Below are 136,787 nucleotides of genomic sequence, written 5' to 3'. Positions count from 1 at the left end.
GACTATATTTAGAAAGATATACTTTGTGAAAAGATAGTTTAATAGATACCTACTAAACTAATATTTGCATATGTGGTTCTCACAGAATAAAAAAAAGGTTAATGTAGAGTTGAGACCAAGCACATGTCTGAATCATTCTCTAAAATCAGTCGTCCTGGGCTGATAGAAGAGTGATCTGGCTGTTCTTTATATAATTATTTTTTTATTTCTGCAAAAACTTCATATATTAATCAGGTTTGTTGTATCTTGTCAGAAGCCCTGGTGGCGCAGTGGTTAGAATGCGTATTGCAGGCTGACTTTGTCCACTGCCAGTTCGATCCCGACCACTTTGAGCCTTCCATCCTTCTGAGGTCGGTAAAATGAGGAATCCAAATTACTGAGGGCAAAATGCTGACTCTGTAAACTGCTTAGAGAGGGCTGTAAAGTACTATGAAGTGGTATATAAGTTTAAATGCTATTGCTATTTTGTACCAAAGTTATGCAGTGTTAGACCCCTGATCTGCTGAGAGTGATTTTTCTTCTTATATAAATGTAATGCCATCTTGGTATGCCATATATTCCTGTTACTCTTAATTAAAGATCTGAAAACCTTGTCCCTGCTGCACGTGCAAATATTACATCTGCAGATGACATATTGTGAAAACCAGCAGTTGACTATTATAACCCCATTGTGAGCATTGCAGATAGAATCAGAACAGATTGTTACCCATGCATCACTGACCTCTTATGTAAGTGTCCACATTTGGTTATTGAAAAATGGCACTAAGAAAAGCAGTTTCTGCAAATTACAGCCTTGATTTTAATTGTTTTAAAAAACCCATAGGATAATTCATATACTAAAAATTAAATTACACAAGAACATATTATATTCCTACTCATCTATCTCTGCTTCTCTAAAGAAAGTCATATGTCAGAATGCATTTTTTTCCTTGCAAAGGTTCAGAAGTAGAGCTCTTGTTAAGTTAAACTAATGTAAACAGCTTGCTCATTCCCATTCTTAGCTTTCCAAACAATGAAGATATAGTACTTGCCAAAGATAAATCATAAAAGATTGCATTCTTAGGAGTTCATCACAGAAGGCAATTTACAACTTCAAGCTCATTGAACGCTCATAGGCATTTTTTTACCCTAGTACTGCATAAAAATATTTCTTTCACCGAACTTCCGGTGGCGACGCGACGCCGAAGACAGCCGTTTTCGGGCTGCCCGCTCCGCAGCTGTGTTTTTCCATCGTAAACAGCGCCGATCAGCTGTTTAGATGGATTTGAAGCCCCCTCCTCGGGAGAAGAGGAGAGGGTGAGGCCCCAGGTAGGGGTTGAGCTCTCCGGGGCCGCCTGAGCTGAGAGCTTGGGCGGCTGAAGGATGAGCCCCCCCGAAGCCTGGGTTGCTCCGAGCTGCACAGCGCCTCTGCTCTGGGATTATTGGAGCAGAGCCAGGCGTTAGCAACCACCCCTGCCAAAAGGAAATACTTTTGATTATCAAGATGCAGGCAGAGCGGTACAGGAGGTCAAGGTGAAGTGGACTCTTTATTTTTACTCTCTAGCCCAATGGATTTTATAGCTTCAAAGTGAAAGTGCGTAATAAGTGAAAGTGGGGGAAGATGGCGGCTAAAACTTCTAAAGCTCTCCAGAATGCGGGGTCTTCCCTGGTGCAAGAGACCTCATTGCAAGCTTTGCTTCCTCCTGCATCTCCCCCGGCATTGACGCTTAAGGATTTACAAGACGCTCTTGGAAAGCATGCACAATTGATGTCTGATATGATGGATGAAAAGTTGAAAAAGCTGGAGGAGAAAATGGAGGAGAAAATGGAGAAATTGGAGAAGAAGATGGAAGAGAAGCTGAGAGCAATGAGGGTGGACATCTTGTCTAAGGTTGAATCCGTAGCTGAATGTGTGCTCCAGCTGGATATAAAAGTGGAGGATCTCAGTCAAAAGAACTCTATATTAGAAGCAAAGGTATTAGAAAATGAAAATATAAGGGATAAAATGGACGAAGAATTGAGCCTTGTTCAGTATAATCAGATGCAGTATGCTATTAGAATTAGGGGTTTAAAGGAGAATGGTAAAGAAGATTTAAAGCAGCTGATTTCTGAGGCTCTGGAAGGGGTACTGGGCCAGTCAGCATCTGAAATTGAGGGAAATATGGACAAAGTTTTTCGTGTAAATTCATGGATTGCAAGACAGAGGAAGTTACCCAGAGATGTGGTGGTCTATTTTACAAAGAGAGTAATGAGAGATGAAGTCATTCAAGCTGCTTATGATACTAATTTGGTAGTGGCTGAGCAAGAAGTTTTGGTTTTAAAAGAGATCCCTCCGAAGATCCTAAGGAGAAGGAAAGATTTTGCATTTCTGGTACAGGAACTTAAGAAACGTGATATTAAGTTTAGATGGGAGATTCCATTTGGATTGGTGGCGACGCATGAAGGTAAAAGACATCGTTTGGTTACTGTGGCTCAGGCACGTGATTTTTATAGTAATGTGTTAAAAGCAACCCCCCTATCATTTTTGGAAGCTGCAAAAGGATACGGTGGGGGAAAGCTTCAAGACGTTGCAGATAGACAGACAGAGGGCAATGGTGTTGGAGGGGATCAAGTCACAGTTTCATCGGTTGCTGCAGGAGGCCAGAAGATGACGCGTGCCGCCCTAAGAAGAGCGAGACGAGAGCAAGAGCAAGACCAGCAGAAAGTTATGGAATCTTCAAAGTGTGCTTACAGTGAAGATGTGGGAGGAGAGTGGTCTAAAGAAGTTTTGGGGGTCATGACAGAGGTGCTCCAAAAGTTTTGGGGTGTTAAGATTGCTGATTAATTTTTAGATTAGAATGTCAATGGAGTAAAATTATTATAGAGGAGAAAGAAAGTTTTTTTTCTTTTTTCTTTTCTTTTCTTTTTGTTAATATTTTACACAATTTAAGATTGCTTGCTAGAAAAGTATATTAGGGTTATGGACTTAAAGTATGTGTTGAACTAAGAATGGGTATGTAAGCTCCTAATTAACAACAAGTTGTCTTAGAGATTGCCTAAATCTTTTTTTTATATATATACTCTTTGTATTTGAACTTTTATTTGAACTTAAGGATGATTGGGAACTGCGAAACATTTGGCGTGATACATGCAAGAACTATTTTTGATCATAGTTTAGTTTGGTTGGAGATTATTAAGATTAACAGAGATATGTGCTTTTGGCATGTAACTGAGAATTTGTTTGGAAATTAGAGAAAGGTGGGAGAATGCAAATAGCAGGTGAAAGTTTTTTTCTTTTTTTCTTTTCTTATTTCTTTTTTTTTGAAATTAATATGAATAAGGACTGGGATTAAGAAAATTTATTTTGAGTAAAGCTCTTTTTCTGTTTTCCTCTTTTTTTTCTACTTTATTTGCAATATTAATATTGTTTGTATTCATTTTATATGAGCTAGAGAGAGATAGAATTTACAGTTTATTGTTGATAACATAGGGGTGTTTATGTTTGTTTTTTGATTTTATGCCCTGTATTTAGCTCTGGGAAGTCGGGGGGGGGGGAGGAGGGAGTGGGGGAGAGGGATAGGGAGGGTTGGATGGGGTGGGGGAGGGGGGATTAAAGTCAAAATGTATTGTAAAACTTTTTAAATAAAAAAATATTTCTTTCACCATGTACAGTGATAATAATATAATTAAATCTTCTATAGATTGCATTCTATACAAAGTTCAAGGAATAAGCAAGTATTCAAAGTTCTGCTGAGTGGAGACAGATAATGAAATGTTATTTGAATGTGATATAATAATTGAAATATTTGAGGGACATTTCTCCCTCTTCCCATAACTTTCTAACTTCATCATGTGGCTGGGGCTGCAGTAGTCAGCTCCCATGTAGCTAAATAATTAACATCCACTCAGAATGTTCTCAGCATTGAAACAGAGGAGACAAAGAAAATAAATTAAGCAGAATCAGAAGTTCCCAAAGCATAGAATAAGCACTCCATCTGTAAAATATAAACTCTTGATATATTCTATTATTTATTTGTTTTTGTTTTTCTTCTATTACATTTAGAAGCTAGATGAAACATTTTCAACTGGCCATGATAGCAATGGTGGATAAAAAAGACCAATGTAGCATTTACAGTTCAGTTATTATTATTTTTTCCATATTTCAAGATGTGGGAACCAATACAATTTTTCTAAGAGAATTTGAGGAGGTTACTAATCCAAGATGAGAGAACTAGAATTTCCCAACATAAAACAATACAATATATTGGCTTAATACTTCAGAATGCTAGAAAAAAATAATACAAAGATATTTTGCTATTTCAAAAAACAGTTTATTATTTTCATACAAAATTACACAAACTTTATTATCCTGGCAAGATATAGAGAATATTTTTTTTATTTTTTAATAACACAATATAATAAAAATTAAAATAATGAACAATATTCATCTGGTTATTTCTCCCCAACCTATCATTTCTAATATAAAATACATATTGGTCACCACACCTACTGCTAATAATAGTTTAGGTATGCTTATGTTAATATTTCAAAAGTCAGTGGTCATACTTTACATTTACTAATCATTTTCAATGAATCAGACAACTAATGATTACAAAAACCCAATAGCACTAGTAAAAGCAATAATATTGTTGTTATGACTCACATAAAATAATGTAAAGACATATGTGTCAAATAGGATTAAAGTCAATGAAAATCAATATTTTTCAAATGGGAGTCTTGCACTGAAGTGTTTCCTGGTTCTGGGCTGGGCTATGGCTGAGGAGCACACTATGTTATGAAAGATAAAGTGAGACCTAAGTGTCTCTATCTTCCTTTCTATTCACAAAATTATTCTAAAAAATAATGAATGCTGTTTCAGGGATCCTATTCTCTGATAAAATGGATAGACTTCTTCTATAAATTACATGGAAATGATGTCTCTGAATGATCACAGCAGTGATTTGAAAAAACAAATTGCTTTTAGGAATGCCTTTAAATTTTATATTAACTTAGATATTAACCTTAATGTCCCCCATCTTGCTAGAATTCTTGAATAATCTCTATGGTTTAGATTCCCAAAATTACAAGTGACAAATTGGGGATGATGGTAGATTATAGAAGACAGAAGAATTTGTTAATTGTATATTATGCAGTGCTTCCTCAAGTATAGCCTAATAACGGTGATTACAGTTTCTATATCTCAGCCAAGAATCCATCTATCATCTGTATCAAAAAAAAATCGAACACATTTTTATTTCATTCAAATAAGCAATAGCATCTAATTTATACAGATACTATTTTGCATAGCACTTTTGAGAAGAACAACTGAGTGAAGATTTAATAAATACATTTTTAATGCATTGCTTCAGTTAATTGCAGACATCTGGCAAATGGAAGATGCATTAAGGAGCTGCACAAAGATGTCTAAAGAATTTCAATAAGAACTGATTACTCCGAAGAAGCAGACTTATATAAGGATTGGAACTCACTTCCAAAATGATTTTTTTTCAAAAAGGCTTCAAAATGTATGTTTTGAGAAAACATGCATTTAAATATCATATTAGTGTACATTTTAAAAGAAGAAGGAATTAGTACCAAAAATGGATGAGTGAAAATAAGCAAAAGTGATAGCAAGTGAAAAGGTACGGATTTCATCCTACCAAACTAGGTTGCAGTGCCACCATGCATTAGCTTTCATATTATCAGGTACTCAAAGCATATAGTTAGACTTTTGCTTCTATTTGCTTCATCCTTACAGTTCCCTTCTATCACAGCTACTGTGAACAGACAGCCTTTCATCCTGAATTTAACTGAGCTTAGCTGAAAATAATGGTTGCTACCTCTAGGACATGAGTAATACACTTAAAAATGATGTTATTTGCTTCCCATATAAAGTATTTCTGTTTTCTGATGTACTTCCCTCTTTGTTGTTGTTGTTGGTTGCGAAGTCGTGTCCGACCCATCACAACCCCATGGACAACGTTCCTCCAGGCCTTCCTGTCCTCTACCATCTTCTGGAGTCCATTTAGGCTCGCGCCTACTCCTTCAGTGACTCCATCCAGCCACCTCATTCTCTGTCGTCCCCTTCTTCTATTGCCCTCAATCTTTCCCAGCATTAGGCTATTCTCCAGTGAGTCCTTCCTTCTCATTAGGTGGCCAAAGTACTTGAGTTTTAGCTTCAGGATCTGGCCTTCTAAAGAGCAGCCAGGGTTGATCTCCTCTAGGACTGACCGGTTTGATCGCCTTGCAGTCCAAGGGACTTACAGGAGTCTTCTCCAGCACCATAGTTCAAAGGCCTCAATTCTTTGGCACTCAGCCTTTTTTATGGTCCAACTTTCACAGCCATACAATGCAACTGGGAAAACCATGGCCTCGACTATACGCACTTTTGTTGGCAGGGTGATGTCTCTGCTTTTTAGTGTGCTGTCTAGATTTGCCATGGCTTTCCTCCCCAGGAACAAGCGTCTTTTAATTTCTTGGCTGCCTCTTAATGTTGTTTAATATTAGTCTAACTATACCTTCTGGTTTATATAGTTTTTTTGGCACCGGCCTAGAAATTGTGATGAAGAACAGCATTTGATTCTTGCATTTTTTAAAAAAAATCTAGGAGCGGCCGAGGCAGTTTATAAATAAAAAATAGAATACAAGTGAAAGAATGTCATTATATGCAATGTTGTATATTAGCATCTAAGCAGAATCCAGCTTTCTACTCTCTGAAGGAAAATGTAAGATGAAAAACGAAGCCAGGGATAATCCTTCTTCAAGGGCTTCTTCAGAACCAGGGCACTGTAGCCAAAATGCTAGGATTTCTCCTCAGGAGCTTCATATCTTAAAGTAAGGGGGTAAAGAGCAGAACTTTAGCATTAACTACGATAAAGTTGTGACTTATAAAGATATTTTGGGTAATGGAAGGAAAATTGAAAGACAGACAAGACTTACAAGAACAAGGTATGGTGGCCATATCTGCAAATTCAAACGAGATATGAAAAAGATGTGAAAACAATGGGATTTTATAAATAACAGACAGAATTTGATCAGATATTGTTAAAAACAGATGAAAAGTTGATTAAGAATGTTGTGTTCGAAGAGACGAGCGACACAGTGAGGTTTTGAACAAGAACGTTTATTAATACACATAAGTCAACTGGCTATTAACGGTTGAACTCCCTCTTAAATACTCAGATACGTTTAAACAGTAACCAATCCCCAGCCCAGAATTGCACCCAGGGTTTCCCGCTTCAAGGAAAACCCATTTAATTAATCTACTGACACAACACCCCTTCCCCCCCAGTAAATGTTATTTATTAACATAGTCTTTCAGATATGTTGGTGGCTTGTGAACCCTAGTTGGGTATCTATTAGTCTTGCTGACAACAGTCTTATCCGCTGTCGGGCAATTTGCTATGGGCCCAGATATTTGGGGCAATGACTCTGATGTTGCAACGTTAGTGGTTTGTTGTTGTTGTTGCGCTGGAGGTTTGTGGGATACTACTGTGCTTTCCACCGGAAACAACTCCCAATCAGCAATGCCATGCTGTGGAATTGTTTCTGCTACCCTGATTAGAGTTTTCTCTCCAACTTCTCCATCCCAACAAACTGCTGTGCCAAGCTGGTCAGGACTGAATGTAATATTATGTGTCTGCGGGTTTTGACCCACATCATCCTGCACAATTTCAGGGGCCCTTTTTCTTAATTGGTCTATGTGTCTCCTGATTACTCTATTCCCTTCCCCCTCAATAGTGTAAGATAGCGGCCCCGTGACGTCAATGACCACCCCTGGTACCCGTTTGTCCCCCAGACCATAGTTTCTGGCCCAAACTAAGTCTCCGATGTTGAGAGACCGGGCTGGAATAACTGGCTCAGCTTCTGCGGGTATTCTGTCAGGGTGAAGTCTGTCCAATTTTGTGGTTAATCTTCTTCCCCACCTCATTTCTGCTGGGCTTTTTCCGGTGGCCATGCAAGGTGTAGTATGCTGCATCAGTAGGAATTGTGCCAATCTCTGTTGCCAGTTGCCGCGGATGATCCGTTTCAGAGCGTCTTTTGTTGTTCTGACGTTCCGTTCGGCCAAGTCATTGGTGGAAGGGTGGAAGGGTGCCGAAGTCGCATGCCTAATCCAATTGGCCTTGAGGAAATCCTGAAATTCAGCAGAGGTGAATTGGGGCCCATTGTCAGAGACAATTACGTCAGGTAACCCATGGGTGGCAAAGAGGCCCCTCAAAACCTGAATTGTTTTAGCTGATGACATAGATTTAACAGGCACAACCTCCAACCACAGGGAAAAGCTGTCCACCACAACTAGGAATGTCAGGCCCTGAAATGGCCCTGCGAAATCAATATGAATGCGTGACCATGGATTCCTAGCCGCCTCCCACTTGTGAGTTAGTGTGTGAGCCTGTTCCGGCCTAGATCATTGACATTGATAACAACCAGATACGCTCTCTTCAATTGCTGTGTCTAACCCGGGCCACCACAAGTGGCTTCTAGCTAGTGCCTTCATGCGGACAATCCCCGGGTGACCTTCATGTAGCTCTGCAATTACTGACTTCCTATGGATTTCTGGAATGATCACTCAGTTGCCCCCACAAAATACATCCCAAATGTGATGATAATTCATCTTTTCTCCTAAAATAGGGTGTGAATTTAGGGTCTGGATTTTTATTGGGCCAACCCCCTTGAACCCAGGCTGAAATTCTGTTGAGAATTAGGTCTTTCTTAGTGGCTGCCGCAATATCCCTTGCAGTTAACGGGCACTCAGGTATTTCGTGTAAGGACATAATTTGGCCCACAGGTGCAGGATCGCCCTCAGTGTCAATTAGAGGCAGTCTGCTCAGAGCATCTGCATGGCCCATCTCTTTGCCTGGTCTATGTTTCAGGGAGAACGAGTATGCTGACAGGAAAATAGACCACCTAAGCATCCTAGGAGACATGATCTGAGGTGTCTGCTTATCAGTAGTAAACAGTCCCAGTAAGGGTTTGTGGTCAGTAAATATAGTAAAGTTCCTACCATAAAGGTAATCATGGAACTTTTTTACACCTGCCACAATTGCTAATGCTTCCCTGTCTATTTGTGCATAATTCCGTTCAGCTTTGGTAAGCGTCCTGGAATAATATGCAATTGGCTTTTGTTGACCATTGTCATCCATGTGGCTGATGACAGCCCCAACACCATAAGGTGAAGCATCACACGCTAAATAAATTGGCTTGTTTTCAATAAAGTGTGTGACTGTGGAATGGCTAGACAAAATGTCTTTTAAAATTTGAAAACTGATTCTATGTTTTTCCTGCCATTGCCAAGGGGTTTTCCTGTCTAAAAGCCTATGTAATGGTTCCGCAATAGCAGCTTTATGTGGCAAAAATGTATGATAAAAATTAACTAATCCTAAAAAGGCTTGTAATTCAGCCTTGTTCTTTGGTTCAGGTGCCAATTTAATTGCTTTAATTTTTTCAGTTGTTGGGTGAATGCCCTTCTCATCTATTCTAAAACCTAAAAATTCTGTTGATTTAACCCCAATAAAACATTTTTCCCTTTTTAATTTAAGCCCTGCATCTCTAAATTTCCCCAATACCTGTTCCAACCGGTCAGCTAAAATTTCTTCAGTTTTTCCAGCAATCAGGACATCATCGAAGTAAGGGCATACACCACGTATGCCCTTTAAGGTCCTCTCCATCACGTCCTGGAAGATGCCTGGAGCTGCTGCAATACCGAATTGAAGCCTGTGAACGCGAAATGCCCCCTTGTGGGTAACAATCGTTTGGGCCTCGGCGGCTTCCTTAGACACGGTAAGCTGTAAATACGCCTGCGCCAAGTCAAGCTTGGCAAAGATGGCACCGTCCTGGATCGTCGCGAGGACCTGCTTCACCGTCGGGACCGGGTAAGCGTGTTTTTTCATTCCTAAATTTAGAGTGGCCTTATAATCGGCACAAATCCTCACATCCCCATTAGGTTTTAGGGGTGTGACGATTGGTGTCTCCCACAGGCCTCCCTCGACCGGTTCTAACACGCCTTGGCCTACTAGCTTATCTAGTTCGGCCTCGATTTTTTGTTTAAGGGCAAAAGGCACCCTCCGGGCCTTAAGCCGAATGGGTTTTACTGCAGGGTCCAAATTAAAATTAATAGGGGGGCCTTTATATTTACCTAAAGACCCATCAAACACGTCTGCGAACTCATCGTAGACAGATTTGAGGGTCTTACTATGGATCATATTTATTCCCCCGACCCAAATTCCTAAGGCCGGGAACCAACTTAGGCCTACCAAGCTGGTTCTCTGGCCTTCGGTCACTAACAGGTCCAACGACCCATTGAACCCCTTATATTTAACCCTAATGGTGACTTTTCCCTTAATTTCTATGGGAGATTTTTGGAAATCAGCTAACTGGATTTTAGTCGGTTTAAGTGGAATTTTGTGACCACTTTTGTGTTCGATGTGCTTCAGGGTTTCACACGAAATTATTGATACTGAGGCCCCTGAATCTACTTCCATTTTGCAGGGTATTCCTTGCAATTGGACTACAATTTTTAACTTAGGCCTCAGTATATGATTAATTTTTTGTTTTCCTATGTGGTTGACTCTCGCCGCCTCCCCGCGGTTGGATTGAAGTGCCTTAGGACTAGGGGTCTCTATGCCACGACAACTGGGGGTTACCTTACCTTCGGCCCAAACGTCGATTTCATGGATGCGGTTGTCTCGCGGCCGGCTGCAGCAAATGGCCTGAATGTGGCCCGTTTTTCCGCACATTCTGCATTTTGCTGAGCGGAATCTGCATGTTGATCTGGGGTGGTTACCCCCACAGCTACCACATCTGGTGTCTGAGTCTCTCGGTCTGGACTGGTTCTCCCTTATTGGTCTTTGCGGTGCTTGCGGCTGTTGTCTCCGACCCTGGTCTGGTCCTTCGATGCGCGATGGTCTTGCCGCCATTTTTCCGAATCTTCTGGCGATTTTGGCTATGTCGGCCTCCCATTGTTGATCCACCTCCCCGCTGTCCACATGGCTCTCGAGATTTATTTCAGCCCATGCTGTTGTGGGGGGGGTGTCCCGGTTTCCCGTTGATTCGTACGTCAGCAATTCATCGAGGACTTCTTGCAGATCTCCTGTGGGCTTAGCAATTATGCGATTTTGAAGGTGTTCATCTCGCAAGCCCAGCACCACTCGATCTCGAATTCTAATTTCGAGATTGTCATATTTGCAACGCAAAGCCACCTCTCTCACCGCTGCCACGAACTGTGTAATCGACTCGCCAGGTCTTTGATTCCGTTTTTCAAAAATCCGCCTCCAAAATAATTCAGACCTCTTCGGCGTGAAATGAACCTTCAATTTGGCCAATAAGTCTGCATAGGAGACACTGGACACTGGCAGCGGTTGACAAAGGCCAACGGCGATCCGTTACACGGGCGTGCCGCTGATGGTCAAAAGAGCTGCGGCTTTCTTTCGGTCGTCGGTTATGCCGTTAACTAACAGAAACCCTTCGACCTGGCCTACATATTCTTCCCAGTCCTCTGGGTAGTGTGGATCGAACTCTTTCAGAGAGCCGACTTGCACCATTATTAGTTTTATTTATTCGGCGGCGTTTATCTAGCGGTTGACTGTGTTTTAAATTTTTCCGCCTTGCGCGCAGCTGACTATCGCCGTTCCTTCACTGGTCCGCCGTCGATCCCACCTTCATCGCCAATTGTTGTGTTCAAAGAGACGAGCGACACAGTGAGGTTTTGAACAAGAACGTTTATTAATACACATAAGTCAACTGGCTATTAACGGTTGAACTCCCTCTTAAATACTCAGATACGTTTAAACAGTAACCAATCCCCAGCCCAGAAACTCCCGCCAAAAATGCACTAACCAATAATTGCACCCAGGGTTTCCCGCTTCAAGGAAAACCCATTTAATGAATCTACTGACACAACAAAGAAACTCTATAGATTTCTGTTAAAGATGGAGGAAGAACAAGTAAAAGAAACAATGATAATATGGGCAAAGAATTTTGGATATAATATAGAATTAGAAGACTGGCAAAAATTATGGGAAAGAAATATTAAATTAACTAAAGCAGTACCATAAAAAGAAAACTTACACAAAACATTTTACAGATGGCATATGACACCAGTGAGGCTAGCAAAAATGTTTAAAAATACTTCAAACAATTGTTGGAAATGTAAACAAAGCCCAGGTACTTATTATCACATCTGGTGGACATGCCCTAAAGCAAAAAGATTTTGGGTTAAGATACATTTATGGTTGGAGAAGATGACTAAAAAACAAATAGATTTTAAACCAGAAATGTTTTTGTTTGGAATAAGGTAAAGGTAAAGGTTCCCCCGCACATGCGTGCTAGTGGTTTCCAACTCTAGGGGCCGGTGCTCATCTCCATTTCAAAGCCGAAGAGCCAGCGCTTGTCCGAGGACGTCTCCGTGGTCATGTGGCCAGCATGACTAGACGCCAAAGGCGCACAGAACGCTGTTACCTTCCCACTGCAGTGGTCCCTATTTTTCTACTTGCATTTTTACGTGCTTTCGAACTGCTAGGTTGGTAGAAGCTGGGACGAGTAACAGGCGCTCACTCTGTTACGCGGCACTCGGGATTCAACCCACCAAACTGCCGACCTTCTGATCGACAAGCTCAGCGTCCTAACTCACTGAGCCACCGCGTCACTGTTTTTTTTAAAAATTCCATTAATATCCCGCCCTTCTCCGAAGACTCAAGGCGGCTTACAAGCTTAGCAGTAGCCTTCATTCTATGGATATGCCTGCTTATTAGGGCTTTCACACCACTCCCAAGCGGTATTATTACAAAGTCAGCTTAATTGCCCCCAACAATCTGGGTCCTCATTTTACCTACCTCGGAAGGATGGAAGGCTGAGTCAACCTTGAGCCTGGTGGGATGCGAACCTGCACTAATTGCAGGAATAATAGGAGGCAATTACGAGAAAGATTGCAGATATCTTATACTGCATATATTAACAGCAGCAAGAAATGTATTTGCCCAACATTGGAAAAATGAAAAAATTATCAACTGAAGAAGTATTAATTAAGAAAATTCTTGAGTGTGCAGAAATGGATAGATTGACTTTAGAGATTAAAGAGAAAAAAGACTCAGTGTACTTTAGAACATGGGATAATTTCTATAAATGGCTAGAAAAACGAGTCAGAGAGAAAGGAACGTGATATGTAATTTTGAATATATATTAGTAAGAAAGGCTATTGAGTGAGTAATTAACATTTTGTTTATGATAATTAACTTTATCTATTACTGTTAGTTAAATATATGTACCCAGACACTATGCTGTTTGCTAAATATTGGAAATGCTATTTGGGAAAACACCAACCCCAATCCCAACCCTAACTCCAACCCTAACCCAAATCCAAACCCAAACCCCAATCCTAATCCTAATCCTGTCCCCACCTTATCCTTAACCCTATAAAAACTAATTATAAATGTTTTGGATTGCTAACAAAGAATTAAAGGGAGACTGATATAGCCATTTCAAACTTATTTGTTCTCATCAGTAAGCCACACCCTTCTGAGAACCTTAGCTGTTGAGCATAACCCATGATGAGGAATATTTTAGATTACCCACCTAAATACATGTAGCATAACTTGAACTGAATCCAGAAACAACATCCCAACCATTTAAATTAGAACCATGTTGGAATTTTAGCTAGTAAACAGGAAGTCAGAACTCAGTTTTTGAACCTTTTTCAGCTGGTGCAGTGTAGCAGTGCTGACATGGAATTAGAAGAAGTCTTGAACCAAGTTCAAGTCTCCACTCAAATGCAACATGCATTTGGTTACCCTGAGCTAGTCAACAGCATAGGACACTGGGCCGCTATGGAGCTGAAGAGGACAGAAGGAGTTTACTATCCAGAAAGGGGAAAAAAAGATTGGGCAAGATGGTGTGTGTGTGAGAGAGAATTGCACCTATTTAGCCAAACTCTTAACTATGAACTAGGAAATAGTTTAAATTAGAAAATGGATAGAATAGGGCACATACTGTATATTAAGCTCAGATTTTAATCTACATATGGCTGGATACAGATGATGTAGATTTACAGATGCTCAGAGTTGGCTTAGCTGAAGTTTTAAGGAAAGGGAAATGATGTCTTCCCTGCTAATTTAAAAGGCAAATGGCTGGGATGGGAGGAACCCACAAAGTAATGGGGTGCTGTTAGTTATGCTTGCCAAGTGAGGCTAGGAAAACATTGTTTTTGCTATTTACCTTACTACGGTTCCTAGTAAAAAGGGGAAAAAATCATAGAAAACTCAGTACGTTTAATTGCCTATATCTATTCTATCAACACTGATGAGATTACTTCGGCATAAATGTTTACGGCGGCAAAGCAATTCTTTCAAGGGCCTAAGGCTGTACTAATACAACAGCTATCAGAATTGAAGCAGCAAAATAGGCCCATTCAAGTCAAACTGTTTAAGGTTTTTCAGAGTCCAAAATTATAGATCTTAACCTGATTGGAAGCTAATTACTCGAAGGGCTTCTTTTACTCATATCAATGAGGTCCTTCTCACTTGTTTGTCTTTAAGGAATAGTTAGAGATGAAAGAGAAAGGGTTTTTTGTTTTGTTTTTGCAAAGCATCACTGCATCCTTCTGCAAGCCTTCAGACAGAAACTGTGAAGATCTTTTCTCATGGACCAGATCCTCAGCTTCACAAGCAACCACCCCAATGTGTTGTGATTCAGGGTCAGCCTGTGGGTTCGGCAGTTGGGTCGGACGATTCAGAGGAGGAGGAGGGGGGTTGGAGAGCCTGCAGAGGACAGTTCTGAGTCTTTGCAGACCTCTCAGCCAGGCCCCTCCCATCTGGTTACTACACAGACCCAGCTGTGTGAGCCTGACAGTGTGGATGAAGATGACCCACAGCTGGCCTTGTTCAAGGACAGCTGACGCAGGAGGCAGTCAATCAGGAGTAAACAGAGGAAGGCAATGGGGCACCTCAGAGAGAAGCCACATCTTGAACTGTTTAAAAGGGGAATGTGTGGGAGGGCTGGTTTGCTGAAGACAACCGTTTGAATAGCTCCTGTTTTAGTGGTCCGTATTTTGTTTTGCTCAGTTTGCTCTGTTTTGGATCTGTTTTGTGTAAATAAATTTGGCGGGCTTACTTCCAGCCTTTTGCCTTTTGTAAAGGGGTTGTCCCTGCCTTTTCTGCAGGGCCGGTAGTAGGCTGGAACAGAACACAATGAACACAAAAGAAGATGTGTCCAGACACTCTTCAGAAGGGCTAGGACACATTACAGCACCACAACACTAAGAAAAGTGGAAGAGAAATGACTGCTTGATATCTTTCTCCATAATGGCTATCCCAAGAATTTCATATTCCGACACGCATCACCCAAACCACATCACACCACAAAGCCAACTACCACACAGTAACTATCCCTACCATACACAAAAAGGGTGTCAGAAATGACAGCCAGAATTCTCCAACCCCTAGAAATAGCCCACAAACCCATAAATCCACAAACAGTGACACTCCACCAGGAATTATCCAGAACCAAAGACAAGATACCGAAGGATGAAAGAAACAATGTAATCTACAAAATCAACGGTAACACTTGCAGCCAATTCTACGTGGGACAAACATCACATCAATTTAAAAACCAGATCCACAAATACCGGCTGGCAGTCAAACGCCATGATCCTAAATCCTTAATCTCTACCCACACTGACACCAAACAGCATCAGTTCGATTGAAGCAACACAAAAACCATTGGCCACACTACCACCCGCCACACTCATGAGTTCATCGAAGCCTGGCACTCCACAAGCAATTCCATCAACAGACAGATTGACCTACAACCAGCCTACGAACCCCCTCAGAATCCAAATCAAATGCCCAGCCAAACAGAGGCAGCACTGACCCTCAAACAACCCATGCAAGCCCCCTCATCTGGCAGCACTTCACCTCCCAATGACCCTGATCTGATGTAACCTCCCCATCACAAGATCCATCATAAGAGTCTCACTGATAACTAATACCTGACCCATCACAAGACCCAACACAAGACTCTCGCTTGACACACCCACACCTGACACATCACAAGATCCTCACTTGACACACCCACACCTGACCCATCACAAGACCCACTGGCCACACAAAGCTCTTATAAGCAGAAGAACACTGACATCCCCTAAACTCTGCTGAAGATGTTACCTAGTCTGGAAACAAAATGTTTGGAAACCAACCCACAAGCTCAGAGAACAAACCTTCACCCTAAGTGGGATTTTTCCACCGGAGAAGGCATAGTGCCCTCTGATTACACTATACTAAGATCCCAGGTATTTATTGCTAATTGAAAATATGTCATAACAAAGAACTATCTGTCCCATATTCATGCATACATAATTGTTTCCTCCTCATTTTTATTTTCAGAGGATGCTAATATTTCATCTCACTCCTCTAAGGAAGAAAAACTGATTTAGGGTGAAATATAGCAACCTGCTATTAAGTCCTAAATCTATAAAAAGAGAAGTAAAACATGGATGTTAAAATTATTTTAACACATCCTGTCTATTGCCATAATTATGTCATATAAATTATATTATAAGGCTGTGCAGAGACATGGACTTGAAGGGCAAATGTGATTTAGAGCAGTGCTTTTCAGCCTTTTCAGAGATTGTACCACTTTTAGGATATGGCAATATTCAAGTACCAACAGTCGCCTTCCTTCAGAGCCTTCCTGATCCCAATGGGTCTGCTGGCATACATCCGCCAGCTTCATCCTGCAAAGCAGTGCTCATCCGGCACTCCCGCCTCCCACCATGCCACCTGGCGCTCCCTCCTGCCGCCATGCCAGCAGGAGGTAGCTGCAGAGGGGGAAGAAGCAGGAGGCTTTCCAGCAGGTGCCACAATGCCTACAAACACGACACTGCCCCTCCGCTTTCCAACCCTGAAATTCCAGAGTAAAGTTGGGAAGCCCTTGAGCACCCCTGACAAGCTGCAAATCAGATGTAGCCTCAGCTACTCCCCCCTTCCTTGGCACGGCGAAGTTGGAGTGTTCGGCCTTTAGTCAGGGCTGCTGGCATGGTGGCGGGCGGGAGCACCGGGTGAGTGCTGCTTTGCAGGATGAAATGGATGGAGGTACTTGCAAGTCCCACCCCAGCTATGGCAAGGAGCAGTGACTGTGTCTGGGCCCAGGGGCTGAGAAGGAACTGGAGGGGCGCAGTGCCTGGGCTGCCTTCTGGCCCGCTGGATTCAGGTTTTTCCTTTGATTGGGGGCTGGGATGGGCTAGCCCCTCGCTGTCTCCAGGGTGGCCCCAGGCCAAATGTAAACACCCCATGGGCACCCCAGGCTGTGTGTTGCTTCTGGAAGTGCCAGTCATCACGCCAATCAGCTAGAACCCGGCAGGGAACCTGGGCACTCAGCAGAGCCCCAGCAACACTGCGACTCCAGCTTACTTTCCCACAGGCCTGTGCTGTGTTGCCACTGCTTCAGCTCATCCCCACGCTACACTTTTTTCACTTTTTTAACATCTTTTTTTACAGTGCTTTTCAACTCATTGTATTTATACCACTTGCCAGGTGCTGACATACCACCAATGGTACGCATATCACTGATTGAAAAGCCCTGATTTAGAGCATAACTAAGATGCATGAAACCTCTGTCAGGAACACCTTAAAGTAACTTCGTTTTTTTCCTGGGCTTGCTCAGTTGCCCTCTGTAATTGCCTCCCAATCCTGAACATCCTGTTCTTTATTATGGTCACTTGACCAGAATTCTGGAGATCCAGAAAGTTGTGTGTGTGTAATTGATGTGTATGTCTTTTTGCCAGCCACTGCTGTGTTATTCATTTATCAACTGTCCAAAATATTTTCCCTTAGACAGGCTTTTGATACATAAGCGAGTTTTGATTGATGAACTTTGGCATGTTAATGCTTTGTGCAGCTTTTATAGCTATCTTTCATGTGTGTTAATTGTGTTTTCACTAGTAGTTTATTTTGTTTTGTCCTTTTCTCCTTTCTTCAGCTAGCTCCCTGGTAATCGTCATGTTAGTGGAAATGTAGGACTGATGCCAAGGATTTTTTTTTTTTAAAAAAGCAGAGGGCATTTATTCCTTCCTCCTCAAAATCCGTAAGAATCCAAAATGATTGAGGTGCACCAGTTATGAAAAGGAAAAGATAGCATCTGCTGCTGAACTGATAAACCTGTTACTAGTTTTAATGAGTGATTTATACAGTTACCAATTATGATATATTTTTTTAAAAAGTGAATAGCCAACAGGGGAGGCTGACCCAGATTAAGATTCTGAAGGGATCTACTCTAGATTTCTTCATGCATATGCTTGCTATTAGCTTGGGGAGAAAAGAAACCATTTATATTCCATTTTATTTCAGCATTTTGTGACAGCTTTTACTGCACTCAGAGGGCAGATAACAGATTTACATTGTTAATATAAAAATAAACTTCAGAAATAGTAAGCTGATTTAATTTCTTGTAATGGATAAGCACCTTAAATTTTCTTGCAGGAGTCTATTAAATATCTTGCAATTACGTCAGTGCAATGTATATATGTATGTTTTTGTGGATGTGTGTAGGCTCAGACACATATGCTATATTAGGCCTGTGTGTTTGTATGCACCACTGTAATAGGTCAGTCATAATATGTTTTAGCAAGTTAAATGCAAAAAAGTCAAATCTGAATTTTTAATTATTACAAAATCTGAACAATTGTAATTACAGAAACTTTTAAAACTGGAGGCATCAAAGAGAGCAATACTCATGTAATACTGAAATTTGGCAAATGCATACAAAACATAATTTGCCCTAATTAAATGCATCTGTTGCTTTTTACCTTGGATAATTTTAGTATTCCAGTGACATAAGAGTTGTAATTAGGTTTTTAAAAATTCTTCCAAGGACATCAGCAATAAATTTAGCTACACTGATGATTTTTTGCCCCAGTAAATCAGGACTAGGTACATTTATCAAACCAGAAGAACAATATAAAATGACAACAATGCATACAACTATACTTAATTTGTATTTCATCAGTGAGACTGATGCTTTGGTAGAAATGGATAGCATGTTGGCAAAGCTTGGACTAATGGCAGTATTTAATTTTATACTTTACATTGTACTTCAGGTTTTTCTTTTACTGTATTTTTTCTCAATATTTGAATCCTAAGGTTGATGCCATGTCTGCTATTACAGGACATGGTCTCTAGTGCTGAAATCCATTACTGAAAATCTTCAGTATTGTCACCCTATCCAGCACTCTGTGTGACCATGCACATGCAAATGGTGGATATTTGGCAGCTACTATAGTTGGAGGCACAATAGGACCTTGTACAGGGAATGTCCTTCCAGTGGCAATTCTAGTGGCAACACCAGGCTGATGATGACAGAATTACCCACAGAGGTTCAATAGATTTGAGTTTGTTGCTTTTCAGGAATCGAGACTGTCAAAAACTATGGGGGCTTGCATTCTTTTGAGTTATAGTCTTTGAAACTAAAATCTGGCACCAAGAAAGAGAGAGAGAGAGAGAGAGAGAGAGAGAGAGAGAGAGAGAGAGAGAGAGAGAGAGAGAGAGAGAGAGAGAGAGAGAGATATCTTTATTTAAAGAAACCTTCTGGAGACTGCTAGCTTCTTTTGAATAATGTTTCATATTCCTCCACTCCTGTATCAGCTGACATTCAGAAGAACATTTTGCTACCCTATATGCCCAGACTGGGGAACTCTTTCTAGCTCTGGAGTTGGGCATCACCTCTTCAACCACATGGCCCTCATTTTTCTGTTCTGAAATCAAAAACATAGCTAAACAGTCCAGACTAAGGAAGACTCCTGATCCAAATTATATGATTTATAAAACTGTAACAGTAAATTGAACGGGTGAGCACTTGTGCTAGCATCCTCATTTATGACCATCAATAATTCCATCAGAGGATTGGGACTTGGCTATAATAACTCCAATCTATAAGAGAAGCAAAAGGGATGATGCTGCTGCCAATTTCTGGCCTATCAATCCATTGAGCCAAGTCAATGAAATGTATATTAAAAATCTGGAGGTTAAATTGCTAGATTGCCTTCCAGGAGGATGTTGAAACATGCCCAATTACATTACATTGTTATATAGTGCTGCATCATCTGTTAAAAAATATTCCTTTAGGCATGTTTATTCCTATTTGCAGTTTTCACTAACTTTAAATTTGCATTCAATTAAATTTCTAGGACAAACTTCTAGGGTGTGATCTAGTGATTACACAATTGATAAGCTTCTGCTTCTTCTACCAATATTTAAATGCATGAAAATATGAATAAAAGTAGGTGTAATGCTCAAGGACATCTAACCAAGTACATACCATCCCTAAACTAATCCAACAGCATATCAATTCATTCTTATGGCTGACAATATAGTTCCTTTGTTCTTGACTCCTATTGGCTTTAAAAAGGCTTTGCATGCTGTTTTATTTCTCTGCAGTAACAAGGACATAGTCATAGATATTCTAAGATTCTCATATTTTCCAAACTTCCCAATCTACAGAATATTTAGGACTGGTTCTGGAATCCCAAATGCCTACTGCTAATATGTGTGCCAAAGGGCACAGAGATCAGCCTGAACTATATAAAATTAATTCCATCTGCTATGGAATTATATTATTTGCAGCTAAGACTCATGCCCAGTTATTATATTGGGTGGAATTAGGATATTCATATCCTGAGATGGCAATCTTAGAGAAAATCCAATCTAAAGTCCTGAAAAATATTTTCCTGCTCCCTCATTGGGTCCTGGCTATGGTGCTTCAGTGACAAGCAGGGACCACTAAGGTCAAATAAAGCTTCTGGATTATTTCTGGTTGACATTATTACATAACTGAGACAGACAGGGCCTATAGAAGACCATTTTGATTCCTCTTGGGAAAAAGCCATTTCTAGGAAATTACATTTTTATGGCTTTTTCTGGGACATTCTTCTGCTATTGGAATTAGAACAGGCCAGTGTAAATCTGAAACAAAGCATTCTAGATGTAGAACACCAGTTGGATTATGAGATGTATTTATTTATTAATGAGTTCCCAAATTTGAAATCAGCCATTTTCCAAACAGGATTACTGTTCTAAAAGCTAGAAGACCCTTATCCTTGGACCATTTTGGTGCTTTCCCACAGTTGGAAGAGAAGTGTAGGAAAAATCCCCCATGCTAAATGACATTGTTTCTATGATGCAGTGACAGAAACTGAAGTAGAGCTCAGTTCTAAAGTGACTCTTCTTTCTAAATTCTGAGGGCAGTCTGATTTGCTTTATTTGTATTTATTTATTTTAATTTTTATTTATTTAGATACCACCTTTATTATTTTCACAAGCAACCCAAGGCAATGAACATATCCAATGCATCTCCTTCCTCCTGTTTTCCCCACAACAACAACAACAACCCTGTGAGGTGGGTTGGGCTGAGAGAGTGTGTGACTGGCCCAAAATCACCCAGTTGGCTTTCATGGCTAAGGTGGGACTAGAACTAACAATCTCCTGCCTTCTGGCCTGGTGCCTTAACTACTGGGCCAAACTGGCTCTTTTTTCTTATTTATTATATTTTATTTTACATTACTTATTCAACAAAAGGACAATTTTGAGCACTTAGGTGTTTCTAAACTTGTTAAGAAGGTAAAGTCTGCCCTGCCATGTGCTAAATGTTATTTCCACTTTGCTCTTTGTTTCTTTTTTCTTTTACTTTATGACCATAATAAAAAGTATTATGAAATACAATCCTGTGTTTTGCATAGTCCAGCATGGACAGAGCCGTTTTCTGGTGTCTCAGGACTCAGATATGTGTAAGGTCTTAATATCCAGAAAACCTTATCCAGTCCCAAATTATCCTGCAAGTAACACTATCTCTTTATGTACAATTTCATAATCCTTGAGGGTTTATTTTTTCCAGGATAAAGAATTACTAAAAATAGCAATACTTTGGCTTGAATTTAGGTTGAGGATAGCTGCCATAAAATATGGTAGTATATCTTGTATGGATTTGAAGTGAAGACTCCAATTCTTGAATACATATCTGTATACAGTAGCCATCATTTCTTTGTGGTATTAATTCTTTATTCCAGCCTGTTATATGCAGACTGAGAATGCTGGGAGACCACTCAATATTTAGAAATATTTAGAGACCACCAGGTTATGAAAGCAGCAATTGTGGATAGTGCCTCTGTGCCAGATATCTTTATTATGCAATTCATGCCTGAAATTAATACAGGTAGTCCTAGAATTACAATCACTCTTGGGACTGGAAAATTTGTTGTTAAGTGATACGGTTGTTAAACAAGGCATCATGTGACAGCACCCAATCTTACAATCTTTTTTGCTGTGATCATTAAGCAAGACAACACATGATCATGATTTGGCTTCTCCACTTGTCAGAAGCCAGCTGGGAAAGTCACAAATCACAATCATGTGAACCCAGGACGCTGCATCTGTTTTAAATGCAAGCTGATTGCCATGTGCATGGACTGCATTCATGTAACAATGGGGATGCTGCAACAGTTGTGAGGATGTGAGGGCTGGTTATAAGTCAGGTTTTTTAGTACTGTCAGAACTTCGAACTATTGCTAAACAAATGGTTGTAAGTCGAGGACTGTATATACTGAACCTATATTGTAACCATCATCATATAAAATATTGCGACACTTATTAAGAAGTAATTGATGGCATTTTTAAAATACAATTGAGTTCTATTATAGATTTGATGATATGTTAATTCTGAGGTTCTGTTGCAATATTTAGTTTCTTTCAATAAAACTGAATTTAGCTGTCACACATAATATCCTTAAGCATTCATACTGGCAATATTGATAGTAAGAGCTTTTCTAGCAGGTCATTTCCAATGATTTGATCATCCCATCACATGGTGCAGTAATAAACAAATAGATGAAATTCGTTCTATTTAACTCTTTTTCCCCCCTAAGATGTCTACTACAACCACCTATTCCAAAGGAAATGAACATTATGATGCCTAATCCCCTGTGTCATAAGTGGAATGCAATCACTTGGTAGAAAATAGTGTAGTGTAGAACCCTGTTACTTCTTAATTTACTGACATTCAAAAATAGTGCTACATTTGTTGTATTAACACTTGTTGTTTTTATGTATTTGCCAAAGTAGAATATTAAATCACATTTCAGTAGAACTTTCATACTGTATTTTCACCTCAGAAATACATGTCCTGGTTTTTGATATATGTAGTTATTATTTTTAAATCTTAGTTAAAACTGGCTTAATTTACAATTGTAACTGGTTTCACAACAGAGTTAATTTTAAACAGATCGAATGATAAGATTGAGAAATGAGAAACCACCTTTATATCTTTAGGAAGTGCCTAGTTTGAGTTCTTGGGTTTCATACAAAGATGGAACATTTCTTCTCTCTCTTTTCCATGTCCCCACTACAGGAAAGACTTAATTTGTCTGGAAACACTAGCCCGTTATCAAGATTCTGTCCTCCTTAAGTTTCTTAAATTTCTAGTTGTATTCTGATGTATATTTGTTAATAGCATGCATATACATATCTTAGCTGAACATGAATATACTGAGAAACACCTATTATTGCATGCACTCAAGTAACTGGAGGTCTATTTCATTTGCTCAGACATGTTTAATGGACCAATCAATAACTGTGGTTCATTTCAAATATCTCTGAACTCAAGGCCAGTCTAGCTGTAGCAGCAAACACATCATTTTAAATTGCGCACACATTGGCAAATTATATGAATGTTTAAGAAAAAAAAGCCAAAATCAGGACAGTAAGATATAAAGAAAGGAAATTAACTCTCTTCTTCCCTGTTACTGCTTCAATAAAAATTTTCTTCAAGTCCCAAGATGCTAATTTACTGAGAAAGCAAAACCAGAGAGTTCTTTAATGAATATATAATATTTTAAGTTCGGGTGCATCAGAGAAACCTTTTTTAACAACAATAGTTCTACTTAAGATTTGAAGATTTAATGTTTCTCCTAACATGACCATAAGGCCAAATGGAAAACTGATCTGCAAGATATAGCAATTTGTAAGACTTAAAATACTACAAAGAATTTTCAGATACAAATCAACCAAACCTTCCTCTAAATTAAATTTTCTATTTGAATATGAATATCATTGCAGATGAGGGTTAACTTAGTTCTGCCCCTGTAATACAGTTTTATAAGAAACTTATGACACACAGTGGTTATACTTGGTCTTAAAGGACACATTACAGAATGAAAAAAATGAATAGACATGAGCAGTTTGACATAAGTCTATGAACATCATTTTTGGAAATTGTAGCTGACCATTCTCTTATAGTATGTATCTCATAAACCAAGACATTTGTACCCTTACTGCATATATTAAACTATAGTTTGGAGGTAAAACAAAACCACTCATAATATTTAAAACAAGTCTGTTGGCTTTTTGGTAATATAAAACAAGGCATCATTTTAAAAAATACTATGATAATTGTTTATTAGCAAATGCAAAAACAAAACACACAAAGCATGCAAAAATCATTGTTAAAGTTATTATGTAACTGCAAATCATTCGAAACACATAACTTACAGTCATCTGCAATCTATGCACATGCAACATTGAACAAGTGACATCTATTCTACCACATGTACTAGTCACAAATTTTAAGCAATTGAATGGGAAAACACAATAGGATTTTTATGGGTGCATGGATTCATATTTAGGAATGCATGACTGAGCCAACTGAAAAATTCCATCCAGCAGGATTGTATAGTATCATAACACAAGCAAGCAATATATAAGAGAATGTATTGTGGGGCCTACGTTGTTGGAAATTGAAGCTTTTGAACTATGTTGCTTTGTTTACAAAAAACAACCCCTCATTCAAAACTCTTTTGTATCTCTCCTGTCTACAGCATTTTTGTGGCCAGTCATTCATTCATAATGTTCTTCCTCTTTTTGGCCCTCTTCTGAGTGGAAGATCAATGAGACCACCTGAGTTTCCAGTTTCTGAAGCTACTTTCCTAATTCTACAGCGATGTATTTTAGACAACCTCTACATATCTTTTGCTTTCACTTGTGGGATAATTTCCAATCAACTTGATGCATATTGGGAATTGTTCTATCATATTCCTGATCCACATTCCTGGAAGATGGAGCCCTTCTACACACACACACAGCATACCTTTGCTTTAATTCCTCATATTAGCTTCTACAACACTTCCCTTTGTATTCTTTCACACTTCAGCTGCATCCACCTGCTCTTCCCCAATGCTAAATAAATGTTTGTAGTTTAGTTTTTATTGTTATTCATTTCAGCTGACATCCTTCCCATTTAGGGGGTAGAACATTGTTATTTTTTCATCCTGTCAAAATTAGTATTAGTTTCCAAACCACATTTCTCTTCAAAATATCTGAAACTACACAGGAATGGTGGTGTCACATTCAAAGGTCATTAAATGTAAGGAATTAGATAAAGTCTTCTTCGTCTTTCATGTTCTTGACGAATTTTTCAGTGTATCTCTAAAAATGAAGTCTGCTCAAATCTGAGTATAATTCTGTCGTACACTTTGAAAGTTTTAAATGTGGAAGGCATATCTGCCTTTTAGCCTCCTAGTTGTGGGCAATCAACAATGTATATTGGAAGTGGAGGCATACGTGCAAGGAAATAGTTCTTACAGAAAGGATTTTAAGTTATTACAAATAAACCAGCAATCAATTGCTAGTTGAATGGCAATATATATTATTAAGAATGTCTGCAACAGAATCCCCTCTTATTGCAATGTCAATTATTCTTGTTTGAAATCTTCTAACCAAGCTCATTGTGTGATGGAAGAAATATATGACCTGAAAGAAGCAATTTCAATTTCTTGAATAGGTGAGGGTTTCATGCTTTGTTTTGTTGATGAGCCTACCATTTTAGAATTTAATATAATCTGTTGTGCTCAGTGCTTTTTTTTTCTAAAAAAAAGGTGCACATCATACAACCCACCTTGCCTACCCTACAAGGTTCCATCCAAAAAAGGTGCCGGAACTCCGTTCTCAGCGTTTTATGACAAAAAAAGCCCTGGTTGTGCCACTATTCATGAAATCTAAGAACTTTAATGCTGCTGGATCTTCTTTCTTTTCTCATATTCGTTCAGCAATTATGGCTCGTCAAAACATTTTATAGGCAGCTGCACTCCTTTTAATTCATTTTCATATCAAGAGGAATTGCACTGAAAAATCCTTGGCTTTACTATATACTGTAATAACATCTGCACTGTTTGAAGGAAATATTCCAACTGTTTTCTAGCAGTAAGGAATTCCATATCACTTGAAGATCAGTATTTTAATGGGCATGTCTTTTTTATTTCTTTTCACAGTTATTCAAGCATTCTTGGAAGTTATATTTTAGTTCACAAACTATAAAAAGATTACATCGAACTGTGGCTAATACTGTGTAGAACTGCTTTCCTTCATTGAATACCTAATTGTATGGAGAACATGTTTGTCCCTGACCAAAATGTAGCCATTTCTTGGGTTTCTTCAGCTAGGATTAGCATTCTGAGAGGTACTGTAATCTATAGATCTACTGTTAAATATGACAAAAGCTTCTTAATTTTTCCCCCTCACAGGAATGTCTTTTTATACAGTGCTGCAGAACCTTGATTGCTTTAAAAGTTATCTGTCACAAGAGTTAAGCCATCTCATTTTTTCTGGATGACTTAAATTAACATTTTTAAAAGGCAAAAAAATCACAGCTGAAAGAAAATACAGACGAGGATATGACAAAAGAGGTTAGGCATAAAATTAAATAAGGAACATAAGATACAGTACAACATATATTGTTGGAACACTGGTATGTAGGTTGACTGTCCAAAATCTAATTCATGATGATAGTCATCATTTCAGCCTGTTGTCCTTTGATGCAACACAGATTCAGTACCTGTTAACTTTTAGGCAAAGCAAATTGTCCTCTGTTTATGCTGATAAATCAAAATAGGTTTTAGGCTGACAAAATATCTTGAGTATTTGTCATGTCACTTCTCATACTCAACTATGGGCCTGATTTGAGGAATGGTGTATCTTACAAGAATTCCATCTTGGAAAGCCAAAAGCTTAATAATGTAATTGTATATGAGTTCTGCATATTTGTAATCCTATAGAGTGCATCATAAACTAATTTGTAAATTTGCTTGAAAAAATACTAGTAATTTTTTATACTTATTTTTTAAGTATTGTTTAATTTCAGGATGCAAACAGATAAAGCTTTGGGAATGTTATCATTTGTTTCATTATATACAAAAACCTATATTGTAGCATGACCCATATTTTATAGATGTGACATATGTTCATGAGGGTGGTGTTATAAAAGGCTGTCTGGCAGCCATTTTGAAAAATGTCTTCTAGAAGTATGCCAATCTGCTCATACTATAGTTTTTACATTCCAATTGTATCTTCTATGTGACCAAATAGAAATGGTCATCAATAATGACTGTCTTACAATGGAATATTGTAAGGACAAAATTCTTATGGCAGGTAATGGATTCATGGAGATTTAAATCCAGTTACATCTTTAGTTCCCCAAAACACATTAGAGAGAAGAACAATTACTTTGTAACACAGCATATACTTTCTATATAGAATATCCCAGATTAAAATCTTCAATATTTCTAGGTTTATCTCAACGATGTCTGCTTGTAATCTTGGATTGGCACAGCTACAGAAATATGAAATAATTCAAATGGTTTGGCCTTGATTCACTATGGCATTACATATTACTGGAGAATATGGCTTTAGGTCAAATAATTAGCAAATCAGAATTTTTTTACAGCATTAATACCTCTAAACAGTTCACCAAATACAAGAAAGAACATAGAGCGTGGAAGAAGGGCCAGCACTGAGTTCTGTGAAAGCCTCTTCCCTCCCTGACTTAGGAATGGGCAAATGGACATTACAGAGGGGTTGTCATTTTCAGTGGGAGGATTATGAGCAACCCTCACATTTATCCATCCTTTCCTTTGCATGGTATTGCTTACAGTTTACTCATTGCTAGTCATTTACATGCCAATTGGGGAAGGTGAGGAGAACTGAGGTGAGGAGGAAGGTGAGGCGGCAAAGAGAGTTTTCTCTGTTTCCATCTAATGATTGTCCAGATATTTGCAGCCCAGATATAGTAGCTGTAGCTCTGTATAAATCCATAAATCTTCAATGCACAGCCAACTGGTACAGTATAGAAGATTAGAGTCTGTTAAATGAATCGGCTTCTTTTGAAAAGAATTAGCAATTTCCATCCCTCCCCTTGACATTGGTTGTCAACAGTGGTAATAATATACAAAATATATTTTTTCTTCAGGAAGACATTGCTCATTTATGCAAGGCAACAATGCATGAAGCAAGCCCTTTCCAAAATGCTTTTGGGAAATAAATACGTGGCTTAATTCAGGGTAAAATTTCACCCAATCTATTTTTTGGGGGTTCATTCTTTTTCCATTCCTTCTCTTGCACTTGTAGTTCTAAGCAGAGACATTACTCGTAGAACACGTAGTATCATTTTGTTATAGTTTAATTCTAAAATCATGCAGTAAGAGACACATTTACTGCTTTCATCTATAATTCTCAACAGCCACAAAGCTTTGTTTTATCATAGCTATTCTATCAGATATTTAATAGTAATGCTTTATAAAGAACAATTTCTCAAGCAGCCTCATCTCTTGCGTTTGTTATCTTTCGCTAAAATATGTATCTTTTCTCAATTTCTTACAGCAAAAGACATAGTCAACTTATTGGCTTGCCAAAGGAGATTTGAAATACTTATCATATGGAAAATATTTCAAAGGAAAATCTTGCATCACAACACACTGAGCCTCCTCAGTGATGCTTACATTGCTATGTATCCAGTGTGATCCAGGCACAAAATGATTCCCATGCTGTATCTATGAATGTGATCTATCATTATAGCTGACACATTGGCCTGATTAGTATGCTGTGCCTAATGTTGGTACAGAGTATGTGTAGAAAGCAAAAGGACAGCACTGCAGTAATTATAGGTAGCACTGCAGTGTTTCAGCCCTGGGATGCTTGACAGAATTCAAGGAGAGTCTGCTGTGACTCTCGTTACTGTGGTTCTGAGGGACCCTCTATTCATAAAAGGGAGCATACTCAAATGCCACCTTTGTAGAAGCTAACTTTCTTTAAGTAATTTCTTTCCCATATTGTTCATAAAGAACTTATATTTTAGGAGAGGATATATTGACTCTCAGAAGTAGTAAAATAATTTTCATCTGTGACTTGCAGACAGATAAAGATATACGAAAATAAGGAAGTACTTTGGCTTCAGATGGAATGAATATTTACTTCCCAATTGCATAGGTTTCATTTGGGCCAATTTTTAAAATATATGATCACTATTATGGCCATACCTACGTTTTCCTGAAACTTTTTCTTTTCTTCCTGTTTCAAAACTATGTGGCCTGTTAAAATCAGTAACTTAGGACAATCTTAATACTTTGATTTGTAAGAGACCATCTTTTTTGCTAAAACTGCTAATAAGCATCCCCCTCAGTGAAGTCATAGGATTAAAAGGAGAAACTTTTTGGAGGATTTTTTTTACCTCCTCTCTTATTTCTTTTCTTTTTTTTAAATGGTTATTACTTTAACATGTTCACCTCCATGGATCATATATGCTCCTTCCTTGGGCTTCCTTTGTCTTGCTTCACAGGGGCCAGCACAAGCAGTGGAGATCTTTACTTTCCTTTGCAGCTCCATGTAACATTTTTTTCAGTACTAAAAATCCCACAAATTTTTATTCGACTTTCAGACTGCTGTCACATGGTCAGGATTTTCTTGAATTTCTATACATTCAATTTCTTCTCGCTCCTTCCGTTTGGCTCGTTTCTTTTTCTTGTGGTGTTTTTTGGATGGTGGAAAGAATGTTAGGAAGACAGGTAAAATAACAAAACAGTGCAGAAGTGTGCAACTGCCAGTGAGCAGCAAGCATTTGAACAGTGTGAAGGTCAAGTTTGAAGGCACAAAAAGGAGGGGAACCAACCCAATAAGAAAAGATGTAACATTTTGCAAAATTGCTGTTCCGTGTTCTTGGAGTGAAATTTTTATACACTGAGTTCTGGTATGCTCAGTTGCTAGTACAAATGTGTAAAGCAAGGGTGCACAGTGATCTATGGAAAAATTCAAAGTGTAAATAAGGCACAGTATAGAAATGCAATCCATGTCTACATTCCATAAAGTCGTCAAGCCCAAGACACCCAACTCTATTGAGGTGACAGTGAGAATTAACCAGAAGTTCCCCAGAGGGTGAATAACAAGGAAGAATGTAAGTAACAGGACCAGCAATATGCCAAAACTTGAGATCAAGACAGGCATAATTACTGACAGGCTATACTGGTCCATGAAGACAAACGTAGGGTTAAAGACAATGAACTTGATGCTCTGTTTCAGGGACAATGGTCTGAGTTTGTCCAATAATTCTATAACTTCACTTTGTGTTTTTTCACTAGTCCTAGCTACAAGATACATGCGGGAAGCAATAATGTTATTCCCATTCACAGACTTGGAGAAAATGATATCATTTTTAAAGTGTTGAAACTCAGACTTTCTTAAAAAGGAGTTTTGGAGGATGCTAAGGAAGTCACTTTTATTGGTTGCACTAATATTCCCAGCTCTCAGATACTGGTAATATTGTTGAAGCCAGGACAGTGTGTTGAAGCCTTCAGTCAGTTTCTTTAGGTCATCTTGGACAGTGCCATTCCAGTACTCAAGAGGTTCATAGATATAAAATCCTATCACTGGGCTATAATTGCTGAAGTACTTCTGTTGAATAACAGCATAGGACACACTCGGAGAATCACTAGAAAGCAAATTGATAATATTGACCCCATCACTGATTTGCAGGCAGCCCATGAAGGAGAAAGAAGCATAAATGAGATACAGAATCACCACAAATGGCTTAACATAGATATTAGTAATCCATTCATTGTAATGCTCCCTTAAAAAATGCTGGATAAAGTGGTTCTGGTATGGGTCAGTCTCATGATGAGAAGACTGCGGGTGCCCATCACTCATCATGGTTTGGAACCAAACGGGTTTCCTTTCCAGATACTCTGCAGAGGGGATTTTACAACAGAAGATACTGTGGTAACGATTCTGCTCCAGCTGCCCAGCAAACACCAGGCAGGAGCCAAAAAAAGAGAAGATATAGAAGTAATTCAACAGGATGGAGATGCACATGTTCTGGCAGAAGACTTTCACAGCCTCAATGTTGGTGAAAGGGCTGGCACCCATGCCAAAGGCTATGAAGTACAAGGAGCTTGTCATGGTATAGGAAACCATTACATCTGAATAGGCATCTGCAACTCTGTCTTTAAATGGCAAATTTTCTCTGGTTCGACGCCAACCCGACAGAAGCTCAAATATACCTTTGGTTCCATGACCTAAACAAGGACAATGAGGAAATATATTAGTTTTCATTGAATATCACATTTTCTTTTAAAATTCTATTTAACAGAGTTGGAATAATTGAGTTGGAAGGGACCGTGGAGGTCTTCTAGTCCAACGCCCTGCTCAAGCAGGAGACCCTGTACCATTTCATATATATAAATGTCCAATTTATAACTTTTATAACTTTTAACTTTTTGTTAACCTTTAAAGTTAAATTGTTAACTTTTAACAATTTTTTACAAGTGATTTCTGTATAGAGTAAATTAAATATCCAGCCTAGATGCTAGAGCAATTAGTTATATTTAATTCACTGTTAATTCACCATACACACAGCTCATTTTATTGCCAACAGTTTGGTCAACAGAAACTAAAATAAATACTTTAGCTGCCAATATAAGACAATATTGATGCCCTTATCCTCTTGTTAGCACTTCATGGTCCACTTTAAGCAGAATTCTACAGAAGTCCACGGTCCCTGTTGCTTCCTGCCATCAGATGATAATCTCTAACTTCCTTTTGAGGCAAATGAATGAACTGATAAACTAGGGGTGTGGAACTGTAGCTTTTCTGACAATGCCAAATCACAGCTCCTGGAAGCCTTCACTGCTAGCCAGCCAGACTGGCTGGGGCTGACAAGAACTACTATTCAGCAACTTCCCAAGAGATCCAGGTCCCTTGGAATGTGATGATGGCTTCTAAAGTTGTTTGTGGAGTTTAAAGGATTTGGACATGTAGGAATCTAATTAGAATTGCTAGATGCAAGAGAAGACAGAGTTCTGGCACCTCTAATGGTCATGCCAGAAAAGGATTTTATGCAACTGTTCTTCATGAGGCTGGATCTGTTGAAAATAGATTTTCACTATATCTTTCCACCTGAGCAAACCGGAGCAGCAAGGGAAAGAGGATAACAAGCTTTGTATGGCTTGCCCTCTTTTTCTGTCTACTGTATGTTAGGAAAACACAACTTGTAGCAATAGAAGGAGACGTGAATCAGTGAATGCAAAAAAATAAGAAAATTGTAATTCTCCTTCAGTATCTTGTATATGAAGCTTGACCAATCCTGCAAGCACTCTCACTAATATTTTTAGCATAATAATTGCGTACAATTATTTTCAATGAACCACAAGCATATGCACTAGTGTAAGGTAGGGCACTGTTTATTTAAAACCAACAGCAGCTGAAATTAATGGGAGCCAAACAAAATAGGTAGCACTACAAGACAGTTCTGTCTTCCTACTTGTTAGCTTGTTGTTTGTTAAATAGTTTGTTCTTTGGGAAGTAGCTTAATTAAATTTAGATTTTTTTAACCAGATTATTAGGCACAGCTGGATGGTGCAAAAAAAACAACCCAGCTGGAAAGTGAAATGAGTTTATTTTGATTGTCCAAGAAAAGTGTAAAAATAAATTATCTAAAGTGCAAGGTTATTTAATCAGAAAAGTAATAGATTTCTTGGTTTAGAAAACTTAATTCCAATTAAATATCATTCATCACAAACTTGTTAAAAGGTTTGGGCAAGGTTGTCTTACCCAAAATAATTAACACTGGATGAAAGAAGAATAAAAACTCAGTATACTGAAACCTTGTTGCTGCATTGCAACACTTAAAAAATTAAACTGAAGACACTGAAGATTAAGCATTAACAATAGCCAACTTTCTTATAAAGATTCTATAAAAATAGATGCCTAGCTTCCTAAAGATATTACTATGGACATGATGAAAGTGTCTAAGGAAAAACCACACTGCAGAGGACAATATGTGAATTTTTAACAGGTTATATATACCACTCTGTAGAACTACCCCTCCCACCTCCTATTGGTACATCATTTTAGCTATTCCATGCATCTAATGAAGTGAAATGTAGTTCACTAAAGCTAATGCCTTTTAATATATTTGTTAGTGAGAAAAAAAGGCTACCCTACATTAACACAGCTCTCCTCTACACAGTCTATATCGCTCTAGTGAGCCAAGAGTACCTGGAATACCATGTAGGCCTTTAGACTATTAAATGCTTTAGTATCAGCTGGCTGAAGGAAGCTAAAGATCTTCTGGAATAGTTCTGCATGATCAACAATCTGTTTTTTCATAGAGAATCTGAATAATGCAATTAAATGTATGGAGATTATATAACAGAATACTCTGATTTTCCAGTAATGAATCTTCCTGATGAAACAGAACACATACTTGCCACCTAAATCTTTCCACAGACCTCTCCACCATAAACTTCAACCCAGATTAATAGCCCAACTTAAGAGCTAGATCTCATTCCTACTGTAAGTCTGTCAATGCTTTCTGGAAGTACTTTTGCTTCTTAATTTCTCAGGTTTTCCCTCTCTTCAGTAACCAGCTTTGCTGACGCTATCATGGGTCAAATTACCATGGTCAGTCTCTGCATGGAAGCTTCTTATCTAGGATTACTTGATTTTTAAAGTAGTCCTCAACTTACAACCACAACTGGGACCAGAATTTTCTTTACTATGTCAAGTGATTGTTAAGTGAGTTGCATCAAACTGTATGATCTTTCCTGCCATGGTTGTTAAGCAATCCCTGCTGTTGTTAAGTGAAATGAGGTCATTACATGAATCCAGCTTCCCCTATTGACTTAGCTTGGAAGCCAGCTGTGAGAGTCTTAAATGGTGTTCACATGACCCTGAAACACTGCAACCATTGCAAATCCGTGCTGGTTACCAAGCGCTAAATTTTATTCAAGTGACTGGGGATATTGCGAGAGGACCAGTTGTAAGGAACTTCTTTCAGTGCCATTGCAACTTCAAACAGTAACTAAATGAAAGATCATTTAGAAAGTCAAGGACTACCTGTACTAAAATAGGTTACTTTGCTTTCCCGTTTATTTGTTATAAAATCAATGACCTATTCATGACTTGTGGAGGAGAGAATTCCTTAGCATGAGATGTAAAAAGTAGATGTGCTGCAGTCAGCCCTCCTATTACCAGAACAGAGAATTCTATAGAGAATCCATTCTTATGACATTTACACTCCTATCAATCTCCAGCCAACTTTGTCTTCACTTTCTACAGTACAGATGCGAGTAGAGAGCAGGAGTCAATGATATATAAAGCCAAGGACTTCAGTTCCAACATAGGAACTAGTTATATTTGGAAATCAGGCTAAAGATTTTGGTATAAGGACAGACATCATCTCACACTGGACTTACTGTGCTTCCTGAGAGCCAACCAAGCATTTGGATTTGAATCAAATTTGAAATTGATTAGTATCAAAGCTTTACTTAAACTTGAAGTGAGAGCATAAAGATGATAGGAGAAGCTATTCCACTAAATCTATGGCACAAAATTCTGGCAATGAATTAACATCTTGACCTTCTCTGAAGCAAAGATTTTTCTCCAGGAACAATGCCATGAGGTTTTATCACAACAAAGAGAAATAAAAAGAGAAAAATATGCCAAGTTACTAACTTAATTATAGATATAAATTAAAAAAGGAGAAATAATAACAGTGAGAAAACAAAAAATGGAGAACCAGAAATAACACATTTTGTGAAATTATTATGGCATAGAAAAAGCAACTGAAAGCTTGTTTATAAACTGCTAAAAAATTCTAGAATACTGGTCTGCAAAAAATAATAATTCTAGAATACTGGTCTCTATACTGCTCTGGTATAGGACACCGCATGCAAAAATTTTAAATTTGGTTTAATAAAATATAAATGAATTTCTCTTGTGCACAAGACTTCACTGTTGCCATTCTATTGTTTTACAGCTTAATTTAAAATGGGTATTAGCTATAATTTTTAAAACTAATAAAAATCAAGTAATATGAGAATTATATACTCCTCCACCCAATGTATAGTAAAATGCTGTATTGAGTAACAGATTAACAGCAATAGTTTTAGCTATCAGATTTGCATCCTCGTTTTACATGAAAAGGTATCAATATTTAAGTTTTATCTCTTGATTAACATCACTCCATCTTACTCAAGGATGTTCTGCCTAAGAGACAGATCTTCATTTTCAGTTCAAAATGTGTTGTAGACTCTCTAAACATGAAGTCCTCTTTAATTAGGTTTTGTATTTAGAATAAACATGTAGCAAAATGAAGGGGGGGAAAAGGTAGTTTAATTTCACCAGCAACAAAATTATCCAGGCATGTTTAGTAGTATGCACTGCTGAGCACTTCCATTGGAAAAAACTTATTTTATGGAAAGACAAAACGTAGGTTAACAAAAGGAGGATGAATTTGTCATTTTCATTAAAAAAATCTTTTCTCATTTATTCTAATATTACTCTACGTATCATCAGATAAATGAACTGATTTTCTCTACCTTCTGTGCTAGCAAAGTCAACAGCTGCCTCAGCAGAAAGTCTAGTGTGGTTGCCTGCCATAAGCTTCTACAGTGGATGACACTGTCATAAAAAAGAAGAAATGGAAAATCCAATTCATCATTAGCAACATGGTTGAATACACAGAAACTCCATCAGATTTGTTAAGATCTAAGAGCTCAGGCCTGGATGAATAGGTCTGTCAGTTTCTCTTATTCACACTTTAAAAAGATCAGTTGTTATTTTTATTTTGAAGATATTTATGAATTTTAGTAAGGTCTTACCAAAAACAAAGGGAATAAAAATTTCATCTATCCCTATACTCTTCCTGGAAACTGCAGCACAACTGTCATAGGAAATGCACCATGAATCCATCCCCATGGACTTCCAAACTGCATATTATTTATATAGTATTTATTTATTTATTTACAGAACTAAATGGCTCTCTAGGCAGCTCACAACTATCCATAAAAAATACAATTAAAAACAAAAGTCCCCTTCCTCCCAGGTCTCAGACCAATCCTCCTCACAGCTCCACCCCCATCCCTGCCTGATGTTTGGGGGAAAACTAGGTCTTCGTAGGCCAGTCTGGATGAAGCTGCAGGGTACAGAAACAAGTGAATTCTGAAATATTTTAAAAAGCCCTTTTCTGTGGAAAGGGCATTGTTTGCAATATAATAACAGGATATGATATGTATGCTGGAATAGTAGAGGTAGTATTCCAATTTGGAATTATGTACACATTTTTATTTGGGCATCTTGCAATTAGGATTTCACGCTAATTTTCTCAATTATTTACTCATGTAGTTTACTAGCAGTATACAAAATGAATAAATAAAAATAGCAAGTTAATAGCCTAGCACAGAGGTCCAGAGCTGACTGAGTCTTCATTGTTAAAATTCTGTTTACTTTATTAGTTGATTACAGGGAAGTGTAATATAGGATAAAGCTCTTAGTTAATTTGGCCTGGGACAATTTTCTGAGTGAAATGGTAGACTCTGCATAATTTTCTATTTTGAAACGATCATGTCCTATTCTCTTCTGTCAGCCTCTCTCTCTCTCTCTCTCTCTCTCTCTCTCTCTCTTTCTCTCTCTCTCTCTCTCTCTCTCCCCTCCCTCTCTCTCTCTCTCTCTCTCTCTCTCTGTCTGTGTGTGTGTGTGTGTGTGAGAGAGAGAGAGAGACAGAGAGACAGAGAGATCAACAGTTGTAGAGTAGTCCTAAATGTAATTTATTTGGAGTGCTTTGTACAGATAGCCCTCAACTTACAACCGCAATTGAACCCTCTCATGGACTTACTGGCGGAGGGGGTGTTTTTGCACAGACTGATTGGCCTAAGATCACCATTTCCAATTGTGTCATCTCCAGGCTTGTCCTGGTTACTATCTACATGGGAAGCTTTTTGTTAGGAGAAGAAAAACACCACCTCCAAACTGGAACAACTAAGGACTATCCAAGGGATGAGGTGAAGGTAAGGTCTTGGGACTTATCTCTCAAAAATGCTTAGTGTATTGCCTTTGTGTTTGCAATAGGCAGGACATGAAGCCAAGCCCTTAGTATCACCTTGAGGTGGCTCAGATTCAAATGAGGCTCTACCAAACGTTCTAAGCGTTTTGTTGCTTGCAGCTTTTTTCCCCCTGAATCACCGTTTTCCCAGCACAGCTAACCATATTGCTTCTTGTACCATCCAAAATGAAGTCATGACCTAATTTATTTTGACCTATTCATTTTGGACAGACTAATCTTAACCTGATTTACTTGATTAGACATGACTCAGAGCAACCCAAATGACTCAACCTGATTTATTTGCTTGACCTGATTTACTTCACAGGGATCTGTCCAATATAGGCTTCATCTTTCTCTGAAAGATCTTAAGTTCCAATTATTGCATAATGGAATATGTTTAGAGAATTATTATCTCTATATTTTTAAACATTACTATTTCAACTATGGAAAAATGTACATATACCAACCATTAAACACCCTTCAGATTGCTGTATAAGGTATAAAAACCCCCACAATGCATCAGAAATTACAGGTAGGCCTTGACTTATTGCCATTTATTTAATGACCATTCAAAGTTATGACAGCATTGAAAAAAATGACTTATGATTGATTTTTGTACTTATGAACAATGTAGCATCCCTGTGGTTACGTGACTAAAATTTGGGTGCTTGGAAACTGGCATGCATTTATAATGGAACCAGCATCTCAGGGTTATGTGATTGTTATTTGCAATCTTCCCAGGGGGCTTCTGACAATCAAAGTGGGGGAAGCTGGATTCACTTAATGACTGCAGCAAAAAAGATTGTAAAATCAGATGCAATTGACCTAATTACCACATTGCTTAGCAATGGAAGCTCTGCTCTCAGTTCTGGTCATAAGTTAAGTAGTAACTGTAAATAAAAACTTTAAAGCACTGGAAATACAGTTCTGTGGTAAATGTTTCTGCTGAACTTAACTATCACATATCAGATTAAGAATGTTTTGAATTTTAAATAGGTAGGCCCACATACCAGGAATGGTATCCAGGGCTTTTTTTCTCATAGAACGCTCAGAATGAACTGTTCCAGACAATCCAGAGGGGGGGAAAGGTGCCCCCGTCTTGGAGAACAGCTTTTATCTCTTTGATTCCGAAGGAAGACCAGGATGCTACTTTAGTTAAAAATTACAGACCGATATCGCTTTTAAATACAGATTATAAGATATTTGCTAAGGTTTTGGCTAATAGACTGATGAGGGTTCTGCAACAGGTGATTCATGGGGACCAAACGGGGTTTATTAGTGGAAGACAAATGAAAACTAATGTGAGACATATAGTTGATGTGTTAGAGTTTTTGGAAAGGCACAACCAGATCTCTGCTGCGCTAATCTTTTTAGATGCTGAAAAGGCTTTTGATCAATTGAACTGGCAATTTTTGTTGAAAGTTTTAGACAAAATGGATTTTGGGGAAAAATTTTTACAACCGATTAGGGCATTAAACCAAAAACAAACTGCCCGAATTATAGTTAACAATAGTTTGACAACAGTATGTAATATTGAGAAGGGCACAAGGCAAGGGTGTCCGCTATCGCCCTTGTTATTTGTATTAACATTAGAGATATTATTGGTTAAGATTCGGAATTCGGAAAAAATTAAGGGGATACAAGTTGGAGATCAGGATTACAGATTGAGAGCATTTGCAGATGATCTGGTTGTTACAGTGACCCAGCCAGAGAACTCTGTTGTGGACCTGATGGAGATAATAACACAATATGGGAAGGTTTCTGGATTTAAAGTAAATATACAGAAAACTAAAATTTTGGCTAGAAATATGATAGTTTCGCAGAAGGCTCTCCTAGAAGGATTAACTGGATTTGAGATTGTTAAAAGGGTTAAATATTTGGGGGTGATTTTGTCGCCCTCTAATACAAAGCTATATAAAAATAATTATGAAAAGTTATGGGGGAAAATTCAAAAAGAACTGGAGAGTTGGGAAAAATTGCAATTGTCTTTGTTGGGACGGATTGCAGCAGTGAAAATGAATGTCCTGCCCAAATTTTTATTCTTATTTCAAATGATACCGATTCTTAAGAAAGACTCTAACTTGGAGGAATGGCAGCGTGGTATCAATAAATTTGTGTGGGCAGGGAAAAAGCCATGAGTTAAACTTAAGATTATGCAGGATACTCGTGAGAGAGGTGGCCTTAAAATGCCTAATTTTAAATTATATTATGAAGCTGCTGCACTAGTAGGAATAAGTGATTGGATTAATTTGACACAATCGAGGTTATTAAATCTTGAGGGCCATGATCTGTTGTTTGGCTGGCATGCATATTTGTTGTATGATAAGAAGGTAGATACTGTGTTTAGGATGCATATTTTAAGACAGGCATTGCTGAGAGTTTGGAAGAAGTATAGACATAAGTTAAGCAGCAAGATACCATTGTGGGCAATCCCAAAACACGCAATAGAAAATATACATGCTGGTTTCAAACATGATGAGACTACGTACAAGGAGATTCTTAGTTTGGAAAGAAATATTTGGTGCTTGAAATCATATAGTTTCTTGCGAGAAGAGAAGGTTGTTCAGACTTGGTTTCAATATATTCAGTTACAGGCCAGGTGGAAAGAAGACCAAAAAAATGGATTTGCAACGATTGATGAAAATTTGATAAAGCAAATTAGAAATCAAGGACCAGCACATATTAAACGGATATATCTTGCATTGATAGAGATCGATTCAGAAACAGAGCTTGTTAAGGATTGTATGATAAAATGGGCCCAAAACATTCAGGAAGTTATTACAATGGACACGTGGGAAAAGATCTGGGTGAGGAATGTAAAATTCACTCAAGCTGAAAGTCTAAGAGAGAACTTTTACAAAATGTTTTATAGATGGCATCTAGATCCTAAAAAGCTTGCAAGTATGTATCCGAATTATCAGCCTAAATGTTGGAGGTGTGGTGATGAAGAGGCAACATATTTTCACATATGGTGGACATGTAAAAAGGTCAAGGCTTTTTGGATAAAAGTCTGGTGGAATATGCAGAAGATTTTTAAACGGAGGATAAAGTTTTGTCCGCAATTTTTTTTGTTGGGAATAATTGTTGACGCTACAGTTGTGGACTCTAAGCTGATGTTGAATTTAGTTACGGCAGCAAGACTTTTGATAGGTCAATATTGGAAGAAAGAGGAACTGCCGACTATACAAGAGTGGATTTTAAAGGTTTCCGACTTGGCAGAGATGGCGAAGATTTCGGCCTATTTGAAAGATTACTCGCAAGAACATTATATTATGGAATGGAGAAAATGGATTGAGTTTATCCAGAATAAGTATAGGGTCAAGAAGTTTTATCTAGCATTTGAATAAGTCTTCTTTCGTTTTCTTTTTTCTTTTTTTATTTTGTCTTCTATATATATTTAATAATGCTAAGTTTTGTTTGATCCTATATAAGTTAGAGAGTGATGGATTTTAGAATTTATAGTTGTTAGTATATGGTTGTTTATGATTGCTTTTTTATATATATATATACCTTGTATTTAGCTCTGGGAAGTCCGGGGGGGGGAGGTGGGGGGGGGAGGAGGGAGGGGGGGAGGGGGGGGGAAGGGGGGAGGTAGGGAGGGGAGGAGGGAGGGGGAAGGGGGTTTTTTAAAGGAAAACTGTATTTTTAAAACTTTTCAATAAAAAAAAAAAGAACGCTCAGAATGGAGTTCCGGCACCTTTTTTGGATGGAACCTGGTAAGGTAGGCAAGGTGGGTTATATGACATGTGTGAGTTCCGGCACCGTTTTCTTTTACAAAAAAAGCACTGGTGGTATCTATTCATCTCCAAAGGCTAAGAATTAAGGATGATGAATCATAGCAATATTCTTTGGCAAACTACTTCTCATATACTCCCTTATGGATTGAGGTTGCATCTACATACAAATGGCATGCAGGAGACTCTATGACAGCAGAAAGCAAATCATTAATCAGGTGGGTCAGAGTAAAATGACTTATTATAAGATTGCAGGAACTCTGAGCACAACAGGCCATCCCTACCAGGGATCAGACCTATTCCACGTACCTTCCTCCATCTCTCAAGCACCATCTTTTCTTCTGCCTCAGTGCAGTAAGAGTGCAAAAGACCTATTTACAGGTGATCAGGAATAAAACCTTTCCACCTTTCAGTGTTGGGGCTAGGGAAAGAGCTTAAATTTTTATTTTAGGTAATTTGGAGGTCAGCATTTCTTCCTTCTCCAGAACTGTGAGGAATAAAACTCTCTCAGAGTAAAAAGAGACCTTATTTCAAACATGTAGCAAATCAGACATAAACTCATTTTGCTATTCCAATATTATGGGATGAAAATGTAAGACTGAAAAGTGGAAATTTTCTGTATGGGTCAGCAGAGATGTTGAATCTGCAGTAAGCTATGTGTGTGCATATAGGTGTCTATCAAAATGTGCCAGCAGTGATTGTGCATCCTTTGGATTGCAGCGCTTCCTATTGCTAACTCACCACTTCTTATATCCCAGCTTTGGGTCCAAAATTGCTTCCTTCCCTCACCCAAAGCATGTGGTTTTAATTAAAAAGCAGATGTCAGATGTGCTAAATAACCCAGGTAGGCAAGCACTCTGGGTCTAAGAAAACAGCAACCATGTAGGAGAATGAAAACTGGGGACGATACAGAGGGAGATAAAGCTAGATTCTTGCAGTGATCTTGTCAGTGGTGTTTCTCATTAAAAATGCAGTATTAGCCTCCAATTGTTTCAACAGTTTACCAGGCTTCTGGAGATATGACATTAAAACTTTGGAAAGGAGGAACCAGAAGATAGATCTGGACCTTCTGAGAGACCTCAAACCAAACCACAGGAGACTGGAAAATTCATAGTTTGCAGTTGCTTAACAAAAGGAAAAAAGTAAATTCCCATCTCATCGTAATTTTGACTGCTGAAATGAAGAAACCTTAAAACACTTAGAATTTTAAAGGATCTTGAACTCTTCCACTCCTTTCTCCAAATAAATTCTTAGATTCAAAGTTCTTTAATTGCTGCTCTGTCTTATGCACCATTGTTGGATCTCGAGATTTTAGTAAACAAAAAGACTGCACATGTCTGATCTTGCAGTTTTGGTTCTGGAATTCTGATACAACAAACTGCTGTGAGGGGAAAAGGGAGGGGGTTAGAAATATGTTCCCTTGTCCCTGGAAAATTTACTTTGGAAGATACATGCATACTTACAGAGCCCAAATGAAGCCAATGGAACTCATATTTATAGGCTACAATAATAATAATAATAATAATAATAATAATAATAATAATAATAATAATAATAATAATAATAATAAACCTTTATTGTCAAAGTACAACATGTGTACATTGAGATTAGCTGAGCCTCCCCCCATGCTCTCTCCCCCCAACACACAGTGACAACAAACCCTCCATCCCACCACACTATGTGAACCAACTACACCACACACTGGCCTCCCAAGTCAATTCTGCATAAGATTATGTCCCATTTAAAAGCCTAACAGCCCACGGATAAAAGCTATTTTTCAGCCTGTTGGTACGGCTGGCTATATTCCTATATCTCCTACCGGATGGTAGGAGAGTAAAGAGATACCGTCCAGGGTGTGAGTCATCCCTGAGAATCTTCCTCACTCTTCCAAGGCAACGAGCCCTGGCGATGTCATCCAGTGGTGTCAGGGAACAGCCCACAATGTCTTGTGCTGTGCTCACTACCCTCTGTAATACTATCCGCGGCTGTCAGACCAGCATACCAAACCACAATACCATACAAGAGGACGCTCTCTATGGTAGACCGGTAAAAGAGGGTCATTAGCTGTTGTTCTACCCTGTTCTTCCGCAAGATCCTAAGAAAGTGAAGCCTCTGTTGGGCCTTTCTAGCCACCTGGGTTGTGTTAACTTTCCAGGTCAGATCTTCACAGAGGTAGACTCCCAGAAATTTAAAGGAGGAAACTCTCTCTACACAGTCCTCTCTGATGTAAAGTGGGGCAGGTTCCTCCGTTTTTCTCCGGAAGTCTAACACCATCTCTTTCGTCTTGCCGATGTTTAGGTGCAAGTTGTTGTTACTACACCATATGGATAGTTTTTGTACCTCCGCCCTATATGCTGTCTCATCCCCACCTGTAATAAGACCCACCACAGTTGTATCATCTGCGAACTTGATTATCGTAGTGGATGGGTCAGATGATACACAATCATAAGTGTATAAAGAGTACAGGTAGGGGCTAAGCACACAGCCCTGTAGCGTGCCAGTGCAAAGCTTCAGGGGGGTGGACAAAGCAGACCCGACCCTCACTGTTTGTACCCGATCCCTAAGAAAGTCTTGAATCCAATCGCAGATAGCGGGGGAGAATTTCAAGTCAGTCAGCTTCTCGATGAGAATGCTCGGCAAAATGGTGTTGAAAGCCAAGCTGTAGTCAACAAAAAGCATCCTGACGTAACTTCCAGGTTTCTCGAGATGACTTGCTACAAAGTGTAAAGCAGTAGCTATGGCATCGTCTGTCGACCTATTTCCCCTGTAGGCAAACTGATGTTTATCAAAGTCCAGTGGGAGGCATGTCCTAAGACGTTGAACCAATCTTTCGAAGCATTTCATGACTACAGACGTTAATGCAATAGGTCTGTGGTCATTCAGGCACTCAACTGCAGTTTTCTTGGGGACTGGGACAATGGTAGCTGCCTTCAAGCATGATGGTACACATGCCATTTGCAAGGAGATGTTAAAAATCCTTGTCAGGACCCCTGCTAATTGATCGGCACAATTCCTGACCACTATCCCCAGCACCCCATCTGGGCCTGGGGCTTTGCTGGGATTCACAGCCTTCAATACAGCTCTCACTTGGTGTTCACACAGGGTGAGTGGCTGAGAGTCAGAAGGCTGGCCAGCAGAGGCTACAGGGTCTGGTCTTTTAACCTCGTAGCGGGCGAAGAAGATGTTCAGCTCCTCAGCCAACGAGGCATCGGTGTTTGCCATGCTCCTCGTGCTGCCCTTATAGTTGGTTAAGTGCTGCAGTCCCTGCCATACTTGCCTCGGATCATTGTTCGCTAAATGGTTCTCCACCTTTTGTTTGTATTGTTGTTTTGCCATCCTAATGCCTCTTCTGAGCCCCATATCAGGAAAAATTTATAAGACCTTGCTGTTCAAAATATACCATGTTGGCTGAATCTTGCCCAAATAATAAGATGCTTTGAAATGCATCCCTTTCTTAATGATACTCTGTGCTAAAATACATCACATTCTCATTTATTGAAATTGTATCTTTAAAAGTGTTTTGGTTCCTGCTGTATTTATCTTTAAGATGCAGTGAAGCAGAATTGATGTTTTCAGTTGCAAATTGATGTCATAGCAAAATGACTAATTTAAAAGGTTAGCTTTTAGCACAGGAGCATTAAATGAGATGCAGTAAAATCACATCCAACAAAAGCACACATCTTTAGTGAAAGAAAACTCTGGGGAAATCTGGAAATCTGCCATAGAACATTGGAATGGTTTTAGTTTAGCCAACCAAGCAGACACTAAGAATCAGAACAAACTCAAGCAAATAGTATACTTAGGACACATGCCATTGATAAACCCATTGGACTTTAAAAAATCCCACAATGTTTGGTGGTATCTTCAAGTTATCGGCTACAGCATTACATACTCAAAGACAAAGTGAATTTTTGTGGTTCAGGTGACCTGGATTCTACTCCTTATTCCTTAAATCCCATAGTAGCTACCTCTGATTCCAGTTTTGGTACCCGCACCCTCAGACTTGGAATGAACTGCGTGTCTTTAAGCAAAATATTTCAGATAATTTGCAACATTATTAGAAGACTTGTTCACAAGTGTTGTAATTAAAAACTTGCTCTGTGAGAGAAACCATTTACTAAGATCATCATTATTTGCCAGTTGATGCTGTTCAAAACTGTGCTCAGCCAAATTCTGACATCCCAAATTAGGGCATCTTGTTTGTAAGATGAAATAATTTCATGAAAAACTATCCACTGTTTATTTTTTTTAAAAAAATATATTGTTTTCCCATTTTGAAGAAAAAGCTCATAATTTTCTGCAGCTTTTTTTATATATCGTATGTTTCTATTTTGAATACTCATGTTTGCGATGAGAAAATACTGCAGTTGACATAGGATCATAAAAGCTGAATTGCCCACTACTTTTCCATGATAAGAAAATCTGTTCTGGGTCAATCATAGGAAACCCCCACAAACACACATACTGGTAAAAGCATAGTGAAATGTCTGCCTACTGTGTCATTTGGGCACCAATATAAATACAACCGAAAGCAATCTTCAGCTTCTTCTATGCTCACGAGGGTGTTTATACATCTGCGGCAATCATGGAAACATCTGGCCTTTGCAGGTGCCAGGACTATTGCCGGTCAGGCAATGTTTTTCAAAACTGAATAATTAAAATTTCTATATATAGGAATCATCCTGGCAATGAATCACACTAAACTGAATGTTTCTTAACATGAAATCATACAAAGAAATGGGATAGTAGTGATGCTCAAAAAAGATGTTGCTAAGGATGTAATTGGCTATAATTTTAAAAATAAAAGAAATATTGTAGAAATAATGAATATGCTACAACAGTACATGCATTTACTACAGTAGATGGAAAACATTTGACCAGATTGTGGTACACATACTGAATAACTGGCATCAGACGTATTATATAATGAAATAAAACGTTATATATATTTTAAAACTTACACGAATAAACATTAAATGAAATAAATTAGGAGAACATACAAGATCAAATCAAGGCACAGAATCAATATATTCCATTCAGGCGAACCAAGTCTGCGGAACCAAAGGTTTATGTAATACAGAAAAAAAGAAGTGAAAAAATATTCCCAAAATTCAAAGAGGGAAAGCTCAAGTTGCTTTCAGAAAAACATATTTCAACAGCTAGAGGCAGATGGAAGATGAAAGCCTTGGGCAAGAAAAGTATGTATGGCAACTTAATTTAGATTTTCAGGGTCAAACAAGAAAGGACGAGGAAAGATATCTCAATTATGTCAACAAGAATCAAAATAATAGGAAAACATGTTTTTAAAAGTTCAGAGAAAACATAGGAGACTGCTCAAAACTGATCTTAAAAAGGATCCAAAAGAGGCAAATGATGTGTAAGAAAAATAGACTGTGCAAAGGCTGGTAGGGTGGCAGATACATATCTAGGAAGGGAATATGGTGAGGAACAAGTCAGGTACAAGAGGCAATGCACCAGCTGTTCAATAGGAAGGCTCAAGGCAGGTACAGATGAAATAACCACTGAACAGTTCAAAGACTCTAAGACAAAGCTCTTAAAGTATTCTTTATTAACAGATATGGAACAAGACTGTGGCCTCAGATTGGAAAAGATAAGGGAATGAAGCTGTATTAAAAAGAGAGATGAAAAAGAAGGTGCAAACTACTAGACCAATTGTTCTAATTCCTAGCATAAGCCATAAGTTTAAGATCAAGTCTTTCAAAGAATAATACATCCAAACTTGATAACATACATGTCACATAAGCCCAATGCATTTCAGAAAAAAGAATGGGGCATAAGATAGGATAGCTAACATTTTTATGTACAGGTGTGTGTGTGTGTGTGTATTTATATAACCACCAATCTCATTGCTGTGACTTTGGGAAACTTACAAAGTTAGAAATCCCCCCAAACAATACACAACTCACAAACAAAATCATTTATAACATTAAAAACAATAAAACAATTAAAAACATAATGCAGTAGAAGTACCATTCATTTTACTAAAAGCATAGCCATTTAGCAGGGTCTCTACCAACAATAAGAGATCCCCTGACCACATGGCAAAGCCAAGTCTTCAGGCTCTTCTAGAAGGCCAACAAGGTCATTTTAACATTTTTAATAGTAATGTAATTCCCAATATACTTAATACTTTGTGTGGAATCCCTATATGCATTGTGCATGTGTGTGTGTGTGTGCATGCAAGTGTGTGTTGACCTTGTGGGTCAAGTCGGATACAAAACACAGAATCATAGAATCATAGGGCTGGAAAGGATTTTGGAGGTCTCCTTGTCCAATTCCTTGCCCAAAGCCAGAGATATAAGCTTGAGATATAAAGACTGGATCAAATAAGCAACTTATCTATCCCCATGATAAATTATGGCTTATACCAAAACAAAACAACGCAAAACAAACAAAACAAAAAGAACCAGAAACTTCCATGATAGATTATGGTTTATACAAAAAAAAGAAAAAAAGAACCAAGTTTCTTGGATTCCACTGAGCTTGTAGAGAAAAAAAAAGTAATTTATTCTGCATCCTGCCTAAACTCTTCATTAAAAATGTCTTTTTGCAATGTCCTAAAGATGTTACATTTTGGGAAGAAGTATGCTACAATGTTTAATATTTAATATTTAATATTTTCTAGTGCAAGACATTCTGTTGAACCACTTGTATACTATGTGGAAATTGAGAATTGGACCATGGAAACTGATTCTTCAACGTTACAAAGAGAATATATGGCCTCAATTACCCACTGGATTGAAGAGCTGATATTTTTTGTATCTTATAAATGAATTAAATAAATAAATTTGGCCTGGATAATAAAAAGGGTTACTTTTATTGAAACTGCTATGTAAAAATTTCAAATTACATACATCTATATTTACCTGAGATGTAAATAATTACCGTATGTAAATAATTTATCTTGCATTGTTTTTCCCCTCTTTCCTCTTTCAAAATATTTTTGAACACCCAATATAGATTATGCTAGAATGTGGAATCTATTTAAGCTAATGGATCTGCCACAACATCAGATTATTCTTCAGAAGAATCTTTACAATGAAGGAAAAGCTACTCTTACAACTGAGGTTGGAGAAGCAAAGTGATTCTACATGGGAAGGAGACTGAAGCTAGGATGAATATTTCCCCCATAATTTTTTTTACCTTATGCACCAAATAGATTATAAGAATGGCAGACTTGGAAGATACAATAATTGGAATCAAAACAGGAAGTAACAAGATTGATAATTGGCAATATTTAGACAGCATCACTTTATTGGAAGTAAATAAGCATGTTCTCAATGTAAAAAGTAAAATGAAAAGTACTAAATATTAAACAGGATAAAGATAATGTCAACCAACTAATATGCATAGCAGATGCTCAAGAACTAATGGTGGAAAACAGCTTTTTTTCTTGAGCTCAAGAATAAATAGAGTCGGGCAGTTTGCTGAACAACTAAAGAAGATATTACTTTTGAGAAAAAGCAATAAAATAATGAAAAATAAAAATATTTCAACAATAAAGAGCTGAATAATTAAAGCAATGGTTTCCCCTGTGGTGATCTATGTGCCTATGAAAGCAGAACACCAAAAATGAAAGAAATAAAATATTTTTGTAGTATCTGCGGTATTACTAAGAGTACCATGAACTGCAGGAACTAATTGTTTGGCTCTGGATATAATGAAGACCAACTGCTTAAGCCAGCACAAACTCGCATAGTTGGGCCTATCATTTGAGCAGATAATGGATCAGGGAGAAAATATTATGCATGACAAGGTAGAAAAAAATGAGAAACAAAAGATATGGTAGATGGAAGAATGAATAAAATTAATGGACTATCCTTACTATATGGAGCTCAAGATGGGAAGTATCTGTCCAAATAGTCAGTAATTGTTCAGCCCAACTTGATGGCATCTAACTCATTATATAGGTACCGATCATATCTACAATGCTGCAGAATTCAAGGAATCCCAATAGATTCTTGTTACTACAAGATTTAGAATTAACCGCTGTATTTCTGTCTTCAAGACACACACTTAAAACCTTGAAAAGATATGAATTATGCCTTGCAAAAAGTCCACCAAAGTACATTTTATACATAAATCTATAAGTTCCTTAAATTCATAGGTAGGTCTCTTCCAGAATACAGTCAAGGTTAAATTGCAAGGAATACAGTAGATACGTTTTAATAGAATAGAATTTCTTTCTAACCGTGATTAGAAAAATGTGAAATCTCAGAAATACTTACACACTTATTTTGTTGATATGGTATCTCTAACTGATTGTCAATGACCCTCATTATCATTATTAGTGACAAACTGAATTAGCCATTATTAACAACATATTGTATCAACTTCTAAATGGTAAGTTTATTTTAGTTGGCAGTATTTAATAGTTCAGAAAAGAGTATGAATTTTAAGTACTAGGCTTTTATCTCATTAGAAGACAGTAAAATTAGAATATCATTCATATTGGGGAAGGCACTGATGCTCTCACTAGGTGTGGGAATGGTGAATGCTACTTCCAAAATGAAGACAAATGCAGAGAAGGAAGAGTCCTACTCTTGAGAATGTTCATTCTTATAAGTATCCTTGCTTGAATGCTTAACAATGTCCTCGTTGAGTTGCCTTGACAGACATACCACAACATTTGCAGATGGCCTGTAAAAGAAAGCAGTCTGGAAGAACAAACAAAGGAACCCTTTAAGGAATAGCCTGCATTATTCAGAAAATTCTGAAGGTAAATAGGAACAGGCTTTAGAGATACTACTAACAGTGAGTCACAAATTACCAGCCACTATCATTGTAAAATGACAACTCAACCAAAATGGCCTATTCACTTGCAAAAGGTAAGGGAAATTCCAATTACTAAAATTAAATAATTTTATTGTAAATATGTAAACTAAATATATTTGAAATATATATCAACAGAAAGCATTATGTGTGATACATGCAGTTGCTTATTCATAGTCTAGGACAAAGACATGGGTAATTTTTCACAGAAACACTTTGGAGGCAATTACCAAAAACAGAGTAATTTACAGGAAAAAACAACAACAGGAATTTGTGATTGTCCTCATCTTCAAGAAAGGAGGGGGGAAAAACAGACCCAGGAAACTACAGACCAATCAGTTTAACATCAATATCTGGGAAGATCCTAGAAAAGATAATTAAAAAACAGATCTGGGAACAACTAGAAGCAAACAAAGTCACAACTACTAGCCAGCATGCATTTGTTAAAAACAGATCATGCCGAACCAATCTCATCTCATTCTTTGATAAAGTGACCAAACTAGTAGACCAGTGAAACACAGTGGACGTACTATACTTAGATTTCAGTAAGGCATTTGACAAGGTAGACCACAACCTACTCCTTGGTAAGCTAGGAAAAGGTAGAATAGACAACATCACCACCAGATGGATCTGTAGCTGGCTGACAATTATTTATTTATTTATTTATTTATTTATTTATTTATTTATTTATTTATTTATTTATTTTATTACATTTATATACCGCCCTTTCCCGAGGGACTCAGGGCGGTTTACAGGGTAATTAAAAACCAAAAATACAAAAGTTAAAAACCAAACCAATCCTCAATGGCACTACATCCACATGGAGAGAAGTAAGCAGTGGGGTACCACAAGGTTCCATCTTAGGCCCAGTACTCTTCAATATCTTCATCAATGACTTAGATGAGGGAATTGAAGGGGAACTCATCAAATTTGCAGATGACACCAAACTGACAGAAGTAGCCAACACCCCAGAAGACAAACTCAGGATCCAAAAAGAACTTGACAAACTTGAACAATGGGCCCTATCCAACAAAATGAGTTTCAATGTCGAGAAAAGCAAAGTCTTACACTTAGGCAGGAAAAATCAAATACAGATTGGGAGACACCTGGCTTAAAAACAGTAACTGTGAGAGGGACCTTGGAGTCCTGGTGGATGATCACTTGACTCTGAGCCAGCAGTATGCAGCAGCAACCAAAAAAGCTAATATAATTCTGAGTTGTATAAGCAGAGGCATAGAATCAAGATCAAACAAAGTATTAGTACCACTTTGTAAAACCCTAGTAAGACCACACCTGGAATAATGCAGCCAATTTTGGTCACCATATCACAAAAAAGATGAGAGTTTGGGAAAAATTCAAAGAGCAACTAAGATGATCAAAGGCCTGGAGACTAAACATATGAAGAACGGCTACAGGACTTGGGTTTGGCTAGTCTAAAGAAAAGAAGAAATAGGGGAGACCTGATAGCAATATTCCAGTATCTGAGGGGCTGCCACAAGACAGAGGGGGCCAGGTTGTTCACCAGAGCACCAGAGGGAAGGACAAGAAACAATGGCTAGAAACTGATCAAAGAGAGAAGCAACCTGGAATTAAGGAGAAACTTCCTGACAGTAAGGGCAATTAACCAGTGGAACAGCTTGCCTCCAGAAATCATGGGCGCTCCATCACTGGAGATTTTTAAGAAGAGACTAGACAGTCACTTGTCTGAGAGGGTGTAGGTTCTCCTGCTTGAGCAGGGGGCTGGACTAGAAGACCTCCAAAGTCCCTTCCAGCGCTTTTCTTTTCTCTTTTCTTTTCTATTCTAAATTTAGGGAGGTTCTGTTACTTTCTTTGTTTTTTGAGGAACAGTCTAAAATTCACAGTGCCATTAATCAAAACAATGACTTTGCTTCAATTGTAATGGTATATGGAAATTGTACTTTCAGACTTGCAAGATTCTGTTAGTGTAGCTTTAAAATAAAGTAGAATTAGCTACTGCATCCTGCATCTTCTACCTTACCTGGTAAGATAAGGCTGACATCAATCTTGCAAGTCTCAAAGTACAGTTCTCCCACCATCATTTTTACAGCTCAGAAACCTAGGGAGGGTCCTCCCCCCAAGCCTTTTGGTCTGACCACAATGCAGCTTTGGTCCATGCTGTCCCTGATCTGGCTGTTCCCTAGGCAGCATTTCTTTGTTCCATCTGCCAAGGTCATTCCCAAATACCATTACAGGAATTAAACATTTTTGCTGATGGGCAATTCATCTGATTTTGTTTCCAGGTAACTGAAATATGACCTTGTCTCCAAAGAAGGATTCAGAGCTTCAAGATCCAAAGAAAATTCAAATGAGGAAAAATTTGGAAATATTCTAGTAATTTCCTGTTAAATTACAGGCTTCTGCTATATTTGGCTCTTTCATACATTTTTCTCCCAAGGTTTTCTTTTAGCATTTTTTCCTCCATTTTACCCTCTTCATTTTTACTTTTCTAAATCCTTGACTTTTGCTGACTCTCCCAATGGCTTTTATTTTATAACACTCTCTTAAAAAACATTTTTCAGAAACTGAAGAACAAGAAAACAATCTCTTCCGTTTAATGTAGCAAAAGTCATTCATTCAATAATTGCAATTTATTCTACTTAGCACTTAATCTTTAAATGAATATTCTTTATTCTCTGTATTAATAATCAGTAGCAGCTGTAATATAATCTAAGGTCCTAACATATATGCATATGATTGAAAGAAGCAACTAGTCTTGCAAGCTACTCTTAACACTTTTCTTTATAAACTGTATTTGATATATTTTATTATGAAGTAGAAATATTCCCAATTATCTGTGCATACCTCTATGCCTCAATTTTTTCTCTTAAACTGTTACAAAATAATAGTCCAAGATAATTTTCTGCCAATCTCAAAATGTATAACAGCAACAAAAAGGATTAGCCCATTATGCTCACCCTCTAGTTGTCTAATAACAAAATAACAAAAATGTTATTCAATTAGTGTCCCGTTCCTTGAACCATGTGGAGTAAAGACACTTATTCTCATGTTAATCAGTTGCAGAGTGAGCAATGACTGTCTTGTAGTTGCATGCATTTGATCGCTGGCAAAAAGAAAAAGGAAAAAAAAGCTAAGCAGTTGTTATGAAGGAAACATTCCTATTTGTCAAAATGCCATTTTTTTGTGTTGTATCTAAAAGCCCCTGTGATATCGCACACCAGCAAGTTTGCAATCAAGTACTTTTCCCAGTGTTTCTATCTATGGTTTCATGCTGCTATGGTGGTTGGAGGAGGAAAGAGGGATACCTAAGTGCAACACACATACACACACACACACACACACCCCAATTAAAAAACCCTATATAGGCAGACTCTAAAAACAAGACACTAAATTTCTATGGGAGAAGAAGGGCAATAACTGCCAAAGCTGGGGGAAAAGAGGAGGCAAGTGTTCCCACCAGTAAAAAAAAATTAGGCTTCCCACAAAGTTTGTAGAGCCATAGCATTTCAAAAGAAAAGATCACCTTTATTACAGTTTCAGATACAGCAGAGCTGTCAGAAATAAATTGACCCAGAGCTCCAAAACAACTGACACTGTGACATTGGACAGGTCCTGAGCTGATCCAAAGTGACATTGAGTAGATGTGGCCTGAGGTATTTAAATGTCCCTTTAGAAGCAAGAGCTTAATACTGAAATGCAGATGCTCAATGTGTTGCTATAGAGCACAACATGAAGAGGGCAGTCATCACTGTGTTCATAAAGTATATTGTCTCTAATGGTTTTAGACCATTAGCTAGGATTGAATGTGATGTCTACCTCTGCAACAAAAGCAGGCAGCTATCCCAGTGTTGGGGGCCACAATTCACCCCTCCAATCAACTGAATTGAATAAAAAGAATTCTGTTATCAAAAGGAGAATGATATCATAGGAATGATATCATATCATTTATCATATCGTATCACTTATCACCTGGTATATAACCAAAATATATAATATACAGTATTTAAAAGTTATATTTTAGAAGTGTTCATTGTAGCAAAAAGAATAAACAAAGGAAATCTCTGTAGATACAAATATCTACACTATTATCATTTTCAATATGTTAAGAATTGCAATAGTAGCATTTATCTGTAATGAGGATTTAAAAATTTTTTTTGTTGAATTTACCATCTCCAATGATAAAAAAAAACCTTCTGCCAGTTCATTCTTCCTAATATATAGGAGGATCCGGAGAGGTTCATCTGGGTTCTACCATCCAGCTTTTCAGATCTGTTGCTAGAATCTGCATCTTCCAGCTATATTCCACCTTATCAGTTTTTAAATTGCAGTGCCCAGAAGTGAACACAGTATGCCATGTGAGGTCATACAAAGCATATTAGAGTAGCACCTTTACTGCTTGGTGTGTAGCCACCAGCTTTCTATTGACACAACTTGGAACCACTATACAGTATTAGCTGTTTTACCCATGGTATCTCACCACTGATCTGTGTAGAGCTGATAACCAAATGAAAAGCTCCAGAAATGATTTCTGTATAGCAAGGTCAAGGTCAAGCACACTCTCTATATATACTATTTCTGCTTAAATACAGAATTGCATTTTTCTATTTTGGAATTCCCCTTCATGGATTACTGCCTTGTCGTGGCGAAGGGGCTTGCGTAATTCAATGAAGCTATGAGCTATGCCGTGCAGGGCCACCCAAGACGGACAGGTCATAGCAGAGAGTTCTGACAAAACGTGATCCACTGGAGAAGGAAATGGCAACCCACTCCAGTATCTTTGCCATGAAAACCCTATGGACAGTACCAAAAGGCAAAACGATATGACGCTGGAAGATGAGCCCCTCAGGTCGGAAGGCGTCCAATATGCTACTGGGGAAGAGCAGAGGGCTAGTACTAGTAGCGCCAGAAAGAATGAAGCGACTGGGCCAAAGCCGAAAGGACGCTCAGCTGTGGATGTGTCTGGTGGTGAAAGGAAAGTCCGATGCTGTAAAGATTTTTTCTCCATAGGAACCTGGAATGTAAGATCCATGAATCAAGGAAAACTGGACGTGGTCAAACAAGAGATGACAAGACTAAACATTGACATCTTAGGTATCAGCGAACTAAAATGGACAGGAATGGGTGAATTTAATTCAGATGACCATCAGGTATACTACTGTGGGCAAGAATCCTTCAGAAGAAATGGAGTAGCCTTCATAGTCAATAAAAGAGTAGGAAAAGCAATACTGGGATACAATCCTCAAAATGACAGAATGATCTCAGTTCGAATCCAAGGGAAACCATTCAATATCACAGTAGTCCAAGTCTATGCCCCAACCACCAGTGCTGAAGAGGATGAAATTGACCAGTTCTATGAAGCACTACAGCACCTTATAGAACTAACACCAAAAAATGATGTTCTTATCATCATGGGGGATTGGAATGCTAAAGTAGGAAGCCAAAAGATAACTGGAATAACAGGCAAGTTTGGCCTTGGAGTGCAAAATGAAGCAGGGCACAGGCTGATAGAATTCTGTCAAGAGAATACGATGGTCATAGCAAACACTCTTTTCCAACAACCCAAGAGACGGCTCTACACATGGACATCACCAGATGGTCAACACAGAAATCAGATTGACTATATGCTCTGCAGCCAAAGATGGAGAAGCTCTATACAGTCAGTAAAAACAAGACCAGGAGCTGACTGTGGCTCAGACCATGAGCTTCTCCTTGCAAAGTTTAGGCTTAAACTGAAGAAAGTAGGGAAAAGCACTAGGCCAGTCAGGTATGAATTAAATCATATCCCTGTTGAATATACAGTAGAGGTGACAAATAGATTTAAGGAATTAGATCTGATAGACAGAGTGCCTGAAGAACTATGGACAGAGGTTCGTGACATTGTACAACAGGTAGCAACCAAAACCATCCCAAAGAAAAAGAAATGCAAGAAAGCAAAATGGCTGTCTGAGGAAGCTTTGCAAATAGCTGAGGAAAGGAGGGAAGCGAAAGGCAAGGGAGAAAAAGAAAGATACACCCAATTGAATGCAGAATTCCAGAGAATAGCTAGAAGAGATAAGAATGCCTTCTTAAATGAACAGTGCAAAGAAATAGAAGAAAACAATAGAATAGGGAGGACCAGAGATCTTTTCAAGAAAATTGGAGAAATGAAGGGAACGTTTAATGCAAAAATGGGCATGATAAAGGACCAAAATGGCAGGGACCTAACAGAGGCAGAAGAGATTAAGAAGAGGTGGCAAAATTACACAGAAGAACTATACAAGAATGAGCTTAACGTCCCTGATAATCACAATGAGGTGGTCACTGACCTCGAGCCAGACATCCTAGAATGTGAAGTGAAGTGGGCCTTAGAAAAGCTGAGCAACAACAAAGCTAGTGGAGGTGACAGTATTCCAGCTGAGCTATTCAAAATCTTAAAAGACGATGCAGTAAAAGTGCTACACTCAATTTGCCAGCAAATTTGGAAAACTCAACAGTGGCCACAGGATTGGAAAAGATCAGTTTACATTCCAATTCCTAAGAAAGGCAGTGCCAAAGAATGTTCAAACTATCGCACCATTGCACTCATTTCTCATGCTAGTAAAGTCATGCTTAAAATCCTACAAGCTAGACTTCAGCAGTATGTGGATCGAGAACTACCAGAAGTGCAGGCAGGATTTCGAAGAGGCAGAGGAACTAGAGATCAAATTGCCAACATACGCTGGATCATGGAGAAAGCTAGGGAGTTCCAGAAAAACATCTACTTCTGCTTCATTGACTATGCTAAAGCCTTTGATTGTGTGGATCATAACAAACTGTGGCAAGTTCTTAAAGAGATGGGAGTACCAGACCATCTTATTGGTCTCTTGAGAAACCTATATGCGGGTCAAGAAGCAACAGTGAGAACTGGACACGGAACCACTGATTGGTTCAAAATTGGGAAAGGAGTCCGGCAAGGCTGTATACTGTCGCCCTGCCTATTTAACTTATATGCAGAGCACATCATGAGAAAGGCAGGGCTAGATGAATCAAAAGTTGGAATTAAGATTGCCGGAAGAAATATCAACAACCTAAGATACGCAGATGATACCACTCTAATGGCAGAAAGTGAAGAAGAACTAAAGAGCCTCTTGTTGCAGGTGAAGAAGGAGAGTGCAAAAGTTGGGTTGAAAATTAACATTAAGAAAACCAAGATCATGGCATCTGGCCCTCTCAATTCCTGGCAAATAGATGGGGAAGAAATGGAGGTAGTGACAGATTTTATTTTCCTGGGCTCCAAGATCACTGCAGATGGGGACTGTAGCCAAGAAATTAAAAGACGCTTGCTCCTGGGGAGGAAAGCCATGGCAAATCTAGACAGCACACTAAAAAGCAGAGACATCACCCTGTCAACAAAAGTGCGTATAGTCAAGGCTATGGTCTTTCCAGTTGCAATGTATGGTAGTGAAAGTTGGACCATAAGAAAGGCTGAGCGCCAAAGAATTGAGGCCTTTGAACTGTGGTGCTGGAGAAGACTCCTGCGAGTCCCTTGGACTGCAAGGCGATCAAACCGGTCAGTCCTAGAGGAGATCAATCCTGACTGCTCTTTAGAAGGCCAGATCCTGAAGCTAAAACTCAAGTACTTTGGCCACCTAATGAGAAGGAAGGACTCCCTGGAGAAGAGCCTAATGCTGGGGAAGATCGAGGGCAATAGAAGAAGGGGACGACAGAGAATGAGGTGGCTGGATGGAATCACTGAAGCAGTAGGCGTGAGCTTAAATGGACTCCAGAAGATGGTAGAGGACAGGAAGGCCTGGAGGAATGTTGTCCATAGGGTCGCGATGGGTCGGACACGACTTCGCAGCTAACAACAACATTTTGGAATTTACTTCATTACCTGTACTTCCCCTTTATGTCAGTCAGTTTCATCCTGAATATTGTTTCATTCTTAGTTATCCCATCCAATCTCATGCCATCTGCAAAACTATTTCTCTGTCCAGCTGTAAAAATATTAAACCAAATTGGGCTCAGGGAAATTTCAATAAGATTTTATTAACTATTTATTAATCAGGCTTGATGGATACCAGCATCATGGCTGTGTGTAAACCGACCAAACCAAAAAAAAAAAAAAAAAGCTTGGTCATCTGTGAGAAAGAAGCCTGCTATTATTTTTCAATAATAACAATCAGTGCTGGTGGTCCTGACTAGCACTGATGATGTTACCTAGTTTGAGTAATGAAATGTCTGTAAGAAAACAAGCAAGCTCAAAAATCACTAAGAATCCCTCATATCAATCCTGAGCTACAAATATTCTCCTTTATAAGTATAAAAAGAATCAATGGAGAATGGTTATTTGTTGGTGGAAGAGACCTCCTGGTTCGTTTTGAACTCAAGGACCACAAAACAATGATTTTGCCCTTCAATGAAGAGAAATCTAGAAGTTCAGCGATGAGGAACTGGCCCCTGACAACAGGTAACAGCAAGAACCGGATAACAGGTAGTCCTCCACTTACAACCACAACTGAGTCCAAAATTCATTGTTTAGTTAGTAACACTTCTTGACTAGTTAGTAACACGTTGTTAAGTGAATCTGGCTGCCCCATTGTCTTTGCTTGTCGGAAGCTTGCAAAAGATGATCACATGACCACCACCCCTGGGACACTGTAGCCATCATAAATATGAATTAATTGCCAAGCATCTGAATTTTGATCATGTGACTGTAGGAATGCTGTAATGGTTGTGTGAAAATGGTCAACTTTTTTCAGTGACGTTGTAACTTTGAACAGTGACTAAACGAATGTTTGTATAGCATTTTAATGGTAGTATAGCATTTTAAAAAGCAAAATAAAAATATTTTGTTCACGGATTTGGTAAGCGTTTAAAATTAACCTGCCAATTTAAGCAAAGCCATGTCCACCATTATATCCTCACCATGCAGTTCTGTGCTGTTGTCTATGGAGAGTCTCAGTCATCCAGGTTAGGGTTGTCCCCAAAGTGCTTTTTTCCAAAAGGCAACTGGACTTTGTTTTTTCCTTGAAGATGTTTCAATTTTCATCCAAGAAGCTCCTTCAACTCATGAAGAAGCCTCGTGGATGAGAAGGAAAAAGGAAACAACAAAGTCCAGTTGACTTTTGGGGAGAAAAAGCACTTTGGGGAGTTCTGTGCTATTATACAGTCTAAATAATGTTAGCTGTTGGGAATGCACTTCAGAAGGTGGGAGGAAACATAGCTTTCAGATTAGTATATGAAGATATGCGGCAAGATAATTGTTTTGAGATAACAAGGAAATAGATGCAAAATACAGGGGCTCAAAGCACTTGCTTGCACTTCCCACAGAACATCTTTTCTCCAGAAGCAATCAACTAGATTGCAGATTCCAGCATCTCTTCTGGAGCATGAAGCTACTGCTGTTTTGTTTCCGTCAGACAGACTTCCTTGGGCTAGGGATCCTATGCTCAGTGGAAAGTAATGTTCTGCTGAGGAGCTGAAAACACTTCTAGTATGTTATCCTATCTCTTAAGTTGCATAAACCATTTGGAACTAAAGAGGTTTTTATAAGCCTTAATGACTCAGGGCATTCTTGTTCTAGATCTGCTGTGGCTCATTCATAACCTCAGTCTAGAAATGCACAAGTTGATTGTTTTGTGCACTAACCTAAAAGCAAGTGATATTTTGGCTCTTCCAGAATTAATTTTTTTTAAAAAAAGGAATTTTTTTGGAATGCTATAGATCAGGCATGTCAAACTCACAACGTCATGTGACGTTGCGTGATGTATCACAACTTTTTCCCCATTGCCGGCAATGGGGTGGGTGTGGTTTTAGTATGATGCATCCGGCTCGCGGGGCGGCAGTTTGACATGCCTGCTATAGATAATTACATGATCACTATGAATGATATTACCTAGCATAGTGTTTCATGGAGGATATTTTTAATTGAAAGTATCACACAGAAAGCTCCTTAATATCATTTCAATCTGTATTACTGACTTACAGATAGAAAGTGGTTCAACTATTTCAAAAGAGATTTTTTTTCAGATGCCCCTAAATTTCAAAAGAAACTACTTATCTCTTTCCTAACCTACAGAATCACATGGGTGTGATTCTTCTATGTGCTTTCTTCTATGTGATTATTATCATTTCACTGATCCAGAAACAACTAGACTCTTCAAATATTGTTGCACGCTATGGGCACATGGAGAGTAGCCACATCAGGAGCTCACCTTTGATATCCTTGCTGAAAGTTTATCTCCAAGTAGCACAACGTATCATGTGGACCTCTGGCCAAAATAGCTTTGTACAAGGGAAGAATTTTCTTCTCACATGTTCAGAACTGCATATCTATAATTCACTAGATGATCTTTTAAAACATGGTAGAATCTTTAGAGCAAAGAGCCAAAATAAAGCAGCAGGGTTTGTGTGAAACAGAGAAAAAGAGAGAGATCTCCCACCCATCCTAGCAATTTTGCTGGGACACCCAGATGATTAAAGATAGGGTTTATAGCCACAACTCACCCAACAAGCACTTATTTTATAGTATATGGTTTCCTCATTGAAATCTTGCATTGTTTGTGAAGAATCATTTTAATTGATTATACAGTATATAACATTCACCATGTATAGGAGAAGTATAAATATGAGGCTGGGAAAATGCCAGAGAGATTAGGGTTTTTTTGCCTTCCTCTTAATAAGTTACAGGTCACAAACAACTTCTGATATGATCTGAATTTCTGACCTAACTGTACTTCCATGAGAAGTACAAGGAAAGCAAGAGAAAGAAAGAATTGAAAAAAGCTAGATCCAGATGTCTATTGAAGCCTTCAAATACAATAAGACCTATTGGTTTAAGACAGATATGTCAAACACAAGGCCTGGGGGCCAGATCCGGCCCGCGAAGTGGTTTCATGTGGCTCGCGAAGCCATCCTGGAAACAGTGAGGAAATGGCCCCCACTGCCTTGGCCCTGGCCCAGAGACCCTCAGGTCTGTCCCACTCCTGCCCAGGCCCCCATAGGCACCCTTGATGCGAACGATGTAGAGCTGGCCATGCCCACCCAGCAGGCCACGCCCACCCAGGCCATACCCACCCGGCCCCGTGAGGCCAACTGCAATGATGATGCGGCCCTCAATGAAACTGAGTTTGACACCCCTGGTTTAAGACAACACAAATTAGGCCCAAACCAATTAAGAGATCTTGAGCGATTGTTAAAGATGTTTGATTTTTTTAAATTATGCATCACCAATTTTATAAGCTGCCTAACAAAATACAGTCTTAAAACAAACAAATGTTTAAAAGGAGTAAACAATAAAGTAATGTACTTTGTTTTTCTGGAATGGGAGCCATTATTCCCATGGTGAAAGAACTGATCACAATTCACCTAGTACTGCTAGCATTTGAAAGTATTCAGAGTTCAATTTGGCACTGTCCTATTAAGGATGATGTATAGACCACGCCAGCTTATCTCTGCCATGAAGCATGGTCTTTTCAACCTTAATGAGCTGATGCTGGATGTGGTATGCATTGCTATATTTCCAGATACAAGCAGTGACAGTTTTCTTAAATTAAACCATCTTACAGTTCCTTAAATATAAAAAGCTGAATGTATCCAAATCTCTGAATATCCTAAACAATGAAACAATCTATATATCCCCAGTGAAGAGCTCTTAACTATTGCAGCAAGAATATAGCAATTTTGACTGCTGTGCAAATTTATCTTACAAGAATTCAGAAACATTCGCTCTGTAGTTTTATTTCATTTGTTTGTGTGTTTGTGAATGAATGAGTGTCTTTGTGTCAGTTCTGAATTATGGCAGTTGCCTGCAGTTTTCTTAGCAAGATTTTTGGAGGTGTTTGCCCTTGCCTAATTCCTAGGGCTAAGAGAAAGTGTCAGGCTCAAGGTCACCCAGCTGGCTTTCATGCCTAAGGCAGAAATAGAACTCACACTCTTCTGGTTTCTAGGCCATCACCTTCATTAGTTCACCAAACTGGCTCTCTCTCTTTCTCTAGTTACATGGAAATTCTGTTAACGATTTTGAAGAGAAAGATACCTGTCTTGAAATTAAAATAAGACTATTTGGTCACCCATTGACTCTGGCAGTAGATTCCACCTCTAAATAACTCTCTAAAAATAGTCTTCTTTGCCCATGGTGATCTATAAAGGTACCATGTATAATTAAATGGGAAGGACCTGAAAATCAAATGGAAAGTCTATGCCCATCAAAAATAGAATACCTAAAGGTCAAATACACACTATCTCTACAGAACAAGATCAGTTATTTCAATCTAAAGACTGACTGACAGAAAACTCATCCTTTGCTTATAGCTCCAGTTTTGATTTGCTGATCAGGTCAGTCCTTTTATTTAAATTAAACCTGCCCAAATACATGTTACTTGCTTCAAAAGTAGGATGGTTTCATGATATTTGTTATTTAATTGAAATAACATCTTGGAAATTGCCTTAACTTCAGAAAGCTAGAGATTATAGAAGATGTATAATGTCATAGTTTTAAAAAAATCATAGAAAATATCTGATGTTTAATTATGTTGAAAATATTTAATTAAAAGCAAAATCTCATTATAGCCAAAGGATTAGCTTTCATGTGTGTGTTTGTTTGTGTCTCTGTGTGTGTGTGTGTGTGTGTGTGTGTGTGAGAGAGAGAGAGAGAGAGAGAGAGAGAGAGAGAGAGAGAGAGAGAGAGAGAGAGGGAGGGAGAATCCAACAGTTGTAGAGTAGCCCTAAGTGTAATTTATTTGTAGTGCTTTATACAGGTAGCCCTCAACTTACTACCACAATTGAACCCCAAATTTCTAAGTGAGACATTTCTTAAGTGAGTTTTGCCCATTTTACGACCTTTCTTGCCACAGCTGTTAAGTGAATCTGGCTCCCCCATTGATTTGGCTTTTCAGAAGGTCACAAAAGGGGATCAGGGGGGCCCGGAGACCCTGCAACCAGCATAAGTAGGAGTGAATTGCCAACAGTCTCAGTTTTGATCCCGTGATCATAGGGATGCTGCAATGGTTGTAAGTGTGAAAAATGGTAATAAATCACTTTTTTCAGTGCTCTTGTAACTTTGAATGGTCACAAAATGAACTATTTTAAGTCGAGGATTACCTGTACTTTATTTATGATTAAACACGTATATGATCACATTGTAAAAGCATAAATCGTATTTCATAGAAAGAGACTTTATATCAATAAACATGCATGTAATCAGAATGTTAACTTCCTTTGCAAATTATGCTCTTTTTGTCCCAATATTTGACACTTTGCCTTCTAGAGTTGTTTTAATCTCCTCCCTGCCCTCGTCTTTGATGTTCTGATTGATTTTTTTTCAAAACCAGTTCAGCAACTCTCTAATTTTAAAAAAAAACACACATTTTTTTCTTTATTTTATAACTGGGATCCATAAAAGATCTGCCTCTTGGTTGAGATTTGGTTCCAATCATTCTACCCTCTCAGTTTTTCCCCTTTTTCTTTTAACAAAGAGATGGGGCAATTACTTAGGGTGGTTTATAAGCTGCAGGTAAATCAATCGAGAGATAGCCGTACTTATACAACATAGGACAGGAGCTATTTACAATTCTGTCATTCAGCAACACTAATCCTATTATTAAAAAGATAAATAATTACCCATTGCGAAGAAAGGGATTCCCAACAGAGTTGAATTATATTTTCCATCAGTAATGAAAAATATCCCCGCAGCAGTAACACTGGAGATACAGATTGTGAGCACTCCCAAGAGCCCAAGAAATGGCTTGCTGCGCAGGCAATCTTTCATGGAGCTGGAGAGGATGGCCACCAACAGAACAAGCATGAGGCTCACTAAGATCTTGCCCCTGGCAAGGATGCTGGTCTTGTGAAAGTCCCTCCACAAACTAAAGGAGGCCAGAGAATGCAGCTGTAGATCCTTGTGATGGAGCTGCAGCTCATGTATCAGTTTGCAGAATTCATTCTCCCACTTCTCACTGATGAGGTCCTGGGCTGCAGAAGGGTAAGTCTGGAGGTAGTAAGTGATTTGGACAGCTCTGGCTGACTTGATCCTTGGGTCCTTGCTGTTTGGCAACTCCATGACTCCGCCAAGCTGGTGGCCAATAAAGCTGCTTCTCCCATCCTGAGGAGAAAAACCAAGGGATATATATATGTTAGGGTGAAGCTTTTTCTTAAAGTACAAATAACAGCACCTTGTGAATTTCTCCTACAAAGAGCTTCCTAGAAGACAAATCCAGTTATCAGTTATGCTTTTCTGGGATGATAAAAATTATAAGCACATTGAATTAAGTTTTGAAGACCGTAAAGCAAAAGGAAAGGGGATGAAAGAAACTTCAGGGAAGACCATGGTCAACTGGAGGAATTGCAAGGATGGCAAGACACCCCAATTCAATCAGCAATGTGTTGTGTATATTAATTTAACTACATATTCTTGCAAACTAGCAGGGGGGGGACTAAAAAAGCTATAACATACAAAGGTTTTGCTGCCTCCTCCTTTTCTTTATAAAAATACTTTATCAATGAGAAGGAGGGCAATAGAGCAGCCTCACGGACAAATGAACAACAGAAATTAAAGGATTGGAATTTGTTTTTTCTTCCACTTATATTTTGGGTTATTCCACATCCAAACAATGAATGAGAATGCATTTGTTTTGCTTTTCAGTCACGTTAAAAATAATGTTAATTCCATAAGAACAAACAGTTTTAAAGAAAAGTACAAACAAAATTGGAACCGATTATGATCCTTTATGCATGAGGCAACATTCACAATGGTTATTTCTCTAACTGAAATTATGGACAGAGCCCATGACCAATTACTATTAATCCATCAATAACAATTTGAAATCATAATAGAAAGAATTATTCCCTAACTACATATTTCTCACCTTATCAGGGAGATAGGTGGTATATAAATTTAATAAATAAATCGATCTGAAATAATTACCACCATTGTTCTATGGCCACGTTCACTAGGGTACTGTTGAGTAATACAGTAAAATAATTCTTTTTAACCCTAATAACCCATGATTTACATATGGATCTAGAAGCAAAGTTACAGTCCTACACACAGTTATTTGAAAGGAAGCCATATGGATTTCAATGGGACATAATAATGTGTAGAATAAATATTGGTTTCATTCCCAAATGTGTGCATAGGCTTCTCTATTAAGATGGAAGTTGTCACACTAAATCTCCTTGTTGTAACTGTACTTGGTCAAAGTTAAATAAGACATTCAAATCTTGCTAAATCAGAGGTCGAAACAAATCTTATTTTCAGATTTGGAAAGCAATTGTAATGGGGAATTTCACTATGACAAACAGGTACAAAACATTACACTTCCTGCTGTTGGCAAAAACACTGGTTTTAAATCAGAATAGTGAAATTTCCTAATTTAAGGAATTCATAACTTTTTAAAAACCAAACTAATTAAACTGTTTTTCTAAGAAACAAGGCATCATGCACAGTGTTGATATTTGGTTTTTTTTAAGAATACAAAAGAATGCAACAACCTTCTTTGACAACTACTTTGCTGAGTTGAATTAGGCTTTGTCTGTTCCACCATACTGTTTATTACAATAAGCTAGTAGTGTTAGCATCTGTATCTCTATAAGGCATGAAACTATGTCATTTGACTCTCCTGTCGTATTTGGATTGGCAAACTGTCAGCCCTTCAAGACAGGCAACAGAAAAGTTGGAAGGGAGAGGCAACTGCTCCTTACAAAACAGTCATGCATGTAGTTGTCCACATAGAGAAATCCATGAAGATACTGCCAAATACAGCATTGCAGTTATTAGCCATTGATCTCAGATGCTTTTTGAAAAACAGAAACTTAGCCCCATCCTTAAGTAGAAATCCTTGCCTGAAAAGTTAGTCAACAATTTCTTCCTGCACAATTACATACATGGTATTTATAGGAAGGAACTGTTTCTTTTTGGGTTCACTTCCAGTTCCTGTGGATTGGTGGGCATGGCTCACACTTGTGTTGGATGTGATCGTTTCAACTATGTAAGGAAGCTGAAATTTCTGATAGGCAATACACACCCATTCCATTCATGATCCTCTCATCCAAGCTATCCCTTCCAGATATGACTGTAATACGCTAATACTACAATAGGGAGAGGTACCTTCCATTCCTAGGAGATGCTGAGTAACCAAGGAATGCAAAAACTATAGATTGTAAATCACATGTCTTTCAGTAAATCAGCCAACTTGCTTGCCTGCCTTTGTTTCACACAACTGCTGACTGGATATTTTCATAATGGCTAATATGCCACTGACTGTTTAGCCGTAGTTGATAACAAATAGCAATTGTATCATTATATAATCTCATGTCAGTTCTAAAATAATTCAAGGAAGGGTTATACTGCTTTCAGTAATGAAACAAGAAGAAACAATTCATGATACCACTGATAATATCTGTCAATCGCTTTAAACTGTGATATTTGTTTGAAATTAATTTCTAAATGTGCCACGCATGAGCATGAACTTGGCAGAAAGGAGCGGCAGCCTTCAGGGAAGGAAGAGCTGTCTATCACATCTTCGGGAAGCAGATAAAAATGTACAAATGCAGAAATGGAAGCCTTAGATATTTTAGTGCTATGTGGAGAGTTGGGGACGCAACACTGGGAAAAAATCTAGGCTGTCTCAACTATACTGAACCTGCTTGTGTCTTGCGTTTGCTTTTTAAAAACTGGAGCACACTTCAGTATTGAGAATGCCGAGGCTACTAAAGTCCTCTTAGCACTTCCTTCTCGTTGGAAGCCAGTCTGAACAAAAACTTCATAGGCCTCCTCGTCTCTTGAGGTGTTTGGGAGACAGGTTGCAATGTATTTGGCCCACATTTAAGTCCTAGTGGAGCTACTGATGTGCTCACTTCCAAGCAGAAAGGAACCAACCTATGTTCTCCTGACTTCTGCCTCAAAGCTCTACTTTGTCATATTTTCTTTCTTTATTCATTGCCAGTTGAGCATACCCCTTCTACTATTCCATCCCAGGATGCCCTTTGACTTTCTTATTTCTTCTATAGTGAGGAAATGTTGATTTTCTCGGGCCATCATTCTGGAGTGTGGAGACAGAAATAGGAGCAGCAGAACTTCTCCACTTTGTCTCCTGGTGATGTGGCTGATTTTGACTACAGGGTGTTCGGGTTTAGAGAGGCTAGGAGTAGAAGTTGCTATCACTTCACTATTACGATCCTGCCAGGTGAGATGATTTTAGATGAAAAGGACGGAGAGGAAATGGAACTAGTGTCAACAAGTGGCCACAGCCTTGTAGTGGTTGGAGATTTCAGCAGTATTGGAACTAGTGAGTTCACTCTGACTTGGCCAAAGCCAGCAGATTCACAGGCTCTCTTATCCTCTCTCACTGGCAGTAACTCAAAAGTTGAGGAACTGAGCAGAGGCATTTAATGAACATCTAAGACCAGAGGGGTAAATTTCCCAGATCTGAGAGGCTACCCAAAAGGCACGTAAGTGCTAATGGGACAGCACTCTGCAGCTCCAATTTGATGGATCTCAGCAATGCACTTATAAATTTGTTTATTGCATTTTTTTCTCTTTGAACAGTGCTAAAAAAAAGCTGCTGGTGAATATTCTACATGACTGTGTGTTGGACTTTGGATTTCCTCTGGCCTCATTCTTTGTTTCTCCCTTGAATATGTTGCCTGATTGATAGTTTACTAGTCTTGATCCCTGCTGGCCTATTGGATGGATGAGTGCAGTCTATCTTCAAAGATACTGCAGAAGGACTTCTTCAAAGGCTATTTTATTCCATCTAACTGTGATAGAGCCTGAGCTTGCTTACCTCTGACCTGTGGCTGATTTATAGATTACTAATTTGCTTCTTGGCAGCCACCTGTGCTGGCACAGAAAACTCAAAAATCTGGACTGCAGGATATGTTTTCTATTCCTGAAATTATTATAGTACTACTGATGGAGTTTGAGGGCACCAGTTGGCTTGGTGGCCCAACTCAGAACAGGGGCTTGGTGAAGGGGGGAAATGGGTAGCAGGCATGTACCTACCACAAGGTTCCCTGCAGAGTTGCACTCATGAAATATTACAATTTTAATCTTTCTCTCTTTCTGAATTTACTTGGATTTGCTGTTAAAATTGATTTAATGTTATTTCAAACAATTTTTTACTGAATGATAATAATCCCAAATGTGGCACAAGAACGATGCAAAAATCCTTGCTTGTGGAGAGCTAGAACTGTCAGGTATAAACTTTTAATAATCTGGTAAAAGCAGAAAACAGCAGACATTATCTACAGCCTTAGCTCCTAGCTGACAAATTACCATTCAGAAAATCTCAAATTATGAGGTCCAAAAGCTGTGCATGGCCACACATTCAAGGATTACTGAGGTCTGTAGTGGAATCTAAAATTTACACAATAGCCCTGTTATTTTGCTCAGATTGTGATCAGTACTGTTTTTGTTTTATTACTTAAAGGAGTCAAATATTCTCTAAATCAGATAATTTCTCAATTATGTAAATGAAAACAGAGAAATAAATCTTGGAGTAGAACCATTTCCCCCAGTTTGATTCTTACCAGATATGGTGGCCAAATTATGCTGGGAGTATATTATACTGCTAATATTCATGGGAAGTCAAAGGTTGGAATTGAATGTTGTAATCCTCATTATCAGCTTTAAGCGTTTGAAGAAAAATGTAATAATATTTCTTAGGGTCTCCGTAAGATTCCACTGATACCACCAAAAACATACTATCTTAGATCACTTAACCATGAACCAGCAGTCTGTAGCAGCAGCCAAAAAAGCTAATATAATTCTGAGTTGTATAAGCAGAGGCATAGAATCAAGATCACACAAAGTATTATTACCACTTTATAAAACCCTAGTAAGACCACACCTGGAATAATGCAGCCAATTTTGGTCACCATATCACAGAAAAGATATTGAGAGTTTGGGGGGAAAAATCAGAGAAAAGCAACTAAGATGATCAAAGGCCTGGAGATTAAAACATACAAAGAATGGCTGCGGGACTTGGGTTTGGCTAGTCTAAAGAAAAGAAGAAATAGGGGAGACATGATAGCAGTATTCCAGTATTTGAAAGGCTGCTACAAAGAAGAGTGGGTCATGTTATTCACCAAAGCACCAGAGGGCAGTTCAAGACACTGATCAAAGAGAGAAGCAACCTGGAATTAAGGAGAAACTTCCTGACTGTGAGGACAATTAACTGATGGAATAGCTTGCCCCCAGAAATTGTGGGCACTCCATCACTGGAGATTTTTAAAAAGAGGCTAGACAGTCATTTGTCTGAGATGGTAGTTTCTCCTGTTGAGCAGGTGGCTGGACTAGAAGACCTCCAAGGTTCCTCCCAGCTCTATTCTATTCTATTCTAAATCAAACATGGTACATTTAAAATTCCCAAGGTGAAAGCGCCTAATACATATTTCCATTAAACACTATCACACAGCATAATTTCAGGAGAGTCTGGTCCCTGGGATTGTTACTTGGGCAGCTAAGCCATTGCTCAAATCAGTGGGAATGGAAGGAGAAGAAATGTAAATATTTCATACATTTAGTACTTAAATCACACACACTGAAAATACATACACACACACACAAACATGGTCAAAACCTCAAAAACTCCCATTTTTTTAAAAAAGGATCAGTAATCCTAAAGAACAGAGTGGGATTATATTTTGAACACCTTTGTTTTGGAGCTATAGAAATAACGAAATGCAATTGTGACTATGGTAATAGTGCTGCACAGCTCTTGCTGTTGATCATATCCCTTGCATGAAATGCTTGCCCAGACACATGTAACATTTGTAATGGACAAATTTGCTGAGCCAAAATTTTAGACTTGGCAAAGCATGTCACTACACTCCCAAGATTTCCTCTACAGAAAGCAACTGCTAAACATAGATTTATTTTAAAATAGAATCCAGAAAAAATTCTATTGGGCTATGGGACCCCCCACCGACAGGGAGACAATATAACTTTTAGAATATTTTACTAGGAAAACATCTCATAACATACCCTAGCTTACATTTGAGAAGCTCTACAGCACCTTATAGAACTAACACCAAAAAATGATGTCCTTATCATCATGGGGGATTGGAATGCTAAAGTAGGAAGCCAAAAGATAACCGGAATAACAGGCACGTTTGGCCTTGGAGTACAAAATGAAGCAGGGCACAGGCTGATAGAATTTTGTCAAGAGAATACAATGGTCATAGCAAACACTCTTTTCCAACAACCCAAGAGACGGGTCTACACATGGACATCACCAGATGGTCAACACAGAAATCAGATTGACTATATGCTCTGCAGCCAAAGATGGAGAAGCTCTATACAGTCAGTAAAAACAAGACCAGGAGCTGACTGTGGCTCAGACCATGAGCTTCTTGTTGCAAAGTTTAGGCTTAAATTAAAGAAAGTAGGGAAAAGCACTAGGCCAGTCAGGTACGAATTAAATCATATCCCTGTTCAATATACAGTAGAGGTGACAAATAGATTTAAGAAATTAGATCTGATAGACAGAGTGCCTGAAGAACTATGGACAGAGGTTCGCAACATTGTACAACAGGTAGCAACCAAAATCATCCCAAAGAAAAAGAAATGCAAGAAAGCAAAATGGCTGTCTGAGGAAGCTTTGCAAATAGCTGAGGAAAGGAGGGAAGCGAAAGGCAAGGGAGAAAAAGAAAGATATGCCCAATTAAATGCAGAATTCCAAAGAATAGCTAGAAGAGATAAGAATGCCTTCTTAAATGAACAATGCAAAGAAATAGAAGAAAACAATAGAATAGGGAGGACCAGAGATCTTTTCAAGAAAATTGGAGAGATGAAAGGAACGTTTCATGCAAAAATGGGCATGATAAAGGACCAAAATGGCAGGGACCTAACAGAGGCAGAAGAGATTTAGAAGAGGTGGCAAAATTACACAGAAGAACTATACAAGAATGAGCTTAACGTTCCTGATAATCACAATGAGGTGGTCACTGACCTCGAGCCAGACATCCTAGAATGTGAAGTGGGCCTTAGAAAAGCTGAGCAACAACAAAGCTAGTGGAGGTGACAGTATTCCAGCTGAGCTATTCAAAATCTTAAAAGACGATGCAGTAAAAGTGCTACACTCAATTTGCCAGCAAATTTGGAAAACTCAACAGTGGCCACAGGATTGGAAAAGATCAGTTTACATTCCAATTCCAAAGAAAGGCAGTGCCAAAGAATGTTCAAACTATCGCACCATTGCACTCATTTCACATGCTAGTAAAGTTATGCTTAAAATTCTACAAGCTAGACTCCAGCAGTATGTGGATCGAGAACTACCACAAGTACAGGCAGGATTTCAAAGAGGCAGAGGAACTAGAGATCAAATTGCTAACATACGCTGGATCATGGAGAAAGCTAGAGAGTTCCAGAAAAACATCTACTTCTGCTTCATTGACTATGCTAAAGCTTTTGATTGTGTGGATCATAACAAACTGTGGCAAGTCCTTAAAGAGATGGGCGTACCAGACCATCTTATTTGTCTCTTGAGAAACCTATATGCGGACCAAGAAGCAACAGTGAGACCTGGACACGGAACCACTGATTGGTTCAAAATTGGGAAAGGAGTCCGGCAAGGCTGCATACTGTCGCCTTGCCTATTTAACTTATATGCAGAGCACATCATGAGAAAGGCAGGGCTAGATGAATCAAAAGTTGGAATTAAGATTGCCGGAAGAAACATCAACAACCTAAGATATGCAGATGATACCACTCTAATGGCAGAAAGTGAAGAGGAACTAAAGAGCCTCTTGTTGCGAGTGAAGAAGGAGAGTGCAAAACTTGGGTTGAAACTAAACATTAAGAAAACCAAGATCATGGCATCTGGCCCTCTCAATTCCTGGCAAATAGATGGGGAAGAAATGGAGGTAGTGACAGATTTTATTTTCCTGGGCTCCAAGATCACTGCAGATGGGGACTGTAGCCAAGAAATTAAAAAACGCTTGCTCCTCGGGAGGAAAGCAATGGCAAATCTAGACAGCACACTAAAAAGCAGAGACATCACCCTGTCAACAAAAGTGTGTATAGTCAAGGCTATGGTCTTCCCAGTTGCAATGTATGGCAGTGAAAGTTGGACCATAAGAAAGGCTGAGCGCCAAAGAATTGAAGCCTTTGAACTATGGTGCTGGAGAAGACTCCTGCAAGTCCCTTGGACTGCAAGGCGATCAAACCGGTCAGTCCTAGAGGAGATCAACCCTGACTGCTCTTTAGAAGGCGAGATCCTGAAGCTAAAACTCAAATACTTTGGCCACCTAATGAGAAGGAAGGACTCACTGGAGAATAGCCTAATGCTGGGAAAGATTGAGGGCAATAGAAGAAGGGGACGACAGAGAATGAGGTGGCTGGATGGAGTCACTGAAGCAGTAGGCATGAGCTTAAATGGACTCCAGAAGATGGTAGAGGACAGGAAGGCCTGGAGGAATGTTGTCCATAGGGTCGCGATGGGTCGGACACGACTTCGCAACTAACAACAACAACAACAACTCTCTTCTTAAACTGGAATCAAGGGTGTGTTTCTAGTTGGCTGAGTTTTATTCCATATTTAAACCCCTTCAAAGTAGCCTCAAAAACGCCTATTTATGGTATTCATTCCCTATGTGTACATGTATATATAAAGCACTTTTCAGGTATATCCTAGCCCCTGTAATGACCTTGGGAAGAAGAAAAAAAATAAGCAAGTTGAAACACATATGCTATGTATTTATTTACAGTTTCTCTACTTTGCCCAAAACAGAAGGCTCTGGGTGAATTACAAGCCAGTAATATATAGAAGAAGGGACGCGGTGGCTCAGTGGGTTAGGACGATGAGCTTGTCGATCAGAAGGTCGGCAGTTTGGCAGGTTGAATCCCAAGTGCCGCATAGCAGAGTGAGTGCCTGTTACTCATCCCAGCTTCTGCCAACCTAGCAGTTCGAAAGCACGTAAAAATGCAAGTAGAAAAATAGGGACCACTACGATGGGAAGGTAACAGCGTTCTGTGCGCCTTTGGTGTCTAGTCATGCCGGCCACATGACCACGGAGATGTCCTCGGACAAGCGCTGGCTCTTCAGCTTTGAAACAGAGATGAGCACCGGCCCCTAGAGTCGGAAACGACTAGCACGCATGTGCGGGGGAACCTTTACCTTTTTAATATATAGAAGGCCACAGAAGAAAACAAAATTGAATGCATCAAATGCAATCACTTTTGTAATATATTCCTGCAGCTCAGGAAAAAAAATGTTGCCTGGACTTGCTTAGGTTACATATATTTCTTCCTGTCAATAAAGTATTTGTTTCAGTTACAGAATAAACCCTTCCAGAATGCAAAGATTGATGTTTGTGAGGGGTGTGTGTGTGTGTGTTTGTGTGTGTGTGTGTGTGTGTGTGTGTGTGTAGAAATATAGCCCAGATGAGTTAAAGGAACTTTCCATCACAGTTCTATAGCTATTCGATGATAGAGGATACAGATGTTTTAGAAAACTTGCCCAGAAATTAGCATGTTTTCCACATTTAAGAAGCATGATGTGAATAATTTGACAGAAGAAGAGAGAGCCCTTTGGTAAGTTATTTAGACTATCAGTGGTGTTTTTTTAAAGACAGAAGCTAATGAAATAGAGAATTAATGGTTAACTACTGAAGCTTGTCTCACAGGCAGAAGAAACAGAGACAGAAAAGGATAAATAATGTTGCAAGCAGCAAAGGGGAAAGACTAAAAAGAAAGAAGTGGAAGAAATTAACTCTTTCTTTTCATATACTGTGTCAGAATGCAGGAAAGAAATGACAGATTCCTCATTTCCTGTTTAATTCTAAAACAGGCTTTAAAACATTAGAGTGAGGGGAAAACAACAAACTTATGCTGACCTGAGGAAGACTTCCTTGGGATGAGTCAGGCTTGGTATGCCAGACTCTGCTAGCCTGTTTGTTCCAGAAGGACTCCTCTTGCAGTCTCCTTGTTCTGGGTGGCAACAGGACTGCAGGCGTCTGACTGGCCATTTCTGACTTAGGCAAAGTGTTTGCTAGTAATGCTGCTTCTGGAATCGTATTTTTTTCTGCACCCCCTCCAACTCCCATCACTCCTGGACTATAAGGTGAGGGACAATTGACGTTACAATCTCATAACATCTGGATAGCCACAAAAGGCTCATTCGTATTTTCCAATAGTGTCCTAGGACCTAAGCCAATCATAACCTCTGATTAATAATATTGCAAAGACTCAAGAGGGCCATGAAAGGAAGAGCTTTAGGAGTGCCAAACAACAATCCCTACAGAAAAGGAGGGCAACTCGAAAAACATTAAGGTGCTACTCATAAGGACATTCAAAATCTCATGGATCTTCATAGCCAATTAATAGGCTCTGATTAAATTGAAACAGGTGTTCAATTGAGTGTTTAATGATGTCAGTGTATCACACACTGGAGTATAGTAGTTTGCAGCCCATTTCAAGAGGAGGAATTTCAGTTGTATTTTGTTTTGCTTAATCTCTTCAGAAAAAGTGAGCCAAGGTCCTTTTGGGTGGACACAGAATGGTGTCCTTTCCAACAGCAGTAGAGACAACCAGAACTGAAATTAGCGCTGACTTTTCTAAGAAAAAACATTCTTTTTTTTCCCCCTGGCCATTGCTTGCTATGCTGTTCCAGCTCAGCTCAGATAAAGAACAAACTGCAGTTTAGTCGCTGCTCTCTTTCCCTCCGCCCACCCCCCACTGTGCCTGAATTGTCCTCCACGGCTTTCAAATGTTCTCTGTCTCCAAGCAGAAGGATAGCAAGCTCACTTCTGTTGTGACATGAACAGAGAACCATAACCAGAGTTTCCACATTTATGCCCATAGGGGCTTAATAATGGGAACCCTTTATATGCTGGGGTGCCTCCTGCAGCAGTTGCACTATCTGGAGCAGTCTTAGAATGGAAAACTCTAAGACTTTAAAACATGGACATTTTCTTAGCCTCTGAGAGAAAAACTCAGCATGAACAGAGAGAGAGAGAGAGATACCTTATCAAGAACGCATATGTGACATGCAGAAAGTCTCACAATAAATCTCAGATATATTATGCAAGTAATAGGAAAAATTATTTGGGTTTAGTGTAGTGGTTGATGTAGCCGTTGAGGCACTAAACTAGAAACCAGGAGGCTGTGAGTCCCACCTTAGGCCTGAAGTCATTTGTGTGACCTTATGGCCATCACTTTCTCTCAGCCCTGAGAAGGAGGCAAGGGCAAACCATTTCCAAGAAAATTGCAGGGACTTGTCCAGGCAGTCATTAGGAGTCAAGAATGACTCAAAGGTACAAACACAAAAGGAAAAAATTAAATGTCTCAGAAAGATTATTTGTAGCTCATAGCTCCTACAGACAGTGCTAGATGGTGGATATGTATTCAGGACGTGATCTTGTGAAAAGATTTCCTAAGTTTAAAAAGCAGAGATAGAAATACTAGGATTATATAAGACACACTAGTAGTGTGAACTGAAGTCATGACTAATTATTTTCAATTAGATTTAAAATTTAAGAGGTTTACAAGTATAACTGCATAATAAAAAATAAGCAGAATACAGTGGTGTCTGCATTCAATTGACTTTAGTTGTGAGAAAGTGATGAATGTGACAGTTTAATTAGATTTGCCCTTGTATTTTTATTAGGTTTTTTTCCTGGGAATGTGTAAGTCCTTGAGACAGAATTATCAGGTGAGAGCTACAGTATATCATCAGCTGCAATGATATTACCCACTTTAACAGCCTTGATTACTGTATAATACACTGGTTATAACGGGTTATATATTCTCTGCATGACAATAAGATTGGGGGAAAAAACTCTCACTCCAGCATTTTGGAGATGACAATAAAGTACTGGCTCTGTTTGACTAAGTAGAATAAAATCAGCAGATCTTGAAGAGCGCTGAACCAATACAGCCCAAATTCAAATGGCCATGCTGAATAAGTGATATGTAGTCTGAGTCCCAGGATCACAGGAAAACCCGAAAAGACTTGGATGTCACTCTTGGAAACTTTTAAAAAATCCATGATTAAATTATAACATTTAAAGCAGCAGGAATTACAAAAATCCATCCATGCCTACAGCACACAGTCATATGAAGTGTAGTTAGTTTATATTCAAACATAACATGTAAATAAAATGTAATCAAATTTAGGGTTTGCCCTGTCTTAGCGGAGTCCTCGGACTGACAAATATGGTGTTTCTCTGGATTAAAGCAGTGTCCCCAGTCATTTCTGGGGGGCGGGGCAGTGGAGAGTGTTGAAAATATGTTTTTGGAATTTTGAAGGGATGTTGTAGGTCCTCTCTCTCAAAAAATGTAGGGCTACTAGTTCTTAACTTCAAAAATCTGGACAACCACTAGATGGTAACAATTAACCTAATTTCCAATTTCCGTTTAGGGGTCCTCATATATCTGGTAGCTCTTAACTTCCATAATTAGTGTGGACAAATGTAAAAAAATTATTTATCAAGAGCAATGTTCCAAAGGAATTAAGTTTCAAGAGCCAAATCATAACAAGTAATAAAATACCTATTTCGCAGGAAAGCTCATAAGGTGATGCTCAAAGAAAGAGTTACACTTAATGTAGTTCTCGTATCCAAAGTGAAAGGTAGTGCTAGCTTTTCATACACTTTTCCACTAAGGCACTAAGCTAGGAATGCAGAGTTTGATTTTTTAATAGTTTGTGCTGCTATAGCTTATAATATTCATGATCTATATCATAATAATTCATTAAGTGTAGTAATATTATATGTTGCCATTATTATTTATGTCTACAGTCCATGTCCATATCTCAGTTCCAACTTTAATGCATTTTCTAAATGTGTTTGGGAAAATGACAGGATATTCAGTTAGAAACAGAAACAGAATCATAGGGCTGGAAGGGACCCTGGAGGTCTTCTAGTCCAACTCCCTACCTATGTCAGGAGACCTTATAACATCCTGGACAAATAGTTGTCCAATCGTCTCTTGAAAACTTCCAGTGATGGAACACCCATAACTCTGGGAAGCAAACTGTTACATTGGTTAATTGTTTATTAACTTGCTAATTAATGAATTGGTTAATTGTTAATTAACTGTCAAAAAATTGAATTTCTGTCAAAATTTAAAAAAAAACTAGCAGTCAGAAAACACAATGAAAACTCCTTAATTTCACAGTACATGGACAGACTTAACCATAGTTTCAACTGAGAAACAGTGAGCATCCTAGACCAAGCCAAGTCCAAAAAATGCTAGAGAATTCCTGAAAATCTGGCACTGAGACAAATCAGCCATCAACAGGCACATAGAGGTGAACAACGTCTACATACCAATCAAAAAAGACAATCAAAATGCCATGAAGGAAACAAAAAGATGAAAAGACCTTCTCACCAGTAATCGCCATACAGATGAGCAGAAATTAATACCAAGATTAATATTAGACCAACAATCAAGCAGTAAAAATTACCCCAATAAAGGAGCTACCAATTCAGACAAAGAGTAAACAACAACTGAATCAATGAACCATTGAAACACTCCCACCTACTCTGATAGGGCAAGCCATTAATATATAAAATGAGAGCAAATTCCAATTCTTTCTAAGGCTGATGATGTTACCTAGTTTGGTAATGAACAGTCTGCAAAAAAACAACCAAGCTGAAAGACTAGCAAGTACCTCACAGTTCAACCCTGAGCTACAAATAATCTCTTCTATAGGTACCTCCATTAATTTATTAAGCAATTATTAATTCCTTATAGTAAATATTTAAGAATATTTCCTTAGGTCTTAATCGATGCCAGTCTTTAAATTTTATCTTTTGGGGCAAGATTAAAGTTCTGAAAATGAATGTATATCCTGGAACAGAGGTCCCCGGACTTTTGAGCACCAAGGACAGGTTCCATGGAGAGAGATTATTCTGCAGACTGGAGGGGGCATGGCACTGCCTGCATCCCACAGATAACATTAACTAACATTAACCCCTAAACAAGCAAGGTGGTTGCAGCATTTCCACTGATGTAACTTCACATTGAAACGCTTGCCGGGGGGGGGGACTTTCTAGCAGACGCACTCCCCAGAATGCCACAATACAACAGCACCTGGAGCGAGGTAACAAAACCCCTCATGCTGAGTAAACAGTTGGCAGCACTAGTCACCACCCGAGCACAAGCCAAACTCCAAAAACCTTTAGCAAGCCAAGCAGGAATTGAATTAAAAAAAGCGCTAGAGACAGATGAATGGTTCCTAAGCCATAAGAACTTATGCATCATGACTGATGGGCTGCCTTGGGTTGGAGGAAAACTATACATACCCAAAAGCCAAAGACTAACATTCATGCAACTGTGCCATGATTCAAAATCCACAGGCCATTTTGGGTTTGTGAAAATGTTACAACTGGTCAAAAGGCAATTTTGGTGTCCATCAATAAAAAAGGACATTGAAAGCTATGTGGCTAGCTGCCCAATTTGTGCCTCAGCTAAAAGATTACAAGGGAAGCCACCTGGGTTCTGCAACCAGTAGCAACCCCCTCAGCTCCCTGGAAGGAAATTTCCATGGATTTCATTGTAGAATTACTAGAGAGTGGGAGGAACACAGTCATCTGGGTCGTGACAGACTTATTTTCCAAACAAGTGCATTTTATTCCCCGTTCAAAAATTCCTAATGCAAAGACACTTGCAAAACTGTTTGTTCAACACATATATCAACACCATGGGGCCTCACAGTGCCTCATATCTGATAGAGGAGTGCAATTCACATCAGAATTCTGAAAAGCATTCCTAAGCTTATTAGTAACCACCCAGGAACTAACATCTAGTCATCATCTGCAAACAAATGGTGGGACTGAATGGTTGAAGTCAGTACGGGAACAGTACTTAAGATGTTTTATAAATTACCAGCAGGACAACTGGACTGACCTACTCTCATTCACAGAGGTTGCCTACAACAACACAGTCCATTCCAGCACAGGATACACTCCCTTCCAAGTAGCAATGGGGCAGAGTTTTAACCCGATGCCTGAACTTCCGACAACTGGCCCTGTGATCCCTTCTCTAAAGGAGTGGATTGCACAACTAAAGAACACCTGGCCAGTAGTCAGGAAAGCTTTTGATGAAACTAGACAAGCGTACAAAACCCAAGCAGATAAAAAGAGAGTTGAGCCAAAACCTTTCAGTGTAGGGGAGAAGGTTTACTTGTCTACCAAATTCCTAAAATCCCTACAACCTTTGAAGAAGTTAGGACCCAAATATGTAGGACCATTCCCTATTACCAGAATTATAAATCCTGTCACAGTAGAATTAGCACTCCCAAAGTCCCTCAGACAGATTCACCCAATTTACCACTGCAGCCTTCTAAAACGTGAACAACAGTCACCTTTAAGACCAGCTGTTGCTCCTCCTCCTCCCCCCATTATGGTGGAAGGGGAACAGCATTTTGAAATTAAAGAAATCCAAGATTCCAAGAAACACCATGGCTCCACCCAATACCTAGTAGCGTGGAAACATCTTCCACCCTCCCAAAATGAGTGGGTCCACAAACGCCATGTTAAAGCTCCTAAACTCCTTAGGAAATTTCACACAGCATACCCTAACAAACCAGACTAATCAATCTCTTTCATTCTATTTGTTTCTGTCTTCCAACAGATGGATCTCTCTTTCTTTTAAGGAGGGCAGGATGTCAGAACCCATATATTATTAAGGGGAACTCTCTCTCATTCTATTTCTTCTATTGCTCTGGGTTCTGTCATACTCCTGGAGGGGAGGGGGAACCATTGCGGGCTGTCTCTTTGTTTACTCTATTGCTACAATGTATCTCTTTCGCTTTCTCTGCATACTTGCTCTTTGAACTGCTTCTCCCTTGATGTCACCTTGGGGGAGAAAGAAATAAGCCTCTGGCCATCTGTCTTATCTCCCATTTTGGAAGGGAAGGTGCAAAGCCACAACAACATTGCTACAAGCCTGGGAAAGACCGGTGTTATCAGCAAGTTTCCCACAATGGACTTAAAACCTGAGAATTGGCCCATTCAAACTGACCAGATGAACTATTGTGGTGGGGTTTGCTGGGACTCTTTTAACCTATTGATCTGAGTGGGAAACCCTCAGATCCTGTCTATTATACCTGCTATCAGCTTCTCCTAATAAAAGTTCCTTTTGGAAGAAACTGCTTCCACGATTTCTACTTTCTTAGGATGAGGTATTGAAGTGGACCCTGACATAGACATAAATTAGTAATAGAAGATTGTAATGAAATATGACTAACATTAAAATGCATGAGTAGAATTTCTATATATGTGTTTGTATTTATGCCCTGTATGGGAAAAATCATACTTTCCCCCCTTTTTCATAACTTTGCTTATTGTTTACTGAAATTTTATTGTAATGTGGTTTGTTTTGTCAGTCAGTCAGCCAGTTTATTACAATCTTAAGTGAGTCTACGAGTGATGTGTGAGCACCTATAAATCTAAGATTTCAATAATATTTGATACAAAATTAAAATACATCCACTGGTGGGATTCAGCCGGTTCACACCACTTCAGCAGAACCAGTAGCTAATTTTTTGTTGCCCAGAATGGACTTCTGGAAGCAGCATCCACACAGAGAACCGGTTGTTCACATATTTGAATCCCACCACTGAATACATCTATGAAACAACCTGGCAAGACCAGGATCAATCTGTGTCTACGTTATGTGATAACTTTACATAAATGACATAACATGTGATGACATCTAAAATTACAAAAATGTGATATTACATCTAAAGTTACATAAAACTGGATCATATCTAAAATTACATAAAATACATCTATATAGAAGAATCCCTGACAAGGTCCAGCAGATCTTACATGTTGCTGCCCAAAACCTAGCCTCATGCAATGTAATGAATGATGGTTCTGTAGTTTGGACTTGTGTCGTCAATTAATAAGTGTTTTTAAAAGAAAAGTAACAGAAAATGCGAGTTATCTGGACAGTCACAAGGGGGCAGCAATTTTTCGTTGCTGCCCTCTAGCGGCTGCCCTCTAGTGGTTTGCAGTCCTATCTGGTAGCCTAGATAGAAAACACATATATCCCACAAACAAACCAAATAACCAATACATCCATCTATGTTTTTAGAAAGCAGGCAAGAAAACATACAAGTAATAATAAGCAAATCAGGCAAGTAAACTCATAAAGAGTATCACATGATTAGCTTTAGTCCCTCCAGATGTTTTCTAATGCCTGCTCCAGAGGCAAGGTCAATATCTTTCTGACTACATAGGCGTATTTCCCAATAAAGCACTGCATGGCAATCACCAAAGGTCAGTTTTTTAAGTGCTTCTGGCACTTAAGTCAAGCTCTGTGGTGTGTTCAAAAATAAATATCATGTTTAGAGCCCACTGCTTTGCAACAATACAGCTCCCTATTTAATAATGTTTAAAATTAACAAACTTTAAGTTTGTTAAGTTTCTTTTCTTGATGTAGCAGAGTTTGCCAAGCAGCAAAGGAGGTGTCCGTAGGCACAGATTCTACAATGTATGGTTTAAATTGTTCCATTTTAATAAGTTTTACAGGATAGCAGAAAGAAAGATAAGTCATTTAAAAATTGCTTACTACACCCATCATAAAATAATAGCATTTAGTAAATTTTGGGACCTCTGTCTTGTAACCAATGAAAGTCACTTCATCATGGCAAAAGTGTCCCAATTTGCAGGCTGGCAAGAATATGTTTTGTAATAAGCTGATTTTTAATTTATCTTCCTTTTGTAACTTCCAGCTTCTTATATATATGTTAAGTTAGATATGATAAAATTATCCCAGAGCAGCTGAAGAAAAAATATCAAACAAGTTCATGCTATTACAAATTCATGCTGCAATATGTCAGTTCAACGAACAAGCAAGAAAAAAGACTCTGGAACCCATGAAGTAGTATTAAACAAGCCTTGAAATGACGTTTGAGAGTCAGAGTTAAATCTGAATGTGCCAGCTCCATCACAAACAGTGCAGTTCTGGCTATATAGGCCAGATGTGGGAAACCTGCAACTCATAGGCTACATTTTGAGGCCCACAGAATTTGGATAGCAAGCCCATCCAAAATAAGGCATAAATATAGAAACTTCAGGCTACCATTTCAGTGACCTCATGGGCTCTAGCTGTTTGGCTGCCTCCAACAGAAACATAGATTATGAGCTCCAGCCATCCCTAAAATTGCCCCTACCAACTGAATAACCATGCTGAAAATAGTCCTTTCTAAATGGTTTTTTTTTTTAAAAAAAAGCTTCTAGCCCATATTAAATATGGTTGCTCAGAGGTTTGATGGAACTAGCCAAATTTCCATTATCTTCTTTCTCCTCCCAAATTTACTGAAGTTGCTCAATGCTAATTCCATGAAAGGCAGAGCAGGGATGGAGTCTTCCCAGTGCAGACGCCAGAGCATTTGACACTAAACAGAAGTGCTTTAGATGTTAATCACAAGTAACAGCAAGAACAAAGAGTCTTCTATCTAGAGAGGTGTCCCTGTCAGATATTAGCAGAAAAACTACAGAGTCCTATATTACCACAAAGGCCAGTTAATCCATTTCGTATGAGTTTTCTTATTAAAAACAAAAAAGCAATATGCTTTTTCAAACAAAAAAACAAAAAAAACCAAAGCACCAACTCAGCTGTTTGCAAGAGAGAAATAGTGAATAAAAAGTAAAATGTAATGTTGCTTTGCAAATGACTAGATATATCCCTAAAGAGCAGTTGGGGTATCACTGACATTCTTGCACGGAACAAAATCCTGTTTCTAAACATAACAGAACCTAACTGATGAGATATGTCTTGTGTCACAATGCAAGTCCATTCATAGACCATTCATAGATGTGTTGTGATTTACAAAGAAGTGCTGTAAAACATGTATGTATGTTTCATCACTTACCCTTCTCCCCAGCCCTTTTCCTGCAGATGCCAAAGGGATTGCACGATAAGTTAACAATAATATATGAAGAAGTTCTGGTCAATATTTTAATCCATGAACAAGCTTATTACATCTTCAAACAAATTTCAGCTCATCACCTTCAAACAACTGGCACTAGCAGTGCTTTCACTCTCTAAACCCTTTGAATCAAAGGTGGCTTCTTTATGCAACATTACAAGGAAAAAATAAAACACTACAATAACACAAACTAAAAAAAGAAAAAGAAAAAATGGAAAGTACAGTATAGAAAATAAAAAATAGAAAGTAAAATGGTAAAGAAACAAATAATATAGTAAAAGGAAAATATAAATAAATATATAAAAAGATTTTTCCCTTCATCACAACAAATATGTGCAAGTTTAGTACCTTATCACCTTCTCTTAAGCAATGAACAACTGAATCTTTTCTCCATATCTTATATCTTATCTATAAACAAGTCTTTAAAACCTCCTAGTCCTAGTCAGTAGAAATCCACTAAGAGTTACCATGGATAACAACATATCTATTTTAACCTTGAACAAATAAACTACCTTTAGATTCCTTCCTTTTACTTTTAGCAATCTTGATCTATAATATCTTAAATTAATGTCCTAGAACAGGGCTATTCAAACAGTGGTACGGGTACCACCTGTGGTACACTGGCACCTGGCAGGTGGTATGCGACCATCCTAGAAAAGTGGTAGTGGGGGAGGGGAATGAGCTGAACCGGTGGCAGCACCGCACAAGCTGAGCGAGAGATGGCTGGAGCTGCAGGGCTGTCAGGGCTCAGCAAAAGCACCAGGATCAGCGCTTCTTTGGGGCTGTCAGGGCTCATTGGAAACGCCAAGATCAGCGTCAGGCTCCAGCTGGAGCTCGGCACTGATCCTGGCACTTCTGAGCCCAGAAGAAGTGCTGATCAGCTGGAATGTTGCAACATCTCCAAGGTCTTGTGATTTACATTCAGATGCTTGGCAACTGATTCATATTTATGATGGTCACAGTGTCCCAGGGTCATGTGAAGTGACCAAAACCTACTGCAACCACCCAGCAGAGGGGGGGAATAAAAACCAAACACCCACCCCCCACCCCACCCAATCCTCAAAAGAAATGCTCACAACAATGAAAACCTCAGACAGGAGGAAGAGCACCACCGGGAGGGCAGGCAGGTATCTTGCTCAGCTGTGGCTTGGGGGGCACTTTTTTCAGTGCCATTGTAACTTCGAACAGTCACTAAGCCAACTGTTGTAAGTCAAGAACTACCTGTACTTCATCACTTTTTTCCTTCTTTTTTGTTCATCAAGTTTTTGACACCTTGCTATGCGACTGGTGGTACTCAGATGTTGCCATATCCTAAAAATGGTACAATGGGTGAAAAGGTTAAAAATCCCTGTCCTAGAACATGATTTTTTTATTTTGCATTCCTTTTAATTATTAATTTAATTATTAAGACATCAGCTAGTGTTATTTGTATAACCAATGTAACATCTTTTCCCATATCATTCTTGTACCTATCATTTTTAGACCCACTTTTAAATCAATCTCACTCTTGTCTAGTAAAGCTTATTCCTCTTCCATAACATCTTTTAAACAGACTATGTACAATGGCAGACCCCCTTAAAATTACCTTCTGGGTCTATTATTCACAGTTACCCCTCAATATGTCCAATGTTAAACTATTTTACTCCATTCTGTATTAGTAAATCAAAATTAAGAGTTCTTCTTTTCACTGTGATCTTTAATGCCTTCTGATTCCCACTAATATCTAATCTTCAAAGTGCAACAGCATTTTCCCATAGGAAGGTTTCTTATAATTAACACCACAATCTCATTTCAAATGCATCAGTATCCTTAGTCCATTTGTAACTTTTCAAATAATATTCTGATCACCCTTTTGCTGTATATTTCCAAAAAGTATTTTTTGTCCTTAAACTTACATTTAAACTTTCTTTTGCAAATGATGGAAGAAAACTCACCAGATATTGTAAAAATAATGTCATTCCAAAGGTTCTTAATGGCTGAAGAACATTTAGAAAGAATTTTCCCAAAGTGATTAGAAAAGGAAATTTATCAACCCTGTTTCCATAAAGGCACTGACCGTGGTTTGGGCAAAGATATTGTTCCCTCATGTTCTAGAGCTCTGAAAATCACTGTGACTAAAAGGAAGGAGAGGCCTTTCCTCCAGTGCTATGTACCTGTCTGAAACTGCCCTCGCTCCGAGATTTGCACTGAGTATTGATGTTTAGAGAGAAACCGAAATAGATATTCGTGTCTTTAACTTGAAGTTGTTTGGCAACATTCTTTTAGAAAAACAAACTGTAAATGAAAATACTGGAATGATTGAATTTGGGTCTGTTATGTTTTCATAACAAAATGAAAATCTAGCAAGAAGACTAAGAGATTACTTACATTGGGACAGGGTGATTTATGCTTAACTTTGGACTGTTTGACAGCTAGTTTTGCCCTACCAATAGAAATTGGCAAGGTTTATTTTTTATTTGAAGATGAGAAAGCTCTTAATCAGCTTCTTTATTGCTGCATTGCCTAGGAATCTTCTCCAAGTACATTTGCCACAAGAATACTGGATTATCCTGTTGTCATATAAGTTGTCTCTCCCTCCTGTTCTTAGTCAGACTTCACCATTGTGAATGTAACATTGGATTGTAATTAAGGACCTCTGTAAGACAAATTTTCTCAGTCACATCCATTGTGGATGTGAACATCCATTTTCCTCATTGTTGCTCTTTCACAAACACATGTACAGATTCTGCCTGCTCCCCCCCTTTTTCCTCAAATGATTCAATTTGGGAGGAAAGCCCCAAGATCCTGATCAAAATTGTTGGTCCTCCACTGCTCATGAACTTGTTTGCAATAGGATCCTTGTCAGTGAACAAAACTGAAATATCCCCAGCCACTCAACTCACTCAGTGGTCCTGCTAAGGATTAATTTCCTGTTGCCAGATAGGAGTTAGTAGGTCCAGACTCTGAGTTGGCAGAGAAGAAAGAAACAGCCTATTTTGTGCAACCATTTTTGTAAGACCATGTAAGGCATTAAATGGTCAGTTACTGGTTTTATGTCAATATTATTGTGATTTTTATTGGATTTCCTGCCTCAGGCACCAATCTCTCTTAGCTCATATCTAATGTCATCCTATTTTGTCTATATATCTAACTTCTGAGACAGTTTAGTGAAAATGACTTCATGGTTGAGAGAAGAATACAACTAAGGATTTTCTGGCCCAGATCCATCAACTATGTATATCCCACTGATTCTTAATCTCACATCATGCTTCATGTGGTTTGCAAGAATTTAGGAGGAAGAAAATGCTTCCTATTTCAGCTTGTTACATTAATAGGGGAGGAACAGGCTTCGGCTCAACCTTGACAAGACTGAGTGGCTATTTGTGCCGGCATCCCGGGAAATTCAGATTACAGATTAATTCAGATTACTCCATCTCTTGCTATGGGGGGTGAGCTATTGCCTCCCGTAGATAGGGCGTGCAACTTGGGGGTCCTTCTAGACTCACAGCTCTCTTTAGAAGATCATATAGGAGCTGTGACTAGGGGGGCCTTTGCCCAGGTTCGCCTGGTGCGCCAGTTGCGGCCCTATCTGGACCAGGATGCCTTGCGTACAGTCACTCATGCGCTCGTGACCTCTCGTTTGGACTACTGTAATGCTCTCTACATGGGGCTGCCCTTGAAGACCACTCGGAAGCTCCAACTGGTGCAGAATGCAGCCACGCGAGTTGTGTTGGGAGTCTCCCGATACTCCCATGTTACACCTTTGCTCCACGAGCTACATTGGCTGCCGGTTGTCCTCCGGGTGAGATTCAAGGTGCTGGTAATGACCTACAAAGCCCTACATGGCATGGGTCCGGATTACCTACGGCAGCACCTGCTGCCGGCATCAACTTCCCTCCGTCCAGTGCGCTCCCACAGGGTGGGCCTCCTCAGGGTGCCTCCGATCAGAGAATGTCGACTGCTGGCCGCCAGGGGGAGGGCATTCTCTGTGGGCGCGCCAGACCTGTGGAACCACTTGCCGGTTGAGCTCCGTATGGCCCCCGACCTTTGCTCCTTCCGGCGGGATCTAAAAACTTATTTATTTGAGCAATCCGGCCTGGTCTGATGGGTTTGGGGTTGGGTTTTTAATATGGTTTTAACTATTGTATAGATTGGGCATAAATTATTTAATTGTTTTTAACTTTTGTACTTTGCTTTTTAATATTTACTGCCCTGTACACCGCCCTGAGTCCTTCGGGAGAAGGGCGGTATAAAAATTTAATAAATATAAATATAATAAAAATAATATTCTGAACTACCTGCACAGAACATCAGAAGCAATAAACTTGATTTGTTTTATAGTCTTCTTTGCAAATTGGCTTGTCATGAGGCAGAAAAATGGCAGAGGCCTTTATAGGCATGGATGTTTAGTTTCTAAAGCCCTTTCATGACTACTTTTGAGGAAACTGATATCAAAAGCAATAGAAAATGCCTCCATATTACAGCTTATGCTAATATAATTTCTTTCTCCTGTGGTTATCCATCAATAAAACACTGGTTCTGGTGGCTCCAGAGATCAGATTGGCCCTGATTCTGTGGGCTTTTGAGTAAGGATTAGGAGATTTACTTGAATGGATTAGAGCTGGAAGGGACCTTGGAGGTCTTCTAATCCAGCCCTCTGCTCAAGCAGGAGAACCTATACCATCTCAAACAGGTGAATGTCCAGTCTCTTCTTAAAATCTCCAGTGATGGAGCACCCACAATTTCTGAAGGCAAGCTGTTCCACTGGTTAATTGTCCTCACTGTCAGGAAGTTTCTCCTTAGTTCCAGGTTGCTTCTCTTTTAATCATTTTCCAACTATTGTTTCTCGTCCTTCCCTCTGGTGTTTTGGTGAACAACCTGGCCCCCTCTGCCTTGTGGCAGCCCCTCAGATACTGGAATACTGTATCATGTCTCCCCTATTTCTTCTTTTATTTAGACTAGCCAAACCCAAGTCCTGCAGCCGTTCTTCATATGTTTTATCCTTCAGGGCTTTGATCATCTTAGTTGCTCTTCTCTGAATTTTTTGCAAACTCTCAACATCTTTTTTGTGATAAGTTGACCAAAATTGGCTGAAGTATTCCAGGTGTGGTCTTACTAGGGTTTTATAAAGTGGTAATAATACTTCATGTGATCTTGATTCTATGCCTCTGTTTATACAATCCAGGATTGTATTAGCTTTTTTGGTTGCTGCTGCATACTACTGGCTCATAGTCAAGTGATCGTCCACTAGGACTCCAAGGTCACTCTCACAGTTACTGTTTTTGAGCCAGTTCTCTCCCAATCTGTATTTGTACCTTTGGTTTTTCCTGCCTAAACGTAAGACTTTACTTTTCTCGACATTGAAACTCATTTTGTTGGATAGGGCCCATTGTTCAAGTTTGTCAAGACCTTTTTGGATCCTGAGTTTGTCTTCTGGGGTGTTGGCTATTTCTCCCTTTCTGTTATCATCTGCAAATTTGATGAGTTCCCCTTCAATTCCCTCATCTAAGTCATTGATGAAGATATTGAAGAGTACTGGGCCTAAGATGGAACCTTGTGGTACCCCACTGCTTACTTCTCTCCATGTGGATGTAGTGCCATTGAGGATTGATAGCCAGCTACAGATCCATCTGGTGGTGATGTTGTCTATTCTACCTTTTCCTAGCTTACCAAGGAGTAGGTTGTGGTCTACCTTGTCAAATGCCTTACTGAAATCTAAGTACGTACACTATGTTTCACTGGTCTACTAGTTTAGTCACTTTATCAAAGAATGCGATGAGATTGGTTTGGCATGATCTGTTTTTAACAAACCCATGCTGGGTAGTAGTTATGACTTTGTTTGCTTCTAGTTGTTCCCAGATCTGTTTTTTAATTATCTTTTCTAGGATATTCCCAGATATTGATGTTAACAAATTCCTGTTGTTGTTTTTCCCAGTAAATTACTCTGTTTTTGATAATTGCCTCCAAAGTGTTTCTGTGAAAAATTACCCATGTCTCTGTCCTGGACTATGAATAAGCAACTGCATGTATCACACATAATGCTTTCTGTTGATATATATTTCAAATATATTTAGTTTACATATTTACAATAAAATTATTTAATTTTAGTAATTGGAATTGGAATTTTTTTTCCTTTCTTGAAGACTAGGACTACATTAACCCTTTTCCAATCCTCAGGTACTTCCCAATGGTCCAGAATTTATGAAAGATGTGGTACAGTGGTTCTGAGATAACATCTGTCAGCTTCTTCAGAAGCCTGGGATGTAACCTGTCTGGTGCAGGTGATTTGTATTTGTCAAGGTTGAATAGGTGTTCCCTTACCATTTTCTTGCTTATTTAATTTTTTGTTTCTAGTATGTCTTTTGCAGGTTTTTTTTGTGTGTTGGGCTATAGTATTTTTTGTGTGTGAAGACTGACACAAAGTATGAGTTAAGTAGCTCTGCTTTCTCCCTGTTCCCTGTAATTTCCTTGCCATGTTCTCTCTTTAGTGGGCCTATAGGTTCCTTGATTTTTTTCTTGTTGTTAATATGTTGGAAGAAACTTTTTTTTATTGTCCTTGATTTCTGTTGCGAGTCTTGGTTTGTTCTGAGCCTTTGCTTTCCTGACTTCATCTTTGCATGTTCTGGCTGTCTGCTGATAATCGGCTTTAGTTATGTGCCCCTCTTTCCATTTTTGTATTTGTCCTTATTGTCTTTTAGTTTGTTAGAGAGCTCTTTGTGCAGCCATGCTGGTTTCTTCTTAGATTTCTTGTTTTTTCTCTCTCAGTGATATTGTGCTGGTCTGAGCTTTTGTGATCACATTTTTCAGGGTTTCCCACACTTCCTGGGTTGTTTTCCCCTTTAGGATTTTCATCCATGGGATTTTTCCTAGGTTCTCTCTGAGTTTGTTAAAATCAGCTCTTTTTCAGTTTAGAACATTGGTTGGATTGTTTTCTATTGCTAGTGTTTGCATTATATTAAATTCCAGTATGACATGGTCACTTTAGCCCAAGGTTCCAGTAATTACAATTCCCTCTATGACAGGGGTGTCAAACTCAATTTCATTGAGGGCCGCATCAGCATTGCAGTTGACCTCAGGGGGCCGGGTGGGTGTGGCCTGGGTGGGCGTGGCCTACTGGGTGGGCGTGGCTAGAGTGCGTATGGCCTACTGGGTGGGTGTGGCCAGCTCTACATCATTCGCATCAAGGGTGCCTATGGGGGAGGAGTGGGACAGATCTGAGGGTCTCTGGCAGAAGGAGGGTCTCTGGGCCAGGGCCAAGGCAGTGGGGGCCGTTCCCTCACTGTTTCCAGGATGGCTTCGCGGGCCGCATGAAACCACTTCGCGGGCCGGATCCGGCCCCCGGGCCTTGTGTTTGACATGTCTGCTCTATGACTTCTTCTCTGTTTGTAAAGATTAAGTCCAGTGTAGCTTTGCATCTAGTTCCCTCCTCCACCTTTTGGGTGACAAAGTTGTTGGCTAGGTTGATTAGGAATCTGTTTGATCTCCTGCTCACTGCAGAGTTTGTCTCCCAGTTGATATCTGGATAATTGAAGTTTCCCATTACTACTGTGGTATGCTTCCTACATGCATTTGTTAACTGATTGGCAAAGAGTTCATTTATTTCTTCTGATTGGTTGGGTGACCTGTAATATACACTTATGGCAATGTCACTTTTTTTCTTTTACATTGACCCATATACATTCTGGAGAGATTTTATGTTTGATCATGTGCATTTCTGCAGATATGTAGTGTTCTCTTACATATAGTGCAACTCCCCCTCCTCTTTTTGTAGACCTGTTTCTTTTGAACAATTTGTATCCATCCATCAGTCCATTCCATTCATGGGTTTCGTCCCACCAGGTTTCTATTATGCCAACTATGTCATACATTCCCTCATGTACTATTGATTCTAGTTCACCCTGTTTGTTCCCCAAGCTTTGAGTGTTGGTATATAAGCAGTTAAGACTTTTATGCCTGTGCATGGGTGTGTTTCCTGTGTCTCCTGGTTGTTTGAGTTTTTCTTTTTTTTCATCACTGCCTACCTCATTGTTTGCTTTGTTTTCTTGGGATTTGTGATTGGTTTTGGGTTCTAGAGATTTAGTTCTGGATTCAAGCCTGAGTCCTCACATACATAAAGAAGCCGATTTCATGGTTGTACTAATCAATGTTTTGGGTCCTTTGGGTCTTATGTTTTTGTAGATGTATGTGTTTTTACTCTTGCTTTAATTTGCAGACAGACAGACAGCATCTGGAAAGGCACATATCTTTAGGAAGACTCATCAAATCATGACTAGATTTCTGTAAGGAGCATTTCAAATTGTTGTGAGGTTCAGTGAATCTATGTTTCTTTAGTCATTCACTGTTTTCCAATATGGCAGTGATTAGATTGTTGGACTAAGCCACTTATATAATGGTAGATCCAATGTTTGGCCAAAAGCACTTTACAGAATGCTAATATGATAAAAATAGAAGTATTTTAAGGAAGTTCCCAAGTTTCAGAAGTAAACTAAAATCAGAAAAAGATTGATTACTTGTACAGTGTGTATAGTTCTAAGTTTTCATTTTGAATTTAGCTGTCTCTTGACTAAACTCTAATCCAGGTATTCTGATTTTGGGGTGTCAATATTTCTTCTGAATGGAAAAATCTACTTAGGAAACAAAGTTTAATTCCCCCACCTTATAGAATGATGAAATCAAGTTCTGAGAAAATGTATCTGGAATTCTGAAGGCATTACCAACATTTCATGAAAAAAGAGACAAGATTCAGTCAGCTAGAGCTGCAATACATGAAAATATATCAAGTTCATCGCTTGTTTTCAGCAGGCAGAATGATATATTTATTGGACTGGATATATTGGAGAAGACCCAGTGGCATCTTTATACATGAATGCCATTGGAGAAGATTTGTATGACTTACCTACATTTTCAAAAAAAATATTTTAATGTAGACAAAATTTCAAAAAGAGTCCTGAGGTAAAATCTCATTCAAACCCAACAGACTGCAAAACTTGACAAATTTTAGATAGATAGGCACAAAGGCTCCAGAAAAAAAACTGAAGGACAGTTAGATATATTAATATTAATGTCCATATGTTGGAGCTTATCCTGGGTAATGGATAAAGACAAACACATTTTGCATTTTCTGAGGAATGTATTAGCTTTTCTAAAACAATAATAAATATAAATGGCACTAACCATTCTAGAGGCATTAAACTATTTTGCACTCATTGCAGTGACTGCAAAGTCTGATCACCACACTGATCCCCATTCAGGTGGGAGGGAATTATTCAATCCATTTTTCATGCTTATGGTCTTAATTATGGAATGATTTTTTATTAATAGACTGCCAACTTTATCCCACATTCTTTGCAAGTTACTACCAATTTTCTTGCCACCATCAACTTTTTTTGTATTTTTTCCTTTTCTATTATTTTCCTGTTTTTGTATCTGCTGTCTTGTCTGTTCCTCTACTGATTCCTCTCCTCTCCTCTCCTCTCCTCTCCTCTCCTCCCTTTCCTTCACAAAAAGTCCTGGATACCATATTGACTTATTGTGATACCATACGCCAATTACTGCACACATCACTGCAGTGCATATAAGTTGTAGCTTCCAAGTAGTCTTTCAGAGCAGTCCGGTGTAGCTACATAAGACATTCTCTTTGGAAGAAAATCCTTTTGGCAACACAACCTTCATATTCTGAAGGCAATTCCCTTGCACAAAAGAGCAGAGCTGACTGTGAAGTTCAGGGAGCGTATCAAGGAACATTGCTTTGGAAGTGAAGATGAGTGAACCAACCTTTTATTACCTGCCTGTCTTCTACTCAGAAAGAGAACAACAGAGTCTACCTTCCCCATGCCCCAATAACTTTACCCTCAGCTAGGAAGGATCAATCAGCCAATTTGTGGCAGTATCCCAGGGAAGCATTAGTTATCTTCAGCATGTGTAAAAGCACCTAGAGAAGATACTGTACTCTAAGATGTACACTCAGAGACGTTACAGAGACTTGGGGAATTGCACAAGGTTGTATAATATAAATTGAGATGTTCTTGATACCATTTTTATTCATATTCTATGTTTCTTTTATTCACTACTAAAGTGGTTTAATCACAAGAAAGATATACAAATTATTTTGAAATAGAGTTGTTTCCTTAAGAAATACAGGTAAAATAGATAAAATGATTATTTCACTGACTAAAATGATAACATGGTCCTTGATCTGTTAAATGAACATATCTCTGGTAAAATGTATATATTATCCAAACCTCATAGAGCATATTACCTTAGAATTTAAAGCTATTGAAAGTAATATACTAATATACTATTATTTTCAATTGTATAAGAAAGTACAGCCATTCTGAAAGCTCGCTCTCTACTTAACCATGTAAAGAGTATACAGTAGCTGAGACACTCAGAGCACAATTGCCTGCGATTGCTGTGGGACAGGATATGTGTTTCATTTATTTACTCATTCTACACACATATATCATTCTTTATCCAGTTTCCAGAGTACTGTACTTTATGACTAGAATTTTAGTAGCAGATTTCAGTTTAAAACTCAGAAGTGATAAAACTGGAGATAACCCAAAAAAGTATGCCCAAAATATGAGCGAAAATTCTGTGAGAATTTTGCATATATGAAATGTCAGCATTAATGAAAACGTTTCCACATCCATTCACCACATATATCATGTAACTTGCCAGGAACATCTGAAAGGGATCTTCCACCAGTGACTACAGCATGCTGGAGATGTAGGAGGGGGGGGGGAGAGAGATTTGTACATCATACTTAGATAGAGTCATTTGTTGAGATAGAAATCAAATAAATAAATCAAATAAACAAAATAATTTAAACATGTTTTGATAAAACCACTGTTGGCTGAATTTGCATCACATACTAAGCCATGGTTTCTGATTTACGTATTGTGTGAATTCAGACACAATGTTGTAATTATAAAGATAACTAGATCTCAAGCATTCTTAAGCTTTATAATTACAACACTGTGCCTAAATTCACACAATACGTAAGTCAGAAGCAAACAAACCATGGCTTAGTATATGATGTAAACTCAGCCAACAGTGATTTTATCAAAACATGGTTAAACTATTTATTTTATTTTATTTCTATAGCCGCCCATCTCAACAAGTGACTCTAGTTAAGTATGATGTACAAATTGAGTCTCTGAGCACAGACACAGCTCCTGCAGAATTGGAGAAAAATGTTTCCACCTAGTGGTTGTGTTTCAACTGAAACCAAGCTTTCTCTTCAAAGATATATAATATAGAAAATTTATAATATAACTCCATTTAATATACTTTTGAGAGGCAATTGCTATATAGTTATAACTACATATAGCTGTTATAGCAGTCATCCTAAATGTCATCAATTGGCCAGGACATTTCAGTTCAGGAAAGGCCACAAATGGATATCAGCTCTATTAAAAAAAAAAGCCACCTAAGTCTCTAATAACAACATTTTCCAAAAGCACTTCCAAAATATGAATCCAATCATTTAGGAATCTATAACCCCCATATGTAAACATCTCCTTGCCTAAATAGACCAATTAGTGAGAGCAGGGAATAGGTAATCTTCAAGTGCTTTAGATTTCTTAAGCAGCTGAAGACAGGACAAGAAGTAACAGATAGAAACTTACCAAGGAAAGACCCAACCTAGAATTAAGGAGAAATTTCCTGACAGTGAGAACAATCAATCTGTAAAATGGGTTGCCTTCAGAAGTTGTGGGTGCTCCATCACTGGGGGCTTTTAAGAAGAGATTGGACAACCATTTGATTAAAATGATATAGGATCTCATGCTTGCGCAAGGGGTTGCACTAGAAGACCTCCAAAATCCCTTCCAACTCTGTTATTCTGTTACTTATTAGGTATAGATTCAAAACTGATCAAAACACAAGTATAACATTAACTTGTAGAATCAGGCACTTAAGTGGAAACAGAAACATCAGAACATTATGCTTTACTTTTCTCAATTTAAAGAATCAAGTGAGAAAAATACCTTGGTTCTACGATCTATAACATGATGCTCCAAAGTGCCAATGGTTCTTGGGGCTCAGAAGGCTCTTAACCCCGACTGATTTTTAAAAAACTGTTTAATAGTAAAATGAGAAGTTGGCATGCTGTATAACATAGAGCACCTCTCCAGTATAATCTTTATTTCTGAGAATGTTTTCTTTGAAAGAATACCCGCCTACCCAGAAAAAAAGAAAGCCTATCATAGTTCAGCCATTACTCAGTTCCAGGTAGGGATAATTGCTTGTAACTATTGCTTATTCCAATCCCCAAGTAAAGTCTTATTTCTAGTTTCACAATCCCTTTTCCAGTCACTCGGAATTCCTCTCTCTCATAACAATGTATGGTAACTCTATCCCAGGGCTTTTCAAACAGTGGTACAGGTACCACCTGTGGTACATTGGCACCTGGCAGGTGGTACGCGACCATCCTAGAAAAGTGGTAGCGGAGGAGGGGAATTAGCTGAACCAGTGGCAGCACCGTACAAGCCTGAGAGAGAGATGGCTGGAGCTGTAGGGCTGTCAGGGCTCAGCGGAAGAGGCAGGATCAGTGCCAGGCTCCAGCTGTAGCTCGGCACTGATCCCGGTGCTTCTGCTGAGCCCAGAAGAAGCACCAAACAGCTGGAATGTTGCAGCATCTCCAGGGTCTTGTGATTTACATTCAGATGCTTGGCAACTGATTCATATTTACAATGGTCACAGTATCCCAGGGTCATGTGAAGTGAACAAAACCTGCTTCAACCACCCAGCAGATGGGGGGAATAAAAACCAAACACCCCCCCACCCCCATTGGCAATCCTCAACAGAAATGCTCACAACAATGAAAACCTCCGACAGGAGAAAAAGCGCCGCTGAGCGGGCAGGCAGGTGTCTTGCTTGGCTGTGGCTTGGGGGGCACTTTTTTCAGTGCCATTGTAACTTCGAACAGCCACTAAGTGAACTGTTGTAAGTCGAGGACTACCTGTACTTCATCACTTTTTTTACTTTTGGGGGGGTTCATTAAGTTTTTGACACCTTGCTAGGCGACTGGTGGTACTCGGATATTGCCATATCCTAAAAGTGGTACAATGGGTGAAAAGATTGAAAAGCCCTCCTCTACCCAACGGGATACTTCTAGCTATTACAAGGATAATGGTGTGTGCGGGATGGGATAATCCAAATATTTCAAAGTTTCTTGTCCACACTTATGTATTTTATTTGCAACCATAATGGTTTCATTTCAAAGATTCTATTTCTATTGCTGTCTTTCTATGTTGTGTAAAAGAGTGATGATTTAATGCTCCAGATGTTTTACAAACATTTAACATGCTTCTGAAAGCTCTTAAACTTCTTCCTATTTGCCAAACTGACATGGATGATTCTCTAAGGATCCAATGGTAACTGAGATATTGATTTGCTATCGTTACTATAGATTAGGCACCAAAGCATTTCTGTGAGGCCAATTTCACCAAATGTCACTATTCTTCAGTGACACAGCTTGGTGGAAGAACAAGGTATCTGTTTTATCCAGCCAGAATGGATGTTTATGATCGTGTGGGTTAATTGCTCAAGTAATGTCTGTAATCCAAACTCCTAGACTTCATCAGAGATGCCATCAACATGGGTCAAACTTTCACCAAAGCCCTCAGAGGGATCATGAGGGACCATGAGGGATCATGAGCCCTGACCATTTTATAACTATGATCTGCAAAAAAAAAAAAGATTCCCCAATGATAAAAAACAACTGCAGTAGTTATCTATTAGTTTTTAAGTTAACGTTTTCCTGCTTAGCAAAGAGTAATTGGTAGTTAAAAATAAGTAAATGGTATTCTAGAATCCTCAGTTTTAGCATAAAGAGCAAAAGCCACTTCATATGTTAATTGTTCCTCTCAATGGAACTAATGTATGTGAAATAAAATGCACAAATATTGCCACAGCTAAAATGTGACACTTTGCTACTATTTAAAATATGTATCCACTTCCTGAGTGAACTTTATTTCCTACCATAAGACAATTTTCTACTTGGAAAAAATAGTAACTGAAATGGCATTGTCCAGACAAGGTCAATACTGAGAATTCCCAAGGGCAATAGTGGAGAGAGTTACACTGCACAATCCTATATACGTTACTTGGAAGTAAATCCAAGGCAAGTTTAATAACGTTTATATCCAAGGAAAATACGAATAAGATCAGAACATCTATGACCAAATAGTGTCATTAATGTCAATGCAATAGAACCAGTTTTCATTGGGCTGTGCTCATCAAATGGCCAGAGATTCCAGAGACATGTCTGATCTTCAACTAGTGGATTAAGAACTTCACTAGTCTTAAGAGAGGGCTGCCATAAAACACATGAGAAAACAAAGTTTGAGCTGTAGATAAAACTAAAACTGTAGTGACAGAAAATTACATTTCTTTGGTTTCAATACAATCAATGATTGTGCTGTTGCCTAAATTATTTGTAAATTAGGACACACATTATCAATATTGAAGATGATTAAAGGTTTGCATTCTTTGCTAGTAATCAAGGTAAGGCCACAACACTACATCACTAATATTGATGATAAGGCATCTAACAATAGCCAACATCTTGGGTTATACCAAAATTCTGTTTGCTGCGCAATGTATCGGCCTTTGAAATGTCTTTCAGGAGGCCATCCACTCCAGAGACATTCTACTGCACCAGGAGGAAGTAGCCATGAAGCATTTTTTTTAATATTAAAAGAAATAACATCAACTAACTTGCTAACTGGACAGAATTAATTCCACCCTCTTCATTTTGCTTTCCTCCAACTAGGCTGCACCGGTGGCTCAATCCAAGTTTCAGCGCCATTGTAAGACTCCTAATTCTCACCCTGGACTTGCTCCTCAGCCATGAGCAGGGAGCTCCCAGAATCGCTGCAATTAACTCATTACATCGGATCAGCAACTCATTACATAGGATCGGCTTGCTATCCGGCACCTGTGAAAAGTCTCCCTTCTGGTCTATGCTAAAGATGCTCCCATGCCAAAGAAGACAGTTTGTGCGGGGAGCAAGAGGTTGCATTTTTCTACACAACTTCTGCACTCCTAGCACAGCCTGCTGCTCTTGCTTGAACTGAGGACTTCTGAACTGCTCCATTTTCCCCTTCCAATCCCCCTCCTCTCCCACAGAATCACCCAGTTAAAATCATGCCCTAGCTGTCTCTTATTGTTTAAACAACAACAACAAATACAACATCGATGCTTCTCTTTGCTGCTGAGGACAAGAAATGAAGTGCTGTTTCTTTAATCGGCAAAAGCATGCAATTAAGAGCATACCTTTAATTTAGTGTTGGGATAGCTCACTTGCACCCTGGCAGTTGTCTTATTGGAGAGGGCAGCCTGCCTCAGATCCTCTAGAACTGAAATTATATCATCCAGCACGCATTTCTTATCCTGATTTCTCAACACACACAGATGGGAAAAAGTATAATTATAGCCTTTGTGGTTCACCTTCATTTCCAGCACGGCTCGGTGGATCTGCAGCAGCCCTTCAGCCTGGTGCAAAATATTGCCCCCGGGCTTGGTGAGGAGGATCACCCGGCCATACCTCCCCGGGGTGTGCAAGTCCGAATAGAGATGGCTTTTGGAGCGGTCGAGGGGGAAAAGGCTGTTGGCCAAGCTCCTCTCGATCTTGGCCAAGCTGTGACTCGGGGCCACTAGGAGCTCCAGGTCCATTTCAGGCTGGAAACGGTTGAGGACACTGAAGCCGAAGATGATGGTCAGGACTGCAGGCACGGTGAGGAAGAAGACAGGGTGCCGGCTGACGAACAAGCCCAGCTGGTGGCAGAACGACCGGAGCCCTCTGTGGATCACCTGCCGCAGCATCCTCCTCCTCCTCCTCCTCCTCCTCCCGAGCCAGCTTGCGGATGCTCCCGGCCGTCGTCTTCTTCGAAAGCACGGGGGACATCGGGAGCTAAGTGGCCTGACGAGCCCCGCTGCCTGCCTCGGACTTTCGCGCTCGCTCGCTCGCTGCTGGCGGTTCCTTCCTCTCCCTCTACTACCCGGTTAAAACACTGCAGCAAGTTGCAGCAAGATGACCAAATATTGATCAATGGAGCGGCGGGGGGGGGGGTGCGCGCGTGCGGGGCTCCGGGGTGAAGGGGAGCAGGGGAGGGGGGTTTCCTCGGGCTTCCCTCTCCCCCCCTCCCTTCTCAGCCTTTCAGCCCCGCTTCACTCGCAGTCCTCCTGAGGCAGCGGCGGAGGCGCCAAGGCCCCCTCGTCCTCACCCCGCGCTCCTTCCTGGCGCGCTCGTGCGAAGCCCTCCGAAGCGAGGTGGGCGGCGGCATGTCAGGACTGCCGGGAGCTCTCGGCTGCTTGGAAGTTTAAGCGCCGGGCGAGCCGGCGAAGCTCCTGGAAGGAGGAGGAGGAGGAGGAGGAGGAGGAGGAGGGCTTGGGCTGCGCCTGACCCTGCCTTTGCCTTAAAGAGGAGGCGCGGGAACCCCCAGCCTAGCTGAGGGTAGCCCGGCCTCTTTGGCTGTCGGGCGGACGCGAAGCAACCGGCCAGGAAGGCGGGCGCGGGAAAGAAAGATGAGGCTGCGGCGTAACCCCGCCGGCTCATCGCCTCTGCCGCCCGCCCTTCCTCTGGCAGGAGCCATGCAGCGCCCAAGAGCTGCGGCTCGGCTTCGGGAAGGCGCCGCCGCCGCCTTCCTTTCTCTCCTGCTTTCCCGGCAGGGTCGTCCCTGTGGATAGCTGAGCGGGTGTCCCCTTTTGGCCCTGGAAAGAGGTTTAGGCCAGCGTTTCCCAACCTTAGGAACTTGAAGATGCGTGGACTTCAACTCCCAGAATTCCCCAGCCAGCTATGCTGGCTGGGGAATTCTGGGAGTTGAAGTCCACGCATCTTCAAGTTCCTAAGGTTGGGAAACGCTGGTTTAGGCGACGGAGCCGGGGAAGAGAAGAGAGGAAACGGTAAGAAGGTTCGGCCGCTCTCGCCTAAGCTTCGGGCTTGACTACTGCAAGGAGCTGAGGGTGGGACTGCCCTTGATCCCCTTCTGAAATGCTCTTGCTTCTTGCCTTCAGGCGCCAGGTACGTGGCCGACGATCTTCCAGGCGAACTGGCCGCCCAGAGGCTTCCAGGTTCAAGGCAGAGTGCTCCATACCGACTCAGCCAAGAGCTCTCCTGTCTCAGCTACCTGCCCACCTCATGCCAGCTGCTGGTCCGTCAAAAGATCCGCTTAGGAATCCATTTTCGAAAGCCCTTTTTTCAAAGCAGCTTTGCACCAATGCCCTGAGATGGACATTCCACACACACCAAAAACATGCACATAATCAGACACTAGAATGCAAAATGCATCTTTTTTTTTCTGGACTGCAATTTTGTTTGCTTTTTTTTGGCTGCCATTATTCTATTCTTTGGATGTTTCGGTTTGGAACATTTTTTCTAATTTTTTACTATAAAGGTAAAGGTTCCCCCGCGTGCTAGTCGTTTCCAGCTCTAGGGGCCGGTGCTCATCTCCGTTTCAAAGCCGAAGAGCCAGTGCTTGTCTGAGGACGTCCCCGTGATCATGTGGCCGGCATGACTAGACACCAAAGGCGCACGGAACGCTGTTACCTTCCAATCGTAGTGGTCCCTATTTTTCTACTTGCATTTTTACGTGCTTTCGAACTGCTAGGTTGGCAGAAGCTGGGACGAGTAACAGGCACTCACTCTGTTACGCGGCACTCGGGATTCGACCTGCCAAACTGCCGACCTTCTGATCGACAGGCTCAGCGTCCTAACCCACTGAGCCACTATGTCCCTCAATTTTTTACTATAGGCTAGTTCAAAAATTTCAAGACAGCTAATAAAGGAGTTTTTATAGCAGTAACATCCTGAGTAAGTCAGAATTAGATACACTCACACACTCTACCATCATATCAGGTTTAGGCCAAAAACCTGTCATGCTGTTTACCAATACATTTACATTTCATAAGCTTAATACCTTTTAAAAATAATTTATAATCCAAATGGCTATACAGCATATCACAGATTCTCCATCCACCAGATGTCTGTGTTCATATTTAGTTTCAATACCCTTCCTCTAGTTTCAGTATGAGCTTTCCTTTTGACAAGAAATATCTTCAGAGTAACCCACTGGTATCTATTGCACTCCCAGATGTCACAGGTGTTAGAGTTGATGTTTGAAAAAAAGGGAATTCTCGAGCAAATTCTAGCTTGAGCTGTATTTAAATTCCTAACTTTCGAAAACCTAATGTTTTTGGATTAAAATATTTAGGAAAGAATTTAAGTTACAATATTTATCATACTTTATTTATTTGTTAAATGTATATGCCGCCCATCTCCCTTTCCAAAGCAACTCTGAGTAGAATACCATAAATGAGGACCCAGATTGTTGGGGGCAATAAGCTGACTTTGTAATAATGCCGCTTGGGAAAGGGCGAAAGCCCTGATAAGCAGGCATATACATAGAATGAAGGCTATTGCTAAGCACATTGATTTGTGCTTTAAATAGTAAGCCGCCCTGAGTCTTCGGAGAAGGGCGGGATATAAATGGGATTAATATATATGTATGTATGTATGTATGTATGTATGTGTATGTATGTATGTATGTATATATATATATATATATATATATATTAATGGTAGAGGACTCCAGAAGATGGTAGAGGACAGGAAGGCCTGGAGGAATGTTGTCCATAGGGTCGCGATGGGTCGGACACGACTTCGCAGCTAACAACAACAATATATATATATATATATATATATATATATGTGTGTGTGTGTGTGTGTGTGTGTGTGTGTGTGTGTGTGTATGGACCTTTGGTCATTCGGGTTTTTTCCCACGTAGAAATGAAGGTGTAGGCGCAACGTTTCGATGGAATCCCATCCGTCATCATCAGGCTGGTGGCTTCTGCTTCCTTCTTCTGGGAGAAGCATGTGGTATATATATCGAACAGGCAGTAGTCACACCGGTGACAGCTCATATATTTGTGTAAATTGTCTCCCTTAATTCTTTGTTAGCAATTTACACACACCCACACCCACACCCACACCCACCCCCCCCCACACACACACACCCCATATATATATATATATATATATATATATATATATATATATATATATATATATATATATATATATATATATGGATCTTTGGTCATTCGGGGTTTTTCCCGCGTATAATTGAAGGTGTAGGAGCAATGACCAAAGATCCGCATACAAACACCCGCGAAAACCTCAGAAAACATATATATATAAATATAGCACCATTAAAACTCAGATAAAAAAATCGATATACCAGAGTATGATTTGCATGGTACGGAATATCTATCATTCTACTAGCCATCTCCAGCATGGAGCACCCCCATTGGGTCCCCAAGCCAACCAGCAAAACCAAGTTTTACATTAAGGTTACATTAAAAGATGTTTTGACCAAGATGTTCCCACAAGCCTTAAGCAGTAGGTAAGCCTATCTTGGTTTACAGAGAACAATCATTTCTTGATTGCAAAAACCTGAATTTTGCAATCTGGATTAGATGGCAATAAAGATATAGAAAATGTTACTTCCACTCAATAGCTGTCTGAAATTTTATAATCCAGATATAGTAACCATAGGACATTTTCTTAACCTAAAATAGCTATCATTAGCAATAATAGATAAAGGCATAACATTGCATTCTGCATCAAATTCAATTGCTAAATCTTTTCCTATACAGGTAATGTTACAAAAATCTAATGACAGCTGTGCATTAGATCCGTTTAGTCATTGGGAGTTGAGCAGCCTGTACATTGTACATAACAAAATAAATAAAAATGTCAGCTTTATTTAGCCATGATCTATGTTTTACATAGCAAAGGCATATCAAATTATGGAAGAATTAAAACAAATAGTACATGAAACCTCTGGGAAACTATTTTAGCACTGCGATTGAATATCTTTAAAGTATTTTTTGAGACTAACAAATACAAAGAAACTGTAGTGGAATTAACATCCATTGGTTTTACTGTTTACCATTTTTGAGCAGAACTGTGTATGGGAGCATTCTATTTATTTATTAGATTTTTATCCTAATATTCCTTCTTCCTCCTATTTTCCTCACAGCAGCAGCCCTGTGAGGTGGGCTGAGACAGAGTGACTGGCCCAACATCACCCTGTTGGCATTCATGCCTATAATGGGACTAGAACTCACAGTCTCGTGGTTTCTAGTCCAGCAGCTTCACCAATCCAGCAAACTGGGTCTCCATATTTCCTATTTTTGGGATTGCAGTTTCAACTGTGGTGACTTGGTATGGCCGTCACTTTCAAGTCAACATGAAAACTTATCTGTCAAACTGTATTTCGTTTGGCCTTCAGGATTTACTTGGTACATTAAGCTTGCATATACCTCTGTGAAGAATTACCCAGGATGATAGAACATGTGTTTGCAGAGATACACAAAACAACCAGCATGGAAATTGTACTGGTTCTATTTAATCCAAATTATTAATGTGATTAATTATTACAATTATAAATGAGCATCTGTACTATCAAATACTTAGGAAGTAGCAACTTCCTAAGTGTTCTGAACCAGCCCTCTTCTCGCACCCCTAATCAAAGGAAGAGTCTGGAAAGCGTCCAAGATCAAAAGGCTTCTGCCAAGTTTTAATTACACTGTTACAAAAATACAAGAGCTTGACTTCTCAAACGACAAAATGGCTTCAGCAACTAGCCCCTCCCCAAACACTTCTTTTATAGAGAGCTCAGGGCGTGGTCTCCCTGTGCCTCCTCCCGAGGAGTCCCATAGCCTTCCTTTGTTTGTCCCTGCTCGTCTGCCTCCTGCGTCGGGCGTCCTTGAACAGGGCCAGCTGTGGGTCATCATCCTCCGCACTCTCGGGCTCACACAGCTGAGAAGAGGTTCCCGGCTGAGGACTCTGCAAAGTCTCCAAATCATCATCAGCCGGTTCGTTTCCCTCCTCCCCCACATCTGAGTCCTCCGATACATCGGACCCGGCTGTCGGACCCACAGGCTGGCCCTGAGTCACAACACTAAGTCACCATGACACAGCTAGAAAATCTGCTGTTTATAGAATGTTAGTGGTGTGAGATGAATTGCATCGGAATGCCAAATGTACTCTATTCCTTTCATTTCCACAGATAACAAGCTTAGTAAGAAGATAGTTAGCTATTTTTATTTTTCACATATGGAAATGGAGGCTGAGAAATCAGGCAGTTTCCTCTGTCAGTAACAACTGAGAAAGGTTTTCAAATAAGATTTGAGACCAAGTTTACAAATTAAATGTTCATCAGTTGATTATGGCAACAATAAATGATTATTTGCATTGGTGAAACAGCCAATACAGATCACAGCATCAGTGTGCTGAAGTGTACATTGTTTCAAGATGGAAGACTTAGACTAATATGCCTGGGCATAAAATAAACTTCTAAGAGAATCTTGTAGTTTCTTATTAAAAGACCTCTTAGTGTAATATCTAGCTAACACAAAATCTCTGAATGGAATGCAAGGGTGGGAACAATCCAGAGAAAGAAATATTTTTGGGAATATTAAAAAGGCAGAATATATTTCCCCAAAGAATTTTAAAGGCAGAAACTTCTACACACACACACACACACACACACACACACACACACACACACACAGAGAGAGAGAGAGAGAGAGAGAGAGAGAGAGAGAGAGAGAGAGAGAGAGAGACAACTCGGCAGAAAACAGCTTTTAGAAATGCAGATGTAATAATCCACTCAGGAAGGTTGCAGAAGCTGAAGAGATCAGGAAGACAAAGACCCTTAAAACCTACATACCCCACCCAAACCCTAAGACAGGACATAATACGATTAACCCACCACCACCAAAATATCAGAAAGGCACACTCAGACTCAGGTCAAAGTTCATGACACAAGAACAACTTCAAACAAAAGCCCAAAAAGGTATAATCCACTCCCTACTACATATGCTCTCTCTTTTCTTCCAGAGCCATCTTTCTGTCTGGCTCTCCTCTTCAATAAACTACAACCTTCTTTCTAAGCAGTCACCATGTTGTTTATTCCCGGCTTGGACTGGACTCTGATGAAGACTTTTTCTTTCAACACAAGCTTTCAAGAGTTTTCCAGAACTCTTCATTTGGCAAGAAGATAGTGCTTAATGGTACAAATCCATTTTCTCATAAAGCGGTACTAATACTTTGTGTGATCTTGATTCTATGTCTGTTTACATAGCCCAGGATTGTATTAGATTTTTTGGCTGGTGCTGCACACTGCTGGCTCATGGTCAAGTGATCATCCACTAGGATCCCAAGGTCCCTCTCACAGTTACTGTTTTTAAGCCAGGTCTCTCCCAGTCTGTACTTGTATTTTTTATTTTTCTTGGCTAAATGTAAAGCTTTGCTTTTCTCCACACTGAAACTCATTTTGTTGGACAGGGCCCATTGTTTAAGTTTGTCAAGATCTTTTGGGATCCTGAGTTTGTCTTCTGGGGTGTTGGCTACTCCTGCCAGTTTGGTGTTGCCTGCAAATTTGATGATTTCCCCCTCAATTCCCTCATCTAAGTCTTTGATGAAGATATTGGAGAGTATCGGGCCTAAGACGGAACCTTGTGGAACCCCACTGCTTATTTCTCTCCATGTGGATATAGTGCCATTGAGGATTACTCACTGAGTATGGTTTGCCAGCCAGCTACAGATCCATCTGGTGGATCTTTGACTGATAATTGATAATTGACTGATAGTGATGCTGAAGATGTTTAAGTGGTACTTTAGTTGTTTTGGGTGTGCATCCAAGGTGCCTATTACTGTTGGTACTATCTTTGCTTTAGAATAGTCATTCTATTTCTATTTGCAGGTTGTTATATTTTGTTACTGTATCTTCTCCAGTTCTTTCTCTTCTATTCTGTCTCTGGGTACTGCCACATTCACTATCCAAACATTTTGACTTTCTTATCAACAATTGTTAGGTCAAGGGTGTTAGGCAATTACTATTACTAGTACTACTAGTACTACTACTACTACTACTACTACTGTTGTTATTATTCATTGCACAGTCAGCCAGATGTTCAGACTGGATTTGGCATTTTTGTCTACCTATTGAGTCCTTACCAAGGACCTGGGATAGGTAGATCTGGATGTTTGATGGTGTTACACATATTGTTGCAGGATGGAAGCTGTTCTCAGTAAAGCCGCTTTTTGCAATTGACGGATGGCAAATTTGTCAATGCCAGTGGTGTTCAAGTGGTGGTCCAGTTGTTTTGGGATTACACCCAAGGGACCTATTACTTTTGGTACTACCCTTACTTGCCTTTGCCACAGTCATTCTATTTCTGTTTGTAGGTCTTTGTATTTTGTAATCCTCTCCAGTTCTTTCTCTTCTGTTCTGCTGTCTCCAGGCACTGCCACGTCCACTATCCAGACTTTGTCTTTCTTATCGACAGTTGTTAAGTCTGGGGTGTTGTTTGGCAGGTTTTTGTTTGTTTGAATTCTAAAGTCCGAGAGCAATTTAACTTCTTTTTCTATGACTTTCTCTATTTTATGGTCCCACCAATTCTTACATGCAGGCAAATGATATTGCTTGCAAATCTTCCAATGCACCATTGTTGCTACTTTGTCATGCCGCTGCTTGTAGTCAGTTTGTGCTATCTTCTTGCAGCAGCTTACCAGTTGGTCCACTTTTTCTTCAGCTTCTTTGTATAGGCAGCACTTACTATCTGTTGCTGTCTTCTCATTACTGGCTTTGTATGCATTTGTCCTTAAGGCTTGGTCTTGTGTAGCCAGAATTAGTCCATTGCTCTCTTTTTTCAACTTTCCTGATCTTAGCCATTGCCAGATCTTGTAATTATCTGGTTTCCCTGCTATTTTTGTAAAAAAATGTACTGGCCATGTAGTGCTTTTCCCCCAGGCTTCCATTCTGTTTTGCATTTGGTCTTTCTTGCAGGCCAGTTTGGTCTCTCCAGTAGTCAGTAAGCCTTCCTGACATACTAACTTCAGTGCATCTTCTTCATTGTCCTTCAAATGTTCTTCCAAAGCCCTTTTTTCTTCTTTGACCATCTGATATACTTGCAACAATCCATGCCCACCTATTTGCCTTGGAAAGTAGAGTCTGTCAATGTCGCTGTGTGGATGAAGGGCATGATTTATTGTCATTATTTTTCTCATCTTCTTATCCATTGCTTTTAGTTCTGGTTGAGTCCAGTCCACTATTCCAGCTGTGTATTTAATGACTGGAATTGCCCAGGTGATTGCCTTGATGGCGTTTCCTCCATTGAGTTTGGACTTTAACATCTTCTTCACTCTCTTGATGTATTCACCTTTAATCTTTTTCTTGACTTCAGTGTGCTTGATGTTGTCAGCTTGAAGGATACCCAGGTATTTGTAGTTATCATCCTCATCCAGACTCTTAATGTTATTTTTGTGAGGCATCTTGATTCTTTCAGTTTTTACTATTTTTCCTTGTTTGATAGTGAGTGTGGCACATTTGTTCAAACCAAACTCCATTGCAATATCTTGGCTATATATACAGACAGTGTTGAGCACTGATTCTATTTCAGATGATGTTTTTCCATACAGCTTCAAATCATCCATGTAAAGGAGGTGGGATAGTCTACCAGATGTTTTTGATGCTTGATAGCCATGTCCTGAGTTATTCAGTATTATTGACAGAGGAAACAGTGCAATGACAAATAGTAGTGGTGATACTGAGTCTCATTGAAATATTCTTCTCTTGATGTTAACCTCTACCAGTCTCTCACCAGTGACCTGCAATGGTGTCCTCCATTGTGCCATTGATCTTTGCACAAAGTTTCTGTTGTTTCTACTGACTCCTTTTATTTCCAGGCACTTGATTATTCAGTCATGTGGTAGAGAATCAAATGTGCTTTTGTAGTCAATCCATGCTACATTCAGGTTGGTCCTCCTTCTCTTGCAGTTTTCCAAAATCATTTTGTCAATTAGGAGTTGATCTTTTGTTCCTCTTTTATTGGGGTGGTTTCTTTTCTACTCAGGTGGAAAGAGATTGTTTTCAATTAGATGCTGTTGGACTGCATCAGCTACCGCACCAGTTAGCCACACACCAATTGTTGTTGTTGTTATTCCAACTTTTCAAGTCTGAATAACATGAATTCTATATAAACTCTTTATAAACTCTTTTTAATTTGTTAACAGTGAAGATTTTTACTGTTTAGAAATATAAGACTACCAATCTCACATAAGGTACTTTGGTGGCTAACACAATAAAAAATAATTATATAACAAGATACAATAAATGAAACACATAAAACACATAAACCAAAGAAAAATGATCACAAAACACAACTACAAATGCATTCAACTCATGAGCTCCTGACGTTCAGAGAATAGCCAGATTGTAAGGGCTTTACAAAAGGGCAATAGAATTGGGGCTAATTTCAAACCAGGAGGAATGGTGTTCCAGAGTTTAGTGCTACTACAGACATAGGCAATGCTTCTGACCCAAATAAGATTAAAAACAAAAACAAAAACCTTACATATACAGTATTACCACTGAGCAGTCAATACAGTCCAAATCATTTTTGCAAAACATGAAATGTTTTTTTTAAAAAACAAATAGCAATACATTTTGTCAAAAGTATTAATACCTTTTTCATGTAGAACTTTAATCTGTAAAAAATAAAATCTCTTATCTCTGGATGAATTCAGATATAAAAGTGAAAAGTATTTTTCAAAACTTGTAGAACCTTTAACACTGTAGAAACAAAAATAAGAATATATACCTTATGCCAGTCAATAGGAAAATTCTAAGGGCCCAGAGTCTTACCTAATTTCATTAATTTAATTGTATCCATAATTACTGTACTTGCAGAGATAAAGGGACAGCTTACTGAACTGCTTTATATTGAGTGAGAGAAAAAATATTTTATCCAGAAAATACTACAGTACTCTGTAAAATGGGTAGTTGGAAGTCAATATTATAAAGCTTCTTATGTTAACCATGTGAAAATCCTTAATTGGTATATAAAAATTATATTGGTTTGTTGGCAATTTTTAAATCTGGAAACCAAAAATTTACTGGATTCATCCCCTTGCTTCTAATAGTCTTCCTAAACACACTTTAAACAACAGCCATTGTCAAACCAATAATTAACTCCATAGGATAACTCAATGCAAAAATAAAACAAAATAAAACCAACAAAAAATAAAAACAGGAAAAACAAACAAACAAAGCCCAGCACATTATAGAGGAAGAGAATACTAGAAGAAAAAAATCCCTCTAAATATTGTAGACTAGAAGAGGTATGCTAGAAGCTACAGTACAAAACCACTCCCAGCAACTAAGAGACCTATAGTTATCTTCAGTTTAAAAAAGAAAAAGTAAAACATATTATTTGCAAAAGAAAACAGATTGTATTTCATTTCTCCTTCTGCTCATAACTGCACAAACCTCATTGCAGTTCTATTTTAGTGAATGTTTTTGATCCCAGAATCTAAGGAAAAAGAACAAAAAATATATCTGGATGCATAAAAAATGTAATTCCCTTTTGACTTGCTGAAAAAAATGCTCTACTAAATAGATGATATAGCTTGACTGCCTGAGGAGATAGATCTGGGGGAAAAAATACCTTACTTAACCTATCAGAAAAAAGTCTTATCTTATTATTTCAAGAAGTGCTTTAGAGAAGTTGAACCAAAATTAGGCTGGGATTTCAGTAGATGAAAACAGAAATGTTAAAAATATGCTGCTGTAATGAAAAAAATCTCACACAAAAATTTGTCTACATACAATAATAGAGACTGATTGATTTGCCATTATATGGAATATTCAAAAAATATATAGATAAGAGGCCATGTAAAGGGGGCAGTTCATCCTGACAATATTTATTCCATTTTTTGCAGGCCATCATAATATTTAACATAATTGGTTTAAAGAATACAGAATAACAGAGTTGGAAGGGACCTTGGGGGCTTTTTGTCCAACCCTCTGCTCAAGCAGGAGATCCTGTACCATTCTGAACAAACTGCTGTCCAGTCTCTTCTTAAAAACATTCAGTGATGGAGCACCAACAACTTCTGAAGGCAAGCCATTCCACTGGTTAATTGTTCTTACTCTCAGGAAATTTATCCTCAGTTCTGGGTTGCTTCTCTCCTTGATTATTTTCCATCCATTATTTCTTGTCTTGCCCTTGTGTGCTTTGGAGAATAGGTTTCCCCCTCTTCTTTATATTAATATTTTTATAACAAGCTAATGCTACACTGTGTGTGCTAAAACATCAAATGAAACATTTAAGCATATTGTTTTATAGATTTTAGATCTAGGGGGGGTTATTAGCAATCAACTAGCAGTTGATTTGACTGAAGTATTTTGAATGATTTAGATACCTATAGTAAAAAATGCTTCTTCTATTTCCTTTGTATCTGTACATTGATTAAATACTGTAGTACTATGCTGGTGTATGACCATAATAAAGGTTTGATTTGACTAAATAGTAGGGCATTGAAAAATGTACCAAAGAAATTGATCCATGTAGAGTCCTTCTGTGTCACAGTTAAGTTCCTGGTTTAATAACAAGTAAATTAACTTTGCTGTGTAACTTTGCCTTCACCAGTTGTCACTCAAACATCTATGTTCATGCTTAGCAATTGTATCAATAATTATTATTATTGTTTTAAATATGGAAAGACATAACATTTAGCTTATTGTTATTTTAATGCTATGTAGATTTGTATCTATTCTTTCCTTCAAGAGCTTGTTGAAAGAAAAAACAGGTCCAGTTCCAAGCCGGGAGTATATAAAAAAGAGGCTAAGGTGCTGGAGATAAAATGGAGGCTGCTTAGGAAAGAATGTTCCTGTTGATTTATGAGCAGAACCAACAACAGCATGTAGTTCTGGGATAGCTGACAAAATGGAGAGTGGCTGGGTTTTTACTCTATACCTTCTTTGGGCTTTGTATTTGAGATGCTTGTTGTGAAATGTACTTTGACCTGTGCTTGAGTGTGCCCTTTTGGTATTCTAATTATTGTTGCCTGACTCCCATTGTGGCTGAGAGGTCATGCCCCATCCTTGGAGCTGGTTGTGGAATGTAGATTTTAGGAGTCTTTGTTTTTCTAGTCCCGTCAGCTCCAGCCTTCTGTGGGAGCTGTGGCTGAAGATATTTTTCTTATGAATAGTGTGGCCCCAGTCTTTCTGAATGGATTAAAAAAATCTGCATTCCTAAAGGCCAGCCTCTTCAGGTTTCTTAGTTTAAAACTGTTTTTCCCGTGGCAGGGTGACTGGGGCTGCCTTTAAGATTTTTCTCCATTTCTCCTTTGGGGGGAATATTCTATCCTGCATCTTTTAATATTCCCCAAAATATGTCATTATGTAGGGTGGGGTGTGTGTGTGTGTGCTGACTTCCTACAAGCTCATGGTAGGCAGCATACAGTACATAGGGTACCCTCTTCCTGTTTTTCCCATTACAATCCTGTGACATTCTTTAAGTTGACAGGGGTTGACTCTTAATTACCATATGAGCTTCTGTCACATGACCCCCCAAAAGAAAATTGAATACATTTTGAAGGAACATTCTTTTTATAAGTAAATAAAAACAGGAAGAATACTTAAATAATGAGAAATTTCTTTCACTGTAGTTAATATGTTTGTTGTTCATCCTGACTGACATCATGTCACAACGCTGTGACAATGGATGTCGTTGCTCTGACAACTGAGAATCATCAGCCATTTTTACTTTTGCTTCTAATGTGACTTTTCTATTCTTTTAGAGTTCAGATGTAGAAGAGGGGAGGGAGTAAATCCTTGAGGGTTTAGCTAGCTATAACAATCTAGACGTGTGGGAACTCAAGGACATGGCCTGATAAAGTTTTGGCAGGCTGAGGGGCTGGTGAGAAAAGCCTGTGGCTTTTGTGTTAATTGGGGATTTATGACAGCGTGTGTGGGGTGGGAATTGGAACTTGTTACTTTGGATCTGGGGGGAGGGAATCTAAGTTTTGGGTTCAGCTATGTAAGTGCCGATACTTTGTTTCCTAATAAAATATTCTTTAAGGAAGAATTCTTGCCTTGAAGTTCTTTAAATTGTTTCATCTATCATAACCACGACAGTCACCTTTTACAGATGGAATCTGTAAGCACATACAAAAACACAAGACTTGTTTCCAAAATAATGTAGGAGTGAGATGGACATACACTGGATTTCATACAAAATCCTGGAGAGAAATCAGGAGGAGTAAGCACTTTTCACTTACGACCAAGTATCAGGAATAATAATCAAGCTCAGGTACATGACAGATGTTTAGCAAAATTAGAGTAGAGGGCATGTGGTGATGGTTCATACTTCCTTCTGTTATTGTGTTCAGCGTTTTACTTCTTGGAACACACATTCAAAGTAGGATGGAGAGGACTCCTGGGGCATATCCAACCAAGCAATAGCTTTTCTTATTGATCCATTCTGGAACAAAGAAAACAGCCAGAAAATGTATAGAATGGAATTCTTGTTGTGTATATTGCCTTCTTCCTAGGACTGAAAGACAGTGACTAGCCTAAGGTCACCCAGCTAGCTTTGTGCCCAACGTAGCACTAGAGTTCATGATCACCCAGTTTCTAGCCTGGTGCCTTTAACCATTACATCAAACCAGCTCCTACAATTAACTATTGAATTGAATATTATGGATATGAACATGAAAGATAAAAGAAATGTATGTATTTAGAAGTAAAGTAGGTGATTAAAAAAGATTAGAGAATGCTGTAAGCGTGTGTCACAAGAATGCTCATATCTGCCCATGTGTACTTTTTCTGCAGAATAGAATTATTGGTATCAGTCAGTAATTTTTCCCTGACATTTCCAGTAAGTATGGAAATGGTCCCTCTTTCTTCAATATGTCATCATCAGAACACTCATTAATATGATTCTAATGTAAATTTATTGTGGTGAAAGACTCATAATTGTTGTCAATGTGTTATTAAAGCAGCAATTAAAGACATAAAATCATGGTTTAAGCATGCCTTCAACTGTGCTTCACTCAGACATGCTCCTGCTAGCAGTATAAAAACCCTGGATGCAATTCAAAGCTCTTGACAGCATAAAGAGATGGTTTCAGGAACAGATAGAAATTTCAATGCTGTAAAATGAAAATTAGATTCCAGAAACTGACGCTGACAATACACTGATGTGGTTGATAGGTTATTTATATTAGTATTAGGAGCATCACCTCTGCATTTGCATTCCTCATTGCAACATCACTAACATGATTTAGTAGTCATGATCTTCTAAGGCTTCTCCCTGCTACTTCATGGGGCAAATACAAAAATCTCCCTCCCTCCCTCCCTCCCTCCCTCCCTCCCTCCCTCCCTCCCTCCCTCCCTCTCTCTCTCTCTCTCTCTCTCTCTCTCTCTCTCTCTCTCTCTTTCCCTCTTCTGAGTTTCAGGGGGATCATGGTGGGGTTCAAATGCAGCCATAGGTGCTGTAATGGGCCAATATACCCTGCAGATCATTGGCTGAAATTAAAAAGAATTATCAGGAAAAGCTTCAGGAAGACCAAAAAGTCTAATCTACTTCCCTAGTTCTTGGGAGAATAAAAGAAGTAGGAGAGAAGACACATAAACACAACACACAAGCATCTCAAGGTCTTTCTGATATTATTTATTTTTAAAATATATTTCTCTGCTATCACAGTCAAAAATAATGTTAGTGACTTAGATAGAAAAAGTACAGGGATGATATCTACATCAGAAAGATAAAAGCAACCAAAAAAACAGTACAAAAGGAAATAAAGAAAAAGATAGTAAGACTAGCAGTGGTAACACCGTATCAGGGGAAATAAGAGATTAAAAATGTAGCAAAAGAAGCAAACTGTGTGAAATCATTAGTTTCTTTATGATTTGTTTGGAAATCTATCCTACAGATTTTTTTTAAAAAAAGATATTTTTTAAAATCTATACACTACTAAAATCCTCCAGTCTTTTTATCTGCTTGTAAACTTCAATTTGGTGAAACAGGACATCATAGGGCAACATGTTTTGATTTAACATACCTCAATGGCAGGTAAGCTTACAGAATGCATGCACACTATAGAGAGCATCCTCTCGTATGGTATTGTGGTTTGATATGCTGGTCTGACAGCCGCGGATAGGAAAGCATTACAGAGGGTGGAGAGCACAGCACAAGACATTGTGGGCTGTCCCCTGACACCACTGGATGACATTTCCAGGGCTCGCTGCCTTGGAAGAGTGAAGAAAATTCTCAGGGATGACTCACACCCTGGACAGTATCTCTTTACTCTCCTACCATCGGGTAGGAGATATAGGAGTATAGCCAGCCGTACCAACAGGCTGAAGAACAGCTTTTATCCATGGGCTGCTAGGCTTTTGAACGGGAAATAATTTTATAAACTTTATGCATGATTGACTTGCAAGGCCGGTGCATTGTGCAATTAGCTTACATAGTGTAATAAGATGGAGGGTTTGTGTCACTGTAAGTTGGGGGTGGGGGCACGAAGGGAGGCTCAGCCAATCTCAATGTATACATGGTTGTACTTTGACAATAAAGGTTCATTCATTCATTCAAAAAAATCAAGGATTTGTGACTCCCATGGGACTGGAATTTGGCATAGTTGTAGCTGCTTCAATGCCTCCATGCCACCTCACTGCTGCGGTTAGCTGCAGCTTCCCATGAGCAAAATTAATGGGAAAGCCAACAGGAAGTTGGAAGTTGCTCCTGCTCCCACTGTTTTTTTGCCTGCCCAAAATCATCCTGCTTCTCTGTTTATGCCTAATGCTAGGAAAGACTGAGGGCAAGAGAAGAAGGGGACGACAGAGAATGAGGTGGCTGGATGGAGTCACTGAAGCAGTAGGCATGAGCTTAAATCCACTCCAGAAGATGGTAGAGGACAGGAAGGCCTGGAGGAACCTTGTCCATGGGGTTGCAATGGGTCAGACATGACTTCACAACTAACAACAACAACAACAACATTGAATTATTATTAACAATGAGCCAATGGAGTATAGGTTGCCTAGTACAATTTTTAAATTGGTCAGAAGTTTATTGGGAAGTTGAATTAATTCTTTGCACCTTTATTTGCTTTACTGCAGAACCATAGCATAGATAGTCATGACTCAGCCATGTGATTATGAATGGATTTATAAAGAACAAGTCCACTATTTCACTCAGTTTAGTAACAAAATCACAATGGCATATAAGATTTTTGAAGATCAAATGTGAAATTGTGGAATGGAAATACACAGCTTGCCATGAACTTGTTTTCTTTAGTGGAACCAATATAAAACGAAAATCTCATACGACAAGAGGCGGAACTTGGTGAAGCTTATTACTGGCATTTGAGAAACAATTGGAATTATGCTTCAATTTTTTTAAATTTTTTTGGCTTAGTGGCTTCATTTTGGCTTCATTTAGTTAAAAACAAATGGCCTGTTTAATAATCTTTGCCGTATGAACAGAGAATTTTGTCTAGTGTAGAAATGCAATGGAAAAATATTTGCTCTTATTTCAAGTTCAGATTTATATAAGATGACTTCTTGTGCATGCTTCTAAACTCTGCTCTCCTTAGCTACTTTTCTTTGAACTCAGATAACACTTTATTTATTTATTTATTTTTATTTATTTATTTTAATTCCATTTATATCCCGCCCTTCTCCGAAGACTCAGGGCGGCTTACAAGCTTAGCAGTAGCCTTCATTCTATGTATATGCCTGCTTGTTAGGGCTTTCATACACCCCCCCAAGCGGCATTATTACAAAGTCAGCTTAATTGCCCCCAACAATCTGGGTCCTCATTTTACCTACCTCGGAAGGATGGAAGGCTGAGTCAACCTTGAGCCTGGTGGGACTCGAACCTGCACTAATTGCAGGCAGCTGGTGTTACTTAAGGAGGCATTAGCCCACTGCTCCACCAAGGCTCTTATTACTTTGTTCAACCGCCCTTCCCCATTTGTTCTCAGCTTTTGAATATCTACAGAGATCAAAAAGAATGTAATACAAGGAACTTGATTATGTTGAATCCACTGATATTTTATGTCTACATAAATAAATAAATACATCTGTTTGTTTTACAGATTCTTATTGGAAGCCGTATTTGAGACAAAGAAGGTATCCTTTCCTAGTTCAGATTCTTTTGGAGAATCTGGAAGAGAGCTGGAAACATGTCCACCTCCAAGCCTACCTTGAACTTCTTTGGAGTCCTCTAAGGGGTAGCAGGGAAAGTCAATGCTGCTGCCAGGAGCACTTGACAGCCTGCAAGCTGACTAAAAATACTGAATGGGATCGAGTGCAGCAATATTTCTGCTTGCACTTCTTGGTGTTGGCAGCTGGACAACAAGTGAGCATGTTGCATTTGCATGGCTAGCTGGCTGCCAAGAGCTTTTCTGCAGAAGACTGATAAAACCAGTGGAAAGTAATCTCTTTTACTGCTACCCGTGCTCAGCAAATCCATAATCCTTCATATAGCAAGTGATAAGCTCCAGGTTTTGGTATATGATTCAGAAGTCATTCATATCTCTAAACCATATTGATCTTTTTACTGTAATACCATAATATCCAAAATATCCAAAATTGAATATTAAACCAAAACAAGGCAATAGTAGGAAACCCCGTATCATATGGGTAAATGTCCCCATACCATTTTATATTTACAACATGAAATTCATCGCCAATTTTTTTCAAAGGATTCTCTTGGATGTCCAATAAAAATACATCTTTTGCTGAACAGTCTTATCTAAAATAGTAAGAAATGAACCTTTGTGCTCCTAGTTATTTATTTTTTAATGCAGAATATCCCAGTTGTTTATTCCAGAATTCTTGGAGGTAACTAATATCCACCTTAATAATATTCTTTCACTTTTTATTTAAATATACTATAGATTTAGAATCATCCAAAATACATTTAGATAAATTTTAGATAGATACATTTAGATTTCAGATAGAGAACCAAGTAATGGTCTTGGCACTTAGGATAGGAATGGCAAGACAAACTATACATCAAAGCTCTTCAGAAATTTTTTTTTAATTTTTTTTAATTACATTTATATCCCGCCCTTCTCCGAAGACTCAGGGCGGCTTACAAGCTTAGCAGTAGCCTTCATTCTATGTATATGCCTGCTTGTTAGGGCTTTCACACACACACCCCAAGCAGCATTATTACAAAGTCAGCTTATTGCCCCCAACAATCTGGGTCCTCATTTTACCTACCTCGGAAGGATGGAAGGCTGAGTCAACCTTGAGCTTGGTGGGACTCGAACCTGCACTAATTGCAGGCAGCTGGTGTTACTTAAGGAGGCATTAGCCCACTGCTCCACCAAGGCAACTTACATCTTAAATAATTTTGAGAACATTAAAGATAGGAGCAAGCCTTGGTTCTAAGGAAAGACTAATCTATAGGGCTGGGGAAGAACAAGACTCCTGGCTCTCATTCTTCTCACTTTATGGAAATGAAATATAAGCAAGAACATCTCCCAGGAAGAACATACTGGATTGGCCAATTCAGACAATAAATCTAATGCAACTCTGTTGGTTACTACATTATGCAAAAAAATGTATGCTTATTAACTAACAGACATCAACAGACAAGATCATTACTTAACTTATGAGTAATCCAAAGTTGTTACTTGACCATTCTGCTGTAGCAATCTATACTCAACAAAATCTAAGCTCCAGAACAACCACATTTAATTCACTCTGTGAACTACAACCTATAATGAAGCAGCTCAAGAGGAAAGTGATACAGAGGAGGCAAGACTAAACAATAAACATTATTGTTGCTGGATCCAGTATCAGTAGTGCTTTGTGTCTAGGAATTTATTGTCATTATTGTTGCTGGATCCAGCAGCAACAATAATGACAATAAATTCCTAGACACAAAGCACTACTGATACTAAAATATTATGTGTTGTGGGTTTTCCCCTTTTATTTGCTACTTGTAAAAGGTAAAGGTTCCCCCGCACATGCGTGCTAGTCATTTCCAACTCTAGGGGCTGGTGCTCATCTCCGTTTCAAAGCCGAAGAGCCAGCGTTTGTCCGAGGACATCCCCGTGGTCATGTGGCTAGCATGACCAGATGCCAAAGGCACACGGAACACTGTTACCTTCCCATTGTAGTGGTCCCTATTTTTCTACTTGCATTTTTACATGCTTTCGAACTGCTAGGTTGGCAGAAGGTGGGACAAGTAACAGGCACTCACACTGTTACAGGCACTCGGGATTCGACCCACCAAACTGCCGATCTTCTGATCGACAAGCTCAGCATCCTAACCCACTGAGCCACCGCATCCCTTAAGTTTTTCATACTTCAGTAGATTTCAAATGTTTGGAACAGAATTCAAATTTACCTTGTTTATTGTAAATCCCTATATATCAGCCTAGAACTGAAATAGTGATCTCAGAGGATAGGCAGATTTGCAAATAACAAGCTTGTGATACAGCATTTCACTCCCACAATTCTTATTTTGTCAGAATTCAGATTGTTATTTAATAAGTCAATGTAGTTTAAGAAGCTATCTTTTTTTCCCTTTGGAGAATTGACATTTTATCAAAACAGACAGATAAACTACTGTTCATATACATGCAGATCATGTTAACCCTCTTCGTGGTTCCTATGAGAAATTGCCCATCCTTCATGAAATTTTAATATCCATTTTTCTGGCAGAAAGTGCTTTCAGTTCTGATCCCTAAATCCTACTGCCAATCTCTATGATTCCTTCTTCTACAAAGAAACAACCAAGGAATTTAATATCAGCGTTATATTTCAGTTTCATTCAAGATGGAATTTTCTTTACAACTCAAACAGATAATGAGAGCTCAGAGTATCAAGATTCAGGATGAATGAATCCATGCATATTGAATATCAATGGAGTAGGCTGCTACCTAAATGATGAGTGCTACATCAACTAAAGAGATTCTGCTGGATCCTGCACTCTGCAAAGAATGAGATTAGTTGACCTCTAAAATGCCTTCCCACTATGACTCTGTGATTCCATTTCAGTTCCAGTGTTTCACTTGATCTCTTCCTTTAGATTATGGTAGAATACGTGCTGAAGAAAGACATAAATAAATAAGACACTATCTTTTCTCTCAGATTTCACATCTGAACTGAACAATATAAGAATATTCTCTCTTCACCAGAGATAGAACCAGAAATATTTGCAAAGGGAGGGAAGTACCTAAAAATTGTGATGGTAAATCTGCAATCAAAGCCCCGGCCTTTGTAAGTGCCTATATGAATGATGCACATACAAAAGTGGCAGAAATTCTATCACACAATCACAACCACTATCAATATAGCTTCTGGTTGATTGCAGTAAAATTGTTAGCTACACCAATACAGATAAATGTATTATCAAAGCATACATGCACATATAATGTACGGCTTAAGGCCAGTTATTATTATTTTTTATGTTAAGACACTTGGATGCCTAATACAAGTGTCTTCTTCCTGCCACTCCAGAATGCCAGCTGTCCATCCTCATGTTAGTCAGAAGAAAGCTTTAGATTATACTAAAGAAATATGAACCATGTTAGACTTTTACAGAAATAGGAATCACTCCTCAAGGAATATGCAACCTAATTTAGAAAGCTGGATTATACTGTAGGTGACCTTGCACTTACCACATAATATACTTCCCCTACTGTCTATCATGGGATTTAGTAATTTAGGTTTTGGAAAGGTCAGCTTTGAACTTTAGCCTATTAATCAAAATGAAGGCAATTCATTGTTGGCTAAGTGATTGTTTCAATTTACTCTTGAGGGCACATAGTTCATCCCTTTAAGCTGGTTAAACTTGTCAGTAATAGAAACAATAAAAGCAATACTAGGCCATCGTTGGCAGATTCACAGGATCAGATGAAAAGAATGAAGAGATGTGTAAAAATCTATGAAGAGAAAATAGGACCCTTTCATTTGTAGACCACTTCTAAACATGAAGACCACTCCATTAACTTGCAGGGCTTTGATGAACCCAAGTAATTTAAATTTTTTAATACTAACAGTATAATTCAAAGGTTTACTGAAACAATGAAGGGTCCCATATCACATTTAGGACTAACATTAGTATCTGTATTTCCATGGAAAAGGGTAATTTGATTTTATGTATGTGCCTTTGAGAGAGGAACCTTATATATGTACATCACTGATATGACAGTGAGAGGATGAGTGGTATCAAGAGACTGGAAAAACTGTCAGTAAGAATTGTTCAGTGACAGTGACAATACCCACTATTATTACCTAGTGATGGAAAACATCCATCACTAAATACAAGGAAGTTCTTATCATTTGAAGTTGAAAACAGCATAAGGTAACCAAAGCTCTATAAATCTAATATCATACATGTATGGTCCAGCACTATTTCATTTTGTAGAGGGGGTGCTTTGAAATGGTAAAGGAAAGTGTTCCACCTCAGTACCGTTGGCCAAAGGCATTGAGGCAAGCTACTTTGATTTGCTCCCATGAAAAATGTCTTCAGTTCCAATACAAAAACTAAAAGTAGGACATGGCTTGTAGAGCCACATTAAATAAACTCTTTATCGAAGCCTCAGACTGTAGCGTCCTGCTGGAGCTTTGCAAAGGTCCACTATAATCCACCCAACCCAAGGGTACAAAATATAGTAAAAGGAATGAGAGCAAAGCTCTACTTCAGTTTCCAATTGATTGGGAATTAGATAATAGCCTTTGCAGTAAATCCCTGACCAAGAACTGTTTTAAGCCAGTTTCTCTGAATGTCAAGAGTTTAGGTGATACAGTCAAAACATTTAGAATTTTTAGATGTATAAAGCTGTGTTTGTTCTAGCAATAGAAATGCGGCAGGAAATATACATAAGAAGATGCAAAAGACAAACATTTTGACAAACAATAATTTGCAGCAGGAGTAAATAAAGGAAAATATTTATTTTCCTCTGTTTATTTAAATCTAACCTACATTTTAAAGTTTAAAAAATAAGGTTTATTTTTATTAAAGAGAAAGTGGACACCCAGTTGCTTCAATAAATCCCTCAGTTTAAAGTCAGATACAATTTCTTACAAAAAGTAGATATTTTAAGAGTTAAACAAAAGTATTATGTAAACCCTTGGTTTAAAAAAAACCTAGACAGGATTAAAATTTAGGTCAGATATATGGGACAATTAGGACTGCAATCTCCATGATACGATGTTACATTATGGAAATTTCAACCCTTCTGGCTGCCACTGTTAAGCAAGTCACCATAGGTTGCCCTTTGTAAACCTCTGCCAGCTTCTCCATTGATTTTGCTGGTAGTAAACTGGAAATGAAGGCTACAAATGGCAGTCAAATCATTGCAAGATGCTGCCATGTAATGGTGAGCCGAGTACTAATCACGCAGATCACAATATTGTAATTGCAGGGATGTTATAACCCAGGGCTTTTCAATCTTTTCACAGACTGTACCACCTTTGGGACATGACACCTTTGGGACATGACCAGTGGCTTAACAAGGTGTCAAAAACTTAATGACCAAAAAAAAGGAAACAAGTGATAAAATACACCCACTTACCACACTTTTAATGGGAAACTTGTGCCTGTTTCTCTGACATTAATCTTTGCACTCGTGGCTGGAGAGTGCTTACTGATAGAATTAAATCAGATTCCAGCTAAAGACAATTCCTTTCCTTAGTTTTTCTGTGTTGACAAAGAAAACGCCTTCTCGCATAAGTCTGTGGAACCAAATGACAGTAAGGCTATGATAGCTTCCCCCCCCCAACTTCCGGGTACAGTTTTGCAACTTGGCTCCAGAATTTGGTCAGTGTTTTTTCATTAAAAGTTTTCTTCAAATTGTGGTTTGATGTCAATTCCACAAGTGCTTTTTGCTCTGGAGAGGAAAGGTCAGAATTCACAACATTGTCCATAATGAAAGGCAATGCAACCCAACAAATTCTAGTATCACATTGTCTTGACACGAATGGAAAATACAACGTAAACTCGGTGTGCAATTTTTCCATATGATTTTTGATGGCAATTTCAATGTCTTCAGTGTCAACAATAGAATTTAGTTCAATTGGGAAATGATGCAATATTTCCTTTTTTTACTTATCCTAGCCACATGGAGATTTTTTTGTGGAAGGTACAAACTTTGTCTTCCATAACAACATGTTATGACCATGGCCCGTCAACAACCAATTAAGTTCATTTAGCTTTTTAAATATGCCAGCCAAATAGGCAAGCCAGGATACCCAGAAGACATTTTCAAACTTTTCTGCTAGGGGTGATGAAACATTTATCAGGAACAGGTGTGTTTCATCTCGTAGCTTGAATAATCTCAATAATGTTTCACCTCTTGACAATCAACATACTTCCATATGAAAGAGAAGAGTGCTGTGCTCAGAATCCAAATCCTTGCATAATTGCCAGAATAAACGTCCATTCAGTGGCCGGCTTTTGATGAAATTTATTATTTTTGCAGCATCCTCCAAAATCTCATGTAACACTGGGCTCATCCGTTTAGAAGCAAGTGCATGTCTATGCAAGATACAATGATTTGAAACAATGGAACTGTTTCCTGCCTTAGCTTGTACTATCGCCCCTGAAGCTCTTCCTGTAATAGCTGCTACACCATCAGAACAAATTCCTACACACCAAGCCCATAACATTCCATGTTCACTGAAAAAATTGTCCATTATTTTGAATATTTCTTCCCCAGTCATTCTGCCAGGTAGTGGGTGAGAAAATCATACGTGTTCCAGTATATCGTCCAAATCAGGAACATGCACAAAGACAATTAATTGTGCTTCACCAGTGATATCAGTGCTTTCATCCAACGGAAATGCAATTTTCTTTTGCTGCTGTGATTTTTTACACCAGTTGTTGAATAACATCTGTGACCGTATCTTGTATTCATCTTTGGACGGTGTTATCAGAGCATGGAATATTACGAATAGCATCAGCCATCTTTGCATCAAAGAGAATTGAGGAAATTTCAATGGCAGAGGGAACCATGACTTCTTCAACAATTGTGTGAAGCTTATTTCTTTTAGCTGCTATCAAGGACAATTCATAAGATGCTTCCTGACACTTTTTCGAGATGGTTGTGGACTTCACAAAAGCAGCACAGCATTTTATAAATTCGTCTCTCTTCTTCATAAAAAATGCTACTGGCTTTTAGTGTGCTTGTTATGTTTTGTTGTAAAATGTCTCTGGAGCAAAGAAGGCTTCATGGAATGCTTGGATAATATTTCATTGCAGATAACACAAACAGGAAGCTGCTGATCATTTTCTTCCAGGAAATAAAATCCAAACTTCAAATAATCTTCACTGTATTTTCGATTCGGTGCCAGTTTTAATTTCTTTGATGGCCATTTCTTTGCTGAATCACTTTCCCTTTTCACTGATAAATGTATGATGAATTTCTCCATATTTATTAATGGCAGGTGGCTGGTCGGCCCTTCTTCCTCTTCTCTCTCTTTTTCCTCACCCTTTGCACTCACTCACTCAGTCACTCACTCACTGCCCATCTCTTCCAAGGTTGCACACTCGCTCACTCGCTCACCCCTGTCTCTTCCAAGCCTGCATGCACACTCACTTGCTCACTCAGCCCCGTCTCTTCCAAGGCCGTCCTGTCTCTTCCAAGGCCGCATGCTCACTCACTCGCTCACCCACATCTCCTCCAAGGCTGCACGCTTGCTTGCTCGCTAACTACTGCATCACTTGGAAAGACCCCTCTCGCTCGCTCTCTCCTCGCTACTTTGCTAACAAAAAGCCTCTTCCCTCCAAACCTGCTGCTTTTATAGCTTCTCCTCTCTCTGCCCTCCTCCCCCTTTTGTCTTCTGCGTGAGCCAGAAGCTGCAATCAGCGCTGATCCTGCGGCTTCTGCAGCCCTGCAACTCCAGTTAGTCTTTTCCAGGTCTGTGCAGCGGCACTTTAGCTGGTTCCCTCCCCCGCTACACTTGGCTAGGGGTCACGTACCACCTGCCAGATGCTAAAGTACCACCGGTTGAAAAGTTCTGTTATAACCAATATAAATACAAAGAGTGGTCATAACTATCACTTGTTCTCACTGTCATAAATTTAAAAAATCACCAAATGAATAGTTATTAAATGAGACATCTTAACGTATCAAAATTAAGAATTAATAGAAATATTTTATGTATACCTACATTGCTAGCATATAACTCCTGTTATTTATAATAGAGAGTTAGTTTGGTGTAGTGGTTAAGGGATCCGGTAGAAACTGGGAGATTGTGAGTTCCAGTCCCAGCTTGGTCACCTTGGGCCAGTCACTCAATCCTAGACAATGGCAAACCATTTCTGAAAAACCTCACCAAGAAAATTGCAGGGACTTGTCCAGGCAGTCTCTGAGAATAAGACACAACTGAATAGAAGGGGGAAAAAACCTATAGGTAGCTGACATATTACCTGGGGTACTGGAGAGTTTATAATAAAAAATTACTTTCTTTCATTTTTGGTGGGAATGCAGTTTGGTCTCAAAATTTTGGAAGGTGGTATTTAATGAAAAACTGTAACTATAATAACCAAATACTGTACAGCATTGAATGCTTATCAAATGTAGGCTTATTACATATATTTGATGAAGTTACAAAGCAAGAGCACTATTGTTTACTCATTTTTAATAATAAAGTCAATCATTGCCTATAATTGAAAATATCTGAATAATGTTTCACTTGAAGTGAAACAAATCTTTCACTTGATGAGGTTTGCTTAATTCCTCTGAGATCTCCAATAAAATTCACCTATTAAAAAAAGAGAAAATGGAAATTCAGGATTTATTTATTTTATTTATTTATCAGGATTGGCAGGATTTTATGTATTTTATAAATGACAATTGTATTTTATAAATGATATTTAAATGTATTTTTAAATGACAAAAGGAATATCTACCAGGACTAACTAAGTCAAATTTATTTGGCATTCTATAGAATTGTTTACTTTAGAAACTATATTGTGTTTGATATAGTGTATTGTAAACAAACTGTATCATCACCACCACCAGTTTAAGAAACATTAGTCTGGGAGTTGTTCTCCATATGAAACCATTCCATATTTGCCGTGGTGTCAGTGAATGATGCGGTTTGGGGAAAGTAAGGGCATGGGGGGTGGGCACGTGTAGGGATTGCTATCCCACTCTCCTAAATCCCAAATCTCTTCACATTCCAGTGTGCTCTTGGCCCAAACCCTGCCTTTCCCCTTGCTGCTAATGGTAAGAAACTTTGGATGAAAATTTCAAAATGGAAAAGATTTTAATTGTTAAAGAAAATGGTGCAGCCTTATTTCCAAGGTCAGTCTGCATGTACTGTCCTGGAAAAAAAATGTAACCTTGTATTTTAGCAGTGTTTCTTAAAGATTTTAAGAATAACCATCAAATGATTTGGTTGGGTTTTTTTTAAAGAAAGAACATATAAGACCATTTCATTTATAAAAAAGTGGACAGATGGAGAAAGTTAAAGACAGAGAATATAAACCTGATTTAATAAGGCTCTTTCTTTTCCCTACATTTGAAACATCCATCATAAAACTTAATGGGATATACTGTATGAGCATGCACACGGAGCACATTTTACCTCTGTCGGGAGTGAGATTTGCTTAAGAAATTCTTAAACTGGCCTCATATTCATCATCTTTCAGTATATGATCTTGGTTATCATAAATGCTGAAAATCTACTTCTGCATGGATATCCTGAATGAAAAGACAGTAGGACTCACAAACCCCCCTTTTTGTTGTTGTTTAAAAGCTCTTATTCTCTGTGAACTCCAGGGGGGAAAACCCCACTGAAAATGACATCTTCTTGTCTCTTTTCTTTTTTGTATTGTTCTTGGGGGAATATTAGTTTCTTTAAAAATGAGTGGAACACCAGTATTTTCAAAGTATGAAAGTGGCTGGTAAAATTATGAAGTGGTCTTCTAGTCCAACCTTCTGCTCAAGTAGGAGACCCTATACCATTTCAGATAAATGACTGTCCCATCTCTTCTTAAAAACCTTCAGTGATGGAGCACCACAACTTCTGAAGACAAGCTATTCCACTGATTAATTGTTCTGTCAGGAAATTTCTCCTTAGTTCTACATTGGATCTCTCCTTCATATGTTTCTGTCTGTTGCTTTTTGTCCTGCCTCAAGTGCTTTGGAGAATAGGTTGATTCCCTCCCATTTTGTAGCAGCCCCTTAGATATTGGAAGACTGCTATCATGTCACTCCTAGTCCTTCTCTTCATTAGACTAGACCACAAGTCTGCAACCCGCGGCTCCCAGTCCTCTGCCATTTGCAGTCCAAAGTGGGACTAAATAGTAATAATAATAATAATAATAATAATAATAATAATAATAATAATAATAATAATAATAATAATAATAATAATAATTTAATTTCTATACTGCCCTTCTCCCGAAGGACTCAGGGCGGTGTACAGGGCAATACAATAAAATATAACATATAAAAGTTAAAAGAATATTAAATATTACAGCCCAATTCAATACGTTAATACAATAACATTAAAATACCCCTAAACCCATCAGACCAGGCCCGCTTGTTCAAATAAATATGTTTTTAGGTCACGTCGGAAGGAGCGAAGGTCGGGAGCCATCCGGAGCTCAACCGGTAAACAGTTCCAAAGGTCTGGCGTGCCCACAGAGAACGCCCTCCCCCTGGGGACCGCCAGTTGACACTCTTTGACCGATGGCACCCCAAGGAGGCCCTCTCTGTGGGAGCGCACTGGACGAAGTGAAGTTGATGCCGTCCGCAGGTGCTCCCGTAAGTAACCCGGACCCATGCCATTTAGGGCTTTATAGGTCATAACCAGCACCTTGAATCTTACCCGGAGGACAACCGGAAGCCAATGCAGCTCGTGGAGTAGAGGTGTTACATGGGAGTATCGGGACACCCCCACCACCACTCGCGCGGCCGCATTCTGCACCAGCTGGAGCCTCCGTGTAGTCTTCAAGGGCAGCCCCATGTAGAGAGCGTTGCAGTAGTCCAAACGGGAGGTCACGAGTGCATGAGTGACTGTGCGCAAGGCATCCCGGTCCAGATAGGGCTGTAACTGGCGCACCAGGCGGACCTGGGCGAAGGCCCCCCTAGTCACAGCTCCTATATGATCTTCCAAAGAGAGCTGTGAGTCTAGGAGGACACCCAAGTTGCGAGCCCTATCTACAGGGGGTAATATCTCACCCCCCATAGTTAACGATGGAACAATCTGAATTTCCCGAGACGCCGGCACACACAGCCACTCAGTCTTGTCAGGGTTGAGCTGAAGTTCAACCAATCAATTCAAATATGCAGGGTAGGTGCATATCTCGACTTGGCTCCACTCTTCAGTCAAACCCTGTTCTGCGCATGCACGCATGTATGCACATGCACACACATTTTTTGCAACTCCCAGTTTTTCCTTTTGTGAGGGAACCGGTTCCGAGTGGCTCTTTCACTGTTTCAGGTTGCTGACCCCTGGACTAGACGTACCCAATTCCTGCAACTGTTCTTCATGTTTTAGCCTCCAGCCCCCCAATCATCTTTGTTGCTCTTCTCTGCACTCTTTCTAGAGTCTCAACATTTCTTTTGTATCGTGGTGATCAAAACTGGATGCAGTATTCCAAGTGTGGTCTTACCAAGGCATTATAAAGTGGTGATAACACTTCACATGATCTTGATTCTATCCCTCTGTTAATGCAGTCAAGGACTGCATTGGCTTTTTCAGGGGGATGCAGCATACTACTGACTCATATTAAAAGTGGTTGTCCATTAGGTCTCTAGATCCCTTTCACTGCTATTGAACCAACTACCACCTATTGTATAACTGTGCATTTGGTTTTTCTTGCCTGAGTATAAAACTTACTTTTCTCATCAGTGAATTTCATTTTCTTGGATAGTGCCCAGTTATTCAAGTCTGTCAAGGTCCTTTTGGAATGTCTCTTATTCCCACCAGCTTGGGGCAATCTGCAAACTTGATGAGTTCCCCTTCTATTCCCTCATTTAAATTGTTTATTAAGTTGTTGAACACTACTAAGTAAGACAGAATCTTGGGGTACCCCACTACATACTTCCATTAATGTACAAGTAGTTCTGTTGAGGACTACAAATTAAGTGTGGTTAGTTAACCCATTAAGAATCCCTCTGGTGGTGATGCTGTTTATCCCACATTTTTCTATTTTACCAGGTAGTAAGTTGTGGTCTACTTTGTCAAATGTCTTACTGAAGTCCAACTAAGTTACCAGTCCCAATTGCAGTTGGTAAGTAGGGACTATCTGTACTTTCGATCTGCAGCAGGAAGACATAACCAGAGATCAAATTTGTGATGGAAAGTGAGTAAAGGCAAAAGAATCCAGGGCTGGACATCCCTCTCAGCAATGGTAAGGTTCCTGATAGCTGAGTGCAATGTGGACCTAACTTGGTTAAATTAAGTTTCAAATATATCTGGTGCCTGTATGAACCCTCTATGTGTGCACTTTCACCTCCAGCCCCCAAGCAAGATGCAAAATATGATCTCCAGTGCTACTTTGAAGATCAGTATTGTATATAAAACACTAATAGCACGGAAGAGATGGATGACGAGCAGTGATCCATCAGACTCTCAAACAATTAGTTCACAGAATAGGACAGTGCAGAGGGAGAAAATAGCCAGCTGGCAGGATAGAGCTGGTTACTATCTGGACCAGGGGTGTCAAACTCAATTTCACTGAGGGCCGCATCAGCATTGTGGTTGCCCTCAGGGGGCAGGGTGGGTGTGGCCTGGGTGGGCGTGGCCTACTTGGTGGGCGTGGCTAGAGTGCGTATGGCCTACTGGGTGGGCATGGCCAGCTCTACATCGTTGGCATCAAAGGGGCATGGGCAGGAGTTGGACAGATCTGAGGGTCTTTGGCAGAAGGAGGGTCTCTGGGCCAGGGCCAAGGCAGTGGGGGCCGTTCCCTCACTGTTTCCAGGATGGCTTCGCGGGCCACATGAAACCACTTCACGGGCCGCATCTGGCCCCCGGGCCTTGTGTTTGACATGTCTGATCTGGACAATAATCCACAGCTCCAGTACAGTCCCCAACTCAGTAAGGACAACATAGTGATTAACTTAGGATTTCTTCTTATTTTTTCCTTATCTTTTTCTGTGTTTAATATTTTTCAAACGCAATGGCTCTTAGTAACGTATTGTTACATTAAACTAATGTTTCTCAATCTTAGCACCTTTAAGGAAAGTGGATAGGGAATTCTGGGAGTTAAAGCCCACATATCTTAAAGTTTCCAAGCTTGAGAAACTCTACATTAAGAATAGGAAATTAAAGGGCTGATAATTTATATAGTAAGACAGGACAATTGTTTGCATAACTTGTCTTGAATTTTTTTTACTAAAATCTTAAGAATAGCTGAATTCAGATACAAAATGATGGTTTTATACACCTAAAAATTCTAAACCAAACTCAGAGAGCATCAAGGGCTCCACAGTTCAAGCCTGAGCTACAGATATTCTCTTCAATTGTTGAGTAAATGTTTAATTGTGTATGTGGGGGAGTGCCTCTTTATGGAGGTTTTACTATGGTTATTTTGGCTTTTCTTACAGTGGATGCTTTGTTCTGTATTATTGTTCAAAATCCTCGAGGAGGATCTCACTGAAAGCCAATGAAGATGGCACTTTGCTTGGGAGGCAGTGGTGTTTTTTTACAGTACTCTTTTATTCCTCATTGCAACTCAGAAGTACATTATTCTTGGCTGTTAATTACCAAGAATCGGGCAAAAGAGCCATTTTCTTCTGCAGCTGTTCTTGTGGGGGAACCAAAATTACTATAAATCTTAAGGAAATTTATACTCTTCTCTAAGCATTCTCAGTTTATGACTGGCATGAGCAATGAAAGCCACCTGCACTGAATTTTAAAGTTTTTCCTCCTATTACTATTCTCATTTCATCTTAATTTCTGAACTGTTTCTCTTTGAATGTCCATTGGGACTATTCTGATTGAGATTTATGACTCTGTTTTTCTATTTTGGGAGGACAGTTTAATAAAGTAGCATTCCTGGGTTCCTTGTAGTGTGTATTTTCTAACCTGGCCTACCTCAAATATATTTTGGGGGGAAAAAACAATTTTCAAAATTCAAAGATCTCCCTTGTAGATTTGTCATACTCCTTCTTCTGAAAAATTCAAAAATTATCAGAAGAAAATGCTTCCACAAAGTTGTTGCGCAGGGCTATCTGATCTGTAGATCAAAACTCCAAGTGATGACTAGAGGGCAGTAAAGGAGTGCAGGATGCTTGATTTTGCCATCTAACAATCCTCCACATTTTTGCAGTTCAAACTTGATAGTCTAAGACAGAAGCTAATACAAAAAGAAACCTTGTTCAGAGCACTAACACTCCCTGACATTTGACAGCACCCTTTTTTCAATTTTTTTCAGAATGCCTTTGCTCCTTGAATCTGAACTTCAGCCTGACCTACAGCAATTAAAGAAATGAAGTTTTTCATTCCACATTAACTCTCTTTTTCTTTTAGAAATGCCCTCTGTGTCAAGGAGAGCCCCTTAGTTTCTAAGAGGCATGCGTCTCCTCTATGGAAATGCAGGTTGCATCTGCATTCTTAGGTCCCACATCTGCAGCAGCCCTACAGCACTCTCTGAGTGGGGGAGTTTTGCTTTGGGGCTTAATTTAGAAAAGCCAGCCTTGTCTCCCATTCCAGTTTTGTCCCAGGAGACCTTTTCCAATGGCCAGAATGCCAGTGAGAAGAAAGGAAGGAAGCTGCAGGGCCAAACTTGCATTCTCAGAGCAGCATTTTTTAAAATGAACAAACAGACAGGTGGGGAAACAGATGATAGGTAAATAGACAGATGATAGACATGATATATCATTACATAAAATACTTTCAAGTCTTTTTAAGTCAGCCTTCAAAAATGTTGTTTGGCTGATCTGCAGTAGATGAAATGTGCTGCTGCCAAAGGAGCTTGGCAAGAAGAGGAAACAGAGTTCTAAAAAAAGATAATTAAGAAAGAGGTGCTCAATGTACTCTTTCCAAACTGCATATTTCCTGTTTTAATAGGATGGATGATATTCATGCCACAAGAAGCATTCAGCCAATTCCATTATTGCAACCCTAGTAAAATCTGAAGGAACAGCTATTTATCCAGGACAATTTGAGAGAACTATCTGAGAGCCTTAAAAATAAAATTGACCTGGATTCTAGAAGCATTTCCATCTATAGCATATTCAGGTTGTTCTATACTTTTACACTTTCCCCATTTTTATTTCTGATTTGCCTTTCTGTACATGTAGTACACAAAGACATGTTTCTAAGTTCAGTTTTGTGTGCTATCAACCTTCTAGATTCATAAATGCAATGAATCTAGACAATATGGGAAACTTCCTAGGTGACTTCAACCTTTTCTTTCTAATCCTCAGGTTCATTCTCTATGTTCTGCCCATCATCATTCTTTGGCTATAACGGCCTAAACATGGGTACATAATTATATTATTTTAGTTTCTGTAATTTAGATACTTTATTGGCTGACCAAAACATTGATTGCACATGTGTGAGTTCTGTTAAATATTGTTATATGCATTGATAAGTAATTATAACACTGTGATATCAGTGAAGAATATTGTTCATAAAAACAGTTTGAGGAGAGCATGTTCAACTGCAGTCAGAAAATAATTGATTTTGTTCCTTCTTTATATAATGGAAACAGGAAAGTTGACCTTCAACTAACAAAGCAGGACAGGCCATAATCCTTGTAAAGAAATTGAAGCCAAGTTGTAATCTTACAACAGAACATCTGGCTCTTCATTTTGTCCATGACAAGATAGCATGATTTCAGAGAAGTTCCCACAGGGGAATTCCACTCTCAGCCTGTCCTAATAAATGGAACGAAAAATGAGAAAACCATCAACAATAAGCTAAAACAATCCAAGTGAAGAGCAGTAGAACTGCTAAGAGATCTGAATCACAAGTGGCTATTGAACAATTATTTCAAAAGAAATTGGACATGGTGGAGAAAGAATTCATGACCATAACCATTCACACTTTTGTCTTTGAAGAATGGTATTTCTGTGTCCTATAACTTTGCAAGCTGTAGTATAGGCTTCTTTGACTAGAAGAACTCATTTGGGTGCACGTTTTAGGGGGTCTATGACTAAGAACACCTTTTTGCCTAATTATAAAACTCAGCAAAAATAAACATATTTAAACATAAATGCGGCCAGTCTTTCTTCTGCTGGTTTGAAGAGCTTCCTCAGATCAAATGGAAGAGCTGCCACCTCTCTGCAATTGATGAGGTCCCCTTCTTCTTTGTCGGCTCTCTGGGGCGACTTTAGACACGTTTTAGGGTCCCCAGCAGAGCAAAATCTGACATGGAAAACGGAGCCCCATTATCCTGCTCCCGTTATGCCACGATGTCTAACCCAGAAGTCTCAGACGTGAGGATTTTTCTTTCATTCCATGAAATGGGTACAGTGTTATTCATCCTACTTCAACATTATTGAACAAAAGACTCGGAGAAAGCACATCTAAATTCTTATCACAATGACAGAGCTATGCCTCCTTGTTCATTCTTTCAAAAAGAAAATGTAAAACATTCAGAATACTGGGGTATTTAAGCCAAACTGATATTGCAAAGCTGAGTGGAAGGCACTTTTTTCCAGTTGCATCTGAGAATGAATTCAGTTATATAAGGAAGACAGTTTAAAAAATTAACACCAGAAAAATTAAAAGAACCCATTAACTGAGGGTGATGAAGGTTATCCAAATACTATAAGTATTTCATGTAACCAAGATGCTGAACAAATTAATTGCACAGTACTGAACATTGCCTGAATAAGATATTTTACTAGGAAAGGTGGGCTGTAAGGAAATTGGTATTTTTAACGGTTGATCCTACTTATGTTATAGTATGTTCGTTGAAATACAGGTTAAGTTTTTTTTATTGTTCCAGATCAGAACTGCATCAGGAAAGCTTTATCATTGCCTTATAAACACCACAGGTGAGGACTGAAGCATACACATGTCTGAATGGTCCTGTGAGGCTGGCTCCTTGCATGAAATTAGTCATTGAAGTGGCACTTACATTAAGCTCATTAAATACACTTATATTCTAATCTAGGGGGTTTGCGTCATGAAACTGATAGTGTCTAATACATGAGCCACTTTCAGGTACTGACCAGTTTCTGCTGAATTTAAACAAAGTGATGGCGCATCCACATTTTCACCATATCCCGGGCTTTCCAAAAGAAAATTAAAGAGAGAAGTTGGAGTTCGCATCAGGAGCCTAGTGCTGTAAGAAGAGTGGCTTTATTCTTTTGCTCTATTGAAATAAAATCTATATGAAGTCCAAGTATTGCTACTGGTGCTGAAGAATTAGAGTTTAATTTGGTTCATTTTTGTTGTTGCTGTTGTGGTTATGGACATCTTTTTCGCAAACAATGGAAAAGGCTTGAGGGTTTGTTTTTTGAAAGCCTGTTGTGAGGAAAAATACCAATCTTTTAGCATTTCATGTAAGTTTTCCATAAAGAAATCGAATATGACATGATATGCCAATTGAAATGAGCTTAACTTTTAAAATGTTTGTTTATTACTTTTTATTTTATGTGAAAAGACTCACTGACATAAACATTATGTATTTTTGTGCCTTGACTTTTCACAGTTAGTAATTTTGAAAACTACAATAATAATACATACACATTTCTTGTTTTGCAGTAACAATTACTATGAATAGAAGGTAATTTTTTCAAGCAAAACATTTTTATTTTAGTATACAGACTAACAGGAAAAGATTTACCACTCGTCTTATATTGGTAAAGGAGACATTCCAATATAAAACAGAGTTCATTTGAAGGATAAGCCAATCAGTGGTACAGCTTCAGATCTTTTCATCATTAGAAGAGATAGTGCAGAAGATAACAGCAGCATTTCTGGCCTCTAATTAAGCAAGTTTGTAGTATGGCAGTCACAAGGTGAGAACACTCTTATGCATCCTTTTCCCATGGGAAGGATTCTTTATAATTAATTCCAAAATCTTATTACAAATTTATCTGGACCCAGTCCATATTTAACTTTCTAAATTCAGGTTTTAATCAGCCTTTTGTTCTTTATTCCCATTTTTTTAAAAGTTCTTAAACTTGTAGTTGAAACTTCTTTCACTAAGGATTAAAGGTAACTCATTCAAAGCTGTGAAACATGCCAATCCAAAAGTTCCTAATAGCTGAAAAACAGTTAACAGGAGATTTCCAAAAATGATTAGAAATGGAAGTATGCGAACTCGGAGTGCACCGCATTGACCATGATTTCAACAAGATGACTTCCCAGAGCCCTAAACTCATCAGAGACTGCTGTCTTGCAATCTCCTCACAAGAAGCAACTCTCTGGAACTCCTGTGGATGATTTCAAGTCATCTCCTTGTCCAGAGAGGAATTACGAAGAGATGATCTATTCACTGGTATTTCATTCTACTGCAATTGTTGGCTCTGCTTTTCATAGAGCTGTCTTCAATCTGCCATTTCTTCCATGGACGTCAGCAGCCTGGCATTTTCTATCCTATGGATATGAATTCAGTCACTCTATTAACTTTCATGAAGGCTAATTAATGTATTTATGTGTTCTATATAGGTACACAATCATCACCAGCTGCAGCTCCTGATTCTCTAAGCAATCTGAAATATTCACTTCTCAAATACATCCCAAACTGCTGTACATACGGTTAATGCAAAATTCTTCTCATATCCCCCCTCTTTCTTTTACATTTAACCTTCAACTTATAACCATTCATTTAGTGATTGTTCAAAGTTACAATGGGACTGAAAAAAGTAACTTATGACTGGTCCTCCCACTAACAACCATCACAGCATTCCCACGGTCATGTGATCAAAATTCAGGTATTTGGCAATTGGCATGTACGTAATCACCATTTGCAACCTTCCCAGACAGCTTCTGGCAAGCAAAGTCAATGGGGAAGCCAGATCCACTTAACAACTGCCGTGATTCACAACTGTGATAAAAAAGGGTCATAAATCAAGTGTGCCTCACTTAATAACTACCTTGCTTAGCAACATAAATTCTGGTCCCAACTGTGAACATACAGTAAGCCAAAGACTAACCATATTGTATGGAAGTATTAAGTTAGTTGCTCACACTTTTCCGTCCACATCCTAAATGTTTGTGTGTATATTTCAACATATATGAACATTTCCTAAAAGTTCCTATGCAGGTGAATGGAGAAGTCCCTCAGTCACATTTCCCTTTGAAAAAGCTGAAGCTCTGGAGACAGGATGATACAGAAGCCTGCATGAAACATGGTTCGCCCATAAGCATCATATAACCAAAGTTGGGTGGTTGTTTTTTTTAGTGTAGCTTTATTTTGCTCTCAAAAGTCATGGAATCACAGAGATGCCAAGTCGCTTTCCAACTTGTGCAGAAGTGCCATATGTGTGCTTTCTCCTTGGCTGTCTTCATTCAGTGTGTTTTATTCCCTCTTGTATCTTCACTGTAGTCCTCAAACTATCTGGACACACATAGCAATAGTGATGCTTCATTTAATCCAATAAATTGCATTAGTAGACTTCTGCTACACTAGATAATTCACTTGCTTTGGATAATTTCTTGCCAATGGGAACAGGATTCTTTTTAGAGAAGAAAGAGAAATCTGTGTATCATAGCACCCTTCTTGACTAGCTCAGAAAGTGGGAGCAGGAAGCACAGTGTTGCAATGGTTAGTTCGCCTTCCTACGGAATCAATTCCAACCAGTATTGATGGAATGCCTCAGAGCTTAATTTTCTCTTCTCTTCAGTTTATTATCTGCATGAGACAATGGATAAGGTTATCATCAGCACAGGGTTAGATATTAGATGTCATGTTGTTGCCAAAGGATGCCATCAAAGTTCTATTCAGAATCTGGAGGCTGTGGGAAGTCTTGATAGTGAGGAACTCTTGATAGGCTCAACCCTAGCAAAACCAAGTAGCTGTGGATTTTGAGGCCTCGTAAATCTGGAGATTTACCATTTCTAGTTCTGGATAGGGTATATATTGCTGGAACTCTGAATGGTCTGGTCTGAAAATGCAACCATCTTTTTGTATTATTGAAGGTGCATGGTTTTGTATTAGTTAGCCAATGCGAAGACATTAATAAGGTCTTTGGGGAACTGGAAGACTTTGAGGGCTGGCAGACTTTTGACTTTAAAAGCATTTGGGTTTACTCACTGCTGGCTGTTCCCTTGGGGTCTTTCTATGTTCACTGTTCTCCTCAGCCAGCTTTTCCAGATTAGCTCTCTCTTACAGAAGTGCTTCTAATTTTCTTAAGTCTGGCAGATCTCAAGGGCTGACTCTGGAGTTGGGAAAGACAAAGGAGTATCAAAATAAGCTGCTGGAAAGTTTCAGTCTGATCCAGCAATCACAATATTCCTTCTGCAAGAAAAGACAACTAGTACAAAGGTTGCCAGGTTTCTGCAATAACTACGTGTGATACCCTCTTCTTGCTATTGATTGTTTCGCAGGTTTGTTTTGTTTTTGTCCTGCATTTTAAATTTTAAATGTCTTTTTATTGATCTTTCTGTATTTTGAATTCTGTACTTGTGTTTTATCAGTCTGAAATTGCAAATAAATAAGTTCATTCGTATTAAGCTGGTGGTTATTTCAAGGTCAATCTTATCTGGAAAAAGAATGGGTAGACCATCTGTCCTGGATTATGGGATAAGTAGTTCAAATGGCTTTCAGATGACCTACTCTATGGCAATTCCTACTAAATAAGGGCTAGAGTTTTGCCTTATTTGATTTCCAGATTATTTATATTACCCCCTTGCCTCTTGACATACGGTAAATCCAACCAATAAGATCATAAATCTTTCTTTTGAGATTTTACTCTGTGGTTGGGGAGTGGGGTGACAGTTGCTTTGAGTCAGTGTTGGGATTCAAATATGTGAACAACCAGTTCTCTGTGTGGATGCCACTTCCAGAAGTCCATTCTGGGCCTGGGCAACAAAAAATTAGCTACCAGTTCTGCCGAACTGATGCAAATCAGCTGGATCCCACCACTGCTTTGAGTGATGCAGATCAAAGCCACCAGCCCAAGAGAGGCCCAAGTGATCTGTTTTTCTTGAGCAAGAAAATAAAACCTAGGAGCATATAGATTTTTTGATCTTACCTATTTTTCTGGAGAGGAAGTGGTTGATATTTCATGAAATAGATGATAATACTGAAATAATAAAGCTGACAGCTTGAACACCCAATCCTGTCCCAATATGGAGAATTCAGGGAGTGATTGATGAGGCTGAGGAGAAAGAATAGCAGGACACCAACCCTGAAACTATCCTGAAACTACCTTGCTATAGGACTTACTGTACCGATAGCCATTCCTTCTAGCTCAAGGATGAGAAGGAAGCACTTTAACATAGCTGTGAGGAAGAATTTGTGATACCTGGTGTATAACTAGAGCTGAAATGCAACTCCAGTACACAGACCTTTTTCAAATTTCATTCTGTGTGAATCATAGAGCTGGAAAGCACCAGGCCATCCAAATTCCTGCTTA

At 39.0% G+C, this 136,787-nt stretch overlaps 1 protein-coding gene across 2 annotated transcripts; it reads right to left on the bottom strand.

The window, feature by feature from the left end:
- Positions 1–29,687: 29,687 nt before the first annotated feature.
- Positions 29,688–98,290, bottom strand: PTCHD4 (patched domain containing 4; the record flags this gene model as incomplete). Of its 2 annotated transcripts, none has more annotated exons than XM_083349203.1 (3): positions 29,688–31,321; positions 63,216–63,696; positions 97,742–98,290. In XM_083349203.1, 3 exons carry the CDS (start codon positions 98,288–98,290, stop codon positions 29,688–29,690), a joined length of 2,664 nt encoding a protein of 887 aa, XP_083205329.1. The 2 variants fall into 2 exon arrangements, with proteins under 2 accessions (XP_083205329.1, XP_083205330.1); XM_083349204.1 differs by having other exon boundaries at positions 97,916–98,290.
- Between the last annotated feature and the right edge of the window lie 38,497 nt (positions 98,291–136,787).

This window comes from Vipera ursinii (genome assembly GCF_947247035.1).
Source record: "Vipera ursinii genome assembly, chromosome: 1".
Lineage (NCBI taxonomy): Eukaryota > Metazoa > Chordata > Lepidosauria > Squamata > Viperidae > Vipera > Vipera ursinii.
Note: the sequence above shows the minus strand (reverse complement) of the source record. Positions and strands in the feature narration are given on the sequence as shown.